At 45.0% G+C, this 121,427-nt stretch overlaps 5 protein-coding genes and 1 long non-coding RNA gene across 16 annotated transcripts in view; 2 read left to right on the top strand and 4 right to left on the bottom strand.

Annotated features, from left to right (window-relative positions):
* The first annotated feature begins 20,698 nt into the window (after nt 1–20,698).
* On the top strand, nt 20,699–29,417 carry LOC123728162 (uncharacterized). 2 transcript variants are annotated; one of them, XR_014381092.1, is made up of 4 exons: nt 20,699–23,190; nt 24,780–24,937; nt 25,065–25,186; nt 25,367–29,417. It is a non-coding gene; the product is annotated as an uncharacterized LOC123728162 (long non-coding RNA). The 2 variants fall into 2 exon arrangements; XR_006759990.2 differs by having other exon boundaries at nt 20,699–24,937.
* Nucleotides 29,418–31,929: 2,512 nt separating this feature from the next.
* Nucleotides 31,930–39,286, top strand: LOC106575368 (transformer-2 protein homolog beta). The gene is made up of 8 exons (XM_014151858.3): nt 31,930–32,114; nt 36,966–37,111; nt 37,958–38,117; nt 38,197–38,385; nt 38,530–38,645; nt 38,744–38,923; nt 39,017–39,090; nt 39,199–39,286. The coding sequence occupies exons 1-8, from the start codon at nt 32,082–32,084 to the stop codon at nt 39,207–39,209; spliced, it is 909 nt and encodes a 302-aa protein (XP_014007333.1). The 5' UTR covers nt 31,930–32,081; the 3' UTR covers nt 39,210–39,286.
* Nucleotides 39,287–53,541: 14,255 nt separating this feature from the next.
* Nucleotides 53,542–59,450, bottom strand: LOC106575367 (uncharacterized). Its single transcript, XM_014151856.3, has 9 exons — nt 59,364–59,450; nt 59,038–59,143; nt 58,040–58,885; nt 57,694–57,893; nt 57,142–57,418; nt 56,883–57,001; nt 56,659–56,706; nt 56,472–56,561; nt 53,542–56,317 (listed from the first exon to the last, which is right to left on the bottom strand). The coding sequence occupies exons 2-9, from the start codon at nt 59,104–59,106 to the stop codon at nt 54,205–54,207; spliced, it is 3,762 nt and encodes a 1,253-aa protein (XP_014007331.1). The 5' UTR covers nt 59,107–59,143; nt 59,364–59,450; the 3' UTR covers nt 53,542–54,204.
* Nucleotides 59,451–59,666: 216 nt separating this feature from the next.
* Nucleotides 59,667–66,259, bottom strand: LOC106575365 (sentrin-specific protease 2). Of its 4 annotated transcripts, none has more exons than XM_014151854.3 (16): nt 65,832–66,259; nt 65,360–65,421; nt 65,121–65,230; nt 64,899–64,968; nt 64,663–64,744; nt 64,367–64,547; nt 64,153–64,259; nt 63,972–64,057; nt 63,759–63,886; nt 63,537–63,659; nt 63,293–63,424; nt 62,942–63,148; nt 61,852–61,931; nt 61,638–61,722; nt 61,204–61,284; nt 59,667–61,113 (listed from the first exon to the last, which is right to left on the bottom strand). In XM_014151854.3, the coding sequence occupies exons 1-16, from the start codon at nt 65,981–65,983 to the stop codon at nt 61,051–61,053; spliced, it is 1,749 nt and encodes a 582-aa protein (XP_014007329.2). In that variant the 5' UTR covers nt 65,984–66,259; the 3' UTR covers nt 59,667–61,050. The 4 variants fall into 4 exon arrangements, 3 of the variants coding, with proteins under 3 accessions (XP_014007329.2, XP_014007327.2, XP_014007328.2); XM_014151852.3 differs by having other exon boundaries at nt 61,204–61,299; nt 65,832–66,256; XM_014151853.3 differs by having other exon boundaries at nt 61,204–61,299; nt 63,537–63,656; nt 65,832–66,256.
* Nucleotides 66,260–70,308: 4,049 nt separating this feature from the next.
* On the bottom strand, nt 70,309–105,945 carry LOC106575364 (pericentrin). Of its 6 annotated transcripts, XM_082963472.1 has the most exons (60): nt 105,746–105,944; nt 104,607–104,636; nt 101,830–102,009; nt 100,963–101,148; nt 98,812–98,961; nt 97,897–98,696; nt 97,395–97,769; nt 96,809–97,307; nt 96,158–96,574; nt 95,758–96,072; nt 95,518–95,661; nt 93,775–94,030; nt 93,350–93,637; nt 93,109–93,188; nt 92,912–93,023; nt 92,630–92,756; nt 92,349–92,468; nt 91,955–92,138; nt 90,411–90,522; nt 90,256–90,296; nt 90,028–90,162; nt 89,363–89,636; nt 89,111–89,261; nt 88,455–88,905; nt 88,166–88,363; nt 87,712–87,816; nt 87,520–87,624; nt 87,196–87,348; nt 86,208–86,354; nt 82,338–82,498; nt 82,033–82,202; nt 81,701–81,885; nt 81,345–81,507; nt 80,988–81,230; nt 80,842–80,871; nt 80,304–80,536; nt 80,106–80,222; nt 79,906–79,926; nt 79,267–79,503; nt 78,992–79,174; nt 78,690–78,842; nt 78,437–78,598; nt 77,352–78,260; nt 76,270–76,440; nt 76,011–76,188; nt 75,591–75,919; nt 75,409–75,511; nt 75,099–75,307; nt 74,815–75,027; nt 74,533–74,703; nt 74,191–74,390; nt 73,209–74,094; nt 72,879–73,082; nt 72,527–72,709; nt 72,177–72,403; nt 71,999–72,081; nt 71,774–71,897; nt 71,484–71,617; nt 71,120–71,248; nt 70,309–70,827 (listed from the first exon to the last, which is right to left on the bottom strand). In XM_082963472.1, exons 1-60 carry the CDS (start codon nt 105,791–105,793, stop codon nt 70,784–70,786), a joined length of 12,738 nt encoding a protein of 4,245 aa, XP_082819598.1. In that variant the 5' UTR covers nt 105,794–105,944; the 3' UTR covers nt 70,309–70,783. The 6 variants fall into 6 exon arrangements, with proteins under 6 accessions (XP_082819598.1, XP_082819600.1, XP_082819599.1 ...); XM_082963474.1 differs by lacking the exon at nt 104,607–104,636 and having other exon boundaries at nt 105,746–105,945; XM_082963473.1 differs by lacking the exon at nt 79,906–79,926.
* A 4,885-nt stretch (nt 105,946–110,830) lies between these two features.
* Nucleotides 110,831–121,427, bottom strand: part of LOC106575363 (ubiquitin carboxyl-terminal hydrolase 40) — a 54,842-nt gene continuing 44,245 nt past the window's right edge. For both annotated transcript variants that reach the window (XM_014151846.3, XM_014151847.3), the window contains exons 19-31: nt 116,690–116,743; nt 115,013–115,188; nt 114,846–114,882; nt 114,674–114,738; nt 113,713–113,787; nt 113,486–113,615; nt 113,331–113,413; nt 113,131–113,249; nt 112,983–113,048; nt 112,634–112,844; nt 112,433–112,528; nt 112,201–112,286; nt 110,831–112,033 (exon numbers count right to left, since the gene is read on the bottom strand). In XM_014151846.3, coding sequence (XP_014007321.3) covers nt 111,910–112,033; nt 112,201–112,286; nt 112,433–112,528; nt 112,634–112,844; nt 112,983–113,048; nt 113,131–113,249; nt 113,331–113,413; nt 113,486–113,615; nt 113,713–113,787; nt 114,674–114,738; nt 114,846–114,882; nt 115,013–115,188; nt 116,690–116,743 — 1,322 coding nt within the window. In that variant the 3' untranslated portion in view covers nt 110,831–111,909. The remainder of the gene's footprint in view (nt 112,034–112,200; nt 112,287–112,432; nt 112,529–112,633; nt 112,845–112,982; nt 113,049–113,130; nt 113,250–113,330; nt 113,414–113,485; nt 113,616–113,712; nt 113,788–114,673; nt 114,739–114,845; nt 114,883–115,012; nt 115,189–116,689; nt 116,744–121,427) is intronic.

Raw genomic sequence — 121,427 nt, 5'->3', positions numbered from 1 at the left:
TGCGCGTGTGCAATAACTCAATTTGCCTTTACAGTCGTTCTAAACAACGCCATTAAAAAAAAAAAGTAGGCAAAGGGCAAAGTTTACAAAACTCCACTCTGTTAGAGATTCAAGTTTTGGAAACAGAAAACTATGGAGATCAATGACATAATTAGCAGAATGTCGGCCAAAATCCGTCTTGCTCCATCTTCTCCCACTGTTGGCCTCTGGGCTTCACATTTATACATCCGGTGAAATGTCTGTCTCATTGTTCTGTCTGTGACTCAACAGATGAAAGGGGTTTAGTTATCATAATCTTTTACTAAAGTCAAAAAAAGTTGCTAGCTAGCAGTAGTGTAGTCTAATTTTTTACCCGAGTTGGCGAAAATCGAACCATTGATTTCAAGACTGGGCTGAAAATCACTCAGTTCTCATTTCGATAGCTAAGGCAGCCGATAGTGCAGATCTAGCGCCTATGCACTATCGGACTCTCGCTCGACTCCGACTCTTTTGTTTGGAGTCGACTCTTGCAACACTGAAACAGATTGTATTTTATTTAACCTTTATTTAGTTAAGAACAAATTCTTATTTACAATGACAGCCTACCGTCAGATACGTACAGTGAGGGAAAAAAGTATTTGATCCCCTGCTGATTTTGTACGTTTGCCCACTGACAAAGAAATTATCAGTCTCTAATTTTAATGGTAGGTTTATTTGAACAGTGAGAGACAGAATAACAAAAAAATCCTGAAAAACGCATGTCAAAAATGAGGGATTTTGTCCCACTCCTCTTTGCAGATCTTCTCCAAGTCATTAAGGTTTCAAGGCTGACGTTTGGCAACTCGAACCTTCAGCTCCCTCCACAGATTTTCTATGGGATTAAGGTCTGGAGACTGGCTAGGCCACTCCAGGACCTTAATGTGCTTCTTCTTGAGCCACTCCTTTGTTGCCTTGGCCGTGTGTTTTGGGTCATTGTCATGCTGGAATACCCATCCACGACCCATTTTCAATGCCCTGGCTGAGGGAAGGAGGTTCTCACCCAAGATTTGAGGGTACATGGCCCCGTCCATCGTCCCTTTGATGCGGTGAAGTTGTCCTGTCCCCTAAGCAGAAAAACACCCCCAAAGCATAATGTTTCCACCTCCATGTTTGACGTGGAGATGGTGTTCTTGGGGCCATAGGCAGCATTCCTCCTCCAAACACGGCGAGTTGAGTTGATGCCAAAGAGCTCCATTTTGGTCTCATCTGACCACAACACTTTCACCCAGTTGTCCTCTGAATCATTCAGATGTTCATTGGCAAACTTCAGACGGGCATGTATATGTGCTTTCTTGAGAAGGGGGACCTTGCGGGCGCTGCAGGATTTCAGTCCTTCACGGCGTAGTGTGTTAACAATTGTTTTCTTGGTGACTATGGTCCCAGCTGCCTTGAAATCGTTGACAAGATCCTCCCGTGTAGTTCTGGGCTGATTCCTCACCGTTCTCATGATCATTGCAACTCCACGAGGTGAGATCTTGCATGGAGCCCCAGGCCGAGGGAGATTGACAGTTCTTTTGTGTTTCTTCCATTTGCGAATAATCGCACCAACTGTTGTCACCTTCTCACCAAGCTGCTTGGCGATGGTCTTGTAGCCCATTCCAGCCTTGTGTACAATCTACAATCTTGTCCCTGACATCCTTGGAGAGCTCTTTGGTCTTGGCCATTGTGGAGAGTTTGGAATCTGATTGATTGATTGCTTCTGTGGACAGGGGTCTTTTATACAGGTAACAAGCTGAGATTAGGAGCACTCCCTTTAAGAGTGTGCTCCTAATCACAGCTCGTTACCTATATAAAAGACACCTGGGAGCCAGAAATCTTTCTGATTGAGAGGGGGTCAAATACTTATTTCCCTCATGAAAATGCAAATCAATTTATAAAATTTTTGACATGCGTTTTTCTGGATTTTTTTGTTGTTATTCTGTCTCTCACTGTTCAAATAAACCTACCATTGAAATTATAGACTGATCATTTCTTTGTCAGTGGGCAAACGTACAAAATCAGCAGGGTATCAAATACTTTTTTCCCCCCTCACTGTACATACATACCACTTCATTATTACAGAATCCTACTAGGAAGACTACATTTGCGTTCTAGAGGACTGACATGAGCATGATGCTGATCAACTTAACCTACAAAAGGCCTATTTTGTTTGAATATAGAAGGTGATGTGTGCTGTGTTCAGACTTGACGGATCCCATGGGATGATGCGGCACACTCTGCAGATTTTTTTATATATTTATTTGAACTTTTATTTAACTAGGCAAGTCAGTTAAGAACAAATTCTTATTTACAATGACGGCCAAACCCGGACGACGCTGGGCCAATTGTGCAGCTCTATGGGACTCCCAATCACGGCCGGTTGTGAGACAGCCTGGATCCGAACCAGGGTTTCTGTAGCACTGAGATGCAGTGCCTTAGACCGCTGCGCCACTCGGGAGCCTCATGCCTATTATTTGCCATGCTTTTGCCCTATTCGAACGGGGATTACTAGAAACGTTGGTTTTGTCATTATATTCCAAACATGTGCTTTGTTCCAGTGGTCGATTCACACAAACTGCTCCCTGTAATTCTAATTCATTTATATATTTTTAATTGAATTGATTCATGACGGAAGCCTGAATGTTTTTATTGTGGGCGTGGATATATTTCAACGTCATGTCTAGATGATATTAGGCTACATTGATAACTCGTGCTCAGCTGCCAAATGTAGGCCTATGGGTGTCCCCATAGTGTGTTATGCAGCATTATACAGGATCGCTCCAATAATGGTATCTTTCCACGCGGCATGATGCATTCCGTAGCTACCGCAACACTACTTCCACCTTTTCCTTTTATCGGCTCAATCCAGAGCGGATTCGCTTTGTAAGACCTCCGAGTGTATAAACTCAGATGTATACCCGCAGCTTTCCAATGGTTTGAAGCAGCTAACTAGCCTCTCCATCAGGGTGCTCTGCCGTCACCCCATTCGGTTTGGTTTGTGTCATCCTCGTTTGAGGTTCATCCTTGTTTTTATTACTTGTGACAGTGTACCAACCTGGGCGATACTCTGGTCTACCAATATTGTGGTGTTGAGGGTTTGTCTTCGTTGTTTGTGTTACTTGTCTGTCCAGCGGAACCCTCACGGTTTTAGCCTTCGAGTTCAGGGACCGCGTCTACCACGCCAGATCAGGAGATCCCTGAGAGTGAGCTAGGTGTTGCGAGGTGCTCCACCTTTCGTTAAAGATTTTTTATAACTAAACCAATTTTTTTATTTCACCATTATTTAACCAGGTAGGCTAGTTGAGAACAAGTTCTCATTTACAACTACAACATGGCCAAGATAAAACAAAGCAGTGCGACACAAACAACAACACCGAGTTCCAGTCATCGGCAGCAGAGAACTGGAAGGAAAGGTGGCCGAAGGAGGAATTGGCTTTGGGGGTGACCAGTGAGATACCTGCTGGAGCGCGTGCTACGGGTGGGTGCTGCTATGGTGACCAGTGAGCTGAGATAAGGCGGGGCTTTACCTAGCAAAGACTTACAGATGACCTGGAGCCAGTGGGTTTGGCGACGAATATGAAGCGAGGGCCAGCCAACGAGAGCATGCAGGTCGCAGTGGTGGGTAGTATATGGGGCTTTGGTGACAAAACGGATGGCACTGTGATAGACTTCATCCAATTTTCTGAGTAGAGTGTATTGAGGCTATTTTGTAAATGACATTGCCGAAGTCGAGGATCGGTAGGCTAGTCAGTTTTACGAGGGTATGTTTGGCAGCATGAGTGAAGGATGCTTTGTTGCGAAATAGGAAGCCGATTCTAGATTTAATTTTGGATTGGAGTTGCTTAATGTGAGTCTGGAAGGAGAGTTTACAGTCTAACCAGACACCGAGGTATTTATAGTTGTACACATATTCTAAGTCAGAACTGTCCAGAGTAGTGATGCTGGACGGGTGGGCAGCGATCGGATAAAGAGCATGCATTTAGTTTTACTTGCATTTAAGTGCAGTTGGCCACGGAAGGAGAGTTGTATGGCATTGAAGCTTGTCTGGAGGTTAGTTAATAACCTCTCTGGGATCGTTCGGGACGTGAGCGTCCGACCTCGCCAACAGCCAGTGAAATTGCAGGGTGCCAAATTCAAACAACAGAAATCTCATAATTAAAATTCCTCAAACATACAAGTATTATACACCATTTTAAAGATAAACTTAATGTTAATCCAGCCACAGTGTCCGATTTTAAAAAGGCTTTACGGCGAAAGCACACCATGCGATTATGTTAGGTCAGTGCCTAGCCACAGAAAACCATACAGCCATTTTCCAAAGAAGGAGAGGTGTCACAAAAGTCAGAAATAGCGTTAAAATTAATCACTAACCTTTGATAATCTTCACCGGATGGAACTCCCAGGACACTCCATGTTAGACAATAAATGTGTGTTTTGTTCGATAAAGTTGATCTTTATGTCCAAAAACCTAATTTGAAGTTGGTGCATTATGTTCAGAAATGCATTGTCTCACACAAACATCCGGTGAAATTGCAGAGAGCCACATCAAATTACAGAAATACTCATCATAAACATTGATGAAAGATACAAGTGTTATACATTGGATTAAAGCTAAACTTCTTGTTAATCCAGCCGCTGTGTCCGATTTCAAAAAGGCTTTACGGCGAAAGCACACCATGCAATTATGTTAGGTCAGCGCCTAGCCACAGAAAACCATACAGCCATTTTCCAAACAAGGAGAGGTGTCACAAAAGTCAGAAACAGCATTAAAATTAATCACTTGCCTTTGATGATCTTCATCTGATGGCACTCCCAGGTCTCCATGTTAGACAATAAATGTTTGTTTTGTTCAATAAAGTTCATCTTTATGTCCAAATACCTTTTTGTTTGTGCGTTTAGTCCAATAATCCAAATGCACAAAGCGCGGGCACAAAGTCCAGACGAAAAGTCAAAAAAGTTCCAGTAAAGTTAGTAGAAACTTGTCAAATGATGTATATAATCAATCTTTAGGATGTTTTTATCATAAATCTACAATAATATTCTAACCGGACAATACCGTTGCCATTAAAAAGGAAAGAGAACGAGCGTCGCGCTCACGGCCACGGGCGAGACTAAACTAATGTCTTTCAGCTTGACCACTTGTTGAAACAGCTCTTATTCGATCCCCTTTCACAATACAAGCCTGAAACAACTTCTAAAGACTGTTGACATCTACTGGAAGCCTTAGGAAGTGCAATCTGACACCACAGACACAGGATATTGGATAGGCAATCACTTAAAAAAAACTACAAACCTCAGATTTCCCACTTCCTGGTTGGATTTGTCTCAGGTTTTTGCCTGCCATATCAGTTATGTTATACTCACAGACATTATTTTAACAGTTTTGGAAACTTTAGAGTGTTTCTATCCAAATCTACTGATATATGCATATCCTAGCTTCTGGGCCTGAGTAGCAGGCAGTTTAATTTGGGCACACTTTTTATCCAAAATCCCAAATGCTGCCCCCTATCCTAGTGAAGTTAACAGTGTCCAAAGAAGGGTCAGAAGTATACAGAATGGTGTCGTCTGCGTAGAGGTGGATCAGAGAATCACCAGCAGCAAGAGCGACATCATTGATGTATACAAAGAAAAGAGTCGGCCCGAGAATTGAACCCCGTGGCACCCCCATAGAGACTGCCAGAGGTCCGGACAACAGGTCCTCTGATTTGACACTGAACTCTGTCTGAGAAGTAGTTGGTGAACCAGGCGAGGCAGTCATTTGAGAAACCAAAGCTGTTGAGTCTGCCAATAAGAATGTGGTGATTGACGGAGTCGAAAGCCTTGGCAAGGTCTATGAATCCAGCTGCACAGTATTGTCTCTTATCGATGGCAGTTATGATATCGTTTAGGACCTTGAGCGTGGCTGAGGTGCACCCATGACAAGCTCGGAAACCAGATTGCATAGCGGAGAAGGTACGGTGGGATTCGAAATGGTCAGTGATCTGTTTGTTAACTTTGCTTTCAAAGACCTTAGAAAGGCAGGGTAGGATAGATATAGGTCTGTACCAGTGTGGGTCTAGTGTCACCCCCTTTGAGGAGGGGGATGACCGCGGCAGCTTTCCAATATTTGGGGATCTCAGACGATACGAAAGAGAGGTTTAACAGGCTAGTAATAGGGGTTGCAACAATTTTGGGGGATAATTTTAGAAAGAGAGGGTCCAGATTGTCTAGCCCGGCTGATTTGTAGGGTCCAAATTTTGCAGCTCTTTCAAAACATCAGCTATCTGGATTTGGTTGAAGGAGAAACGGGGGAGGCTTGGGCAAGGTGCTTTGGGGGGTGCAGGGCTGTTGACCGTGGTAGGGGTAGCCAGGTGGAAAGCATGGCCAGCCGTAGAAAAATGCTTATTGAAATTCTCAATTATCGCGGATTTATCGGTGGTGTTTCCTAGCCTCAGTGCAGTGGGCAGCTGGGAGGAGGTGCTCTTATTCTCCATGGACTTTACAGTGTCCCAGAACTTTTTGGAGTTTGTGCTACAGGATGCAAATTTCTGTTTGAAAAAGCTAGCCTTTGCTTTCCTAACTGCCTGTGTATATTGGTTCCTAACTTCCCTGAAAAGTTACATATCACGGGGGCTATTCGATGCTAATGCAGTATGCCACAGAATGTTTTTGTGCTGGTCAAGGGCAGTCAGGTCTGGAGTGAACCAAGGGCTATATCTGTTCCTGGTTACAAAGAAATTGAATGGAGCATCCTTATTTAAAATGGTGAGGAAAGCACCATTAAAGAATAACCAGGCATCCTCTACTGACGGAATGAGGTCAATATCCTTCCAGGTCGATTAGAAAGGCCTGCTCACTGAAGTGTTTTAGGGAGTGTTTGACAGTGATGAGGGGTGGTCGTTTGACTGCAGACCCATTACGGACGCAGGCAATGAGGCAGTGATCACTGAGATCCTGGTTGAAGGAAGCAGAGGTGTATTTGGAGGGCAGGTTGGTTAGGGTGATATCTATGAGGGTGCCAGTGTTTACAGATTTGGGGTTGTACCTGGTAGGTTCATTGATAATTTGGTGTGAGATTGAGGGCATCAAGCTTAGATTGTAGGATGGCTGGTGTGTTAAGCATGTCCCAGTTTAGGTCACCTAACAGCACGAGCTCTGAAGATACAGTTGAAGTCGGAAGTTTACAAACACTTAGGTTGGAGTCATTCAAACTCGTTTTTCAACCACTTCACAAATTTCTTGTTAACAAACTATAGTTTTGGCAAGTCGGTTATTACATCTACTTTGTGCATGACACAAATCATTTTTCCAAAAATTGTTTACAGACAAATTATTTCACTTATAATTCACTGTATCACAATTCCAGTGGGTCAGAAGTTTACATACACTAAGTTGACTGTGCCTTTAAACAGCTTGGAAAATTCCAGAAAATGATGTCATGGCTTTAGAAGCTTCTGATAGGCTAATTGACATCATTTGAGTCAATTGGAGGTGTACCTGTGGATGTATTTCAAGGCCTACCTTCAAACTCAGTGCCTCTTTGCTTGACATCATGAGAAAATCAAAAGAAATCAGCCAAGACCACAGAAAAATAATTGTAGACCTCGACAAGTCTGGTTCATCCTTGGGAGCAATTTCCAAATGCCTGAAGGTACCACGTTCATCTGTACAAACAATAGTACGCAAGTATAAACACCATGGGACCACGCAGCCATCATACCACTCGGGAAAGAGGCGCTTTCTTTCTCCTAGAGATGAACGTACTTGGTGCGAAAAGTGCAAATCAATCCCAAAACAACAGCAAAGGACCTTGTGAAGATGCTGAAACAGGTACAAAAGTATCTATATCCACAGTAAAACGAGTCCTATATCGACATAACCTGAAAGGCCGCTCAGCAAGGAAGAAGCTACTGCTCCAAAACCACCATAAAAAAGCCAGACTACAGTTTGGAACTGCACATGGGGACAAAGATCGTACTTTTTGGAGAAAAGTCCTCTGGTCTGATGAAACAAAAATAGAACGGTTTGGCCATAATGACCATCATTATGTTTGGAGGAAAAAGGGGGAGGCTTGCAAGCCGAAGAACACCATCCCAACCGTGAAGCACGGGAGTGGCAGCATCATGTTGTGGGGGTGCTTTGTTGCAGTAGTGACTGGTGCACTTCACAAAATAGATGGCTTCTTGAGGAAGGAAAATTATGTGGATAAATATTGAAGCAACATCTCAAGACAATAGTCAGGAAGTTAAAGCTTGGTCGCAAATTGGTCATCCAAATGGACAATGACCCCAATCACACTTCCAAAGTTGTGGCAAAATGGCTTCAGGACAACAAAGTCAAGGTATTGGAGTAGCCATCACAAAGCCCTGACCTCAATCCTATAGAAAATGTGTGGGCAGAACTGAAAAAGCGTGTGCGAGCAAGGAGGCCTACAAACCTGACTCAGTCACACCAGCTCTGTCAGGAGGAATGGGCCACCCAACTTATTGTGGGAAGCTTGTGAAAGGCTACCCGACACATTTGACCCAAGTTAAACAATTTAAAGGCAATGCTGCCAAATACTAATTGAGTGAATTTAAACTTCTGACCCACTGGGAATGTGATGAAAGAAATAAAAGCTTAAATAAATCATTCTCTCTACTATTATTCTTATAATAAAGTGGTGATCCTAACTGACCTACAACAGGGCATTTTTACGAGGATTAAATGTCAGGAATTGTGAAAAACTGAGTTTACATGTATTTGGCTTAGGTGTATGTAAACTTCCAACTTCAACTGTAGATGGGGGGCAATCAATTCACATATGGTGTCCAGGGCACAGCTGGGGGCAGAAGGTGGTCTTAGCAAGCGGCAACGGTGAGAGACTTGTTTCTGGAAAGGTGGATTTTACAAGTAGAAGCTCAAATTGTTTGGGCACAGGCCTGGATAGTAAGACAGAACTCTGTAGGCTATCTCTGCAGTAGATTGCAACTACGCCCCCTTTGACAGTTCTATCTTGTCGGAAAATGTTATAGTTAGGGATGGAAATTTCAGGGTTTTTGTTGGTCTTTGAAACTGACAGCTCTATTACACTACTGTGTTTTTTCACACAGTGTATAGCTAGCTGGGTTTACTATAGTTCTGTTGCACTACTTACAGTAAGCTACATACAGTAACTATGCTAGTTTCCAATGACTATCCTAGTTTCCCTTGGGAACTCACTTTTCAGCTATTACACTGCGGTCTTGCACAGTGTGTAGCTGAGGTTACTCGTTTTCTGTTGTACTTACAGTTAAGACCGTAACTATCCTAGCCTCCCCTTGAAACTCACATTACAGCTATATTACACTGCTGTTTTTCACTTAGTGCATAGCTGGGTTGGTGCATGATACTTTCTGTTACACTAGTTTACAGTACATACAGTAGCAATCCTAGCTAGTTTCACTTGGAAACTCACAACTCAGCTCTGTTACACTGAGGCTTTCAGTATATAGCTAGGTTTCCTATATTACACTGAGGGTTTCAGTATGTAGCTGGGTTTCCTATATTACACTGAGGGTTTCAGTATGTAGCTGGGTTTCCTATATTACACTGAGGATTTCAGTATATAGCTAGGTTTCCTATATTACACTGAGGGTTTCAGTATGTAGCTGGGTTTCCTATATTACACTGAGGATTTCAGTATATAGCTGGGTTTCCTATTGTAACTATCTTAGTTTCCCTTATAAACTCCCATAACAGCTACATTACACTACTGGTCTTACACAGTGGTTAGCTGGAGTTGCCATGTTCTATTGTTACACTGCAGGGGTATACACTACCCATCTCTTCTTCCCACAGAGAGAAACTACCATTCCCAGTATGGCTTTTCGCCAGGAGAAATGCAAGGTGTCCATGCCCACAGGCAGCGGACTGCGTCTAAGAAGGGTGGCACTCTGCAGTCATCCTGAGGTGCTTGCCGCTGGCATTGGCAGCTTCTCACAGGCCCAAAGGCCAAACAGAGAGGCAAGTGGAGTCCCCATGGGCACTGAATACAGTGATGGAAGGCTACCAACTCCAACTCCGATGTTGGGCACCACTATTGTTCTGGCGCCTCAAATGTCTCAGGGTCTAGTGTTGACGCCCTGGTTGACTGATTGTTTCCGAATGAGTTCAGATGAAGGAGCATCAACCTACATCCTAACCCCTCATTCTGGCCAAGGGTTCTGTCTGACAGACACGTTAACCGGCCATTACAGTTGTCCACATACACCCCTCTCGCTGTTGCGGGTGAACTAGGGGCTTTCCCCAGTGTGTTGTGCCCGGCTAGGGCAATGGACTCTTTTCACAGTCGCAGGCAATAAGAAAGCGAGAGAGTTCTGTATCAGGGCCTATATGACTGGACTCTCACATTGCATGATGAACACTGTTACTGCAGCATTTCGGCTGGTCCGCCGGCCTTTGCCTTTTGCTGTGGTGGCACCTTCTACTGGAGGAGTAACTGCCTGGACGACTGGATAGTCTGCCCCATCCAGGGAACAGGCCACAACGGACACGAGGACCCTCTTGAACCACATTTGAGTTCTGGGCCTTACCCCAAACAAGGAGAAGATTCACCTGACCCCCTCATGGAAGGTGATTTACCTCGGGGTGTCCATAGACTCGACTCTCAGACTCAGAGTAACAAAATCATACCTCAACCATTTCCGGTTCGGACGAGCCATGTCGGTGTTCGAGTGCCAACAGTTACTCTGCCTACTGACGGTGGCTTCACTGTTGGTTTTGCTGGGCATTCTCCACATTTAGGCCTAATTAAACTGATACATTTGGTGATGTTCAACTTCAATTCACTGGCACTATGGAGAATAGCTTAACCATACTTATCTATACCAATTGTGAGGTACAGATAACCAAGATTTAGCCTATGCACACGGTTCCGACTGTCTGAATGTCTCTGTCTGCCCCGATCCTCTCTGTCCATCGCTGGCTGGCCTGCTCTTTCTCTTCGCTATGAAAAACGCTAGTGTGTGTTTGGTCTCGGTCTGTTGCGTGTAGAATTGCTCAGCCTACTCATGGATAGCCTCTATTTTTGTGAATATACACAAGACATTGCCTACATGTTTTGATTACCGATGCACGGTTCTGACTGTCTGCCTGGTGGCCAACATGTCTAGTGCCTGGCTGGGCCCCTCCCATTTCTCTCTCTCCCTCGCTAGCTTTCTAGTTCTTTGTTGTGAAAGATGCAGTCTACTCTTTGAACAGAAACTATTGCGACAACTAGTTTCCTCCGTTGGAAAAATAATGGTTCTTAGGATTCCTAGCGGAATCAAAGCTTCACACCAGGAGTCGACGGGCAAGGAGTCGAAGAATCAATTATTTTGGAGTCGATTCCCCACCACTACCTAGGCTACCATTTCAGAGGGTAGCATGAAAAGGGTATTCATTCTGTCAAACCATGCCCTGTGTGTTTTTGGTTGTGACCCCATGGAGTAGCTAGGGGTGTTGGGCTGACACTGACAGTCACAAAGTGTAGGGCCCTCAAATTCAAATCTGGACCTCAAAGCCAGTTCCACTGCTTCCCTCTAATTAGGTACTGATTTATACCTAGGACACTGCAGCATATGGTTGCTCCGGACCTCATAGAGTAAGATTTGAATACCCCTGGTCTAGAGGTTCAAGCCCTGTTCAACTCAAATAAAATAAAAATGTCACATGCGCCGTATACAGGTGTAGACCTTACTGTGAAATGCTTACAAGCCCTTAACCAACAATGCAGTTGAAGAAATAGAATTAGGAAAATATTTACAAAATAAACTAATGTGAGAAAAAAAATATATAAAAGTAACACAAGAAAATGACATAACATTAACGAGGCTATATACTGAGTCAATATGGTTAGTCGAGCTAATTTGTAAAGTGACTAGCAGCGAGTAGCAGCAGTGTAAAAACAGGGGGGTAGCCATTTGATTAATTGTTCAGCAGTCTTATGGCTTGGGGGTAAAAGCTGATAAGGAGCCTTTTGGTCCGAGTCTTGGCGCTCCGGTATCGCTTGCCGTGAAAAAAAACAAAAAAACAAGTGACCCTCCCCTATACCCAAAATAATTATTAAAACATCAAGTGGATAGCAGAGAACATGCCTACCGTTTACCCTCACTTCTTGGAGAGACCAGAGCTTTAGATATGCAGTTTTAGAAAATGTTATTCATCCTGTAAGCATTATAGGACAATGCAGGAAGTTGTGGGTTCGCAGACCACCGTGGACAAGAGTAGGGGTGGAACAAAAATATAAACGCAACATGCAACAATTTCAAAGATTTTACAGAGTTACAGTTCATATAAAGAAATCAATAAATTAGGCCCTAATCTATGGATTTCACATGACTGGGAATACAGATATGCATCTGTTGGTCACAGATACCTTACAAAAAAGAGGTAGGGGCGTGGATCAGAAAAACAGTCAGTATCTAGCAGTGTTGCCAACTTAGCGACTTTGTCGCTATATTTAGCGAGTATTCAGACCCCTCTAGCGACACATTTTCAAAAAGCAACTAGCGACAAATCTAGCGACTTTTTCTGGTGTTATTGGAGGCTCTGACGTGAAAGCACGTATCGTTCTTACTCTTCTCAACGAGCAGCGGGTGCTGCCATGGCAGTCAGAGCAGGAGATGTTCACCCCTCCGCTTCCAGATTGCAAATGAATCGCGCATGCGAGAAGCCGCCGCTGGCTGATCCAGCCCTGACTTACATTCAGGGCGGGATGTAAATGTAAAAAACTAAACAAAAAAAACTAAAAAAAAAACTAAGTAACTCCGCCAGAGTGTCTCTTTTCGGTCACTTTTGCCGGTCCCAAACCCGGATAAAGGAGGAGGGTTGGAATTGTGACGTAAAAAAAAAACAAGAATCGACAGAAGAAAGTTAATTTGTAGTTCTAAACATATTTAGGGTGTTTTTTTACTCACTTTTTGTCTCTCCCACGACGTTATTCCTCTCTCCTACAGCGTCCATCACAATTACATGCACATGGCCAATTATGCAAATTAGGCAATGACATCATTTAGCGACTTTTAGGACAGTGTCACTTAGAGTATGCCAGAAGGCTGAACTGGGAAACCTAACCTCTATCAAAATAAAAAGATGGCGGAGCCTAAAAAGTTCTTCTGTGCAAGGGTGTTTATTTACATAGTGATTCCAGAACAAAAACAACAGTACCGCCATCAAACGTATACCTTATGGGACAGCTAAAAACAATGCTGCCCCATCCACAGCTCAATCCAAAATGCCTCTCAATGAACTGAAAGAGGCTCCTTTTGTAGGGGTAGCCCCTCCCCTCAGAACAATTAACATTAATTAATTAAGCAATTACCTATTCAAACCTACATTTTCCATTTAACTAAACATACTAAAGTAAATGCATTGCAACACGTTTTTTATGAAACCATATCACAATATAACATTTACAAAATTACATCACTACTGACAGTGTCTTTCAATATGCCCATGTTCATTAACCTGTTATGGCTAGGGGGCAGTATTTTCACGGCCGTATAAAAAACGTACCCGATTTAATCTGATTATTACTCCTGCCCAGAAACTAGAATATGCATATAATTATTAGCTTTGGATAGAAAACACCCCAAAGTTTCTAAAACTGTTTGAATGGTGTCTGTGAGTATAACAGAACTCATTTGGCAGGCCAAAACCTGAGAAGATTCCATGCAGTAAGTGCCCTGTCTGACAATTTCTTGCCCTTCTTGATTATCTCTATCCATTACAGGGGATCTCTGCTGTTACGTGACACTTCCTACGGCTCCCATGGGCTCTCAGAAGGCGGCAAAAAGCTGGCTTTGCAGGCTCTGGCTGAAAAAAAGTAGCGCGTTTGGATAGTGGCTGGTCACAGTACTGTGAGACTCAGGCTCGTGCCCGAGTCGACCTCATGCTTTATTTTCTTTCGTCTGTTTACCTAAACGCAGATTCCCGGTCGGAATGTTATCGCTTTTTTACGAGAAAAATTGAATAAAAATTGATTTTAAACAGCGGTTGACATGCTTCGAAGTACGGTAATGGAATATTTAGAAATCTTTTGTCACGAAATGCGCCATGCTCGTGACCCTTATTTACACTTCGGATAGTGTCTTGAACGCACGAACAAAACGCCGCTATTTGGATATAACAATGGATTATTTTGAACCAAACCAACATTTGTTATTGAAGTAGCAGTCCTGGGAGTGCATTCTGACGAAGAACACCAAAGGTAATCAAACTTTTCTAATACACTGCTCAAAAAAATAAAGGGAACACTAAAATAACACATCCTAGATCTGAATGAATGAAATAATCTTATTAAATACTTTTTTCTTTACATAGTTGAATGTGCTGACAACAAAATCACACAAAAATAATCAATGGAAATCCAATTTATCAACCCATGGAGGTCTGGATTTGGAGTCACACTCAAAATTAAAGTGGAAAACCACACTACAGGCTGATCCAACTTTGATGTAATGTCCTTAAAACAAGTCAAAATGAGGCTCAGTAGTGTGTGTGGCCTCCACGTGTCTGTATGACCTCCCTACAATAACTGGGCATGCTCCTGATGAGGTGGTGGATGGTCTCCTGAGGGATCTCCTCCCAGACCTGGACTAAAGCATCCGCCAACTCCTGGACAGTCTGTGGTGCAACGTGGCATTGGTGGATGGAGCGAGACATGATGTCCCAGATGTGCTCAATTGGATTCAGGTCTGGGGAACGGGCGGGCCAGTCCATAGCATCAATGCCTTCCTCTTGCAGGAACTGCTGACACACTCCAGCCACATGAGGTCTAGCATTGTCTTGCATTAGGAGGAACCCAGGGCCAACCGCACCAGCATATGGTCTCACAAGGGGTCTGAGGATCTCATCTCGGTACCTAATGGCAGTCAGGCTACCTCTGGCGAGCACATGGAGGGCTGTGCGGCCCCCCAAAGAAATGCCACCCCACACCATGACTGACCCACCGCCAAACCGGTCATGCTGGAGGATGTTGCAGGCAGCAGAACGTTCTCCACGGCGTCTCCAGACTCTGTCACGTCTGTCACGTGCTCAGTGTGAACCTGCTTTCATCTGTGAAGAGCACAGGGCGCCAGTGGCGAATTTGCCAAACTTGCGTGTTCTCTGGCAAATGCCAAACGTCCTGCACGGTGTTGGGCTGTAAGCACAACCCCCACCTGTGGACGTCGGGCCCTCATACCACCCTCATGGAGTCTGTTTCTGACCATTTGAGCAGACACATGCACATTTGTGGCCTGCTGGAGGTCATTTTGCAGGGCTCTGGCAGTGCTCCTCCTTGCACAAAGGCGGAGGTAGCGGTCCTGCTGCTGGGTTGTTGCCATCCTACGGCCTCCTCCACGTCTCCTGATGTACTGGCCTATCTCCTGGTAGCACCTCCATGCTCTGGACACTACGCTGACAGACACAGCAAACCTTGCCACAGCTCGCATTGATGTGCCATCCCGGATGAGCTGCACTACCTGAGCCACTTGTGTGGGTTGTAGACTCCATCTCATGCTACCACTAGAGTGAAAGCACCGCCAGCATTCAAAAGTGACCAAAACATCAGCCAGGAAGCATAGGAACTGAGAAGTGGTCTGTGCAGAACCACTCCTTTATTGGGGGTGTCTTGCTAATTGCCTATAATTTCCACCTGTTGTCTATTCCATTTGCACAACAGCATGTGAAATTGATTGTCAATCAGTGTTGCTTCCTAAGTGGACAGTTTGATTTCACAGAAGAGTGATTGACTTGGAGTTACATTGTGTTGTTTAAGTGTTCCCTTTATTTTTTTGAGCAGTATAGTAAATCGGAGTTTGGTCAGGGCTAAACTTGGTGGGTGTCTAAATAGCTAGCCGTGATGGCTGGGCTATCTACTCAGAATATTGCAAAATGTGCTTTCCCCGAAAGCTATTTTAAAATCGGACACCTCGATTGCACAAAGGAGTTCTGTATCTATAATTCTTAAAATAATTGTTCTGTTTTTTGTGAACGTTTATCGTGAGTAATTTAGTAAATTCACCGGAGGTTTGCGGGGGGTATGCTAGTTCTGAACGTCACATGCTAATGTAAAAAGCTGGTTTTTGATATAAATATGAACTTGATTGAACAAAACATGCATGTATTGTATAACATAATGTCCTAGGGTTGTCATCTGATGAAGATCATCAAAGGTTAGTGCTGCATTTAGCTGTGGTTTTGTTTTTTGTGACATTATATGCTAGCTTGAAAAATGGGTGTCTGATTATTTCAGGCTGGGTACTCTGCTGACATAATCTAATGTTTTGCTTTTGCTGTAAAGCCTTTTTGAAATCGGACAGTGTGGTTAGATAAAGGAGAGTCTTGTCTTTAAAATGCTGTGAAATAGTCATATGTTTGAAAAATTGAAGTTTTTGTATTTTTGAGGAATTTGTCATTCGCGCCACGCCTATCATTGGATATTGGAGCAGGTGTTCCGCTAGTGGAACGTCTAGATGTAAGATTAATGAGCCATTCGGGACAGACACTACAAAGTAAGCCCAACTCCCTTAGCTCGGGTCCTTATCCAGCATACCCGGAAGCTACAGAGATGGAGAGAGAGAGGAACAGAACAAACAAACGTGCTCACCCATAACGTCGATAAGTATAAGAAATATTGCTTATATTAAATATGAACACTTGTCTGTTTATTTCTTTCTACCATAACCAGTTACTGAAGTAAGTGTGAAATGTATGTACTAAGATAGAGAAGTTACCTTGTGTGTCGACCCACATTGTTAACTTATCTGATAACGGAGCAGGGAGGAGTGATGAATATGTGCGTGCATTAAAGTACCAAATGCTGCCCGCGGCCAGTGACGGACTTCTACGTCACATTACCTTCCTCCTCTCCCGAAGCAACCAGGTTTGGGAGCCTGGATAGGTAGTCCGCCGTGACGTTTTCTTTTCCTGCCTTGTGACGGACACAGAACCTGAAGGGCTGGAGCTCCAGATACCACCTGGTCACACGAGAATTCCGATCCTTCATGGTCTGGATCCAGGTCAGTGCTCTGTGGTCTGTGTGCAGGTCAAATTCCCTCCCAAGAAGGTCGTAACGGAGGCTATCTAGGGCCCACTTTATAGCCAGGCACTCCTTCGATTGTCGAATACCTGGTTTCCCTGGGCAACAGCTTCTGACTCAGGTACAGCACAGGAAGCTCTTCTCCTGGCTCCCCTTGGGCCAGTACAGCTCCAATTCCCACAGCCGAAGCGTCCACCTGCACGAGAAACCTCTTCTGAAAATCAGGGGTCTGGAGAACAGGGAATGAGCACAGTTGTTTTTTCGACCATCGCTTCCTCACACTCCTCAGTCCACTTCACAGGGTTGCTGGCCACCTTTGAAGTGAGGTTGGTCCGAGGGACAGCGATGGTCGAAAACTGCGGAATGAATCTCCGGTACCACCCTGCCAGACCTAGGAAGGACTTCACCTGTGTCTTGGTTCTGGGTTGAGGGCTGTTCCTGATGGACTCCACTTTGTCCACCTGAGGCCAAACTTCACCCTTACCCAGCTGGTAACCCAGGTACTTTGCCTCCTGTTTCGCCCACTCACACTTCAGGAGGTTAAGCGTGAGGCCTGCATCATGGATCTTCCCCAGGACTCTGCTAAGATGCTGTATGTGCTCCTCCCAGGAGTGGCTGTAGATCACCACGTCGTCCAAGTAAGCAGCACAGTAATCATCACAGTCCTGGAGGACCTTGTCCATCAGCCTCTGGAAAGTCGCAGGGGCCCCATGAAGGCCAAACTGCATGACCTTGAACTGGAACAAGCCCATCAGCGTTCGGAATGCAGTGTAGGCCTTGGATTGTTCGTCCAGGGGCACCTGCCAGTACCCTTTGCAGAGATCCAATGTGGTGATGTAATGAGCTCTACCGATTCTCTCCAGTAAGTCGTCAATGCGGGGCATGGGGTAGGCATCAAACTGGGAGATGGCATTCACCTTACGGAAGTCCATGCAGACGCGCAAAGAGCCATCTTTCTTTGGGACAATAACAATAGGGCTGCTCCATTCACTTGACGATGGCTCGACAACATCCATCTCTATCATGGTGTGGACCTCTTCCTTGAGGGCACACGGTAAGGATGCTGGCGGACAGGGTTCTGGCCAGGCTTCAAACGAATGACGTGTTCCAGGACTTTGGTTCTTCCTGGCCTCTGACTGAAGAGGGCCGGATACTTGCCAAACAGCTGCTTCAGCTCATCTTGCTTGTCTTCTTCTAGGTGAGCCAGTATGACCTCTGCTTGTCCTTTCCATGCCTCTGTGACCCCATCCGATTCGTCCTCTTCTTCTACTCTGCGGACCAGAAAGGATTTTACCTTGGAGAGTTCCTCTTTCTCCTCCCATGCCTTGAGGAGGTTCACATGGTAGGTTTGCTTCTCCTTACCCTTGTCCGGGTGCAGCACCTCGTAGGTCACCGGGCCCATCTTCCTCCCGATTAGGTACGGCCCTTGCCACTGCGCAAGGAGCTTGCTGGTAGACGAGGGAAGGAGGAGCGGAACTTCCTGTCCTGGCTCAAACTCTCTGTGGCGAGCGTGCTGGTCATACCCTCTCTTCTGGGCCTTCTGGGCTTGCTGAAGGGTTTTCCCTAGCTTCCTCTCGGTACCGCTCCAGCCTGTCTCGCATCTGGAGAACGTACTGGACAATCCCCTGTCCTGAGGTAGCTACTGGGGAACCTTCCCAGCACTTCTTCAGCAGGTCCAGTGGTCCCTGCACTGGCCATCCATAGAGGAGTTCGAATGGCGAGAAACCTGTCAATGCCTGAGGCACCTCCCTGTAAACAAAAAGCAGAAAAGGTAACCACTTATCCCAGTCTTTACCAGTGTCAGCCACAAACTTCCTCAGCATATTCTTGAGCTTTTGATTGAATCTCTCTACGAGCCCATCTGTTTGGGGATGGTAGGGAGTGGTCCTCAAGCCTATAATGTCCAGCTGTCGGTGGAGTTGAACCATCAGTCGCGAAGTGAAGTTTGTCCCTTGGTCCGTCAGGATTTCATCTGGGATTCCTACATGAGAGAAGAGCTGAACAAGAGCGCTGATTTATTTTTGGAGTGGTTATGGAACGGAGTGGGAATGCTTCTGGGAAACCTGGCGGCATAGTCACAGATCACCAATATATACTTGTAACCTGCGCTACTCTTCTCCAAGGGTCCAACAATGTCCATTGCAATTCTCTTGAATGGAGTAGAGAACTGGCAGTGAACATAGAGGAGCCTGGTCAGACCTACGGACAGCACTGGTTTTCTGGCACGTGGGGCATGTTTTGCAGTATGTTTGTACATCAGTATACATGGAGAGCCAAAAGAAACGGGAGCCTAGCCTAAGATAAGTCTTATGTTGCCCTAGATGGCCTGCCCATGGAACTGTATGTGCAAGGTTGAGAACAAGTGGTCTACATGTAGATGGCACCACCAACTTCCTGCTATCTGCCTCTGACCCAAGGTAGAGTATGTGGTTGTCTACCGTGTAAATCCCCCCACATGAAGATTGACTGTCCCCAGCTAAGGCCTTGTCAAATAAACCTTTCAAGGTTGTGTCAGACTTCTGCAGTGTAGCAACATTTTATGGAACATCCCATTGCACTTCTAACCCAGACACATCAGCAACAGGTACAGGGGTTCCCACATACTTCAAGACGCCGCTGGCGGCGTGACTTTCTGGGCCCTTTGGTTCCCCCCTCGCACAGACTATCACACAAGTCAGGCAGAGGTTGTAAACCAGCTTTGGCCTGGGCACAAGTGACAACTGAACATGACACCTGAACATCAGACTGGCAAACTGACTGCTCATATAGCTGACCCCCCACACTTCCCAACAGATCAGAGAGTACAGGCACATCCCTCCCCAAAATCATCTCAGTAGGTAGCTTCTCCATTACCCCAACTTTGAGGAGGTATTTCTGACCCTGAATCTCCACTGTGAGTTCAGCTGTGGGCTGCTGTGACTGGTCACCATGGACACATTGGATCAGTGTCTGGGGACTGTAATCAATGTCATTAACAGGTACATTACATTTTCTGATCAACGACAGGGAACTGCCAGTGTCCATCATTGCAGTAAGACTTTTACCATTCACTTTTACAGGTACCAAGCCTGACCCTTCCCCAGTCTGTCTATTCTGAACACCATCCCCCTCTCTGGGCACATAATAGTAACCTGAGAGCTTGGATTTATGTAGTGGACACATTGAAGCTTTATCCCACGGCTGCCACCATATGTCACGTAGAGTAGGCCAGAAGGCTAAACTGGAAAACCTAACCTCTATCAAAATAAAAAGATGGCGGAGCCGCAAAAGTTCTTCTGTGCAAGGGTGTTTATTTACATAGTGATTCCAGAACAAAAACAACAGTACTGCCATCAAACGTATACCTTATGGGACAGCTAAAAACAATGCTGCCCCATCCACAGCTCAATCCAAAATGCCTCTCAATGAACTGAAAGAGGCTCCTTTTGTAGGGGTAGCCCCTCCCCTCAGAACAATTAACACTAATTAATTAAGCAATTACCTATTCAAACCTACATTTTCCATTTAACTAAGCATACTAAAGTATATGCATTGCAACACGTTTTTTATGAAACAATATCACAATATAACATTTACAAAATTACATCACTACTGACAGTGTCTTTCAATATGCCCATGTTCATTAATGAGCCATTCGGGTCAGGCACTACAAAGTAAGCCCAACTCCCTTAGCTCGGGTCCTTATCCAGCATACCCGGAAGTTACAGCGATGGAGAGAGAGAGGAACAGAACAAACAAACGCGCTCATCCATAACGTCGATAAGTATAAGAAATATTGCTTATATTAAATATGAACACTTGTCTGTTTATTTCTTTCTACCATAACCGGTTACTGAAGTAAGTGTGAAATGTATGTACTAAGAGAGAAGTTAACTTGTGTGTCGACACACATTGTTAACTTATCTGATAACGGAGCAGGGAGGAGTGATGAATGTGTGCATGCGTTAAAGTACCAAATGCTGCCCGCGGCCAGTGACGGACTTCTACGTCACAGACAGCCAATAGCTACTTTCCTTACTGAGGAGTTGGCAACACTGGTATCTAATGTGACCACCATTTGCCTCATGCAGCGCAACTCATCTCCTTCACATAAAGTTGATCAGGCTGTTGATTATGGCCTGTTGAATGTTGTCCCACTCCTCTTCAATGGCTGTGTGAAGTTGCTGGATATTGGCAGGAACTGGAACACGGTGTTGTACACGTTGATCCAGAGCATCCCAAACATGCTCAATGGGTGAAATGTCTGCTGAGTATGCAGGCCATGGAAGAAATGGGACATTTTCAGCTTCCAGGAATTGTGTACAGATCCTTGCGACATAGGACCGTGCATTATCACGCTGAAACATGGGGTGATGGCGGCGGAGGAATCCCACGACAATGGGCCTCAAGATCTCGTCACGGTATCTCTCTTTGCATTCAAATTGCCATCGATAAAATGCAATTGTGTTCATTGTCCATAGCTTATGCCTGCCCATACCATAACCCCACCGCCACCATGGGGCACTCTGTTCATAACGTTGACGACATCAGCAAATCGCACGCTGCCATACACGCTGTCTGGCATCTGCCCGGTACAGTTGAAACTGGGATTAATCGGTAAAGAGCACACTTCTCCATCGTGCCAGTTGCCATTGAAGGTGGGCATTTCAAATCAAATTTTAGTCACATGCTTACTTACGAGCCGCTAACCAACAATGCTGTTTAAAAAAAATACAGATAAGAATATGAAATAAAAGAGCAGCAGTAAAATAACAATAGCGAGACTATATACAGGCGGTTACCAGTACAGGGTCAATGTGCAGGGGCACCGGTTGGTTTAGGTCATATGTACATTTGCCCACTGAAGTCGGTTATGATGCCGAACGACAGTCAGGTCAAGACCCTGGTGAGGACGACGAGCACCAGATGAACTTCCCTGAGACGGTTTCTGACAGTTTGTGCAGAAATTCTTTGGTTGTACAGTTTCATCAGCTGTCCGGGTGGCTGGTATCAGACGATCCTGCAGGTGAAGAAGCCGGATGTGTAGGTTTTGGGCTAGCCTGGTTACACGTGGTCTGCGGTTGTGAGGCAGGTTGGACAATGTTGATAGAGAAATTAACATTCAGTTCTCTGGCAACAGCTTTGGTGGATATTCCTGCAGTCAGCATGCCAATTGCATTCTCCCTCAACTTGAGACATCTGTGGGATTGTCTCGTGTGCACATTTTAGAATGGCCTTTTATTGTCCCCAGCACAAGTTGCACCTGTGTAATGATCATGCTGTTTAATCAACTTATTGACATGCCACACCTGGTGGATTATCTTGGCAAAGGAGAAATGCAGGGATGTAAACACATTTGTGCACAACATTTTAGAGAAATAAGCTTTTTGTGCGTATGGAACATTTCTGGGATATTTTATTTCAGTTCATGAAACATGGGACCAATGCTTTATATGTTGCTTTTATATTTTTGTTCAGTGTAGATAAAAATCGGTTTGCACTGGCTTTGCAAATTACAGCCAGCACTCTGTTCAGAGTTCCTAAGTAGGTCTACCAGACAATCCTACTGGTCTGTCCGTGCCTTAAGGGATACTTCGGGATTTTGTCAGAAACCCTTTATCTACTTCCCCAGAGTCAGATTAACTCGTGGATACCATTTTATGTCTCTGCGTGCAGTTTGAAAGAAGTTGCTAGCTAGTGCAATGACAGAAAGTCTATGGTAATTGCTAGCATGCTAATAGTAACATAGACTTCCAGTCATTGCGCTAACACTAGTTAGCATTGGCTCACGAAACTACCTCTAACTTCCTTCATACTGGACAGAGACATGGTATCGATGAGTTCATCTGACTTTGGGGAAGTAGATAAAGGGCCTCATTGCCAAAATCCCGAAGTATCCCTTTAAAATAAATTAGAGCCTGCATGTCACCTTTAAGTGAGTACATGGATTTATTTGACATTTCTCAATGTACCATATACCTATACTGCAGTCAATTTAACATGATTAACCTTTGTTTTTCAGATGTACAAATGCTTTTTAAACCTCCCCATCTTAGTTACATTGAAACGTCTTGGTTGTAGTGCCTTTCACCTTTCTAAATCCACCCTTCCAGTGGGATCACGATTATCCAGATTTTCGGCATCAAAACTATACAAACAACTACCTTTCACGTTTTGAAAAACGCTAGAACAACATTGAAGTATGATTAAAGGTAAGATTGGTTACCAAAGCGATTCACTAACCAAGAGGATCAGAATCTAATTTAACATTTATTCAAATCTGATTTATGAAATCTGATCAGAAAATATTTTAACAACTGGACCCAGGAGATTGACGTGACATGACCAGGAAAAACTCTTGACCCTAGTTCGGGAATATGTTTGAAGTCCGTTGTCATGTTCCAACTACTGGCTTTTGAACCCAACAAATATCTCAGTATTAAAAGTTGTCTGTTATTGTGTCTTAACCTTTTACACTTGTGGGAATTGGCCTATATGGTTAGGGCTAAATTTAAATGTTTCATACAGAAGAAATATGCAAAGCATGGTAGCAATTGGACTGGAACAGTTAGGAGATTATGGGAAAGTTATTAGACCAAAGTTGAGGACACAACAGTTCACCTGACACAAGACTGAATCCAAACATTACACTGTTGATTTTATGCATTTGACATTCACTGTACTTTTTGCCGCATTTGTTGATAACAACATCTGAAAATATTCTGGAGACATTCAGTAGTATGATAAGAATATTCCTGGAAAATGTATGGTAGGTGCAACATAAGACAAAAAAATGACAAGGATTTGAGTAAGAGGACCAAGTGGCCACATACCTCTCCAAAGTGTGCACAGTTTCCAAGGAAATTCAATGCACTTTTATGACTGGAAGAGTGTTTTTTTTGAGCAAGCACAAAAAAGATCCCAACCCTGCATCCCCACCATCACACAATTCTGTGTTGTTGTTTACCCAAAAACCGCCCATTATAAATCGAATCTGGGTCAGGTGGAAAGCTTGTTCTATTGCCTACATGAGTTATAAAATATGATCTTAGTGTTAGGCTTTCACAGGGAAATTCAGATAAATCTTGGTGCAGATAATAGTCATGAGTGCGTTCAGGTGCGTGTTCTAAAGCCAATTTTCTTCACAATAGACAAACAGGCTCATTCTGTTCAGAACAACCCAGGGTATGACGCCATGTCATTCTTGTAACTGTACATCAAGCATAGTGATCATAAACGTTGACACTGTATATGACATGGGTTTTGTGATATGGAAATGCAAAGTGGACGTTTGGATGTTTGGTTTGCTTGTATGATATCAAAGCTGTATTTGTTATAATCCTGAACATCTCATCTTTCAAAATATAGACTCCACTTAATTTACAGCATTTCGCTCACCACGATAACAAGAAATGTGCAAAAGTTGCCCAATTAGCGGGAGGGTTTGTGGCAACTTTATGTCGTGTGCAGTGCTGAAGTTCAGAACAGCTTTCAGTCAAAACCCATACAGTGCTGTGAAGCACAGAGTGAGCGCTGATGTCATTTATAGCATGTTACTGTACAGCCACTGCGTTACATTTTCAAGCCGTATACAGGTACGAGTGTAAATGGTTAATAGATCACAGTGGGAGCACATCAAAGTTATGAACAGGTATTCATCATTTCTTTGTATTTTGATCTTCTGTCATGTTCTATCCAAAACAGGACTTCATCAGAGGGCAAGGATATCATCAACCAGAGGATAGGGCTGCTCCTGGCTATTATCCTCAAGACTAATGCGTCTGTTTGTAACTTTGTCCAGTCCTTCCTGAGATGGGAGTTTTGGAGACAGGGCTGTCCTAAAAGCACATTTAAAACCCACTATGCCCTGGGGGTGACTAGTTCCATGTTGCCAGAACTGCAGCAGAGAGACTCCGGTCTGGGAGGACTATGGAGGAGAGTGGAGAGGATGAAGATGAGGTAAGGTCAAACCAGGGCCCCTTTCCATTCTAAATGAAAGGGACAATTCACTCCAAAGTTTTCATGTCACCAGGCAGTAGATTCCTGCCGGTTGTGGTTCTAATAAGTCTGTGGTCTGTCCCTGCAGGACTCCTCTTGTGGATCTGAGGAGAGTCTGAGTGCTTCTGAAGAGTCTCCCAGTTCTTCCCCAACCCACTCTCTGGCCTGGCCCTATGACCAATCCCACTCCCCAGCTCACTCCAGAGAGAGGTGAGAACCACTTCCTGGAGTTGTGGTAACAGGGGTTTCTGCGCAGTGAAAACACCTGCTTCTATTTCATCACTGCTGAACGTGCTACCCTAGAGGCTCACTGCTGAATGATTCCATGTACAATGAATGAATATAGATAAGTGATTGGTGTGCTATCTCTCTCTCTCTTTCTGCCCTCAGGTCTCGTTCCCGATCCCACTCAAAGTAAGAACAGTTCTGTCTATGTTAGATCAGATTAGCGTGTGATAGTTTTCTATCCCCTCAGGTCTGGTTTCCGCAGGCACTATTCCCATTCCCACCGCGAGAGTTCTCAACCCACTCCAGGTGAGAAGTGCTCTCTGGAGTTTTGAGTCACCTTTGTTTCCAACATTGATTGATATAAAAACTGGATATTTTCTATTAACCCACCAGAGCGAACGCAACACATTAGAATTTTTGTTCACCATCTCCAGGGGTCTCATTTATCAACTGTGCGTAAATTACAAATGATTGAGATTTATCAAACTGTTGATCGCAACATATACGCATGTTTTCATTGATAAATCAGAGCCATACTATATTTGTGCAGTCATGGACTAGCCCTCCATTCACCTTTTATGGTAACAAAAATACCCTAATATGCTGTATGATTTGGAAATGTTGGAACTGGGCCATGACAGTTCCTAAAACAGAGAGCAATGGCAAATTTGATCACACTTCTGTCAATATTTTGCAATTACTTTTTCATACTCAACATGCATGCGAGTTCCAAACACTGGCTGCACATTCTGCAAGATTGATTGTCTATTCAAGTAAATGCTACAGCCCACAAGTGTATGCAAAAGAAAAACTGCTGTTCAATCTTTTTTTATCGATAGATGATTGTGTTTTTATCTCCTGGCTTGATATAGGCTCTGAGATTAAATAGGCTATGACGTTGTACACCTATTGCACAGATATTTATCATTATGTTTTTATTCACATTATTATGAACGATTCCATTTCCCCCAAATAACAATATTTGCTGGCAATACCATTCTTCAAACACTAGAAGTTGTGCGTACGCACGGTCTAAGCTGTGCGTGGAGATACGCACCCTTTCCGTCAAATTAACATTTGATGAATACCAACCTTTGCAGGAAAACTGGCACACACAAGGGTTAGTGTTTTTTGTGCTTACGCACTTTTGATAAATGTGGCCCCAGAACTCGTTCCCACAGAAGCTCCCGCAGGCACTATTCTCGCTCCCGTTCCCACCACCGGCATTTCCGGAGCCGCTCCCACAGCCCAGAATACTGTTTGCGTCGGCGCCACAGCCATTCTCCCATGTCCAACAGGCACATCGGCAACAGGGTAAGTGTACCAACACACACGCACTAAATGTTATGAGTGTAGTTGATGTGATGGTGTGTGTGTGTTCCAGAGTGCGGAGAACAGAATGGAATCAGACAGGAAGGAGATGAGAAGTTTCCTCCACCACTGAACCATCAAACACAGACCAGACTCCAACCCCAGTCCACAACCCCCTCAGCCAGACACAGACCCCACCCCCGGGACCTCTGACCAACCGAAGCCATTAGTGTCTTTTAAACAACGTAAAATCTTGCCTGTATAATGCAAAAATTAGCTACAGTTGAAGTCGGAAGTTTACATACACCTTAACCAAATACATTTAAACTCAGTTTTTCACAATTCCTGACATTTAATCCTCGTAAAAATTCCCTGTCTTAGGTCAGTTAGGATCACCACTTTATTTTAAGAATGTTAAATGTCAGAATAATAATAGAGAGAGTGATTTATTTCAGCTTTTATTTCTTTCATCACATTCCCAGTGGGTCAGAAGTTCACATACAGTCAATTAGTATTTGGTTGCATTGCCTTTAAATTGTTTAACTTGGGTCAAACGTTTCAGGAAGCCTTTCACAAGCTTCCCACAATAAGTTGGGGGAATTTTGGCCCATTCCTCGTGACAGAGCTGGTGTAACTGAGTCGGATTTGTAGGCCTCCTTGCTTGCACACGCTTTTTCAGTTCTGCCCACAAATTTTCTATAGGATTGAGGTTAGGGCTTTGTGATGGCCACTCCAATACCTTGACTTTGTTGTCCTTAAGCCATTTTTCCACAACTTTGGAAGTATGCTTGGGGTCACTGTCCATTTGGAAGACCCATTTGCAACCAAGCTTTAACTTCCTGACTGATGTCTTGAGATGTTGCTTCAATATATCCACATCATTTTCCTCCCTCATGATGCCATCTATTTTGTGAAGTGCACCAGTCCCTCCTGCAGCAAAGCACCCCCACAACATGATGCTGCCATCCCTGTGCTTCACGGTTGGGATGGTGTTCTTCGGCTTGCAAGCCTCCCCCTTTTTTTCCCAAACATTACCACATTACGATGGTCATTATGGCCAAACAGTTCTATTTTTGTTTCTGCATGTTTCTCTTTGTCCCCATGTGCAAACCTTAGTCTGGCTTTTTTATGGCGGTTTTGGAGCAGTGGCTTCTTCCTTGCTGAGCGGCCTTTCAGGTTATGTTGATATAGGACTCGTTTTACTGTGGATATAGATACTTTTGTACCTGTTTCCTCCAGCATCTTCACAAGGTCCTTTGCTGTTGTTCTGGGATTGATTTGCACTTTTCACACCAAAGTACGTTCATCTCTAGGAGACAGAACGCGTCTCCTTCCTGAGCGGTATGACGGCTGCGTGGTCCCATGGTGTTTATACTTGCGTACTATTGTTTGTACAGATGAACATGGTACCTTAAGGCGTTTGGAAATTGCTCCCAAGGATGAACCAGACTTGTGGAGGGTCCACCATTTTTTTTCTGAGGTCTTGGCTGATTTCTTTTGATTTTCCCATGATGTCAAGCAACGAGGCACTGAGTTTGAAGGTAGGCCTTGAAATACATCCACAGTACAAAAAAATAAAAAATGTATGAAATGTATGCATTCACTACTGTAAGTCGCTCTGGATAAGAGTGTCTGCTAAATGACTAAAATGTAAATGTAAAATGTAGGTACACCTCCAATTGACTCAAATGATGTCAATTAGCCTATCAGAAGCTTCTAAAGCCATGACATCAGCTTCTAAGGCCAGGTCATCTGATGCAGCACCATCACTCTCCTCCTTGGTCAAATAGCCCTTACACAGCCTGGAGGTGTGTTTTGGGTCATTGTCTTGTTGAAAAACAAATGATAGTCCCACTAAGCGCAAACCAGATGGGATGGCGTATCGCTGCAGAATGCTGTGGAAGCAATGCGGTCAAGGTTACTACACGATTCCATGTGTTATTTCATAGTTTTGATGTCTTTACTATTATTATACAATGTAGAAAATAGTAAAAATAAAGAAAAACCCTTGAATGAGTAGGTGTCCATACTTTTACATGTATGTATGACGTTCTGCATCTGACCAACCACAACGTGCAAAGACAGAGGCTATTACAGAGGACAGACGTTGGTGTTTGGTGTTTAATAATCCTCTAGTCCTCCAGATGTCTTTGGACATACTAAAAAATATGTCTTGCTCTCCTCATGGGCTGGGCCCAGAGTTGTTCCTGCTCATGAGTAGTGCCCAGAGTCTTTCCTTGACCACATGACTTGACCGGGAAAAACGTCTGCCCATGTCTCACTGTTCCCCCATGTCTCCTCAGGACTTTGCTGGCCCATTGGAAAACACCCGCTGAAGAACCAAAGCCTCCAAAAGGAAAGACAATAAAGAAACTTGCTCAAACATCCCAAAAAAGAACAAACAATGAACCATCTCAGAAGCGCAAAACACAACAGGCAAAGAAATCACACTGTAGTTGCAAGCCCAAGAAGAGGAGGATAATCAAAGCTGCCAAAATACAGACACAAAGAATTTGCTCAAATACCAGCCACAAAGATTTTCCTCAAACGCCAGACACAAACAAAGAAGTCTCTCAAATGCCCCCAGTAAGGGAAGTGGACATGGGGGCTACTGAAACATGGGATGCAGCGGACATTCTGACCTACCAGATTCTATGACATCCTATGGGTTCTCTCTCGCTTACTTACACACACACCAGTGCGCAGTATACAAAGACTCCTGTTTCAATATTTTTTTACCAGAAATGTTTCTGAAATGGTTTCTCTTTATTTGTTGTTTTTCTTTTGTAAAGTTATGTTGGCGAAGAATGTTTCATAAAACAATGTTAGATTTCAGAACCAAGAGTTGTACATAGATACTGTATGACTATATTTGTTTTCTATTAAAAAAGTTTCTCAAACAGAGGTTGTTCTCTACTGGTTAAGACCATGGTTAGTTTACATTTACATTTACATTTAAGTCATTTAGCAGACGCTCTTATCCAGAGCGACTTACAAATTGGTGCATTCACCTTATGATATCCAGTGGAACAACCACTTTACAATAGTGCATCTAAATCTTTTAAGGGGGGGGGGGGGGGGTATTCCTTAAAGAGGTGGGGTTTCAGGTGTCTCCGGAAGGTGGTGATTGACTCCGCTGTCCTGGCGTCGTGAGGGAGCTTGTTCCACCATTGGGGTGCCAGAGCAGCGAACAGTTTTGACTGGGCTGAGCGGGAACTGTGCTTCCTCAGAGGTAGGGGGGCCAGCAGGCCAGAGGTGGATGAACGCAGTGCCCTTGTTTGGGTGTAGGGCCTGATCAGAGCCTGAAGGTATGGAGGTGCCGTTCCCTTCACAGCTCCGTAGGCAATCACCATGGTCTTGTAGCGGATGCGAGCTTCAACAGGAAGCCAGTGGAGAGAGCGGAGGAGCGGGGTGACGTGAGAGAACTTGGGAAGGTTGAACACCAGACGGGCTGCGGCGTTCTGGATGAGTTGTAGGGGTTTAATGGCACAGGCAGGGAGCCCAGCCAACAGCGAGTTGCAGTAATCTAGACGGGAGATGACAAGTGCCTGGATTAGGACCTGCGCCGCTTCCTGTGTGAGGCAGGGTCGTACTCTGCGAATGTTGTAGAGCATGAACCTACAGGATCGGGTCACCGCCTTGATGTTAGTGGAGAACGACAGGGTGTTGTCCAGGATCACGCCAATGTAGCGTGGTTCGTTCTGCGTTGTGTATTTTTATTTAGGACACTGCCACAACTGGAATTCTGTTGGTAGAATCATTTTTATTCGACCTGCACACGAAGAGACAACACACAATATGTTAGCCCTCGGTGCAGTCACAGCTCTCGGGCACCTTGCTAGCTGAAGGTCCGGCAAAAGAGAACGATAAAAGGGTACGTAAGTACGGATAACCCGCGATGGACCAAACCAAAATATACAAACTTTTACAATTAGGTGTATTTACAAAAAATGTTTGTACACCGAAAAATAACATTAACTATGCTGCTGTAATTAAATAAAGAAAACACATTGAATTATTATTATTAACTTATTAACATCCCCTCTTGACCTGGCCTACTTGAACTGTCCTTGTGCGCAACTTGGTGCATAATCTAGGGGAACAACATCACTCTACTACACCAAGGTTCTTAGCACTCTGGGAGGAGGACACAAGGGAGTTGTCAACCGTGATGGCGAGATCATGGAACGGGCAGTCCTTCCCCGGGAGGAAGAGCAGCTCCGTCTTGCCGAGGTTCAGCTTGAGGTGGTGATCCGTCATCCACACTGATATGTCTGACAGACATGCAGAGATGCGATTCGCCGCCTGGTTATCAGAAGGGGGAAAGGAGAAGATTAATTGTGTGTCGTCTGCATAGCAATGATAGGAGAGACCATGTGAGGATATGACAGAGCCAAGTGACTTGGTGTATAGCGAGAATAGGAGAGGGCCTAGAACAGAGCCCTGGGGGACACCAGTGGTGAGAGCGCATGGTGCGGAGACAGATTCTCGCCACGCCACCTGGTAGGAGCGACCTGTCAGGTAGGACGCAATCCAAGCGTGGGCCGCGCCGGAGATGCCCAACTCGGAGAGGGTGGAGAGGAGGATCTGATGGTTCACAGTATCAAAGGCAGCAGATAGGTCTAGAAGGATGAGAGCAGAGGAGAGAGAGTTAGCTTTAGCAGTGCGGAGAGCCTCCGTGACACAGAGAAGAGCAGTCTCAGTTGAATGCCCAGTCTTGAAACCTGACTGATTAGGATCAAGAAGGTCATTCTGAGAGAGATAGCAGGAGAGCTGGCCAAGGACGGCACGTTCAAGAGTTTTGGAGAGAAAAGAAAGAAGGGATACTGGTCTGTAGTTGTGGTACGTTGGTATCAGTTTTAAATGTATTCAAACGTATTTTCTTAGTTTGACTCCCTGGTAAATGCAACGACTTGGGACTGTTCAAAGTGCCTGCACTCAAGCTGAACATGCAGAAAACCTGAAAAATGTGATTATCAGTTCACTTTACATTATTACATCCTGAGCATTGCCCCTGTCGTTTAATGAAGGGTCAATAATGTTAATCCAGCTGGAAAAACTAACATTTTGTATAGTTTCTCTCTGGATCAACACATTTAGTGTTTTTTTATTTATTTATTTTTATTTTTACATTTAGTGTTATCCGGGTCCTTGGGACGTCCCTACCAAAGATTATGGATAAACTGATATACGTCTCTCGTAATACACTCGTAACAACTTAAGCATTACCAAACTTCTATTCGATCAAATAAACCTCAGGTAGCAAATGAGCCATTCATTGCCCTCCATACAAAAACTCCTTGTTTGGTGGGCGAAACAACGAAAAAAAACGCCATCTGTTGGAGGGAGACCGTTTTTCCGCCAAATTGGGCTACTCTTCCTATCTGGTTTAGACTTTCCCGTCTACTCACTGTGGTTGTACACGCGTCACATCCGGTTCTGACTCAGTGAATACGGCACTAACGAAACGGAGGCGAGTACCAGTGTTTCGCTTCACTTGATAACATTATTAGCTAACTAAATAAACCAGTTCATTTTCTATCATTTAAGTTTCTATCGACAAGAAATGAGCGACAACGAAAAGGATTTTGGCGAGCGGGTGCGTATTATCAACCACGAACTACCGAAGATATATTCTTGCCCTAAAATGAGCAGACTCAACGACGCCATTTTGTCCTAGCCTAGCTAGGCACAACCATGATGTAGTTAAGATCATTGATTTGCATCGACTGTATGGATTTTGTACCGTTTTATATTTTCTAATTGGATATCCATTTACTTATGTTAACATTGTTGTCTTTTCAGTGTATTTTTGCAATTTAAAGCCCAATCAGGCCAAGTGGTTTGCAGCTATTTTAACGTTAACTAATTCACATCAAGTACATTTTGAATTAACGAGTCTGAGACTGCTGGCGAGAAACAGTTACCAATGTACATTTACTCATCATTGCAGGTGAATGCAATATATACCTAACTATAGATTAGTAGCTTACTGGCGAAGTGGTTTACGGCTGGAATGTTTAACTTCGTCCTCACTTACTGCTGCAGTAACTTCGTTAGTTAATTACAGATTGTACGCCAGATAATGTGACATGACATAAAAATGGTGGATACATGAAGATGGTTCACTCAGGCCGTTTACCGTAGGGGTGGGTGAGTCAGTTCCGGTCAATTTAACTGGGTGTCTCCCATAGACGCCAATAGACGGGTAGGTTGTTTTTGCGACAAAACTGACGAGTGCGCAACTATGGGGCAAAATAGGTGTTTGCTTAATTAAGGCTGGTTTACAGTTGGTCTATCGACATGTATGTAGACAGTTGTTGCAGTGACATTAACATCCGATTGTTGTCTGACATCAAACTTGTTGTCATTATGAAAAAGTATAAATGCAAAAATGACAGGCTGCATGACAACAATCACAATAATAACAGGCTGCAAGACAGCAGCTGCCTGGTGATCCAAAATAGCATAACTGCTGTATTTTAAGACCAATAAACCCATCTGTTTAAAAATGTAATGCAGTATATTTCAATCTAGCAAACCAAGCAACTAAAAGTAACTTTCTAAACAATGTTTTCGTTAGTTTCTAGCTTGTTAGCTAGCTGGCTAGCCAGTTCAAATAATGACCATATCATAGCTGTCAATGTCTTAAATAAAGCACATTTTTATTCATTATTTAGGGTGTACATCCATAAAATTATTTTAATCAATGTTTATTAAAAATATATGCATTCAATAGAGAATTGCATCAATAGTCCGAACTCTGTTTCTACCATATCGTTCACAAGTTAGACTATTTACTCAGAATTTAGAATGATTAGAGTGAATAGAATGTCATTATGGCCATGTTCAAAAAGTGGTTGCTGCTCAATCGTACTCTCTCACTTCGCTGCCTTCAAACATCAATGGACAAGCTAGCTAGTTGCTGCAGGTTCCTGTGTGATAACATGGGGTTTTCCAAAAGGAAATCTGCGGAATACAAAACTAAATTGGGTCTATATATTTATTAATTTACAACGCTAAGACAGAATTTTAATATCTACCCCGAAGACAATCTGTGGCAGTTTTCATAGTTATTTCTAAGTATTTCCCTTTAAATCACCATGGAAACATCCCCTCTCAATGTTGATAGGCCCGGGGTTAGAGGAATACAAAGCCACTGATCTGGTGTTGAAAATGACAAGGGTATCAAGTTTAATTTGATTGTTCCAAACTGCGGAGACACCTCGAAATGTTACCTCCCAATGCTGAAAAATGGAAGAGATGCAACCAAGAGCTGGGCAGTTTAAACTAGCAACTGTCACAACAAACTAACTTTCTTATTTAATCAACACTGTTAAGTACAAGCATATTAATGTTATAATATTATAGAGAACAATCTGATTAGTTGAATGTGATTCATAATGACATAGAAAACTAAGTTGACATTTACCTGTATTTCACTTCATTCTAGAGCAGTCAGAGTGAACACCCTACATTATTGCAGGAAAATAAACAATGTTTTTTTTTTTTTTGTTTTTTTTACAAATGAATGGCGAGAAAATTACAGAAAATTGTTTACGGTTGTGTGACGAAATAAAAGGTCATTCTACCGGAGAATTTAAGAACTTGTGCACTGTCTGTCAGGTAACCATGACAATGGCAGCAACAGGGTGAAAGTTGAACTTTATTTATGTCATTTTATTATATATATATATATATATATTAGATTTTTTTTCCCCCACAAAAGTAGTGCACTGGGCCTTTACTAGTACTGTATTAGCGGACCGCTGTAGCGAGGGCAAATTGTATATATATTTTTTGAAATATACATCTTCCCGCTGCTATGTCCACGGAGTATAAATTAAGTGTTGTTTTGACTAGCGACACTTGTCACATTCATATTGTCTAAAGACATGTTGATAGACAAAGTATAAACCAGCCTATATATTGTTGACAACATCTAAACTATATTTCACCTCCACTGTTTATTGAAAACATAAATATATTTACACAATGAGCACTCGTCTCTCATGCATCATTACAGTTGTTGGTTAGCTAGTGAATTTTAGCATAGATGTGACATGAGTCAACAAGACATGGTAGCAATAACAACCTACGATTCCCCACATGGCAGCATATTTTTATTGTTGCTAGCTATCTGGCCAATGGCCATCCAGAATCTCAACAACACACAGTCTTCTGCCCTATTGGGAGTGTGTTGTATTTAATTATTTTTACCTTTATATAACTAGGCAAGTCAGTTAAGAACAAATTCTTATTTTCAATGACGGCCTAGGAACAGTGGGTTAACGGCCTTGTTCAGGGGCAGAAAGACAGATTTTGACCTTGTCAGCTCGGGGATTCGATCTTGCAACCTTTCGGTTACAAGTCCAACGCTTTAACCACTAGGCTACCTGCCGCTCCTGTGCATACAAACTGCCACAATAGATTTTAACTGACCTGTACTTTTTCCACCGACTCGAACGAGGAAAGTCTTAAAAAATTCAGTTACAGGTGGTTCTACAAAAAACACACATTCTGAAAAATTATAAATCCATGTTTTGTATGGAGTGAGATATGCTTTTAGCATGTGTGTAGTTCTTTGTCTTGGTCGCACTATATAATGCGCTGTCATCTACTTCTACACATGGCCGCATTGCATAGAAACTACTAGTTTCTGCAAAGATGCTGGGAATTCCTAGATGTGCGGCAGCTAAGCTGGCGAGGAACCATCTTGCGCGGTATAGAACAGTTTTCGCTGGTTTTTGTAGAGCCGCCGGCAATTCAAAACAGACTTTTTAAAGAAACTTCTTTGTTCTCGATTCAGGGGAAAAGTATCACCAAGAACAGGTTAGTTGAAAAATCTATGGCGGCGGTTTACATGGGGCCTTTCTCTATTGCCCAGTAATGGACACCAACAATCTTTGGTTATATCACATTATCCGGCGTAAACTCTGTAGCTATTAGCCAGTTATAATGTATCAAGCTCTTCAACATGGCACCACCCATGTGAGAGTACTGTCTCTTTTCTAAAGTTGTTAGTCCTATATTTAGTTGCACTGTAATGGTCCTTCTGCAAAAGCCATTTTTCTTTTTAGTCACACATGAACAAATGTTATACTGAGTGGGGCCTTGAAAGAAGTAGCTAATTTACTTTAAACCCTTACTCAGATGTACTATAGCAGTTCTTCAATCTTGGTCCAAGGGCTTGACGAGCCAGATGTGCTAGTACTGGGCTGGATCAAAAGCCTGCACACCTTGTGTGACCCTCGGACTAGGATTAAAGAACACCATGATTTTATAACTTTTCTAGTCTTCATTCATCATATTCTGATGTTGTGCATTTCAGAGAAATCAATATACATATTTCCTTAACATTGCTTTGATTTAATGCTTTTCAGGTGAGACAACTTAGTCTGATTTGAGTGTTACGAGCCTGGTTTTTGCACATTTTGACCTCTGTAGCTCTTATAAAAAAACCAACACTTTTTATCATCCTTGTCTGTTTTTTGTTAAGGTTGAGTTGGGAAGAAGCAAAATGGCGGAAGAAGTTTCAGATATGAAGTTTGAAGTTGTTAAAGGGCATATTTGATGAAGCTGATGGTGTTGATGCATGCTAATGTAAAATGAAGCTGGCAGAAGCGAGCGGCCACGCTGTCCACTGGTAGAGTGATGTAATGGCAGAAATCAAATGGGAGGAAGGAAGTGGGGGAAGAGGAGAGAAAAATGAAGTCAGAAATGGTGTGAAACGGAAGAAAGAAGAAAAGAGATGGTTGTTTTGAAGTTATGAAGTTAAAGAAGTGATGAAGTTATGAGAAGTGTTCGGGGGTATGGTTAATTCCCTATAGCCTGCTATGTTATTACTACAATCCTATTTCTCTCTCCCTCTCTCCTTCTGTTTTCTAAAGCAGTGTTTCCCAAGCCATCCCTCAAGGACCCCCGTCATTACACCTGTTTGTTCTATTCCACCATTGGTACACCTGATTCAACAAAATCTCAAGCTCTTTCTCAAATTGAATCAGGTGTACTAAAACAGAAATGTGCAACAGTGGGGTCCCCCTAAGGGATGGTGTGAGAAACACTTCTTAAGCATGCATGCCAACTGCTCCTCCATCTCAGACACATTACCTAGTCCTCAACACGCAAGGTTAAACTCTGCTACGCTGCCTAGAGTGTAAGAGAACAATCCGCTCATCATAGAACTGTGTTAAGATTAAACTAGATTAACACCTCTACTTTAAGCCTATATGATTTCCTTTGGTCGCCTGTAACAGGCAGATCTAGTTACAACAAATACCTGTCGTTAATGAAATGTTATGATTTTTTTTCTTAAACTACTGGAGCAGAAATATTAGAGGGGCCTGTAGCAGGTTTGAGCGAGGTTCCTTCTGTACCTCCTCTCTCTCTATCCTGACCGTTTCTGTATTTTTGATTTTGACCTGTATTTATGTGTATCTGGCCTGTTCAGGACTCGCGGTCCGCTTCCAGGAGTGTGAGCCCAAGGGGTTCTGGGAAGTCTGCCAGCCGCTCCCTGGCCCATTCCCCAGCCCGCTCCAAAGATGGCTCCAGACACTCCAGGTCTAAGTCCCACTCCCGATCCCGCTCCAAGTCCAGGTAAGAACCCCAGCTCCAAGGAGGCTTTAAGTTTTGTGGTGACTCTTTTAGGAGCTGCTGGGTAGCGTAGTGTGTATTTTTGTTCAGGTCCACATAAAGAGCTTGTTGTTTTTGTGTTATGGCTTTATTCATGTTGTTTTTGTTTCTAAACTCTTTAAATCAGGGACCATCAACTAGATTCTGCCGTGGGCTGATTTTTCTTTCTTGAGTGGATGGTCAGGGGGCTGGAACATAGTTACAAATCATTTGTAGACTGCAAATTGACCGCAAGCAGTCCAAATATGATACATTTCTATAAGGTCACATACAGTTGAAGTCAGAAGTTCACATACATTTAGGTTGGAGTCATTAAAACTCGTTTTTCAACCACTCCACAATATTCTTGTTAACAAACTATAATTTTGGCAAGTCGGTTAGGACATCTACTTCGTGCATGACACAAGTAATTTTTCCAACAATTGTTTCAGGCAGATTATTTCACTTATAATTCACTGTATCACAATTCCAGTGGGTCAGAAGTTTACATACACTAAGTTGACTGTGCCTTTAAACTGCTTGGAAAAGTCCAGAAAATGATGTCATGGCTTTAGAAGCTTCTGATAGGCTAATTGACATAATTTGAGTCAATTGGAGGTGTACCTGTGGATGTATTTCAAGGTCTACCTTTAAACTCAGTGCCTCTTTGCTTGACATCATGGGTAAATCAAAAGAAATCAGCCAAGACCTCAGAAAAAAAATTGTGGACCCTCCACAAGTCTGGTTCATCCTTGGGAGCAATCTCCAAACGCCTGAAGGTACACCCTGCTTTAAATGTTCTTAACATGTCCTTTATTTTATTTTCCCCAGGTCTCGTTCCCATAGAAGCTCCCGCAGGCATTATTCCCGCTCTCGCTCCCGTTCCCACCGCCGCCGTTCCCGTAGCCGTTCCCGAAGCGGGGAATACCGCCGCCGTCGGAGCCACAGCCACTCCCCCATGTCCAACCGCCGCAGGCACATTGGCAACCGGGTACGTGTACACACGCACACCTCTGGAGACGAGACGCTCTTAGGCAAACCCCACACACAAACTCTATCCTTCTCTATAGGCCAACCCGGACCCGAACTGCTGCCTGGGTGTGTTTGGTCTGAGCCTGTACACCACAGAGAGAGACCTGAGAGACGTGTTCTCCAAGTACGGCCCCCTGGCTGACGTCAGCATCGTCTACGACCAGCAGTCACGACGCTCCCGCGGCTTCGCCTTCGTCTACTTCGAAGTCCGAGAGGACGCCAATGAGGTAGGAATGCAGGGAGGGAGGAAGGGGATATTGCTGGGGAAGAACAGAGAAGAATCAGAACTTGAGTGAGCATGGTGTTGAAGGGGAATACTCTTCTCTAAACATCTTTGTCCCTCTCCTCCACCCTCCCTCTCTCTGTTTCAGGCTAAGGAGAGAGCTAATGGAATGGAGTTGGATGGACGGAGGATCAGGGTGGATTTCTCCATCACCAAACGACCACACACTCCTACCCCTGGGATATACATGGGACGGCCCACATAGTGAGTGACCGTCTCCCTTAGACTCACGCATCTGGGATGGCCCACGTGATGCACACACGTTCTACATTTAGTGAATCCTCTAAACGTGTGTTTTCCAGTGGTGGTGGCGGCGGCGGCAGCAGCAGCGGAGGCGGTGGAGGAGGAAGTGGCGGCCCCAGCTCAAGCTCATCTCGCCGTAGCTCGAAGGATTACGACCGCGGCGGTGACCGTGGTTACGACAGAGGCTATGACCGTGGCTGCGATCGCTACGACGACCGAGAGTGCTACAGGTCTTACAGGTGAGACACCTGGCCTGGATGTTATAGTTAGTGGTTGCTAAGCAGGGCTGTGGCAGTTGGTTGGTGGATGCTTATTGTGTGTTGTCTCTCCAGGCGCAGGTCTCCGTCCCCGTACTACAGCCGAGGGGCATACCGGTCTCGCTCACGCTCGCGATCTTACTCCCCACGTAAGTCAACCAGACTTAGCACCGCTTAACATGGTTAACTTGACGGCTAATATACTAGTGACGCAGTGGTTGGGCCTCAATGTCTGTGTCTCCCTCCTGTCTCCACAGGCCACTACTGAGCAGAGGGAGAAGAGGAACAAGATGATACTTCTTGTGGGGTTAGGGCCGGGGGGGGGGTGGATGTGGGGTTAGGGCCAAGGGGGGGGGGTGGATGTGGGGTCAGGGGGGGGGGGGGTGGATGTGGGGTTAGGGCCAGGGGGGGGGGGGGGGGTGGATGTGGGGTTAGGGCCGGGGGGGGGATGTGGGGTTAGGGCCAGGGGGGGGGGGGGTGGATGTGGGGTTAGGGGGGGGGGGGGGGGGTGGATGTGGGGTTAGGGCCAGGGGGGGGTGGATGTGGGGTTAGGGCCAGGGGGGGGGGGGGTAGATGTGGGGTTAGGGCCGGGGGGGGGGGGGGGGGGGATGTGGGGTTAGGGCCAGGGGGGGGGGTTAGGGCCAGGGGGGGGTGGATGTGGGGTTAGGGCCAGGGGAGGTGGATGTGGGGTTAGGGCCAGGGGGGGTGGATGTCTGGGGAAGTTAGGGAAATGGTAAAGGATGTAATTGTGAACTTGATAGTCATTTTTTTTGTTTATTTTAGTTAAATATGTTCAGTAGGTGGATTTTTGTTCTTTCTGTCAATCTTGCAGTTGTTTAGAGAAGCTGTCGATTGGTTAATCCAGGGTTCTCCCCAGGATTTTTTAAGACGGTGGTGGTGGTGCTGCTGCTGAGTACAGTGAACGCCTGTAATTCCCATTTCCTGCAAACTTTGGTGGGGTTGTTTTTTACATAGTGGCGCAGCCAGTCCACACGGTGGCGCAGCGCCCCTCCTTACATTCTTTGGGGAGAACCCTGTTTAATCCATCTGATCTGTATTTTGTATCGCCAGGCTCCTTTTTAATGGGTAGATGTGTTGAAGTACAGTGATATTTAGTGCACGATAGGCTCTAGGGGAGAAGGCTCAAGGTAAATGCAGCTCTAGGATCTGATTACCTTACCCCCAATCCTAACCTTAAGCTTTAGGTTGATGAAAAATATCTCACCCTTTATCAGTGGTTAGGGGGTAACTTCTTCCTGCTGTATGTTCGGGAGAAGAGCCAAGAGCTAGAAGCTCTACCCTAGTTCAGTGCTGTGTGTATGGGTGTACCATGATTTTAAGTGTGCAGTATTCCAAGCAATAATAAAACTGCATCTTTTCAATTTTTTTGTCCGTCAATACTTTCTTCATGTCTCCTGTACTTAGTGTGTGGCAAACTGGTGAACATTCTGTGAAGAATATGTAAGGCTATAGGAATTGATAAACCTTACTACAGAGAAGGGTCTTGTTACAAACATAAACAAATAAAAGGCTAAAATGTTTCAAATGATGGTACTATATTTATGGCCCACATCCACAGGACCCCAGCAAAGGAAAAAGGGAGGTATTGAGTAGAGGTCGACCGATTAATTAGGGCCGATTTCAAGTTTTCATAATCTGAAATTGGTATTTTTGGACGCCGATTTAAAATATATATATATATATATATATATATATATATATATTTTACCTTTTATTTAACTAGGCAAGTCAGTTAAGAACACGTTCTTATTTTCAATGACGGCCTAGGAACGGTGGGTTAACTGCCTTGTTCAGGGGCAGAACGACAGATTTTTACCTTGTCAGCTCAGGGATTCAATCTTGCAACCTTACGGTTAACTAGTCCAACGCTCTAACCACCTGCTTTACATTGCACTCCACGAGGAGCCGCCTGTTACGCAAATGCAGTAAGAAGCCAAGGTAAGTTGCTAGCTAGCATTAAACTTATCTTTATAAAAAACAATCAATCATAATCATTAGTTAACTAAACATGGTTGATGATATTACAAGTTTTCTAGCCTGTCCTGCGTTGCATATAATCACTTAGGTACACGTTGCTCCAACCATAAACATCAATGCCTTTCTTAAAATCAACACACAAGTATATATTTTAAACCTGCTTATTTAGTTAATATTGCCTGCTAACATGAATTTCTTTTAACTAGGGAAAATGTGTCACTTCTCTTGCAAACAGAGTCAGGGTATATGCAGCAGTTTGGGCCGCCTGGCTCGTTGCAAACTGTGAAGACTGTCTTCCTAACAAAGACAGCCGACTTCGCCAAACGGGGGATGATTTAACAAAAGCGCATTTGCGAAAAAAGCAATCGTTGCACGACTGTACCTAACCATAAACATCAATTCCTTTCTTAAAATCAATACACAGAAGTATATATTTTTAAACCTGCATATTTAGCTAAAAGAAATCCAGGTTAGCAGGCAATATTAACCAGGTGAAATTGTGTCATTTTGCGTTCATTGCACGCAGAGTCAGGGTATATGCAACAGTTTGGGCCGCCTGGCTCGTTGCGAACTAATTTGCCAGAATTTTACGTAATTATGACTTAACATTGAAGGTTGTGCAATGTAACAGGAATATTTAGACTTAGAGATGCCACCCGTTAGATAAAATACGGAACGGTTCCGTATTTCACTGACAAGAAAAACGTTTTGTTTTCGAGATGATAGCTTCCGGATTCGACCATATTAATGACCTAAGGCTCGTATTTCTGTTTGTTATTATGTTATAATTAAGTCTATGATTTGATAGAGCAGTCTGACAGAGCGATGGTAGGCAGCAGCAGGCTCGTAAGCGCTCAAACAGCACTTTCGTGCGTTTGCCAGCAGCCCTTCGCAATGCGTCAAGCATTGTGCTGTTTATGACTTCAAGCCTATCAACTCCCAAGATTAGGCTGGTGTAACCGATGTGAAATGGCTAGCTAGTTAGCGGGTGTGCGCTAATAGCGTTTCAAACGTCACTCGCTCTGAGACTTGGAGTAGTTGTTCCCCTTGCTCTACATGGGTAACGCTGCTTCGAGGGTGGCTGTTGTCGATATGTTCCTGGTTCGAGCCAGGTAGGAGCGAGGAGAGGGACGGAAGCTATACTGTTACACTGGCAATACTAAAGTGCCTATAAGAACATCCAATAGTCAAAGGTAAATGAAATACAAATGGTATAGAGAGAAATAGTCCTATAATAACTACAACCTAAAACTTCTTATCTGGGAATATTGAAGACTCATGTTAAAAGGAACCACCAGCTTTCATATGTTCTCATGTTCTGAGCAAGGAACTTAAACGTTAGCTTTTTTACATGGCACATATTGCACTTTTACTTTCTTCTCCAACACTGTGTTTTTGCATTATTTAAACCAAATTGAACATGTTTCATTATTTATTTGAGGCTAAATTGATTTTATTGATGTATTATATTAAGTTAAAATAAGTGTTCATTCAGTATTGTTGTAATTGTCATTATTACAAATAAATTAATTTAAAAAATAAAATAAAAAAATCGGCCGATATAAATCAGCATCGGCTTTTTTTGGGTCACCAAATAATCGGTATTGGCGTTGAAAAACCATAATCGTTCGACCTCTACTATTGAGATCATTTTTCTTATTCAAGAATGACCATGTTTGCATTGCATCCCATTATTATAAAAGTGGTATGACATAGCCAGTTAACAACAACAACTGCTCCCTGGGAAGGCAGCCACCAGCACCTCTGATTCAGAGGGGTCATGTTAAATGCTGAAGACATTTCGGTTGAATGCATTCAGTTGTTCCTCGAAGAAGAGCTACCTTTGTTCTAATGTAATTGTTTGGATGAAAGTTTGCTCAATGGGCGCTTACAGTGAGTGGGTCCAGGATGTCTAAACTACTTAAACAGCAAGAGTGGAGTTTAAGATCTAATCGCTGTACAGATATAGGTTCTTAATTTGATCACCCTGTTGGAGGAAATTTTTTACTTGGTGTATTTGAGGTTTAAAAAGACTTCTGAAGTTTATAATTTCCACTTTGAAATGTCAGACGTGATTTTCCCTTATGAAAAATTTATCAAACCCTACAAAAATGTCCATTAATTATAATCCATATAATACACATTTCCTGTTGCTGCAGGATTATTTTCCTGTTGTAGCAAACTGTCTAAAATTTAAACCCTTCATCTGTACTGACAGGGCCATTTAGTGTATACGACTTCAGTGCAAATTCCGTCAAGAACCGAGCTGTCCCCAGATGCAAAATGTGTACAACCGGAATCAGGTTGCCAGGCAGCAGGTCACTGGTTTGAATCACATTGGCGATTTCTTCCTATCAGTGGGCAAAGCTTAGTGATTGGTGTATAGATGAGTGAAATCAAGGAACCTCTCTATGGAAGCAGGTGAATGGAGGACATAAGTCTTTCCATGTGGTAGGTCCCTGGTTCAAATCCTGATGGGGGGGGGGGGGGTTCTAAGGCCTGGATTCAATTCACAGTGCAGCACACTGGACAGCCAACGACGCAGCTTTTACGGCATTTTCCCCAATGTTTGGATATATTGAATTCAGTGGAAACACTGCACATGTCGACTCAATCATAAAATACCTTCAAGTCAACTTTGACTAGCTGCTCAAAAGCACTTATTTGGATTGAATCGCTGCCTAAAAGGCCAGGTTTCAATCCAATGCCTGTTATAGAGCAGCGCATTAGAACAGACTTAGGTAATTTACGCTTGACCCGACATGGGCAGTGTTTACCCTAAATACAAACGTCAGGAACAATGCCTGTAAAAGGTGCATTGTTGGGTATCCTGTGTGCTGTTCTTCTGTGTAACACGCCTTGAATACCGGCCTATCTGTTTTCTAGCACAATTATCAGTGGGGTGGAGCTTATGCCTCGATCACACCGATAGTGTCATGGTACACCAGAAGAACATTCATTTCCAATGGAACGCTGCGTTTGCCTTGTAGCATTGCCTTGCAGTGCGTTCTGTGTGGGGTATACGTTGGGTTTATCGAACGTAGGCATCAAACTAGGCGTAGACCACTTAACAGAAATGGTAGCAGAAGGTGAATGTTGAACTTTTGTTGCACACATATCCAGATCATGCTGCGGACCAATGACTCTGTAGGTGTGATCTAGCTGTTAGAGCAGCAGGTGCCGCCTCGATCAGACCGACAGCAACATTCCATTAAAGCTAGTTAATAAATTCTGCAGTCAAACGTTTTTACTGAATGTGTGCAACAAAAGTTCAATTCACCTTTTGCTACTATATCTGTCAAGTCTATGCATACAATTTGATGCTTACGTTGGATATACACCACACAGAACGCACCACTGCAAACACAGCATTCCATTTGAAATGAATGTACTTCTGCTGTACCAAACCCAATGACACTGTCGGTCTGACAATTGCGCGAAATGGTACGCAGCATCATCTGGATACCATTTCTGTCAAGCTTCCAGGCATACAATGATGCATATAGTTGAAGTCGGAAGTTTACATACACCTTAGCCAAATGCATTTAAACTCAGTTTTTCCACAATTCCTGACATTTAATCCAAGTAAAGATTCCCTGTCTTAGGTCAGTTAGGATCACCACTTTATTTTAAGTATGTGAAATGTCAGAATAATAGTAGAGAATGATTTATTTCAGCTTTTATTTCTTTCATTACATTCCCAGTGGGTCAGAAGTTTACATACACTCAATTAGTATTTGGTAGCATTGCCTTTAAATTGTTTAACTTGGGTCAAACGTTTCAGGTGGCTTTCCACAAGCTTCCCACAATAAGTTGGGTGAATTTTGGCCCATTCCTCCTGACAGAGCTGGTGTAACTGAGTCAGGTTTGTAGGCCTCCTTGCTTGCACACGCTTTCAGTTCTGCCTACAAATATTCTATGGGATTGAGGTCAGGGCTTTGGGATGGCCACTCCAATACCTTGACTTTGTCCTTAAGCCATTTTGCCACAACTTTGGAAGTATGTTTGGGGTCACTGTCCATTTGGAAGACCCATATGCGACCAAGCTTTAACTTCCCGACTGATGTCTTGAGATGTTGCTTCAATATATCCACATAATTTTCCTCCCTCATGATGCCATCTATTTTGTGAAGTGCACCAGTCCTTCCTGCAGCAAAGCACCCCCACAGCATGATGCAGCCACCCCCGTGCTTCACGTGTGGAATGGTGTTCTTCAGCTTGCAAGCATCCCCCTTTTTCCTCCAAACATAACGATGGTCATTATGGCCAAACAGTTCTATTTTTGTTTCATCACACCAGAGGACATTTCTCCAAAAAGTACAATCTTTGTCCCCATGCGCAGTTGTAAACTGTAGTCTGGCTTTTTTATGGCGGTTTTGGAGCAGTAGCTTCTTCCTTGCTGAGCGGCCTTTCAGGTTATGTCGATATAGGACTGGTTTTACAGTAAGCACCATAATTCATTGGATAGTGACTTTTTGTTGTTATTTTTGTTTTGTACTCTAGCACTTTGAGTTTGAAAGGATATAATGACAATGATGGTGAAGTGCAGACTGTCAGCTTTAATTTGAGGGTATTTTCATACACATCGGATGAACCGTTTAGAAATAACAGCAACTTTTGTACATGGTCCCCCCATTTTAAGGTACTACAAGTATTTGTTGAATTGGTTTCACAGATGTGTCGTAAGGCAGGTGTATTCATTTGTGTCATTAGTGAATGCAGGAGAGTTGTTGATGAATAGCATTGATTCTAGACGTTGCTATTGCCTTTGGAGGTTGTTGTTGGGGTGTGACAACATGAGGAAGACAGCAGTGTCGATGCAAATGAAACTCGCCGTCATAAGGCTCAGAAATGAAAATCAATCAATCAGGAACATTGCAAAACCCTGGGCATGCCCAAGTCAACAGTTTGGTTCATCATTAACAACAACAAAAAAACAACAGGTGAACTCAATGTCAAAAGACCCGGTAGACTGAGGAAGACCACTGTAGTGGATGACCGGAGAATACTCTCTATGGTGAAGAAAACCCCCCTGACAACAGCTCAACAGATCAAAAACACTCTCCTGGATGCAGGTGTAGATGTGTCAAAGTCTACCATACGTAGAAGACTACACCAGCACTACAAGATGCAAACCACTGATAAGCCTGAAGAACAGGAAGGTGAGATTAGTTTGCTAAAAAGCACCTAAAAGAGCCACAAGAGTTTTGGAAAAAAAGTATTATGGACAGATGAGACAAAGATTAACATGTACCAGAGTGATGGAAAGTGTGGAAAAAAAAGACATGCCCATGATCCAAAGCATACCACCTCATCTGTGAAAGATGGTGGAGGGGGTGTTATGGCTTGGGCCTGTAGTTCTGCCAGTGGAACAGACTCACTTGTCTTCATCGATGATGTGGCTGCAGACAGAAGTAGAACAATGAATTCTGAAGTCTACAGAAATATTTTATCTGCTCAGATAAAACCAAATGCCTCCAAACTCATTGGACGGCACTTCATCATGCAACAAGACAATGACTCTAAATATAGTGTTAGAGCAACGAAGGGGTTTTTGATGGCCAAAAAATTGAAAATCCTTGACTGGCCGAGTCAATCACCAGATCTGAATCCAATTGAACATGCATTTTACATGCTGAAGAGGAGACTGAAGGCAATAAGTCCCCGAAACAAGCAGGAACTGAAGATGGCTGCAGTACAGGCTTGGCAGAGCATCACCAGGGAAGATACCCAGCGTCTGGTGATGTCGATGCATCGCAAACATCAAGCAGTCATTGCATGCAAAGGATATGCGACCAAATATTAACAATGATTACTTTATTCTACATTATGTTAAAACTGTCCAATGTTTTGATGCCCAAAAATGGGGGGGACTTTGTACAGAAGCTTCTATAATTTCTAAACGGCTCATCTGATATGTATGAAAATACCCTCAAATTAAAGCTGACAGTCTGCACTTCACCATCATTGTCATTGTATCCTTCCAAACTCAAAGTATTAGAGAACAGAACCAAAAAAATGGTCACTGTCCAATGAATTATGGTGCTCACTGTAGATACTTTTGTACCTTCACATGGTCCTTTGCTGTTGTTCTGGGATTGAGTTGCACTTTTCCCACCAAAGTACGTTCATCTCTAGGAGACAGAACGCGTCTCCTTCCTGAGCGGTATGACGGCTGCGTGGTCCCATGGTGTTTATACTTGCGTACTATCGTTTGTACAGATGAACGTGGTACCTTCAGGCGTTTGGAAATTGCTCCCAAGGATGAACCAGACTTGCGGGGGGCTACAATCTTTTTTCTGAGGCCTTGGCTGATTTCTTTTGATTTTCCCATGATGTCAAGCAATGAGGCACTGAGTTTGAAGGTAGGCCTTGAAATACATCCACAGGTACACCTCCAATTGACTCAAATTATGTCAATTAGCCTAACAGAAGCTTCTAAAGCCATGACATCATTTTCTGTACTTTTCCATGCCGTTTAAAGGCACAGTCAACTTAGTGTATGTAAAGTTCTGACCCACTGGAATTGTGATACAGTGAAGTATAAGTGAAATAATATGTCTGTAAACAATTGTTGGAAAAATGACTTGTGTCATGCACAAAGTAGATGTCCTAACCGACTTGCCAAAACTATAGTTTGTTAACAAGAAATTTGTGGAGTGGTTGAAAAACGAGTTTTAAATGACTCCAACCTAAGTGTATGTAAACTTCCTACTTCAACTGCACGTTCAATAAATCCAACATATGCACCACACAGAATGCTGAAAGGCAAACGCAGTGTTCCATTGAAAATGAATGTAATTCTGGTGTACCAAAACGCATGATTTCCTGTCACAACTTGTGGACTTATGTGCTGCTGTGCGGTTTGTTGCTGACATTACTTTGCTACCTGCCAACTTTACTTTTATTTTCCCATCCCCTCGCTCATTCTTTTTTCATTCAACTCTTTCACCCCAGACACTTTATCTGGACATGGTTCTACAGGACATCCACCAGCCGAAGCCAAGTAGTAACATTAACATTATGCCTTCTAATTGCAGTTACTGTACTCATAATAAACAGGAGAACGATCGCCTTTCAGCCGTGCTGAAAGCCAGCTTCAGATGCAATCGTTAGGCAAGGTTAATTTAAGTGTAGGAAAGGATGAAACAACTTGTGCCACCAATAAGTACAGATAGTAGTATAAATCCCCTCGCACAGTCTCCGCAGCCAGACAATTTTCTCATGGCCTCAGGAATGCTCAACCGGTGTCACCCATTCAGCCGACAGAAACCTTCAACCGGTTCTCAGCATTAAGCAACGAGTTGGAGTCCGAGCCTTCCCTGGTCTCTTCTCCACCCGTTACGGGGTCTGAGACGACCGAAGCCTCCCACCATTACCTCTGACTAATTGAAAACCTTAGTCATTGGCGACTCCATTACCCGCAGTATTAGACTTAAAAAGAATCATCCAGCGATCATACACTGTTTACCAGGGGGCAGGGCTACCGACGTTAAGGCTAATCTGAAGATGGTGCTGGCTAAGGCTAAAACTGGTGTTACGTACGCCTCTAGGAAGAGGGAACGCAACACCCTGCCACAACTTAACTCCCTGTGGAGCGAAAGAGGTATGGGACTGTAGGTGCGGGTAAGGATGACAAAGGCAGAGAATTTACCGTTCACTGGGAATTTATTTACTGTGTGAAGGAATTTGGGGAAAAGGGGCTGGACGGAACCAAAGCAAAGAAAGTAAAAGTTAGAGCCTCCCCCTTCCTACCTTACCTGCCTACCCACTACTTAACTCATCTTTTAGCACCACCTGGTGCACTAACCAAAATACAGGGGGTGGTCCACCCAGGTCTTACCTAGTGTGCATAGACATTAATACTACGGGTTATGTATGCCCAGGTCTTACCTAGTGTGCATAGACAGTCAATACTACGGGTTGTGTATGCCCGCAGGCCTCTCGCCTAAACACTCCCTAGGTGCCTTCCCCTTCCCCCCTGGGAACAAAACAAGAATAATACAAACAATTTCAATAATCAAAACAGTCCTTTGGACATAAACATACCGCCGCAGGACCGGCTACAAAATACTTCACCAAAAAATATATATATAATATCTGAGCAACAACTAACACAGAACATAACCATTAGCCCTCTTTAACAAAGGAACACTGGCTTTTCTAGCTGGAGAAGGAGTCTGTAATGGGATACAGCTGTATCCTCTAACGAGAGGGCGGGGTCAGTTCCAATTAGCAATGGGGCCGACCAATCAGCTGCTTGGGGGAATTTCAGGAAGCCATCCTGAAACACACACATACAAACAAAACCACAACACAGAAACTGGGGAACGTAACAACTGGCGAGTGTAGAGATATTGTTATCCACGTCGGCACTAACGACGTTAGGATGAAACAGTCAGAGGTCACCAAGCGCAACATAGCTTCAGCGTGTAAATCAGCTAGAAAGATGTGTTGGCATCGATTAATTGTCTCTGGCCCCCTCCCAGTCACGGGGAGTGATGAGCTCGACAGCAGAGTCTTACTACTCAATCGCTGGTTGAAAACTGTTTTCTACCCCTCCCAAAAGATATAATTTGTAGATAATTGGCCCTCTTTCTGGGACTCACACACAAACAGGACCAAGCCTGGCCTCCTGAGAAGTGACGGACTCCATCCTTGCTGGAGGGGTGCTCTCATCTTATCTACGAACATAGACAGGGCTCTAACTCCCATAGCTCCACAATGAGATAGGGTGCAGGCCAGGCAGCAGGCTGTTAGCCAGCCTGCCAGCTTAGTGGAGTCTGCCACTAGCACAGTCAGTGTAGTCAGCTCAGCTATCCCCATTGAGACCGTGTCTGTGCCTCGACCTAGGTTGGGCAAAACTAAACATTGCGGTGTTTGCCTTAGCAATCTCACTGGAATAAAGACCTCCTCCATTCCTGTCATAATAGAAAGAGATTGTGATATCACATCTCAAAATAGGGCTACATAATGTTCGATCACTCACTTCCAAGGCAGTTATAGTCAATGAACTAATCACTGATCATAATCTTAATGCGATTGGCCTGACTGAAACGTGACTTAAGCCTGATTAATTTACTGTGTTATTAAATGAGGCCTCTCCTCCTGGTAACACTAGTGACCATATCCCCCGCGCATCCCGCAAAGGCGGAGGTGTTGCTAACATTTACGATAGCAAATTTCAATTTACAAAAAAAATTACTGTGTTTTCATCTTTTGAGCTTCTAGTCATGAAATCTATGCAGACTACTCGATCACTTTTTATAGCTACTGTTTACAGGCCTCCTGGGCCGTATACCGCGTACCTCACTGAGTTCCCTGAATTCCTATCGGACCTTGCAGTCATGGCAGATAATATTCAAATATTTGGTAACTTTAATATTCACATGGAAAAGTCCACAGACCCACTCCAAAAGGCTTTCAGAGCCATCATCGACTCAGTGGGTTTTGTCCAACATGTCTCCGGACCTACTCACTGCCACAGTCATACTCTGGACCTAGTTTATCCCGTGAAATAAAAATTCTGGATCTTAATGTTTTTCCTCATAATCCTGGACTATCGGACCACCATTTTATTATGTTTGCAATCACAACAAATAATCTGCTCAGACCCCAACCAAGGATCATCAAAAGCCGTGCTATATATTCTCGGACAACCCAAAGATTCCTAGATGCCCTTCCAGACTCCCTCCACCTAACCACCTAGCTGAGGAACTCAATTTAACCTAGATGAGGCATTCTCAACTGGGGTACGCTTACTCTCAATGCTGTCGAGGGTATGCCAAATAAAAATGTGATTCACATTTTCAAACAGTACATTTATATTTTCCAACGGGGCTATACATTTGGGTGAGTTTTTTCTCTCTAGCCTGAGTAGCCTCGTTTCACTGCCAAAAATAAAATTAAACCATCTAGTGTTCAGCAAAATAACACAATGTCAAATACAGGTAGCCTAGTCAAATTATTAACATCCAATCACATTAACCGTTACTCTCTCACGGGAATTCCACTAACAGTCTGTATGTAGCCAAACATAGCTGCTGCTCGTGTTGGTATCTGTACTGATGGCGCAAAAGCCATGACAGGGAGACATAGTGGAGTGGTAACGCATGTGCAAGCAGTTGCTCCCGACGCCACTTTGGGTACACTGCAGCATCCACAGAGAGGCTCTTGCTGCCAAGGGAATGCCTGACAGCTTGAAAGACGTTTTGGACACTACAGTGAAAATGGTTAACTTTGTTAAAGCAAGCAAGGCCCCTGAACTCTTGTGTATTTTCTGCATTATGCAATGATATGGGCAGCGACCATGTAACACTTTTACATCATACAGAAGTGCGCTGGTTATCAAGGGGAGAAGTATTAACAGTTTTTTTTAAATTGAGAGACGAGCTTAAAGTTTTCACTTGTCTGACCACTTGCATGATGATGAGTTTCTCACACGACTGGCCTGTCTGGGTGATGTTTTTTCTCACCTGAATGATCTGAATGTAGGATTACAGGGACTCTCCGCAACTATATACAATGTGCTGGACAAAATTGAGGCTATGATTAAGAAGCTGGAGCTCTTCTCTGTCTGCATTAACAAGGACAACACACAGGTCTTTCCATCACTGTATGATTTTTTGTGTGCAAATGAACTCAAGCTTACGGACAATGTCAAATGTGATATAGCGAAGCACCTGAGTGAGTTGGGTGCGCAATTACGCAGGTATTTTCCCGAAACGGATGACAAACAACTGGATTCGTTATCCCTTTCATGCCCTGCCTCCAGTCCACTTACCGATATCTGAACAAAAGATTTCAAGGTTTTACTGCTAACCTACAAAGCATTACATGGGCTTGCTCCTACCTAGCTTTCCGATTTGGTCCTGCCGTACATACCTACATGTACGCTACGGTCACAAGACGCAGGCCTCCTAATTGTCCCTAGAATTTCTAAACAAACAGCTGGAGGCAGGGCTTTCTCCTATAGAGCTCCATTTTTATGGAATGGTCTGCCTATCCATGTGAGAGTCTCTGCTTGGCCGGTTCCCCTCTCTCCACTGTAATTCTCTGCCTCTAACCCTATTATGGGGGCTGAGTCACTGGTTTACTGGTGCGCTTGCATGCCGTCCCTACGAGGGGTGCGTCACTTGAACGGGTTGAGTCACTGACGTGATCTTCCTGTCTGGGTTGGCGCCACCCTCGGGTTCATGCCGTGGGGGAGATCTTCGTGAGCTATACTCGGCCTTGTCTCAGAATAGTAAGTTGGTGGTCTGTTGATATCCCTTCAGTGGTGTGGGGGCTGTGCCTTGGCAAAGTGGGTGGGGTTATATCCTGCCTGGTTGGCCCTGTCCGGGGGTATCGTCGGACAGGGCCACAGTGTCTCCCGACCCCTCCTGTCTCAGCCTCCAGTATTTATGCTGCAATAGCTAATGTGTCAGGGAGCTAGGGTCAGTCTGTTATATCTGGAGTATTTCTCCTGTCTTATCCGGTGTCCTGTGTGAATTTAAGTATGGTCCCTCTAATTCTCTCTGAGGTTCTGAGCCCTAGGACCATTCCTTAGGACTACCTGGCCTGATGACACCTTGCTGTCACCAGTCCACCTGGTCGTGCTGCTGCTCCAGTTTCAACTGTTCTGCCTGCGGCTATGGAAACCTGACCTGTTCACCGGATGTGCTACGTTGTCCCAGACCTGCTGTTTTCGACTCTCTCTCCCTCTCTCTCTACCGCACCTGCTGTCTCAAACTCTGAATTATCGGCTATGAAAAACCAACTGACATTTACTCCCGAGGTGCTGACCAGTTGCACCCTCTACAACCACTGTAATTATTATTTGACCCTACTGGTCATCTATGAACGTTTGAACATCTTGGCCATGTTCTGTTATAATCTCCACCCGGCACAGCCAGAAGAGGACTGGCCACCCCTCAGAGCCTGGTTCCTCTCTAGGTTTCTTCCTAAAAACAACTAGCGTTTCTAAAAGACAAAAAATAATAATAATAATAAAAAAATCTTGAGCGAGAGACTTGGATGCCCAAGTCTCCCGTTCCCATTCAGGTCAGGAATATATTCCCATGCATATATTATCAAACACTGAAACTCCTGTTGTAGCCGTCCTCTAAATAGTGATTGTTCTCTTTTGTTTCTCCTTTCTAGAGAGTTTTTCCTAGCCATGGTGCTTGCTGTTTGGGGTTTTAGGCTGGGTTTCTGTATAGCAATTTGTGACATTGGCCAATGTAAAAAGGGCTTTATAAATACATTGGACTGATTGATGATGCTGTAGGTGTGATCGAGGGTCTGAGTCAAATATTAGAAAAGGCTTTTACGCCTAAATCACACGTACAGCGTCATTGCCCAAAATGGTACGCAGCATCATCTGGACGTGTGCAACAAAAGTTCAACATTTACCTTCTGGATTTCAACTTTTGTTTTCCAACCTTACCCAATATACACTTCCCTGAAAAAACAAAGGTTGTCCCTACCCCTGATGGAGCCGTGGACTAGCTACAGGGATATGGACCAGATCACTGGTTCTAATCTTGTTGATGCCTGAATCTCACTGTGGTTGTTCTTCTAGTTTCAAATATGTTTTATTATGAAGCATTGGTATCCATGTATACAATTGCACTGTTTATTCTGCGAGCTTCATTTTTACATGAGACAACAGTAATATACACAAAATTATCACAAGTATTACCCACAGGATATTATTGCAAGAATGTATACATCAAAAACAGAATGAAAGGAAAAGCCTTGAGTCAAGATAAACGCTGTGGTTGTTTCCTAACAATTTATTTTCTAGCTTAAAGATTAGTGGGCAAATCTGTTTTGGTTTACAGTCTTTGCTTTTAGTCAAATAACATTTGTATGTGTAACGAAAACAAATACCCTGAAATTAGCATGGATACTAAGACTGCAGTAATTCCCTTAGTACAAAACACAAATTTTTATTACATTGTCAACAGCCACAGAAGTACAATCAGAACAACTAAATACAAAATGGGATAAGATTAACAAATACACTAAATCCACAGTGGACACAATGACAAAAACACAAAAGACTGTTGCTGGGATTATGTACATATCAAATGAACAAGGTGGAGAAGACAATTGCTAAGACAAAGGCCTGGTATGTACAATTACAGTAAAACGAATACAGAAGACAAGAGGCAGACTATTCCCCACCCCTTAGCTTAGGGTTATACCCTTTCACACATTTTTTTTCTTCCTGAGACGTCATGTTGTGAAGTTTGTTATAATGATAAGTAACATGCGTCTATCTATCCATCCTCTTCGGCAGATTGAACATCTAACGGAGCACATTTGGCTGCTACCTCAGCCAGACACTCCAGGCTTTTCCGGGTGTGACTACATATGTCTGCCGGTATCCTCCTGTTAACGACTATTCTGATCACTCGCGTGGATGGTTTGTTTGTGTCGCTTATTTCAGGTGTTGCAGCAGGTTCAGGGTCCTGGTTTGGGTCGTGTACTTGAGGCATTGAAACAGATTCTTTGTTTGCCCTCATCCTAGTGTCAACTATTCTTATTACCCGGGTCTGAAAGTCACTCATTTTGTACCTTTTAGCAAGTTCCATGTCTGTGCAGCTTGTTTTGGGCACGGAAGCGGTTTCCTTGTCTGTGTTGGTTGTTTGAATGTGTTCCTTTATCGTTTCCATTATCTGAGATGTTTGAGCAAGTTCTGCTTTTGTTTCGTTTGCTTGAGGCCTTTGAACGGATTCTTTGTCAGTCCTTTTTGCAGTTGAAGTAGTTTCCATGATGGTCCTGCCTAACTTACCAGGTTCCATGTCCGTGCAGCTTACTTGGGGCATTTGAACGAGTCCCTCCATTGACCTCCCACTCAGTCTTTGAGCAGGTTCAAAGTTTTCCGCACCTACTTGAACAGGTTCATTGTTCATCTCACGTATTTGGGGCATTTCAGCAGCACTACAGCTTTCCATCCTATTGACAATAATTTTTATCTCCCGGGTAAGAGCAGGTTCTCTGCCTGTTTTGCTTATTTTATGCATTGAAGGGGTTTCCTTGCTTGTGTTGCTTACTTGAGCAAGTTCTTTCTTTGGCCTGCCTCTTTTGCGCTTTGGAATTAATTCCATTTGATCTAGTTCTTCAGGTGTCTTTGCAGGTACTTTCTTTGTCTGATTTACTTTAGGCTTTCCAGTGAGTTTTTGGGGTTCAGCGGGTTCTTTATTTATTTCCCGTCCTTCGACACATTGCTGATTCATTTCACCAGCTTGACGCATTAGACCGGCTTCTGTGTGTAAGTCGGTTTCTTGAGATATTTCAATTGGTCCCTTCCTTGTCCTCCCTCTTTTAGATGTTACAGCAGGTGCCATGTGTGTGTCCATTTTCTGAAGCATTTTGGAGGATTCCTTGTTGGTTTTGGTTATTTTGGGCATTTGAGTTTGTTCCTGGTTTGTGCCGGATACTTGGGGGACTCGTCTGGGTCTCTTCCTTGATCTCATGCTACTGGGCATTAAAGTGGTGTCCGCATTTACCTCGCTTACCGGAATGGGTTCCATGCAAGTGTCGGTTAATTGTGGAATTTGAACGAATCCCTTCTTTGGCCTCCCATTCTTGGCCTGTACAACAGATTCTTTGTTTGTCTCAGCAAGTTTAATGTCTGTATTGGTTACTTGAATGGGTTTGTTTCGTGTGTCAGTTACCTGGGACGTTTGGACAGGTTTCTTCCTTGGACTTCTGAGCTTGTGAACAGGTTCCAAGGTTGTGTCGGTTATTTGTGGAGTGTGTTCTATGTTTGTTTTACTTACTTGAACAAGTTCCTTCCTTGGCCTGCCTCTTTCGGGCATTTTAATTTGTTCCATGTTTGTCTCGCTCATTAGAGACAATTGAGCAAGTTCCTTCCTTGGCCTGCCTCTTTTGGGCATTATAATTTGTTCCATGTTTGTCTCGCTCATTACAGACATTTGAGCAAGTTCCTTCCTTGGCCTGCCTCTTTTAGGAATCTTCATTTGTTCCATGTATGTCTCGCTCATTACAGACATTTGAGCAAGTTCCTTACTTGGCCTGCCTCTTTCGGGCATTTTAATTTGTTCCATGTTTGTTTCGCTCATTACAGACATTTGAGCAAGTTGTACATTTGTCTCACTTATATGAGCAGGTTTCTTGTTTGTATCGCTGAGTTGAACGGGTTCCATGTGTGTGTTGTCTACTTGAGACGTTTGAACGAGTTCCATGTTTACCTTACTTACTTGAGAAGTCTCCATGTCTGAGCGGTGCTCGCCAGTTGCGTTTACTACTGGAGGCGATTGAGCAGGTTTCTTTTTCGTCATCTTCCTTCTCTTGGGATTTAGAACAGGTTTTTTCTTTGCCTCCCTTTTGTCCTCACTGTTCTTCGTCCATCGACTCAATGTAGGTCTGTAAAGGCATGAGAGGGACAGGAAGACACTAGTAAGTTAAAGCCTTGAGATAAGAGCAAATGGTTGACGTGACAACCTATATACACAGGTCCTCAACCAAAATTCAGTTTGATTACTACAGCTCTGTAGAGGATCACTTCTCTAGAACTTACTTCTGGACTTTGTGGTAACCATGTTCTTTGATCAGATTCTGGTACTCCCGGGAGTCAGGCCTCTGAGTAGGGCCTTGGTGGTCGTCGCTCCTGCAGTGGACACAAGACGGAAAACGTCAGGGGGCACAAGGAGAGAGGGATCATCATCAAACACAAACGCACACACATCAAAAACACATACTCTCACCTGGAGCGAGATCTGGAGTCAGATCTGGAACTCCGATCGGACCAGGACCTGAGCGCACATAGATAAATAGATGAGAATCTCAAAATTAGCTCCAGTTAATCCCACCTTTCTGTGCGAGGTAGTTTTATGGACAGACTTTGTGGTTACCAAAAGAGTAGCTACGGACTGCTAATTTTGAGCAACTACACTACTAGGAACTACTCCCTCCAGGAAATGGTTCTTACCCATCTCTGGAGTGGGATTGGTCCGAGAACCAGTTCAGAGAGTGGGTCGGGGAGGAACTGGAATACTCTTCGGAACAACTCAGAGTCCGATTCTCATCTTCAGATCTACAAAAGGAGTCCTGCAGGGACCACAAATTAATTAGAACCACACCAGAACAAATCAAGGGGAAATTATTTTCAAAGCTCATTTAATACACAGACACCAAGAGACATACGAAGGTAAACAGATCACTTTTTCTCCCGAGGGAGTAAAACTTACCCCAGGCTCCTCCTCCACCCCCTCTGTCCGGTCCTGCTGAGGTGGATCAAAGCTGGTTGTCAGCCTCTCTGCGTGTCTCCTGGTGGAGGCAGCAGTGGGACACACCCCCAGGGCACTGAGGGCTTTGAACACGCTGAGAGGACAGCCCTGCTTCCAGAACTCGACCCCCAGAGAGGCCTGGATGAAGTTGCACTTCTGCATGGAGGTGTAGAGGACGATGGCCAAGATAAGCCCCACCCTCTGGCTGACTACATCACCTGCCTCTTCTGTCCTCGGGCTTCAAAAAGATATCAACGGAAAACATGTTATAACCAATTTATGCTTTCATGCACAAAGAGAGCAAGTCATTAATAATGAACAGCAGTCACATAATTCAACCTTTTTCTTTCATTTTCCAGGGTTGAGTTCAAGTACAAAACACAATTTTAAATGTACATTTTTTTTATAAAAGCCAGTTAACTGTTGTGACCCCCATACAATATAAATGCTTTGATCATCTGGAAAAGTGCCTACAATCAATGATTATTAATTGATTCTCTCTTCTTCTCTCACCGTTTCGTTTTCCTTGATCCCATCATAACCCGTGTCCTGATGGTGTTGGGTTTGGGGAACATGGCCCTAAGACATGCCAGGGTCATAGGGGCCTTTTCTTCCCCCCACGCTAGAACTGAGTCCCAGGAAAACACACTCACACTCGCCTCAGTCAGCGGCTGACGCAACGGCCCACGTTGGTCCTTCATCAATACCTTACTCTAGTAAATCAGACAGATGGACATATACATTTCTTTGCCAAACACATCTATCGTCAACAACGACACACTCACACCTGATGAGCCATAAACTGCAGGTAGCCTATAACCAAATACATTCTTTAAATGAATTATGTTAAAACAATTACCTCCTGGGCGATGACCTCGGCGAGGAAAAGGGTCATGGCTTCTCTAGCTTTGGTCTTCATCAGGGACCTGAAGGCCTTCAGGTGCTGGTGGCTGTGCATGTAATACAGGGCCTTGGCATGAGGGCCAAACCCATAGCTCTGCTTCGTCTTGGAGAAAGGGAGCTTCTTCTTGGGGCTTATACCTTTTTTAACGGGGAAAGGAGACGGGAGTGTGGAGTGTGTTGTAGAGTGGGGTGCCTGCGGATGTCTTTTTGTTGTCCGCTCTCCAAAGGAGAACAGGGAACTGATCTGATTTGAAGTTTGACTTGATAATGTTGAGGAATTGACTTGCTTTGATGGCGTTGAAGAGTGTGTGGTTGGGGCTATGGGCGTCGGAGGTCGTCTGATGGTCGTTGAATGGGATTCTGGGGAACGAGAAGTCATGGTGGTCCATTTCTCCCCGTCCCACTGACGAACTGGCCTCCGTTTGTTTTTTTTAAAAGCAATGCACTCTTCTTCTATGGATAAAGAGGATGGGTTGGTTATAATTGGAGTTTGATTGGATAATGTTGTGGATGAGCTTGGTATTTCGGCACGGGGCTTTCGAGGTCTGCCAACTTTTGGTGGCAAATCTGACCAAGTCCAAAGCTTCCCATCCTGCTTGGTTTTCCTTCTGAGCACACCAAGACAGACCCAGCAGAGGAAGGAGTCATCATCAGGAGTGATGTCAAAGACTAGCTGGAAGGTCTTGGGGCTGGTCAGCGTGGTGACTTTCCTCCTGTTGTAACCCTTGGGCCCCCTCACAAACCTCACCCCACAAATGCAACACGTCTCTGACTGAGACATTGTGGTGGAAATGTCAGAGCGCTTCAAAAGGGGACAAAAAAAGGAGCTGATGGTTGTTAATCGAAGACTGATAACCTATTAATAAAACTCACATTGCAATTGTTAAACATACAATTCTCCTGTGGGGGAGCAGATAAAATGTATGTATGGTTTGAGAAACAAAGCAGACTCACAGCGGATCCTTCCAGTGGGACGCTACCATCCAGAAAAAGCCCCGGTGTAAGTATTTCTCTCACATTCATCGACCGTGATTTTCAAAAACATTAAGCGCGGAACGCCCTGGTTAAAAAGACACCTTCCATTGGCTAATTGATGAAAATATCGTAAAGGTATAAATATGATAACATTTTCACTTCCCGCCAGCTACATGCGAAATATTGCAAACAAACTACAGTACCACAGAAGAACGAATTTGCACTAGCGATCACACAAATACTGTAATGTAAAAGGACGGCATTTTATAAGGTATATCAAACATAGATTAAGGCAAATACATTACATTTCAAACTACTTTAGGTAGGATAACTCTTGAAAGTAATATAGCGTGGAAGTCGGTGTGTTTCGATGGTCCGTTTTTGTGCAGTCCCGCATGCGCGGGGCTTCTCCTTCCTACCAAAAAAAATGGTTGACTAGACGCCCAGTCACAATACTGCCACCTGTAGGTTTGGAGTATAATGAAACATAGCTCGTATACATCTTCCATAAACAAAAGATATACACACACACCGCCCCCCGAAGACATTACATGCCATTCACACTCATAATTGACATTTGACAGTGATTAGTCAATAACACAAGCTGATCCATTTCTTTCCTTCTGACCTTTATTATATACAAAAATATGACTGAGGTTGTCAGCAAGGCTCTATGCACACGAATAATTGCAGCAGAAATACACGCAATGTAATACGCAGTGCAATGATCCGTGCATAAGCGGTACTAGCCTGGTCCCAGGTCTGTACGCGCTTTAGCCAACTCAGCTTCCTTTGCCGTCCCATACATGTCAGCTACAGGTTTACCATCACACTGAACACTACAGGAGTGTAAGATAAAGCACATACAGCTTTATGGACAGGGGCCTATTGGAAATGGAACCCTGTATAGTGCACCACCTTTAGTCATAGGGAGCAATTTCAGAGGCAGACCCAAGCTAAAGCAGTACAGACTCATTAGAAATTATTCTCTACATGCCTTCAACAAAAACACTGATACAATCCAATAGAACCACTATAAAGTTCATGGCAAAAAAAAACATCTACACAGATGCTGTTACTGCTGAATGAAATGATATACATGCCATAAAAGAAAAGCCTTCCGCATCAAATAAATAAACTATTGTTACACATTTAGGATTTAAATGATTTGTCCATATCTGTTAGTGGTGGTGAGGGATTAAGATGGTGTCTTGCTCTGCTTGAGATGGCACACCTCACTCACCGGTCTCTCTTCCAGTCCAGCCAAAATGAAAGCAGCTACGCACACAAACATTTCAGTCAGCAAAATATCTATTTACATAAATATAGTACACACACACACACACATGCAGCCTTCTTATGTCTGCCTTCTCCTCCTCAATGACGATTCAACCATAAATTAAGACATTCAATAACACTCATAACATATGCCTCAGTTGTCACTCCACTTTCTACTAGTCATAAAAATAAAGTACCTAATATAGACATTATATATAAATATACACACAACATTAACAAACACTCTGGTTTCACACAGAAAGCTTGTTTTAAATTTAAGTTCGCATCTACAACAGCAGGGATTTTCAAGTGTCTGATTCCCCATTTAGTGTTTTCTATAAGTATGACAGAGACACTCTCTGGAGTCCAAGGCACTTCAGGCTGTATCTGAACACACAATCAATTCCAAACCATTATTTTGTAACCTCTATGTCTTCACTACAAGGACTGCACTTCTACCCACTGATAGAGGGTAAGAGGTCATTCTGTGGTCCATAGCTTTGGTCCTTTAAGTCCTTTTTTTAAGTGTTATTATTTATTGCTTTTGTGCTTAGCTGTTCGCTGTAGTTGTCCTTCCTGTTGTAGTTTGGAGGCTGTGTAGTAGTCATTTCAGTTGTCGTTGTTTGTTATCATTTCTGTTGTCGTTGTTTGTTATCATTTCTGTTGTAATGGTTGTTTTGCAGCTATAATTTATTTTTATGTAGTTGTGTAGTCCTACAGAAGCCTCTGGTTGAGAATCTCCCAGATCATCAGTTTCCTGAACAGGGGCATGTGGCACTGAGGAGAGTGAGAGACAGTGTGTGAGTGAAAAAGAGATTGTACGAGTGTACACCGAGTGAGTATGATAGCCTGCGACTGCCTATGTACCTGTCGGAAGGTGAGAGGCCACCCCTGGGCGATGTAGTCAGCATATTTACAGGCAAACACTCCACAGTCACTGCCATTCTTCTGCTGAGGGATCTCCTACACACACACACACACACACACACACACACACACACACACACACACACACACACACACACACACACACACACACACACACACACACACACACACACACACACACACACACACACACCCACACACACACACACACACACACACACACACACACACACACACACACACACACACACACACACACACACACACACACACACACGAAGGATCCTGGTGAAAAGCAAATCACTAGAGAACGGATGCTATTTCTGACAGCCCTAGACGCACTCTGTATACATTCAAGACAAAATAAGAACAACAAAGATGATTAGATATGTATTTCTGTCTGGGTAATTTACACTGGCCCTCAAGCTGCCCACTGTCCACTTGCACTCGTCCAGATCCTGGTCCTTCCTGGCCTTGTGCTCCTCTCTTAGGTACAGCCTGAATAGGGTTGGACGAACCAAATACATGTAACAGGATTACAGAATGAAATGACAAAAAAAGATGGGCATCAGATTACAGGTACTTTTGTCAAACCAAATGATTACTGGAAGGGGACTGAGGACTCACAGTAAGAGGCTGCAGATGTCGTCATGTCTCTGTCCCATAGAGTCATAGGACCTCACGGTCCTGGAGTTAAAGTTTATCACCTAGAGGGGGAAAGGGAAATAAACAAAGTCCACAGGTATCTACAAATGACCACAGAGAAGGACCAGTGGACTTTCTAAAGCAGTGGTCACCAACCTTTTTTGAATCACGATCACTTTGAGTCAAAATGCAAGCCAAGATCTACCGCTCAGATATATTTATTTTTAACATGACTTAAAAAAAATGTAAGCCTATGCAACATTAACCAATTAAAAACAATTATGTACCAATGAGGGTTGTGCTATAGTAGGCTATAGGCCCAACACACCATCACTGCATATTGGCTATGCTTGAATTGCTCTGCCAATGTTCTTCAGACATTTCAAACGTTTGTTTCAAAACAAGCGGATCTACTCACGACCGGTCATGCTGTAAACACAGTCCAGTTCAAAGTGAATGGCACAGATCCATATATGGCAATGGTCCATTTGCAAATAGGCCTGCTGCATTGCTGATTGGTTATGCCGCACCAGTCTGTGTAGAGTATGGGCTGAGTCGTGCGTGTCAATGCAATAGAATCCTACTATGACGCGTTCTGCCTACAACAAAATCACTTGCATAGTTAGTTTAGCATAGTAATAAGTCTTACATAGTTCATTGTGTGTTTCGGTGTGTTGCATTGAAAGTGGCTAGTATAGCATTGATTCAATCACAATTCCCACAGTAAAGGGAAACGTTGATAGTGTAAACTCTAGAAAGTTGAGTGAAGTTCAATCTCGTGCTTCTCTGCGCTGGCTGATATTTCAGCGTGCAGCTTAGAGGGAACATTGCCTATAGGGGTGCACTTGATTTGCTCTATGGGCCTACCCGGTAAGCAGAGATCTACATTCAAACACATTAAATGGTTCAAAATGTGAACACAGCCTTGCCAGCACTAGGGCTGCCGAATCAAGAGAGAAATGTTTGGTGATCGACTAGGAATGCCTTGGTGATCGACCAGTCGGCAGTGATCGACCGGTTGGTGACCACTGTTCTAAAGTGAATGAAGCCCCGTCAATCTGGGGAGATTTACAGCCAGTGACCAGTGGACTCCCAGGTGCAGCGGAACGAGGATGATGTCATACTGGAAGAGGTCCACAGCTTTGGTCCATCGCTTCACGGCGGCGTGCCCCCCTCCATGTAGTTTGGGGAAGAAGAAAGTACTGAAGGAGTAGACCTTCAGCCCTTGCCCTGCACTACTGCTACGAGTCATCACTAGGGACAGGTAGAAGTTAATCACCTGAGACACAGAGGGAGAGTTTTTTTGTTAGACTCACACACAGGCGTACATCTATCCTTCTCTCTCTCATGCAGGCACACACACACACACTCACTAACGCAAACACCAACAACCTCAAACTTAACAGCCAACAACCATACACACCTCATCATTGAGCCAGCTCCCTTCCTGTAGGGAAGCCAGGTCTCTCTGTGTGATGCATAGCTTGAAGGCTGAGCTCAGGACCAGGTTAGGATCCCTCTGAGACAGGGCACGACTCACCTCCACAGCCATCTCCTACACACACACAGTTTGAAATAAACAGAATGAAGACAGACCCATAGAATACCTACACTCATATGTCAACACACTATACAGACATACAGTTACAGAGAAAAAGAACACTCACCTTGCTGAACCTGGGGAGCTCCTCAGTGCTGTTGAGTGTGTCAGTGTGTGTTGGCGTCTCTCTGTCCACCAGGTTGAGTCTTGCTGCTACCTCTGCAGAGAGATCCAGCTCTGGCTGCTTCTGCTGGAGGGAGAGAGACTTTATAACAACCTTATAATGCTTCATAGCAGCCTTATGACTCTTCCTAGCACCCTTACTACAGTTCATAAGTGTGTCTCCTACCGTTGCATTGCTGGCAGGTTGTGTGTCCACAGCTGCGCTGAGAGGCTTACTGAGACACAACTCTCCTCTCATGTCTCTGGTTTGTTTGGCTGAGGATGTATCTCTCCACATATACACACTGGGGTTGGCTGCAGATAGGAGAATACATTAGCCTAGGACAACAGCTTCCAATACATGAGAAGGGGGGTGAGAGAAGCTGTGATAGTAGTCTACCTCTGAGGGGTCCTGTCTTTGGGGTCACAGACTCAAAGGTTCTTCCCAAAATGCCCATTCTATGTCCATCCTGTGTAAATGTTTCCCTGTGAGGAAGCGAAGAAAACATAGGTTTGTAAAAGCTAGCTAACGGAACCACTGGAATGAAAACTATAATCTCACACTCTCCATCACCACTCACCCCTGGGGTTTGGTGCGGGTGAAGGGCAGCGGTTGGCTCTTGCTGTATTTATCTGACACCATCTCCAGTAGCCGTCTGTAGTGTTCCTTATCACTCTCCTTCAGAGCCTGGAAACAGAACACCTGACTACTACTGACATACCTGGCGTGGCATTTAATAAAAACCAGGATCAATCAGAGGGTTGATTTTAATTTCAAACTCATTTTTAACTCACCTCCTCCACTGTCAAGCACTGTCTGTGGGAGCGGTTAGGGGTGGGCAAGTCTGAGCTGGGGGGTCCTGTCCCAACCCCCACTCCCTGGGTAGGCCGACTGGGAAGGAGCTGGAGGGAGCATCTCTGGGGCTTGTCTCCATCTCTCCCTCTGTCTGGGTTCCCTGGACCCAGCACTAAGCCACTGAAAACAAGACCGAGAACACAACGCTTACAGGTGGAACATCCCACATATGTAGAACCTTTGTATTAATTAAAGCCCCAGAACTGAAAGTATGCAGTAGACAGAAGAGACCTACGTGTGTTTCCTCAGAGGGGTAGAGGCTCCCTGGAGGAGGCCCAGCCCCCCTCTCTCCCTCTGTCCTCCTACCATTGGTTTCTCTGGAGACACAGAAAGAGGGATAAACAAGTTGAAGCAACCACTTGACCTGTCCCCTCTGCTGTTACACATATATCATATACCATGATGTTGTAATGTACAACACAGCTGTCCTCCTTCCTTATCGATCAAACAATCAGAGCCCTCGTTACTCACCCATCTTCCAATCAGAGCTGCTCATCCATGAGGTGTGGAGTTCATCTATTCCCATCAGGCCCACGGGGCCCTACATAATAAGAGTGATTTAGGACATAGTAAGATGTGAATATTGTGCAGCTATTGCACAAACATTTTAATGTATGTGTCTTTCAGTCAGAGCAGTGGTTTATGAGTGTGTTGCGTACGGTACTAGAATGCATCACTTGTACACATTCATACCTGGCTTGCTGTGTACCTTCTGTGTTCCTCACTGGCAGGAGACAGTGGGTTCCTCAGTCTCAGCAGCCCAGCCACCCCTGCTACAGTCTTCTTCACAAAACTAATTATGTCTATGACAATGAGAAAGAGTACAGTACACATGTAGTCAGTTCAAAGCTGACTAGCTAGCTAACGTTAGTTACAACGACAATTAATTATAAAAACAGTGGCTAAAAGTTATTGGTAGTAAGTTACCACACCTTTTCTCCGTCTCTTGGTCGCCACTGGTTCACTCTGGCTAATATTTTCTGAAACATGAACGCTGTAACAGAATGTAAACACGTTCAGTCAACAACAATGAACATTAACTACCTATCAGTAACTATCCAGGTAGTAACGTTACATGTTAGCTACAGTTCGTTTGTTACATTTATTCATTTTTACAGTATCTTGCTATTTGGTACGTTAGGAAATAGTTAGCTAATGTCTGGTAAGTGGCGCGAGGAAAAAGTTAGCTCTCCTTGTTATTTTTAACACCAACTGAAATGAATGACAATTGTTGCTAATAATTAGCTAGCTAGTTAACTAGGTTACCGAGCTAGGGGTAATAAGTTAGCTGTTAGCTAGTTGACAGGCTAGCGTTTGCCAGCTAACTTACTAACGCGTTACATAAACAGCTACACAGAGCACATTAGCACCAAATAGTGTGCTAGCACCAAGCCAGTCACCGACCTCTGGTAGTTCCTTTTGGTTGGCCTGGCGTTGCTATCCTGCCGTTGTGAGTCTATCTCCCCGCCAACGTTCAAACCAGGCCAACCGGAATGTTTTTGCCCGGTTATAGGCTCGAAGAGCGACGATAGTCCGTCAACTACCCATTCGTACATCACAGACAGATACGAGAGAATGGAAACTTCCTCGTACGGTCGGGCCAGGACTATCCGCGGTTTAAATTACAAGCTCAGTGGGCACGAATGTTCTACCTGCGCCAAATCACCATTCACGTTCTTCAATCTAGCACAGTTAGCCTAGCATTTAGCTTCGTGTTGAAATGAGTGACGTGAATGTACACAAACGTGAAGACCCTCAACCGTACGGGGAAAACGTCAGAGACTTCCTCGTACGGTCTACTTGGATATGCTAATCTTATTCCGCGTTCTCGTACTAGTTGCCACTAGGAAACTCGGAAATGTATGACTTGCTAGCTGGTTGACATCGGCACTTGTATAAATACAACCAGTTAGCGAACATTTCGGAGTATCTTGGGGTTCCGACTGGTATTTGAACGCGGCATTAGACTGGATACTGTGGCCTGTAAAAACATATTGGCCCGTTTTTCGCGGCCTGCTAGGGCTCCGTTTTGCATATTATGGGTGTTGTGTGATGATGTTTTCGTTGGATTGTCAAACAAATCACTTCAAAAAGTAGGCTACCTGCGCAGTTCGAGCCACTATAATAATTTATTTTGCTGACACTCTATACTGAACCGTAAAGCCTACTGGCTAGTTTCACCCCTAATTTACACAAATGTATGTTTATCATTTCCGACATTTGGTAGGACATATTATAATTTCCAACATTTGGTGTGGCCGTTTGTCAACTATAGTTATACATGCAGCGTCTCTTCTGTCATAACTTGTTGCCCGAGAAGACTAAATACAGTAGTGATCGCCAGACTAATGTCTTAAATCGATAGGATGAATGCATTAATCTAGTTAACACCGTTAAAGTACTACTGTAACCAAGCGCTGCTTTCCCGACTAAAGAAGGGACCCGGAGACCCACAAATACATGTGTGTTTGATTTTGGTGACACAGCGACTCCTCAGGCAGAGTCAACCCTGTGAAACCTGCAGACAAGTCAGACATGGATGTGAGATAGATTCTACTCAAGGGGAATAGTACCTAAAGCACTCGAAGCAGTGTCGGAAGTGACACTGGGTACTCAAGCTAAATTCTCCCCAGGAATGTTTGAGACGGGCCCGAACAACAAATGGATTAACACCATTTATAATATGGTTCCTCCTCTCGGATTCAAGTTCTGGATAGAATTAACGCATACAGATGATGCTAACTTTGGATATAAATTAGTCTATACATTGTATGTACAATTTAAGAAGCCTATTGGTTGGACCTCAACTAATTAACGATTGTTGCCTAGATCGGCTTGCATGTCGTGTGGCGCTTTGTATGCCGCGGCCGGGGATCGAAATATGGTTGCTCGGCACCTGGGGGCCTCGGGCGCGCATCCGAATTTCTCAACCCGGCCTGGCATGCGCGCCAATTGTATCTTCGGTCGTTTCAAGAGGACAGAGCACTATTTTCGGCTTGTAGCCGAAGTGGTCTGGTTTCGTGTAGGGACCCGGAGAGAACGCAATAGCAAACCAAAAAAGTGGGGAATGGTTGGTCCTGTACAAAGTCTCCAAATGGCATCAGTTTGACCGGGTTTAAGGAAATTAAAAGCTGCTGAAACACGTTTCTGAGAAGACTTCAGTTCGTTTTGGAAGTATATTTGATGTCGTTGAAACACTGTCTGCTAGCAAAACAGTGTCGAAGATAACACATTTGCATTTTCTCAAGAGATGGTGAAAGAAAGAAATCATACACTGAACAAAAATATAAACTCAACATGGAACAATTTCAAAGGTTTTACCGAGTTACAGTTCATATAAGGAAATCAGTCAATTGAAATACATTCATTAGGCCCTCATCTATGGATTTCACGTCTGGGAATACAGATATTCATCTGTTGGTCACGGATACCTTAAAAAACGGTAGGGGAGGGGATCAGAAAACCAGTCAGTGTCAGGTGCGACCACCATTTGCCTCATGCAACTCTTCTTCACATAGAGTTGATCACGCTGTTGATTATGGCATGTGGAATGTTGTCCCACTGCTCTTCAATGGCATTGCAAGTTTCTGGATATTGGCGGGAACTAGAACACGCTGTTGTACACGTCGATCCATAGCATTCCAAACATGCTCAATGGGTGACATGTCTAGTGAGTATGCAGGCCATGGAAGAACTAGGATATTTTCCAGGAATTGTGTACAGATCCTTGCGGCATGGGCCTGTGCATTATCATGCTGAAACGTTGGGATTGCGGCAGATGAATGGCACAACAACGGGCCATTCAAATTGACAACATAAAATGCAATTGTGTTCATTGTCTGTAGCTTATGTCTGCCCATACCATTACCCCACTCTGTTCACAATGTTGACATCACCAAACTGCTCGCCCACACAACACCATACACTCTGTCTGCCATCTGCCCGGTACAGTTGAAACCGGGATTCATGTGTGAATAGCCTACTTCTCCAGCGTGGCAGTGGCCTTTGATGGTGAGTATTTGCACACTGAAATCGGGTACAACGCTGAACTGCAGTCAGTTCAAGACCCTGGTGAGGAGGACGAGTACACAGATGAGCTTCCCTTAGACGGTCTCTAACAGTTTGTGCAGAAATTGTTTGGTAGTGCAAACCCAGTTTCATCAGCTGTCTGGGTGGCTGATCTCAGACAATCCCGCAGGTGAAGAAGCCTGATGTGGGGGTCCTGGGCTGGCGTGGTTACACGTGGTCTGCGGTTGTGAGGCCGGTTGGACGCACTGCCAAATTCTAAAAAATAATGTTGGAGGCTTATGGTAGAGAAATTAATATTCAGTTCTCTGGCAACAGCGCTGGTGGACATTCCTGCAGTGAGCATGCCAACTGCACGCTCCATCAAAACTTGAGACGTTGTGGAATTTTGTGACAAAACTGCTAATTTTAGAGTGGCCTTTTGACGTAAGCACAAGGTGCACCTACCTGTGTAATGATCATGCTGTTTAATCAGCTTCCTGATATGCCACCCCTGTCAAGTGGATGGATTATCTTGGCAAAGGAGAAATGCTCACTCACAGGGATATAAACAAATGTGTGCACAAAATTCAGGAAAAATACACTTTGTGTGTGTATGGAACATTTCTGGGATTTTTTTTATTTCAGCTCATGAAACATGGGACCAACCCTTACATGTGGCGTTTATATTTTAGTTCAGTATAGTTATTTTCTGTTCCCGAGGCAAATGTAAGATTTGTTCTATAATTTTACTGCAAGACATGCATAATTCTGCAGGAGTTCATATATTACGGTACGTGAGAGGTTATATTCCAGTGTTTAATTGCTGTTTTGTAGTTACTTCGCCACCATGGCCTATTTATTGCCTTAACTCCCTTATCTTACCTCATTTGCACTCACTGTATATCGACTTTTTTTCTTTTTTCTATTGTATCATTGACTGTATGTTTTGTTTATTCCATGTGTAACTCTGTGTTGTTGTATGTCGAATTGCTATGCGAATTGCTATCTTGGCCAGGTCGCAGTTGCAAATGAGAAATTGCTCTTAACTTGCCTACCTGGTTAAATAAAGGTGAAATAAAATAAAAAAATATGCACAGTCAGTGTCCAGATTTCAGTTACTATTCTATTTAACCCATATTCATTTAAATTAGGACGTTTCTGCTTAGTCATGCATACAGGGTTACTCGTGAGAGGGATATCAAAAGGTGTATGTAAACAGTTTATAGGAATAAGACCTTAAACGGGATATGAGCTACTATCGAGAAAAGTGTGCGCATGTAAACGTGGTCATTAGTTAGTCGTGTGGAACTGGTAGTCAGCTGGCACCTCCTACCTTGTATGCCCGAATGATTACATCATTTAATGGGCATCTCAGGGATTTAAAGCCCCAGATGAACCAGCTGAAATTGTTGCTGATATAACACATTCTAATATAGTATAGAAATGGTTTCATTTATAATTACCAGAGAACCAGTACATGGCATATCAGTGATTTGACCCCTATGTGAACTGTCATGATCTGTAGTGTAACTGAAGACATAACTACCAAAGACTGTGGTTTCCCCCTTCTGTAAAACTGTTGTCAAATGACACTGGACTGGAATGAACGGTCTAAAAGAACTAGCCTACTTAGTTACTATTTTCCTTGCCGGTCACATTTTGAGATGGTAAATACATGTGCTCTAAAGCGCCCCAGAACTAATCACCTGTGTTAATGAATGATAAACACAGTCAAATGTAGGGGTGTTTGTACCACCATCAGTTTTTGACCAACCCATAATCTAACAATACTCTAAGTATTGATGTAAGTCTGTATGTCTGACCCCGCCTATGTTCGGCCCTGCCTTAAAAAGATACACACCCAATGCGCAAGGCAGGTAATCACACAATTAAAATATTTATTTTGTAGAAATGGTGATCGATAAAAAAACAAATCATTGACAAAACATGTCCACCAGCTTTGATCTATAGCTCAGAATTCCAGTGTGAAACTTTACACATTTATCCACGTGAAACTTTAACAAATATTAATAACCAAGAACATATATACAGAATCAGATACAAACTTGTATAAAACTCAGGTAGAAAAATAGCGATCTAATACTTTCAAAAACACATGCATTCGTGTGAGAAGACCTCTTAGGGAGTTACTCGGAGGTCAACAGAAATATCTGTAGAAAACAAAATAATTGTAAAAAAATAATTTCATGTCTTAAATGCTAACTTTCTAAATCAGATATTAGACAAATACATTCCATTGTATATTTGAACACAAAGACGGATCATAAGGATGTTGGATTGAAAGGAGGCATTCATACATTGCTTCATTCCTTCCTTCCTTCCTTCCTTCAGCGGTCAGACTTCTTGTGGTAGGAGAGAAGAGATGGAGAGTCTGGAGGAGAGAGAAAATGTGTCAGAACCAGATATAAGGGCAACACACAATCTCTCCCTCTCTCTCACACACAAACATATGAACTCCCCGGTGTACAGAAGAAAACTATTCAATGGACTATTGTCCATTTTAGAATGGCTATGTAGTGACTACCCACATGTCCCTGCTTACACCAGAATGTACCCTACCCTGAGACGTGCATCCTGGTACTTGAAGTTTGTTCAGTACAGTGAGGGTGATGTGGGGAGATTAACGAAGCAGTGTATTCTGGTACTTGTAGTTAAGTCCTCACCTGGGCCGTACCGGTAGATGGGGGACAGACAGCTGAGGTACAGCCATGTCCTGTTCTTTTGCAGCCACTGGTGCCGATAGCCAATCATATCTGGGGAACTTGGAGGCGGGGCTAAGTAAGCCCTGCTAACTGGGTCAGGAGATGGGATTGGAGGTTGTGAGATTGATTGATCAGTTTGTCAGAGGGGAAGTTTGTCCATGGTAACAATGCCGTCCCCTAACCCAGGGGATTGTGGGTAGTGGACTTGCCATGGTACGATGCCATCAAGCTAAAGCCCCTTTTTCTCTCTGTCACCTCTGATCTTCCCCATCTCATTCAGTGAGTGTGTGCTCAACCAGTAAGTGCAACCAGTGTGTGTTTGTACCTGGACGTGCAGCCCCCAGGCGTTGCTGTACGTTCTCCAGGTGGTGGATGTAGTCTGTCAGAGACCACTCGGCATCCTGGGACAGAACACTGGACGAAGCAAGCTCAGAGGACAGGACCGGGTTGGAATAAACTCTAGGGGGATAAGAGAGGAGAGAATAAGAGGGGGGGGAGAATAAGATGGGGGAGAAGACAAGCGGAAGACAGAAAAGGAAAGAAATTAAATCTCAAGGTAAGTCGTTAGAGATTTCCCCTCGCGTGAATGGATGTTTACTATGGAAGGAGCCGTACCGGCTGAAGGGTGATTTCATTGGTGAGACCAAACCCTTACGGGTGGGGCTGCTGTCTCTAGTAGGTGGAGAGGAGTTGTGATTGGCCAGTGGCTGCTGCTGCCTCAAAACCTCAGTCCTGGAAGCTGAGAGAGAAATGGAAAGGTTACACACTGAACTGGCGATGTACCTTGCCTGTGTGACGTTGGTAATCCTATCTTCATCGCTCTGGATGTCTCTCACGCACCTGTGCTGTGTCCGTTGACAGTGACAGTTGTTGTAACTCCTCTCCTGACGACTCTCTGCCACTTCCTGGTCAGGAACTTCAGTCTGCAGAAGGACAGGGAAGGGTTAACATGCATAACACAATGACCCATAGCTCTATATAACACCCACCCACACGACCAACCCAACACCGGACTCACCGTGAGATGGCGATGACAGCTCGTACTGCAGCTCTGAAGCGCGAGAGGGGAGAGTGTGTGTGGGCGTGGGGGGGCGAGGGGTGCGCCCCCAACCGGGCGATAAGACAGAGAGTTGCCTGTTCACAGTCCTGAAAGCCCCCCAGCAGCAGCAGGAGGTAGCGCTTCTGGTAGACCAGAGACTTCCTAAAGCTCTCAGCCCGTAGATAGCGCTGATACAGTCGCTGGAACTAGAGGAGGGACAGAGACACAAACACAGGTTTAAAGGGACATCACACCAGACGATCCATGGGGACTTTCAGCCCAGAGGTCGTGTGTGTGTGTGAGTTTGTTAGTTGGCGCGTGTGGCTCACCTTGCTGTTGCTGAGGTCAGTGCTGGGACGGTTCTCAGTCTCTGCCTGTCGTAGCTGTCCTTCCAGACAGGACAGGGTGTGTTTCTGGTTAATCCTCTCCTGACTCAGCTCCTTCACGCGGGCCGACAGGTCAGAGTTCTCCCTCGACAACCTCTCCACCAGCGCCGAGGAAGAAGAGGAAGACTGCAGGGAGAGAGAAATTGGTTATCGTGGTCCTTATCAAACTCATTTATTGTCGTCGCAAATCTCCCCCAAACACCATAAATACATTTAAAACACTGCCGTCTAGCTCGTCTCCCAGTGCTTCATGTTGCTATGCATGGGCCTAGCTATGATCAGCCATTTCTGGTACCTGGTGGTTGTATAGGGCTGTGCTGGTCTGGTCTGGCCCAGTCGAGGTGTTATTCTTGGGTTGGAGTGGGCTGGAGTTGTACTGGTGTCGGTTGGACAGTCTCTCTGTGGCCATCTCTCTCTCCTCCCTCTCTAGCTCAGCCAGAGTCTGCTGGAGATCTCTCATCCTCTGCTGGTCCTGCTGCCGCAATAACTCCAATTCACACTGCAGAGAGAGAGAGGGAAGAGAAAACAGGAAAGTAAACAAGAAAAAAATGGCATTTAAGTGGCTGAGACACTGTTGTATTACAAGTCAGACAGGCAATGCTAAAATGTTGTGTGTAAATCTCACCAGTTTGTTGCTGGTCCTCTCGTGTCGCCTCTCTCTCTCCGTCTGCTCCTGTCTCTCCTTCCTCCTCTCCCTCTCCCTCTGTTCCTCCCGCTCCCTCTCCTTGTCATTGACCGATCGAAGCCTCTCCCTCAGCACGTTGAGCTCCGCCCCTAAGCGACCAGAACGCTCTCTCTCTGTCTCCAATGCTCGACTAGCCTCCTGCTTCTGCTCATTGAGTGTCTCCATAGTAACTCGGAGGCGGGCTGCAGCATCCTGATCTCTCTGTGCCTCCTCTCTCCTCTTCCTCTCTTCCTCCTCTACTCTCCTCCGGTTCTGCAGAAGTTCCGCCCTCAGCCCGTCTGTCACGGTGGCTAGCTCCTCCCCCTGCCTCCTCTCCTGCTCCAGTTGAGAGCGGAGCTCTGAGATGAACATCCTGTCTCGGGACGCGTCCGCTTCTTGTCTGCTTGTGATGTCATCGAGACAACGGGCGGAGCGCTCGCGTTCCTCCTCCAGTTCCTTCATGTGGGCGTCGGCTAGGCGGGACTCAGCCTCTTTCAGGAAGTGTTCCAGCCGACTCTTTTCCTGTGACTGGAAAGTGTTGAGTTGCCGGGCGGAACGGGCGCACTCCTCTTCCAGCTCCTTATGGGCATCGGCTAGACGTGTGTCGAGCTGTGATTGGAGGAGGTGGCCGCGGGAGAGTTCTATCTGGAGTTCCTGTCGGAGGTTACTAGAGGTCGTCCTCTCCTGGTCCAGCTGACCCCTCAGGGTAACGACCTCTGATCTCTGCTGCTCCTCTTCCTTCTCCCGGAGGTGTGTGTGAGTTCTCTCCTGGTCCAGCTCCTGCTGTAGCTCCTGGACTCTGGTCTCTTCCCTCCTTACAGCCTCCTCACAGTCCTCTATACACAGCCTGGGAGAGGACACACACATCAGTATTTATTTGTGTGTGTGTGTGTGTGTGTGTGTGTGTGTGTGTGTGTACAATAATGTATGTGTGTGTGTGTACCGGAGATTGCGGATCTCGTTTTGTAGTTCCTGCTGGGTGCTGTGGGAGGAGTTAAGTCGTTCTCTGCTCTCCTCTAGTTCCGCCCTCAGCCTGGATAACACCTCCCCTTTAGATGACTCCTCCCCCTGAGAGTGCTGCAGCTGCAGAGCGTGTCTGTCTGCAGAGAGCAGACGCTCCACCACAACACGCTGCTGCTCCTCCTGGAGAGATGAGGGAGGGGAGAGATTTTTTTTAACCCTTTCAATTAAGCTAAGCAGATAGAATGCAGTTTTTTTTTACTGTATGCGGGACTTCCTTAGTGGAGACCGCTCCAAACATGCTCACGCAAACACACACACACACCTGTCTCTGTAGCAGTGTTTCCAGCTGACGGAGGAGGTGGGTGGAGTCTATCTCAGGGTGGGAGGAGAGAAAAGCCTGCAGCTCAGAGCGAAGCCCTGCCCTCTCACAGTCAAACACACCCCTTACTGCAGCCTGCAGCCCTCTGCTCCAACCAGCATCAACCGAGTTGTCCTGTTAAAACACACACAGGAGGGTCAGTATGCACACATGCAGAAGTTAAGCACACATCTCACACACACCCCGCACACACACACGCACACACTCACACACGCACACACTCACCGGTCTCTGTGCCATCCTACAGAGCAGTTCTCTCAGAGCGATGACAGTTTCCTGTAACGCCCTCTTCTCCTGCTCCCAACCCATTGGAGGAGCTTTAGAGTCTAATTGACAGATCGTCTGGTCCAATGAGAGGTGGTTAGAGGAGGAGGGGGCTTTACTTTGGGAGAGGGCGAGAACCCTGCAGCTCTCCTGGTACACTTTCTTCAACAGACCCTGGAAACACACACAGTTTGGTATAGGGTTCATTTGTAACATTTAAGGTGTGTGTGTTTGTGTGTTCATACCTGTAGTTCAGGAGACAACAGTTCGTCGCTGTAGCTCATACTCCCGGCGGCGCTGTCTGTGCGTGTGTTGTCTGTGCGTGTGTTGTCTGTGCGTGTGTTGTCTGTGGGGTTCATGCCTCGACAACGCAGGTACTCCAAGAACTGAGCGTCCAGCCTCTCTGTCTGCTCCAACTCTACCTTGAGTCTTACACCGAGCTCTGAACTGACATCTACACGACAGACACAGACAGACAGAGAGAAGGGAGAGAGGTTAGACACATGAACACAGAGACAGACAGACGCCAACAAAATGACAGACAAACAGACTTACTGCTGCCATATCCATCACTGGCCCACTCCGTTGCGGACAGAGAAGAGGCGGAGCCAAGAGATGAGGGAGGGTCCGTCAGGTCCAGGGCTTCCAGCTCATGCACCTGACAGGTGAGAGAGGTTTAATGTGTGTGTGTGTGTGTGTGTGTGTGGGGACACTTTCGCAACACTTTTTCCACCCACCTTGTCAGCGTCCATTGAGTCCAACATGGAGAGGTTGTCCGAGGCAGAGATGGACCCAGGGGAGTGGGTGCTGTGTGTGCCCAGCTCTGGGCTGATTGTCCCTGGGCAGGGCTGGTCTTGCCTTCCCCTGGGGGAGGCTTTAGCCTGGAGCTCCAGGCCTGTGCTGTTTAAAGCACTGAGGTCAGACATTCTAGAACCGTGGAGAACAGAGGGTTGGAACCTGTCCTCTCTGGTTCTCTCCTCAGAACAGTCCAGTCGACGGAGAACCTCGGGAGAACTCAGGGACCCGTTGCGAGACACACCGTCCTGGAATCCTCTGGGCGTGACGTCTGGAGGAGGAAGATGATCACGGTCATCCAACAGCTCTGCACTCATCAGAGGGTCACCATGGTCTGTGTAGCAGCTTGAATGTGTACTCACCCTTCAATGAGTGTGTCTGTCTGTTGTGCGGGTTGCAGGTCTGTCTGAGCTGCAGCAGTTCTCCTTGCTGATAGGCCAGCTCCTCTTCCTGCACGGCCAGGTCTTCCTGTAGGCCCCGGAGCTCCGCCTTCAGATGCTGGTTATTGGTTTCCAGGTCAGCCAGGGCCCTGTCTTTGGTCTGATTGACAGGTGAATGAAATAAATCAGAGAATACAGTGTTATTTACAGTCCTTTAAAAACACAGCACGCCTGTCCATACCTGTCCCTCCTCCAGTAGTTTCTCAGCTCTCTCTGTGCTGGAGCAAAGACCCTCCTTCACAGCTGCCAACTCTGCCCCCAAGGCTTGATGCTCCGCCCCTAGTCTCTGTAGCTCCTCCTCCCTCTGTCTCAGGGCAGCGTCAGCCTTCGCCAGAGTCTCCTCGGCACACGTCTGGAAGAGAACAGCCTTCATCATCAGCATCATCAGCATGATCAATATCAACAGCACCATGAAATATGTAATCCGTCTTATTTGCACAAAAACTTTCTTTCAATTTGTTATCCAGGGCTTTGATTCATTCAAGAACAGAAACATGCGCAAAACTCACACCAACACAACTCCCTTACCCTTCCTACCCACAATGTGCAGAAAATGCAGTGTATAACACTGACCGATTAACCCTACTCAACACCATTATTTTCCCCAAACACAAATCTATAGCAAACTGTTCACCAATAGTGTTTAAAATAGCGCTTGGAAACTCCCATTCCAGAACACATGGCAAGAAAACTATACTCCATTCTCCATTTTCAGAAAGAAAGTAAATAAATGCCAGTGTGCAAGAACTTCACAACACGGAACTGTTTTCTGACCACTCCTGACTTCCTCTTTCTGATGAGGTCACTTCCTCTGTGAGTAAAACTCCTCTGTTGGGTGCCAACACATCAACATCTCGTAGTTTCTCTCTCTTACACCCACTCTTAGTCTCTCACCGTCTAGAAATATACCATTTAGCAGATGCTTTTCCTCCAAAGACTCAATCTCTCCCTCTTTAACCATAGCCAGCTGTGGTAGAGGGAGCTGAGCTCACACCGCAAAATACCTAAATAGTGAAAGTTACTTAGTGTTGCAAGTTAGGCTTAGAGAGGCTTAATGGAATGGAGTACTCAAGTTTGAATGAAATCATCAAAGGCAGGCTTTCAAAGCAGAAAACTTATCCTTTCTGCGTCAACCTACCAACTAAATCTACAAATAACTAATACTACTGAAGATATCACCGCTCCTACATGGCTAGAAAGAAATGTTTAAATTGATGCCACATGTTGAGTCAATCTGATTGGCCCGACGCTGCCGCCACCTACCAGCACTTCCTTCTGAGCCTCCTCCTGGTTGGCTCGCCTCTCCTCTAGCTGACGGCTGACTTCCTGGAGGCAGGCCCTCTGAGAGGTCACTTCCTGCTGGAGGCGTTCTATTTCCTCTTGGAGTCGGCACTCCCTCTTCCGCAGGGCCTCGCGTTCTGACGAAAGTTCTGCCTTCGCCGTCTCGACAGCCACCACGGTCTGTAGCAGGGCTTCGGTCTCCTTCTCCCGCTCTTCAACCCTTGATTTTAGCTCCAGGACCAGGGAGTCTAGCCGAGTTTTCTCCCCTCGCAGGGAGTTTGTATCCTGGGCAAGAGCCTGCCAGCGACCACTCTCCTTCACAGCTGCATCCCTCTCCTCCTCCAGCCCTTCTATCCTGGCTCTCACCTCTTCAAGCTCAGCCTCTTTTAGATTTAGTTCTCTCTTCACCTCTTCCCCTCTCTCCCTCTCTTTCCTGAGCCTCCTCCCCATCTCCTCCCCCTGTCCTCTGTACTCTTCCTCCTGAGAGAGCAGCAGTCTCTCCATCGCCTCCTTCTCTCCCACCATCACCTCCAGCTGCCCCTGCAGGGCCTCCACACGGGAACGGAGAGAACGGGAAGAGGAGGAGTGGAGGAGACGCATCTCCTGCTTAAGACTGTCGCCCTCTCCTCCTCTCGGTCCTCCTCTCTCTGGTTGGGGGTAGTTGGCAGGTTCCGGGCTAGGAGCAGGCGAAGGGTTAACACTGTCGCCCTCTTGTGATAGGTCGCTGACCTCGTGGTAGGCGGGGCAAAGGGTGTTTAGCTCCGCCTGTAGTGTGCTGATGACCTCGTGAAGCCGCTCCTCCTCTTCCTGCTTGTCCTGACGCACCCTGATGATGTCACAGCGGAGGTGCTCCACCTGGGAGCGCAGGTCTTCAACTTCTGTCTGGAACGCCTGTAGAGACCAGGAGAATGGCTTCAAGTTCAGGCAAAAATAATGACTGTTCCATTGTGTGTGTAGTGTGTACTACATTGAGGTTACAGTAGTTTGAATTCTGAGAGATTATGTCATTATATAACGGGGCTGGATTATGGAGGTGTGTGTGTGTGTGTGTGTGTGTGTGTGTGTACCGTGATGTCCCTGGCTGTCTCTAGCTCCAGTTCTAGCTTGTGTATCTCCTGGGTCAGGTGGTCTATCTCCTCATTCTTCTCCTCTAACAGAGCAGATGGGAGACTCTCCTCCTCTTCTATCCCTCTCTCCTCCAGGCGAAAGGTAAGGGCTGAAACGGTCTCCTAAACAGAGAAAGACACAGGGGGGAGATTTAGAACACAGGAGGACAACCATTGTTGGTGTTAGAGAGGACTAACACTGTAGCAGACCCACTTTGAGAGAGGCGACTTGGTCGTGAAGCTGGGTGATGGTATCCGTGTTCTGATTGGTCAGGAGCTCCAGCTGGAGTGTGAGGTGTTTTAACTCCGCCTCTTTTATGGTCAGGTCTCTCTGAGTCTCCTCCATTTGACCAACCAACACACACACCTAGAACACACACACACAAGTTAACAAATTAATCCAACCAAGCAAACTAATCTTCTCTGGCCAAAGATCTCTATGCACTAGCCAGCAGGTAGCAGTTAAGCTCTGTTAGGCCTTCCACTAAAGCAGGTGTTGAGGTTGGAAACACACACCTGTTGCTCCTTGTCCTGCAGGTCTTGCTGTGCGGTGTCCAATGTGTCCCGGAGAAGCTGGATGGGGTCGGGGGTGCTAGCGTTGTTGTCACGGTAACGGTGACGGGTCTCGTCCAGTTTAGACTGCAGCGCTGAAATCTGGAGACGATTTGACAACTGCTGCTGCTGCAATGACTCCTTATCCTGGAGGGAGAGAGAGTCATTTAGTGTGTGTGTGTGTGTGTGTGTGTGTGTGTGTGTGTGTGAGAGATTGAGTGAGGGAGTGAGAGAGATACCTGTGTGAGCTCCTCTTCTCTCTGCCGAGCTCTGTGCAGCTCCTGCTCCAGTTGACTGACAGCTCTGCTGCTCTCAGAGCTGCTTAGCAACGCCTGTTCCAGCTCCCTAATTCGCCCAGCCAGCTTGTCAATCTCCTCATTGCGCTCAGCAACCTCGAGCTGGACCTGTTGATTGGCTGCCAGCAGGGAGGTGTGGTCTTCTGTCTTGTCCCTGATGAGAGCTTGAAGGCTCTCCACCTGAGAAAGAAACAGGGGAGTAATGTTGGTTCTGAGGGCTCCAGTTGCCGGGTGACTATGGGGTTTCCCATGTTAAGCTATACGACGGGTTAACTAAAGCCATTCCGGGTCTGCAGCCACTACAACAACTGAAGCCATGCGACAGAGCAGCAACACACAGCACAGAGGGATGGAAGAAAAGGGAGAGGAGGATGATAGAGCGAGATGGAGAAAAGGGGATGGCGAGATGAAAAGGAGAGAGACGGAGCGGCACTAACGGCAGATGCATCTTCAATGATTATGTAACAGTTATTCACGCAGGTGTTATCACAGCACACACACACACACACACACACACACACCGGTGGGGGCATGCAGAAGAGTCGAGGTGTAGCTATAGGAGTCACTGGTGAGATTCCACACCTGCAGAACCAAGTCCTCAATCTAGAGCATTCCATGAAATAAAACACAAAACACAGTCAGCAACAGGTCCATTCAATATCTTTAATGAGTCAACATCAGATATTGTCTTGACTAAACACTGCAGTATTAAAGACTTAACACATGCCAATACACTAAGGTAAGGATGCGTGTGTGTGTGTGTGTGTGTGTGTGTATCTTACCCGCTGGCCCTTGCTGGTCCCAGCAGAGTGTCTGGCTGGCTGTCTGAGCTGAGCCTCCAGGTTTCTGATCTCCTGTTGGAACTCATCTCTCTCATGCTCCCGCTCCACTGCCTGCTCCTGGAGAGACAGAGATATAAACGTGAGTGTTTGCAAGTGTGTGTTACACATCCATACATTTCCTCACAGCGTGACACTTACGTCTATAAACTGCCTGTCGTGTTTGAGCTGTTTCTCGAGGGCCTGGACGCGCTGCAGGAGGTCCTCTGATTGAGCCCTGTGCTGCTGCTCCGCCGTGAGGCCCTGGTTCTCCTGGTCCTCTAGCTCGGTCTCCAGAGCCCTGAGGCGCAGCGACAGTGAGCTGCGGTCTTTCTCCGCCTGCCGCTGCACACACAGCCTCTCCTGGCCCAGACGTTCTGCCTCAACCAGAAGGCCTTCACACACACACACACACACACACACCCCCCGGTTAGGAACAGACATGCGCACACAAATGTTCACAAAATCCACAATGACACACACACAATCCTTCCAAACATGCACTTCCTATAGATAAGGGGAAGTATAGAATTGGTCAGAAAAACAAAACTTGACCACAAGTCATAGCAAACAAATACAACCACACTAAAAACCATACTGCATAAATCAACTGGCACACTAATCCCCAACTGGCCTCTGTCTAAGAAATGAGACAGGGCAGCTTTTAAAACACAGACACACACAGGACTGAGCGACAAACCTGTGTCCCCCTCTATACTCTGACAGGACCCTACAGGGAGAACAGACAACTAAGAACAGGACTTAACGTGTACACAAAACATATGCAACATAATCAATCACAGTTTAGCTTAAACCACAATTTCTCTGATCTATCCCCTCCCTCACCCTTTTCTCTCTCTCCCAGTCCGGCGGTGAGATGGACCTTCTGGCGCTGGAGGAGACTGTGCTCCTCGCTGAGCTCCTGCAGCTGCACCCTGAGGTTCTCCAGCTCCGAGGTGAGGCCTTCCTTCTGGTGCAGCTGCGCCCGGAGGCCCTCCAGCTCCTCAACAAGCCGTTCTTCCTGAGCCTCCTTTTGTTGTAGAGATTCTTCCAGAGTTGCCTTCTCAGCTACATAGCCCTCCAACAGACCTACACAAAGACAGGATACACACACAGATACATGAATGTACACACAATATCACACTGCTTTTACAAACAAAGATTCTAAAAACACATGGAGACACACACAGCATCTCCACTGACCCTCGGCCTTGTGGAGCTCCAGCTGGAGCTTGCTCTTTAGCCCCGCTTCCTGGTCCAGCTGATCCAATACGAGCTGGTGTTGGAGCAGCATCTGGGAGGAGTCTGAACGGCCCTGGGAAAATCTCTCCTCTAGAGACAAATGGACAGAACAAGACTCCTCCAACTAGAGAGAGACCAAAAAGGAGAGAGTGAGAGAGAGACCGACAGAGAGACAGATGAACGGAAAGATCAGTGGCTGAGCTTCATGCAAATTCAATGCATAGAATGTTGTGTTGACCCCCTCACTAACCTCTCAAGCGTTCACTATGAATTAAGCAATGACTCTGCATGGCGACAAGCTAGTGTGTGTGTGTTACCTGTGTGTTAGCACGTGTGAGGAGCTCCAGGAGTGTGTCCACAGAGTGGCGTAGTTGGCTGCAGGCTCCCAGGGCTGCCTCCTCTCCCAGGGCTGCTTCCTCTCCTCCAGAGTTTGTTTGGGACTCTGCCAGTAGGAGGCTCTCACACACACGCTGAGAGAGATCCAGATCGCCTGTCGACATGTCTGCAACAGAGATGCATAGTGGAGAGAGAGGAGACCGGTCAGGTATTACACACACAGTTATCAGTCCTTTCTTCCCAAGTGTGTACTTGTTCACTTCCTGTCATAAATGTATCAAGGACACAGGTCCAGTTGTTAGATTCCACCCACCTGTCTCCTGATTGGTTGTTCTCTCTCCTGGACTCACACCCTGATCATGACCTTTGACCCCGACACAGGCGTTGACCCGGCGGCCGATTAGCTCCTCCATTGCCATGGTGCTCAAAACCACCTCAACCAGAACCTTCCTCAGCCTCTCATTGGCTGACTGGAGAGACTGCCTAGGGGTCAGAGGTCAAAGTGAGACGAGACCAACAAAATCACTCCATAAAAAACAACTTGAAGGCAATTTTTTTAAATGAAGCCTATACACTAGCTGATCATTGTCAGGCCTACATTCATCCAGACAGCCTCACCTCTCCTCCTTGGCAGTGTGTAGGTCCTCAGTAAGCATGTTGAGGAGGTTGCCTCCCTCCTGACTCTCTCGTTCTCGCCGTTGGAGGAGTGTATCCAGGGTCTCCATCTCCGATCTCTTCCCCTCCAACTCCCCCTGTAGACTACCCACCTCCGCTCGCAGCTAGAGAGAGAGAGCGAGAGAGTGAGAGAGTGTCATAGCACAGAGTACTGATACAAAGACAGAGACACAGACAAAGACAGACACAAACCTCAGTGTGCAGCTGAGAGCCAGAGAGAAGAGAAACCAGAGACAGGAAACCAGTCATCACTAGACGTGATCAAAGAATTGTCCTCCCAGTCATAGATACCACAGTTGCATTCAACATCACACTCCCTTTACATAACAGGACCAAAAGCAGAACCATGTGTCTTGTAATGCCCAATCAGAGAAAGAGAAATGAACAATCTCCATATTCAGTCACCATTAGTTTGATATTTGCCTGTTTAGCCTTCCAGGAAGCACTCACACAAAAACGTAGAGCTACACAAACACAAAAGATGGTGTAATCCTGCGTGTCGGGCAGGCAGCAGCTCTCTGCCTCAACACCAACTTTGAGTGGGAGTGAGTCAAAATTTGAACTCCCTCCCTTTACCTCCCATTTCTTCCCTCTCCCTCTCAATCCCTTTACCTCGTCTTCCCAAAGCTTTTACTTGGCTCCTCTCTCCACGTCTTCTGCCGTCTCGCTCGTTCTCTTACACTTTCTTCCCTCGCTTTCTCCCTCCCTCTAACAACCAACACTAGTTGCCTTAGCAACAGTTCCCCCCCACCTATATCCCTTAAGATTCAGAAAGGGAGGGGGTAGTTATTGTAGCACAAAAACCCCACACTACCTGATCCATGGAAAGAAACACTATGGAAACAAACACACCCACACCCCTGGGGGTAGGAGGGTCTAAAATAGCATTAGCATAGAACGGATTGTCTCTGTGAATAAGGTTGGATAGAAAGCAGGACTATCGGTCATGGTTAGCTTGGGAACTCTGCCATGATGAACATACTGGGAGGAATGGATGGATGAATAGATGAATGAAATTCATTTTTGAATAAACGAATATGCATGTAACTGAAATGCCATTATGCATGATGAGAGATTAGAGATTTACATCCAGCCAGCAGAGTGTGTGCACGCCGGACAGAACACACACGGGATTAGTATTGAGATTAATGAAGATGATAATCCCTTTAGGAGAGCCACTGGGCTGTGAGTGTTTCTAGACATTAAGAGTGATAAAATACAACATCATCCTCTTTCTATTCTCTTCCTGCAAGTCTCCCACCACAATCATCCTCTTTCCTCTCTGATACCTCTACTCTTAGTGCTCTCTCCTCTCCCATACTCTCTAATTTTCCTGTTTTGTCTCCAGTTTCTCCCTTTGTGCCCCCCTCTCTCGCTCTGTGGATAGTTGGGCTTGTCTGGTCTTGCCCACAGAACTCATTTCCTACTAACAGTGTGTGGTGTGTGTGTCAGAGTATGTGAGTGGAGGTTGAGTGGTTGGAAATCCCGGTCCTCGCTCATGCTGTCGCTCCACACGCAGCATGTCCTTTCCTACCGCTAAACACCGCTCTGGCCACCATGTCCTTTCCTACCGCTAAAAACCGCTCTGGCCACCATGTCCTTTCCTACCGCTAAAAACTGCTCTGGCCACCATGTCCTTTCCTACCGCTAAAAACCGCTCTGGCCACCATGTCCTTTCCTACCGCTAAACACCGCTCTGGCCACCATGTCCTTTCCTACTGCTAAAAACTGCTCTGGCCACCATGTCCTTTCCTACCGCTAAAAACCGCTCTGGCCACCATGTCCTTTCCTACCGCTAAAAACCGCTCTGGCCACCATGTCCTTTCCTACCGCTAAAAACCGCTCTGGCCACCATGTCCTTTCCTACCGCTAAAAACTGCTCTGGCCACCATGTCCTTTCCTACCGCTAAAAACCGCTCTGGCCACCATGTCCTTTCCTACCGCTAAACACCGCTCTGGCCACCATGTCCTTTCCTACTGCTAAAAACTGCTCTGGCCACCATGTCCTTTCCTACCGCTAAAAACCGCTCTGGCCACCATGTCCTTTCCTACCGCTAAAAACCGCTCTGGCCACCATGTCCTTTCCTACCGCTAAACACCGCTCTGGCCACCATGTCCTTTCCTACCGCTAAAAACCGCTCTGGCCACCATGTCCTTTCCTACCGCTAAACACCGCTCTGGCCACCATGTCCTTTCCTACCGCTAAAAACTGCTCTGGCCACCATGTCCTTTCCTACCGCTAAAAACCGCTCTGGCCACCATGTCCTTTCCTACCGCTAAACACCGCTCTGGCCACCATGTCCTTTCCTACCGCTAAACACCGCTCTGGCCACCATGTCCTTTCCTACCGCTAAAAACCGCTCTGGCCACCATGTCCTTTCCTACCGCTAAACACCGCTCTGGCCACCATGTCCTTTCCTACCGCTAAAAACTGCTCTGGCCACCATGTCCTTTCCTACCGCTAAAAACCGCTCTGGCCACCATGTCCTTTCCTACCGCTAAACACCGCTCTGGCCACCATGTCCTTTCCTACCGCTAAAAACTGCTCTGGCCACCATGTCCTTTCCTACCGCTAAAAACTGCTCTGGCCACCATGTCCTTTCCTACCTAAAAACTGCTCTGGCCACCATGTCCTTTCCTACCGCTAAAAACCAATCTGTGCTCACGGGGAAAAAACCTGCATTTGCTCCCTTCATTAAAATCACTATTTAACCAACACCAATCTATTTTTGTGACTACCAGGACCTACCATTTGGTTTTGAAGTATTGAACCCAAACCATATGATTTCAATGAAAAGTATTATAATAAAACATGAAAAGGTGAATTAAGAAGCACTCAATTTCAAATAGACTACATGTCATTAAACAGCATATAAACACTAAATATGTCAGGAGACAGACAGGGACTCTAAGAAGGAACGGAAAGGAATGATTTAGTCTATATTATTTATATTATTTCAAGGCTATAGCCTACAAAGAAATACATTGAGAAGCATTTGCTAGTGCTTCACAATAGGCTGGTAGGGACATAAAGCGTATTAAATCATTATGGTCTAGAAATTGTGCATATATAGGCTGTGACTTACATAGAATTAAATACAAATGAAATAAAAATGACTTATTAGTGCCTTCATTTTTAGAAAGCCAAGTTTGGCCAGTCTGTGGCTTCAGGCTCATACGATGGTGTCTGGAGAGCCGGCCAGCAGCAGAGAATATCCTCTGGGGATGCAGAGTTGTTTTTCCTTTTCTATAGGTAGGCCGAAAGGTTTTTAGGCAAAATAACCCAATCAAAACAAAGCTCCTTGAACGTGGGAATATGCCAGGCATATTGGGCCAAAATCAATTATGGTCGATTGTATGATGAATGAAACATTTAAGAGATCCGATTCTTTGTTTATAAATACCGTGCTACAATGACATTTCCATATCTACCCATCTACTGCATTATTTTAGCATGTGCAGGTAGTAAGTGTACCATCATGCTTTCTCAGATTCTACAATGACTCTTTAGTTGTGGACACTAACATTACGTCACTGCACTCATCTCTATTGCTCCTCAACTTTGGAAGTCCCCTTGATTTTGCACCTGTGTGTTTTATCGGTTTCTTTATGAAAATATTCAGCAAACAGACAGTAGCTAAAGCAAGGGGCTATAGCTGCACACAAGTAGACTACAAATGCATGCTGGGCCGGGCATGCTCTGAGCTCCTGAAGTAAGTGCTACTGGAGGGAAATTGGAGCGAGGGAATCTCGCTCGGCGCTCCAGTCATACTGGGGACGCTCAATTACTCCGGTGTGTGTGGTGTGGGTTACCTGTGACACCACAGTGTCCAGCTGTAGCAGTTGTGCAGTGAGCTGGCTCATCTTGTCGGTGTAGCTTTGTTCCTTCTGCTCGTGCTCAGAACTGAAGGTCTGCCTCTGTTCTGCTAGCTCCGCCTCCTTCTGCTCCTCAAACTCCGCCTTCAGAGGAAAGAGATGCTGGTAATGCTGTCCAAACCGCCAGACAGACAGCACTTCTGTTCTAGAACTTGTTCTAAAACTCACACCAAGGTTATTGGGTAACAGCTCCAACAGCTCTCCCTACAACCAAAAACTCACAAGCTGATTCAGACTGACTGACTAACAGACTGCTAGCTAACGCTCAGCTCAAATGCATTTTTTTTTTTAAGTGTACAAAATAAAACCTTCTGCATCAGAGGATCAAAGGCTCAAATCCATCCCATTTAGCCACTGTTCACGTGGCAGTAACACACATCCACAGAAATACTGATACGAAAAACACACTGTCCTATATGAAGAAAGGATTATGATGGTTGTGTAAATCTCATGGGACACTGGCCAGGCATGGGCTAACCCTAGTCTTGCTGGGGTGTACACATACACAGAAAGAGAGAGACAGATCTTCAAAACCCAGCCCCATTATATAATGTAATCTGTCCGTATTCAGTTTCTCTCAGTGATCTAAACGTAGACCACTATGGCAGACGACTGTGACATCAAGACAGGGGAAGGGGATAACCAGTCAGATGCACAACAATGCGTTCAACCCAAATGTATCCTAAAAGACACCCACCACTGTTACATATGTTCCTGTATAGTTCATTGCAGTGTTTAAGGCTGATGAAGACCTCACACCGTTTACCCCCACCCTCTCTCTTCCTCTTAGTCCCCCTCTGCCCTAGGTATTTGTATAGTTATGAAAGGATTTGGTGGCTTCAAGCAATACGATGAATATTTCCTCTAGCCTATCAGACAGCAAGTTCATCACCCTCCCTCCACCTGTCACCCCTCCCTCTCTCACCTTCAGTTGGCTGATCTTCTGCTCAAGACTCTCCTCTGCTTGGGCCTTCAGAAGCTCAACCTCCTCCAGGAAGTGCAGCCGTTGCCGTGACGACTCCTCCTCCAGCTCCCGGCGACATGCCTGCAGCTCTCTCACAGACGCACTCTTTAGCTCCTACCCACACACACACACACACACACACAATGACCCCTCGTCTAATAGTGTGTGAAAGCACAATGAGAGAGTAATCCCTTCGCTTTTATATGCCATTAGAGACACAGTCAGCATTAAGACTACTGAGAAGGGGAATGGGATGTCCTGGGACGGTGTGTAAGTGTGTCAGACCTGAAGCTGCTGCTGGTGCTGTGTGTTGAGTTGCTGTGTCTCTGAGGTGTAGGTGTGTGTGAGCTCCTCTAAGGCGGTGCAGTGCTGTTGTGCCAACTCCAAGACCTGGAGACAGACACAACCAGATCAAACACACCTGAATGGATGCTCAGATTAATGGATAGACCAGCCAAGAGATGGAGGGATGAGTACCTTTTTCCTGAGGGCCTCCAGAGCCATGTGGTGTTCAGCTTCTAAGGCTTCTCTCTGGACAGACAACTGAGCTTCTAAGGCCTCTTTCTGGATTGTCAACTCATTCTGTGTGTGAGTGTGTGAGTGTGTGAGTGTGTGAGTGAGTGAGTGAGTGAGTGAGTGAGTGAGTGAGTGAGTGAGTGAGTGAGTGAGTGAGTGAGTGAGTGAGTGAGTGAGTGAGTGAGTGAGTGAGTGAGAGAGTGAGAGAGTGAGAGAGTGAGAGAGTGAGAGAGAGAGAGAGAGAGAGAGAGAGAGAGAGTGAGTGAGTGAGTGAGTGAGTGAGTGAGTGAGTGAATGAGAGAGAGAGAGAAAGAAAGAACATCAGAATTGTCTAATGAATATACAAGACATATTTTTTTTACTGTGGCGAATTTGCATCTTTCCTTGATTTCAAATGACCACTTTGTTATCTCACCTGGTGGGTGTGGCTGAGCTCTGTTGCCATGGCGCTAAACTTCTCCATGTGAAGCTGAGCCAGCTCCTTCCTCAGCTCCTCCCTGACGGACTGCTGCTCCAACCCATCACGCTCCACTTCCTGGTTAAGCCTTGACCTTTCACGCTCCACTTCCTGCTTATGCTCCGCCTCAAGCGCAGACTTCTGATCGCGCAGAGTCTGAGATATGAGAACATTAAGATAAAATAGATGTGAAATGTAGAATATAGATATACAAGATTTAAAACAGTGTGTGTGTGTGTGTTCTCACCTGGATCTCCCTCAGGTACGTGGTCTCCAGTGTGTCCATATTACCCAGCATCCTCTTCTCCAGCTCCTCCCTCTCTTCCTGATGCCGGTGTTCTAACTCCGCCTCCTGTGCCTCTAGCTGAGCCTGATTGGTTTCCTGTAGGACTGCCTCCAGGCGATCGAGCTCTGACTTGCGCTTTGATTCTAGGCTGGTTTCCAAAGCAACAAGCTCCTCGTGTTTTGTTGCGATCTCCGTTGCCATTGCTTTGAGCTCAGCCTTGTGATTGGCCAACAAGGAGTCCAGTTCTGCTTTGTGATTGGTTCGTAGTGTGTCCATGTCCTTCGTGTGGTTGGTCAGTAGCGTGGTGTTCAGGAGTTCCATGGCGGCCATGTATTCCTCCCTCAGCTTCCCCAGAGAAACCTCACCCTGCTGGACCAGACGCTGCTCCAACTCCCCCCTCTCCTCCTGGAACCTACACACATGCAGAACAGGTCAGCCAGATTAACTTCAAGACTAAAGGACAGACACAGAGAGTTAACTTGCTCTGTGAATGCATTTGTTTACTAAGGGGCAAACGTTCACTAGCTAGTAAGAATCTCTGGTATTACATGAAACGCACTGTATTAACCTCCAGACCCCACAGTCTCTCTGGGTGTTTAACCCCAGCCAGGTCTCACCTGTCCTGGGCTTGGCATAGCCTCTGGTCTCCCTGCTCCTGAAGCAGAGCAGTCAGCTCCTTGACCTCAGCAGCCATGGTGGACTTGGCCCTGGCCAGCTCAGCTTCATACTGGGCCTCTAGTCTCTGTCTCACTGCCACCGCCTGGGGGTCTGGGGGAGAGATATGTGAGACACAAAGGGCAAAGACCATGCAGAAGTGAAAGTAAAATAAGGGAGTTGTTGAACTCCATGAAACATTTTCATGCACTTACTCTGGTCGTTGTCCAGTGAGGCTTGTAGACTCTTGAGCGCCGCTCTCGCCTCCTCAATCCCTTTCTCCAGCGCGCTCCTTTCTGCCGCCATCCCTCTCTCCAGCTCCTCTCTCAGGGCAGAGACCCGTGCCTCTTCCTCCTCCTGGAGCTCCTGTCTGAGCCTCTGCACCTCCTCCTCTCTCCTCAGGGTCATCTCCTCCATCACTCGCTCCCTCTCCTCCTTACGTTCCTCTGCTAGTTTCACACCCAGCTCCTCAGCAAAGCTCTGCTTCAGCTAAAAACATCCGGGTCAACATACGGTCATTCCGGGTCAACATGTGGCAACACTCATTACGTTGTCACACAATAATGTATGTATGTATGTATGTATGTATGTATGTATGTATGTATGTATGTATGTACTTGCTGTATGTATGTATGTATGTATGTACTTGCTGTGAGTGTGTGTATGTATGTATGTGTGTATGTGTGTATGTATGTATGTGTGTGTGTATGTATGTATGTACTTGCTGTGAGTGTGTGTATGTATGTACTTGCTGTGAGTGTGTGTATGTATGTATGTATGCATGCATGCATGCATGCATGCATGCATGCATGCATGCATGCATGTATGTATGTATGTATGTATGTATGTATGCATGTACTTGCTGTGAGTGTGTGTGTACCTTCATAGTGTGTGAGCGTAGCTCCAGGTTGTGTGCGTCTGCCAGGGCAGCCAGTCGTGTCTCCAAATTCTGGATCATGGTCGTTCTGGTCTGCAGCTCCTCAGAGTGACACCACATCCTATGCTCCACCTCCACCTGTTCACATCACATTAGCAAACCTGCTCCCACTGCAAACTTAACAGAACTTCGATTCACAGAATCTAATTCATTCACTATCATCATTCTTACCTCCACCTGTCTGGCAGCCTCCAGACGCACTCTCGTCAGCTCTGTGTGGAAGAGGAAAATAATAAATTGAGGTAAAGAGAAAATATTTTTATATGTTGAAGAATATTCCAATTGCTTGCTTGCGTGAGTGAGTGAGAGAGTGAGAGTCTGTATACCTCTGACATGGCTGTCTGACAGTTTAGCGCGGAGTTGTTCCATCTCAAGGGCGTGGCGAGTCTTCAGCTCCTGCAGGTCGCCATAGTAACGATCAGTCAGGTCCGAACGCACCTAGAGAGAAAACGAAAGAGTGAGGGAAAGACTAGGCCTGATCATGCTGGATCATAGGTGAGACTGCTCCTGTGTGTGTGTGTGTGTGTGTACGGTTTCCGCTAGGAAAATGTGGCGCCGGACATTTGACCGGCAGCATTTTAATTTACCGGACATTTATTGCATTTGCCGGACCAATATGCGTTGGGTGTGTAACCTGGTTAGGGCGTCCACCCACAGTGCTCTGAATTCCAGAAATCTCATTTAGACTCGAGGATGCAATGGCTTGTGTCCTTAACGAATTCCGATGCACACTTTGAAGATGTTAGAATCACTGTCCACATGCATTTGTCCTCAGCCAACAAGAGGAGTAACGAACAGCAAAATCACAAGCCTACGTCAATCTACGATTTCACATAGAAGAAACGTTTGTTGTTCTGTGCGAGAAAGAAATAGCCAACTCCAAACAGACTCCGGGACAGTTGTGGGATGATAGAGCACAAATTCATACAACCAGTAGGCCTAGGATACATCCCCCCAGAAAACTTTAAAAAGAAATGAGGCTAATGCCACAGATCAGAACGTTTAGCTTAAAATGTTGATCAACTATTATTTCTTTACATTCTAAGAGCAGCAATGCGCTCAAGGCATGCGTTCACGATCCATAATGTTCATTCCATAATGCAGTTAGCGGAAAGAACTTCTCAAAAGTGCACCGCACATGCCAGCGATTTCAAGAGATGAAAATATCCGTTAGAAATGTAGAAAGAGGGGAGATCTAAAGATGCAACAAATAGCATGGGTTGGTAATATGACTTGGATTGTGCCTTTGGCTACTGGACAATAAAAGTTGATCTGAAAACCAATAGAACATGAGATAAATAGGCTACTGGTTTAAATGGTATATGGAAGTCGTTATAAAATAATTGCCTGCACACTTGGTTGGATTTTGGCTAAGCTACTTTGAAGCAAGGTAAGACATGCCTCATAATATGTAGTTTCAAACAATTAAGTATGTTTTCAAAATGCATACTGCCTCCAGCGCATTGCAAAGTGATGTGTGACACGATGAAGCCTGCCTAGTTGCTTATGCACTTGAATGGTGAATGGGAAGCATGCTTCAATTACCAGATGAGAAATAAAAAGCTATTTTTAAATCGTGGCCATTAAAACTGCATTAAGAACTGTTGCGCAATAATTGGGTTTATACACGTTTCACTCCAGCAGCAACAAACAAGCTGTTTGATGATCTGTAGCAGCAGCTCTCGCGCTAGCAGCTCTCGCTCTACATCAACAGATGTTTCTATCAATGAATACCGGCATTTTGGCCTATGGGATTTATTTATTTCTCCCGGACAATTGGCCGGGGCCAATTTTATATATCGGCTTTTCATTTTTTGGGGGAGAAAGCCGGCTATTACAGGTTAACGGTAAAACCCTGGTGTGTGTGTACCTGTAGCAGCTCCTCTCTGTAGGACAGGGCCATACAGGACCGTTGGTTAGACAGTTCCTGAGTGTGTCTCTCCTCCAACTGGATACGCAGCTGGTCAAACGCCTCCTGGTGTTTCTCCAGTTTCAGTGTGATCTCAGCCAGAACATCGGTCCTCTCCTCCTCCCCTCTCCCTTCAGACAGGAAACTACACACACACACACACACACACACACACACACACACACACACACACACACACACACACACACACACACACACACACACACACACACACACACACACACACACACACACACACACCGGTCAGTAAGATGGCCCACCACTGGCCCAGGCTTATAGATTGTGTGTAATTGGTGGGCAGATTAGCCGAGCGAGGCCCCTAGCATTAGCATACCTAGCATCCTGGGTCTTGAGTACAGAGTCCTCCAGGGCTCCCTCCACCAGTCTCAGCTGTAGCAGGGCTATCTCCTCCCGGTAGCTCTCCTCTGCTACTCGCAGACGCTGCTCAAAGTACCTGACCGGGTATACATTAATGGGGTGTAAGTGTGTGTTCACTTGCATGGGTTTACATTGTGTGTTCACTTGTATACCTTGTGCATGCACCTACCTGTATAGGTGTGTGTAGGAGAGCACATTCAGCTGCATAGGTGTGTGTGTGTGTGCACGTGTGTGTACCTCCTCAGGTTCTCCAGCTCGACCTCGTTCTGCTCATTGATCTCCCGCCTCTGCTCGTTAAACTCCGCCTTCAGACGCTCGATGTCATCCACCCGCGACGAACGAGCTAGCAGCTGCTCCTTCAACTCTGGAGAGAGAGGCGAGGGAAAGAGAGAGATGGAAAAAGAGAAGGTATCTGAAATTCTGTTGGTTGACCAATCAAACCAATTTGCATTACTTGACGAATTATGTTCTAGCATAGGTCCAGAGTGTGTGTGTGTGTGTGTGTGTGTGTGTACTCACCTCCCAGTTCCTGGCGGCTGGTCCTCATGTTGTCTAGCTGAGCCCAGAGCTGAGAGACCTCCTGGTCACAAGTCTGTCTCAGAGTCACCTGTTCTCCATGCAGACAACACACCTAGAGGAAAGAGAGAGCGTTTAGGAAAGGCACTATCCAAAGCATAAAGCAAATCTCAGAAACAGAAGTGTGTGTGTGTGTTCACCTCCTGCTGTAGCTGCAGTGTTTGCTCCTCTCTCTCCTGCAGCACCACTTGATGTCTGGACACCAGATCCTCTACTGCACCTGGAGAGTAGCAGTAACACATTCACAACATCCTTATCACGTGTTTATAACATGCTTACAACATATGGACACCATCATCACATTCATAACATCATTATCACATGTTTACAACATGTTTAGAACATATGGACAACATCAATAACACTTATTAGTTGACTCACGGGCAGCAGCGTCCCTGTCGGTCCAGGCCTGGCTCAGCTCCCCCTCCAGCCTCTGGAGCTCCTCCAGGCTAGCCCTGTCCTCGGACAGATCTGCCCCAGTCTGGGTGAAGGCTGCCTGGGTAGAGAGTGATGCCCGAGCCTCTGACAGCTGTGTCTGGAGCTCTGACTGGGCCTTCTCTGACTCCTGCTGCCAACGGGACCTCAAGGCCACTATTTCTGCAGCCTGCCGCTCCTCCATGGACACTCTCTCCTGGGAGAGACGACTCTCACACTCCTGCCTCAGAGCATCTACACACACACACGACAAACATGGTCACCAATGACAGTTTACTCAATCAGGTCAGATGAAGGATCCATTTGTTAAACAGAGCTATGCATTGGAGCATCTGAGTGAGAAGGCCCTACTCTTCTACCATCCTTCTCACCCATGTTCCTGTGATACTCCTGCTGCTCTCGCTGGATCCTCTCCTCACACTCAGCTCTCAGCCTCTCCACCTCAAACTGCTGTCTGGCCTGCAGCACGGCCCTCTCCTGGGACCACTTCTCCCTGAGGGAAGCCTGGAGCTCGCTTAGAGAGGCCTCCCGCTCCCGCTGCAGGTTGGCCTGGGAGAGCTCTAGCTGGGTCGTTTGGTGGTTGGTCAGGCTCAGACGCAGCGCCTCCAGCTCCAGGGCCTGTTGGCTCTATAGCGCGAAAGATAAGACAGAGAGGTAGGTAGGGGGCAGGGTTTCCATTAGGAAAATGTGACGCCGGACATTTGAAGGAAGCATTTTAATTTAACGGACATTTGAGAAATTTACCAGACCCATATGCATTGGGTGCGTAATACTTATTTCCCTCATTAAAATGCAAATCAATTTATAACATTTTTGACATGCGTTTTTTCTGGATTTTGTTGTTATTCTGTCTCTCACTGTTCAAATAAACCTACCATTAAAATTATAGACTGATCCTTTCTTTGTAAGTGGGCAAACGTACAAAATCAGCAGGGGATCAAATACTTTTTTCCCCCACTGTATTCTATTGTTCAGCTAGTCGTTCTGTGGGAGAAAGAAATGGCCTATTCCAAACAGACTCCGGGACAGTTGTGGGATGATAGGTCACAAATTCATACAACCAGTAGGCCTAAGCGACATTAGAAAAAAATTAAAAAAAGCAATGAGGTCAATGCAACAGATCCAAACATTTACCGTAACATTTTAATAAACTATTATTTCTTCAGATTATTAGCGCAGCAATGCACCAAAGCAGTAGGCTCCGCGCGCATGTTCGTTCCATAATGCAATTAGCAGGAGAACAGTGGTCAAAAGCACACCGCAAATGCAAACAGTTTCATGTGACAGAGATGAAAATATCTGTTAGAAATTTAGAAAGAGGGGAGATCTAAAGATGCAGGAACTAGCATGGGTTGCTAATATGACTAGGATTGTGCCTTTGGCTACTGGAGAATGAAAGTGGATTTGAAAACCAATAGAACATGTAAAAAAAATATAGGCTACTGGTTTCAATGGACGTCTTCGTAAAATAAATGCCTCCGCGTTTCTATGGTTGGATTACACTTTGAAGCCATGCCAAGTCATAATATGAAGTAAAACGTTCAGGTTTCAAACTACTAACTATATTTTCTCCAAATGCATACTGCCTCCAGCTCATTGTAAAGTGGTGTGTGACGGATTGAAGCCTGCCTACCATTGTACTTGAATGGCGAATGGGAAGCGAGTTTCAATTACCAGTTGAGAAATAAAAATAGTAGCTCTTTTTAAATCGTGGCCATCAAAAGTTTTTTAACACGAGATTTCATTTAGAATTGTTATTATATTGTTATTATAATTATGAAAGCATGTTTCACTCCAGCAGGAAGGAATGAGCTGTTTGAGGACCTGTAGGAGCAGCTCTCGCCACTGACAGATTTTCCGCTCATATAGGCTCTGCATCTGTATGCTGTGCGTGTGTGATAAACATAACGACCAACGAAAATACACACGGCTAACTGAATTCCACTAAATTATGCAAATTAACCTGTAGACCGATAAGCATGACCGGTCAAATGTATTCACATACTTATTTTGCAATGGGATTATGATTTATTTTTTGGGACAACTGGTCGGCGCCAGTTTAATAAAAACTGGCTAACGGAAAACCTGGTAGGGGTGGTTGTGTGTGTGTGTACCTGTATCTGTAGTAGTTCTGCTTGGTGGGCTGCCTCCAGGCTCTCTCTCTGTTCCCCTGATAGCTCTGCCTTCAAACGTCTAATCTCCTCCCTCTGCTGTGACATCATCTCCGACAGCATCCTCTGGTGTTCTCTCTCGTTCACCTGGAGACAGAAAACAAGAGCGATAGAGAGAGGGGGGATGACTAGCAGCACACAGGTATGCGTATCAGGTTGTTGTTGTGGTGTGTGTGTGTGTACCTGTTTGATAAGGCTGATCTGTCTCTTCTGCTCCTCCTCCAGAGTGGCTCTCTGCTCACACAGCTCTCTCTCCAGACGGCCACTCAGCTCAGACACCTCCTCCTGGTGTTTCTCCTGCAGCTCCTGCACGTCCTCACTGTGAGATCTCCTCAGTCTCTCTGTGGCCTCCTCCACAGACCGCATCTGCTGCTCCAGGAGAGCTTTCACCTCCTGCTCCCTCTCCCTCCGCTGCTCCTCCAGCAGGCGTCTCACCCCCTGCACCTCCTCATCCTTCTCCTGCCTCTCCTCCTCCCACTTCTCCCTCTCCTCCTCCACCTGAAAAAGAGATGTCATATCATGTCTGTTCAGTACTTCCTGAACAGGTCCAAATACATAGTCTAATCATCACCATCCTCCTCACCTCTTCCTCCTTGGCTTGGAGCTGTCTCTGGAACTCCTCCAGCTCCTCCGCCATCACCTTCTCCATCCTCCGCATGGTTCTGTCCATCTCCTCCTCTCTCCTTCTGCCCTCCTCCATCTCCCTCGCTCCATGGGCCTGCACCTCCTCCAGGTTACACAGGTTCTGTCTCAGACACAGCAACTCAGACTCTACCTCTGTTTTCTCCCTCTCCGTCTGCTCTATCCTCCTCTCCCTCTCCTCCGCCTCCTGCCTCGCTGTCTCCGCCTCCTGCCTCGCTGTCTCCGCCTCCTTCTGGACTCTGTCCATCTCTTTCTGAGCGGTGTCGAGCTCCAGGGTTTTCTGACCGAGGAGGGCAGTGGTGGTTTTGTGCCTGGATTTAGTTTCTTCCAGCAGGGCTAGAAGCTGGTCACGATGGGTCTGGAGAGGAGAGGTTATTAGCTTGGACCCAATTAGAACCAATCAAACCAATCAGAGAGAGAGAGAGAGAGAGAGAGAGAGAAACACCAGGATTAGCTAGTGGAAGATAGTGAATTGAGCAAGTGAGAGAAAGGAGAAACAAAAGAATGAGGGAGGAAGAGAGGAAAAAGTGAAAAAGAAAGAGGGACAAGTAGTAGTGAGTAGTGAGGGAGGAAGAAGAAAGCTCCTAGCTACCTGTAGTGACTGTAGCTGTTGTCCAAACAGAGCATGGACTTCAGAGGAGACAGAGTCTCCTGCCTGTTTCACCTCCTGCAGAGAGGAGACCAGCTGCTCCTGCTGCCTCAACCTGGAGAGGAGGACACTCTTCTCCTCCTCCACCTCCCTCAGCTCCCCCTCTTTCTCCTTGTTGCTTCCTTTCTCCAACCGGACAGAGGAGAGCAGCTCTTCCTGCTGTTTTAGACGAGAGAGGAGGAGAGATCTCTCCTCTTTTAGCTGTTCCATCACTTGCTCCTGGCTGGGGAGGAGGGTACCTCCCTCCTCCTCTAGGAGAGGAGAGGAGTTGAGTCTCTCCATATCTTTCTCTCTCTCCTCCAGTAAGGTGCAGAGTCTGTTCTTCAGATTGTCCTCCTCGTGTGTTTTCAGGCTGACCTCCTCCTCAGCTCTCCTCCTCTTCTCCCGCTCCTCCTCAAGCTCCCAGTGCACCTCCTGCAGCTCCTCGGAGACCTGGGCCCACCTACACACACACACACACCATGAACATGAGCTGTAAGTTCTCCAACACACAAAGATATGGTAGACAGGTACACACTAACACACTCACCTGGCCCTGGCCTCCTCCAGCTCCTCAGCGCTCCTCCTCAACTCCTCCATCACCACCTCCTTCTCCCTCTCCCTCAGAGCCACCTCCTCCCTGAGGTCTCCACACTGCTGGATGAGCAGCTCCTTACCCAGGTCTGAGATCTCCTGACTCTCCGACGTCTCACTGAGTCTCTCAGAGGTCTCGCTGGCGTCTCGTGAGACAGAGAGGGGGTCGTTCTGCCACTGGGAGGCGAAAGAGGGAAAGGTTTCGTTCTCAGAGTCGGGGTGGGGGGACCGTGCAGTGGATGGTGGGACGGAAAAGTGAGTTTGTTCTTCCTGCGAAAAGGACAGCTGGGATTGGTCACCACCACTGACGATATCACTGTCCAGCTCAAACCTGTGGTGGGATGGAGGGAGAGAGGGATGAGAGGACTGAAAGGAGAGAGATTAGGAGATGTGATTCGTATGGGGGGAAAATCCACCATAAGGGCAAAAACACACACACACAGTAATGTCCCTCTGACCTGTAGTTGCCAGAGTTGTCCAGCAGGTTGTGCTCTTCCAGAAGGCTGCACTCCTCCAGACTTTCATTGGCCCAGCACGAGTGTGAGGGGACGGCCGAGGACAGGTAGCGTTCCAACAGCGGGGTGCCATCAGTGGGGAGGGACACGTCCAGAAGGCACTCCTCTCTCTCCTCCTCCCTCTCTCCATCCTCCTCCTCCTCCACACTGGCCTTTGCCTGGTTCAGTTTGTCTTTAGAAGCCTTGAATCCCAACTCCTCCCTCGTTCTCCCTCTCTCCCCCAACAGCCGTTTGACTCTCTGCACCTCCTCTCCAAGTCTCCTCTTCTCCTCTTCCTGTCTTTCCCTGATCTCTCGCTCATCCTCCCTCTCGATCCTTCTCTCCCTCGCCTCCTCCTCCAGTCTCCTCCTTAGCTCCTGCAATTCCCTATTCAACACCTCCTTCTCCTCCTTGTACTGGTGGATCTCTCTCCTCTCCTCCTCCCTCCCTTTCCTCTCCTCTTGTAGTTGGGAAAGCATGAGCTGGTTTTTATCCCTCTCCTCTAGCATCTCTCTCCTCAATGTGTGGATCAGTGCATCCATCTCAGGATCAATACAATGTTCTAGGCTCTCACACCCAGCTCCAGTCTGTTCATGTCCCATTCGGAGTGTGCGTATTTGGTTCCCTGGTTCTGTTACTGGGACCTCCAGGTGGTTGGGGAGTGAGGAGAGGTCGTGGGAGCTGTGGCCAGGCTGGGAGGCCTGCTGCTGGGCTAGGGAGAGCTCAGAGCCCCCTTGTGTCCTGGAGCGAAAGAACTGACAGGTCTGGAAAAGAAAACAGGGACATCGAAGAGCTTACATTCACTACTTCATTACTAGCAGTAAAATAAAAACACTTGAATGTTTTTAGACTTTTTGAAGTGTGTGAGTGAGCGTGTACCTGCTGTAGCTGCATCTGCAGGGCCTGAACTTGTCCAGTGAGGGAGGAGGCCTCCTGCTGTACCTGGTCTCTGCTCTCCAGCGCCTCCTGCAGGTTACAGCTCAGTCTGCTAATGATCTCATTACGCTTCTCTACTGCTGCCTGTAACTGCTGCAGAGAGAGAGAAAGACCATAGAGTCAGACACACGCACACAGACATAAACACACATTTTATTCTTAACACCTTACTTTATTACATTTTATTTCGGATCACTTTGGATTAAAAGTGTCTGCTAAATGGCAAATATATGATTGCAAGGGGAATGCAAAGTATAACAGAGAGAGAGGAACAGGCAGAGAGGGAGACGGAACAGAGCGAGTGAAAGGGAACCTGAGCAGAGAGCGAGCAGAGAGCGAGCAGAGAGCGAGCAGAGAGCGAGCAGAGAGCGAGCAGAGAGCGAGCAGAGAGCGAGCGAAATTGGGAGAAATGGGGAGGGAGAGAGAGAGCAGAGAAAGATGTACCTTCAGAAGGTATTCACTAGACTTTGTTGTTGCGTTACAGCCTGAATTTAAAATGGATTATATTAATATTTGTCATCACTGACCTACACACAACACCCCATAATGTCAAAGTGGAATTATGTTTTTCTACATTTTTACAAATGAAAAGCTGAAATGTCTTCAGTCAACAAGTATTCAACCATTTTGTTATGACAAGCCTAAATTAGTTTTGCTTAACAACTCACATAATAAGTTGCATTTCCTCACTGTGTGCAATGTGTTTAACATTATTTGTTACATGACTACCTCGTCTAAAAAAATAAACAGAATGGAGTTAAGCACAGACAAAATCCTAGAGGAAAACCTGGTTCAGTCTGCTTTCCACCAGACACCGGGATATGAATTACCCCTTCAGCAGGACAATAACCTAAAACACAAGGCCAAATCTACACTGGAGTAGCTTACCAATAAAACAGTGAATGTTCACGAGTGACAGTTTTGACTTAAATCTGCTGGAACATCTATGGCAAGACTTGAAAATGGTTTTCTAGCAATGGTAAACAACCAATTTGACAGAACTTGAAGAATTTTGAAAATAAAAAAATAAAAAATAAAAAACAATATTAAAAAAAACATTGGCAAATATTGTACAATCCAGGTGTGTAAATCCCTTAGAGACTTACGTATTGACTCAGGGGTGTGAATACTTATGTAAATGAGATATTACTATATTTAATTTAACAAATCTGCTAACATTTCTAAAAGAAAATTAACTTTGCCATTATGGGGTATTGTGTTCAGAGGGGTGAGAAACATCTATTTAATCCATTTTGAATTGAATCTGTAACAAAATGAGGAATAACTCTAGGGGTTTGAAGACTTTCTGAAGGCACTCTCTCTCTAATTATTCAGAATCAGCCCCGGGTTCTTATGGGTAAAAAAGCATGAGAACAAATTAATCAAAACGAGAAAATACCCAACCCAGTTAGGAGTGTTGTGTGTGTGTTTGGTGTGTGTGTGTGTTTGGTGTGTGTCAAACAAGTGCATCTAACCATAAAGTAATGAATATAACTACTCTTCCCTGAATGAGGGACGAGGTACAAGACACAAGTGTGTGTGTGTGTGTGTGTGTGTGTGTGTGTGTGTGTGTGTGTGTGTGTGTGTGTGTGTGTGTGTGTGTGTGTGTGTGTGTGTGTGTGTGTGTGTGTGTGTGTCTGTGTCTGTGTCTGTGTGTAACTTTTGTTGCAGGGCATGCATAGGAACACGTCTAACCCATTTCTCCTGGTACGTATTTATAACAGAATTATTTCTCCAGCAATAATGAAAATAGAATTCAAGCCGTTTCTCTCCCATCCATCCTCTACAATAGGACAAGCTTTCCATATTTCCTAATTCATAGACAAAGACTGAATGTTGATTGTCTGAAAGACGTGGTATATCAGACCGTATACCATGTGTATGACAATTTTTTAAACACTTTTTACTGGTCTAATTATGTTGGTAACCAGTTTATAATAAGGCACCTTGGGGATTTGTGGTATATGGCCAATATACCACAGCTAAGGGCTGTGTCCAGGCACTGTATCCTTAGCCGTGGTATATTGGCCATATACCACACCTCCTCAGGCCTTATTGATTAAATAAACTGTGTATGTATGTACGGTTAAGTACCTTGAGTTGATATTTTCCAGTGTGAACCACTAGGACATCGTCTTCCACAACCTCCATCTCCTCAGGCTGCCCACCGACCGCTTGCTCCCCCAGGACACTGCTTCCCTCCTGGGGATGGTGTTGCTCCAAGTGCCCCTGGAACTCTGGAAGTTGGCTCGGATCTGTCTCACCAAAACGTTGTGGTTCCTTAAGGGTTACATTTTTTTTGGGGGGGGGGTTTAAGTAAACCAAGTCATATTGCACATATTCATAGACAACCTGCTTGGCTATCTATACAATTAGACACGTTTGATTAATTGTTGTGAACTATACATTTAAAGCAGCGTCACCATCTAATATTAGTCATTGAGAGCTGTAGGGTGATGCAGATGGTGCAGGCTTTTGTTCTAGCATTGCATAAACACACCTCATTGAACAAACTCAGATGGCTTGCTTTATTATTTCCATGAAATTAGATGGACTTCCCCTTTAAAGCCTGTACATAGAGTTGACAGTAATCACATTCATGTTGCTATGACAACCAGCCGCCACAAGCATCTTTGTGTTTAGTGACCCATTTTTACCCTATGTGTGGGGGGGTTGCTAAAGCATAGGAGGCTGCTGAGTTGACATCCATAGGTTGAGACATATGGGTCAGACACCGTAGACAATCTGTCTTCTGAATCGTTTTCATTTTGATTCCACAGAGAAACGAATGACATGTTCTGACCCATGGAGAGATAGATGCTCATAGAGTTGGGATTGGATTGGCATACAATCAAATCTGACAAAGACCTTATGATCGAAATGCTGCATTAAACTATATAGTCAGCCTATGCAACAGTGTGGATATTTACATTCCTTTCATTCATTCAGCCAGAGGCTCACCTCATGGTTACACACGTGGTCCTGCTGTGTGGCGTTGCTGTCTGTCTGGAGGTCCATCCCTAGGGGGCGACCTTGCGCTGGGCCGTCATTCTGCGTTGGAGACGGGCCCTTCCTCTTCTGCGTCTTTTTCTGCGCGACTTGACCGTCCCCTTTCGCCCTTTTCTGTCGGAAGCTAGCAAGCTACGCAGGAAGGACAGGGAGAGGTAGAGGGACACGTAGGTCAGGAGGGCCGAACACCACCACACTATCAGCATGTCAGGGGTTAACTTAGAAGTCAGGGGTAAGAGTCCACCAAAAGTCCATCAAAGTACAAATCCATCATTCCGATCAGGGAATAAAAAGGTCAACGTTTCAATCAACCATCCCAGTGACTTAAGAAGTCAGAAAAGGCTGGAGGTTTAAGGGGTGAAGGTTTTCATCCGCCTAATGAGCAAGAACAAGAGTTTGATTCAGATCATCTTCCCAGCACTCAGGTGACATCCCTGATTGAACCAGCAGAGAGAATGAAAGCCCCAGCACATTGCCAGTCCAAAGCAGTCAACCTCCCAGCATCGCTCCATAGATCTCCCAAAACCACTATCACTGGACAACAAGGTTCCCAACAAAGCGATCGGAAAAACCTTACATTTTGAAGTCCAAGTGCACTGATTTAGTCAGTGTAATTGTGCATCCAATCACTCTTTGCATCTCTTTCAGCATCCCGGTCTCTCTCTCTCCCTCTCTCCCCTCTTCTATAAGCAGCTTAAATCAGATTACAGTGGTTCAGAGACCCTCGTATAACGCTCCACCTCTTGACTCTCGCTCCCTCCCCCTCTCTCCCTCCCTCACGCAGCCTTTTCTCTCCCTCACGCAGCCTTTTCTCTCCCTCACGCAGCCTTTTCTCTCCCTCACGCAGCCTTTTCTCTCCCTCACGCAGCCTTCTCTCCCTCACGCAGCCTTCTCTCCCTCACGCAGCCTTCTCTCCCTCACGCAGCCTTTTCTCTCCCTCACGCAGCCTTCTCTCCCTCACTCACTTTCCCTTTCAAACCATCAGACCAATCTATCAATCACACACAGTTGAAACACACACACACACACGGCAGACAAGCACACTAGTCTCAATACGACAGTTCAACCTCCCGCCGAGGGTTGGGATGGCAGTGTAATGCAGAGAACACAGGAGGAGCTTTGTCCTGAGCCCAAAGTGTGTGTCAGTGTGGTAGCACGTGTTTTGTTCCAATCCGAGCAAACCCGTAACAAGCCGACCCATGCCATGTCCAGCCCCAGGACTCATGTTGCATTGAGCAGTGCTACTGACCCACATGAGTGTGTGTGTGTTTCAATGCCTGATCTCTATATGTGGGCGCTTCTACTCGATTGAAGTCTGCCCAGCTTTCAACAGATACTGTACACACCCACTCACCATCCACAGCCTCCTGTGTCTGTATCTGTGATAAAGTGAGGCTAGACTTGGCTGTAGTCGAACATGCTGCTCTACACACTAACACTATCAGACAGGCAGCTGTGTGTGTACGTATGTAGGCTATTTGTGTTCAAACTGAAGACCGGAGCTTGGTTTGCCTCAAAGCAAAAGACAACTGATGCAGACGTGGCACGTCACCATAGCAACAGCTGCCATAAGTGGCTAACTGACGATTTCACAATTCAGACAAGCATGAAAAAGCCTACTGCAGCCTATGTCATGCCCATTTGTTGATTAGTTTTCAACTTTTCTAATACTGTTGCTATATTTGAGGGCATACTAGCTCCTTCAGAAGTGCCATGTCAGGGTTGGGATGCTAACTGCAAGAGAAGGCCCACTGGGATCCAATGTGTTCGATTATGTCTGAAACTGAACCCTTTTTTCTATACTATTTTAGACCAATGTTTCCCAACCCTGGTTCTCAAGTACCGCCAACAGACAGTACACAGTTTCGTTGTAGCCCTCGACAAACACGCCTCATTCAACTCATTGAGGGCTTGATGATTAGCTGACATGTTGAATCAGGTGTACCTGTCCAGGGTTACAATAAAAATGTGTTCTGTTGGGAGTCCTCCAGGACCAGAGGCCAGCTTTAGTGTCATGGCGCCATCTGATGGTGTGTGTTCACAATGACACACCTGCTATGATATCAGCGAGCCCTCCACTAATTCAACCATTAGGGGGGACAACTGAAGACTGCTGGTGGATCAGTGTCTAGGGGGACAACTGAAGACTGCTGGTGGATCAGTGTCTAGGGGGACAACTGAAGACTGCTGGTGGATCAGTGTCTAGGGGGACAACTGAAGACTGCTGGTGGATCAGTGTCTAGGGGGACAACTGAAGACTGCTGGTGGATCAGTGTCTAGGGGGACAACTGAAGACTGCTGGTGGATCAGTGTCTAGGGGGACAACTTCAATCATGTGGAAATAAATGAACAGAAGTCTCTGCGTGGTGCATTTCTATCTGCAAAGTTTTATAAATGTGTCCCGTCCACAAAACAGAATCCCATTGAAAAAGAGAGAGACGCAAGACAGTGATGAGTCAACAACATCCCAAAACAGATTAATAGATCCCATAGATAGACCAGGGGGTAGCAAACCTTCCGCATGCAGAGCTGCAGCTAACACAGGCTTTTTGCTGCTAATCAGCTGCTCACCAGGACCTTGATTAGCTGAATCGGGTGTGTTGGAGCAGGGCTGGTGCAAAAGCCTGAATAATACTCAGTATCTCTCCTGGATGAAGGTTGGCCACCCCTGTTCTAGATCAATAGACAGAATCACCACAACCCAAGAGCCTGTATCTCACACCACTTACCAACTGACTGGGCTGCATGTTGGTGGATTTCTGTCATAAGGTATAACAATGGTTTATCAATGAAGTTATTGTGAAGGAAGTCATACCAACTCAGCTGCGTGAGAATCGCCCAGGTTTGAGGTGTGCCAAAAATAGGTAGGTCATGCATCAGTTCAAGACTCTGGTGAGGCGGTCAGATTCCTCAATCTATAGCACATGCGTATCTAAATTAACAACAACTGCTGGGAGAATGCCACCCCAAGCAGAGGACATACCTGAAGCTATATAGACACCGTTGTGGGGAACGGTAGGGTTGATGCGCGCAGAGTGCAAGACTTGATGGTCAGGTGACAGGTCAAGACATTTTCGCTAAGGTCTGCGCGGATTATAGGGTCGTTATATTACATTGGCCTGCCTGGTCCTGAGATGTTAAACCTCAGTGGTAGTGTTTCACACCTCTGCATGTATTGCAAATATCGGATTATATTCGCAGAGTTGTGCAGAGAATGTGTATGTTAAAAGCAACCACATAACGTTACACAGACTATCCAAATCCTCCTGCCATCATCACCTGCATCGATTTGATAAACAGGGATGATACTCTTCCTGTAAACGGCCCACACTAGTCAGTAAACAGAAGGGGAATATATTTGGGCTGGGGTAGCAAACTGAATAGGAAACCGTTTATACAGCAACTAGCCAAATGCTAACTAAGTTAATAAACCGTAGTAAACTGGGTGCATTTAGTTAAGTCATTTATCAAAGTAAGTTATTAAAATAGTAGATGAGACAATAGGGTAGTTAAAATAGGCAGTGTAACGTCAGCTGGGTTGTTGAGTCAACGATAGAACAATACTAACATTTGTTTAGTAAGCCACAAAGTGGGGCATTATGATTCATGAATAGCAAAGTGTTTAGCTAGTTACTACACTGTAGCTAGTTTAGACTCGGCTAACCATAGCTACATGTAATGTAGTTAGCTAGCTTTGTTAGAGATTCAATTTGTAGCTAAAACTTTAACTTACTCAAAGCCCTCTATCAAGCAACTGCAACCTATTACTTTATTGTACGACAATGTTGCTGATACTGATACGTTAAGCTAGGTTAGCTTGTTGGCTAGATAGCTACTTTGATGCATTACCCATAAAATCGTTACAAACCTTTGCTCTTCCAGCTTCTAGTTTCCTCTGTCGTTCATCTTCGTCCATGTCTTGGTTGAAACACAACCATTAAAGGTTAAGGACAAATGTCCTGAAATCGCTGATTATTCCACTAAAACCTTCCACTTTCTTGTACCTCGGATGGAAAATCTTTGGAACAACTGTCAATATGAAATTCAATATGGCCGCCATGTCGTTTTTCGCACCGCCTTTATCAAGTTTCCTCCGCTAATATGGCCAATCAACACACTGGGAGCGAATTTCCCAGCCAATGGAAATCATGCTCTCTTACTGTTTACATGCACTGTAAATAACTCCCTCCCACATTCTACAGGTCCCTGACTGACAAGTTACCAACCAATCAGAGGACTGAACGGTGAAGCTAAACTTTGATTGAAAAATAAATTAGCCAATACATGTAGAGAGTTACAAAAATAGTCCACCCATTCACCTCTATTTTAAAAATATGTGCCTGTTTTTGACTGGACCATGAAGCTTTTTAAACCAACTACTCCACCTATGCAAACGGCGCACTAAATGCCCGGGGGAAATTAGGTAACCAGTAGCAGCAAAGCGTTGTGTTTCCCAAATTCAACTGTCAACTGAGGTATCTTGACTACGGATTTTGTCCACTAACTACATATTAGAGCTCTTCATGGGTCCACCCGAACACGAATACCAGGTCCGGGTCCAAATTTCAAACTTGTGCAGGTTGATTCCGGTTTAGTTGCATTTACACAGGCAGCACAATTCAGATATTTTTTTCCTCTAATATTTTCAGTGAGATCTTTTCAGAGTTGATCTGATTGGTCAAAATACCAGTTATAGACACATCGAAATGTACTGGGGGAGGGGGGTCCAAATAGGGAGGGTTGTCAAACTATTTTTTTATTTATTGGGCACATGGGAGGGTAGTGCGTTTTTCCCTGGTTTACATCTGCTCTTCTGCTCATACTTTCCCTATAAATAATGGTTAGACTTACTTTTGATATTACGCTAATAAAGTTTAGAAATGTTTGTGGAGGTTTGGTTTGGCTATTATTAAGCTTTAGCTACTGCAGGCCTATGATATGACGGCAGTGCGCCCCAGCACTCCAACTGATTCCGACAGGTGAACTTGAGGGGAGGAAGACTGTTTCAGGCCTACTAGAGTTACTCCTGTAATACTTCTCTTTATACAAAATATTTTGATTTAAAAAATTGTCTAAATATGTATAGCAGATGCAGCAACCATCTGACATAAAGACATGCATGTTGGTGTCGTAGCATGCCACTGGTATTTCTCTATCTCTCTGGGGTTAGGCCTAATCTTCTCTGTTTTCTAGAGGCTATATATATTTGTTACAATTTTAATGTTGTCCAGCACCAAACCCGCACTGCTCACTTAACCCGGAAGCCAGCCACACAAATATGTCAGATGAAACACTGGCCAACTGGTGACTGAAGTCAGCTTGCAAGCTCTCCTTCACAAGGAGTCACTAGAGCGTTATGGAATAAGGAAATCCCGGGCCAGCCAAACCCTCCCCTAACCTGGACGACGCTGGGCCAATTGTGTGCTGCCTCATGAGTCTCCCAGTCACAGCCAGCTGTAACACAGCCTCGAACCGGGACTGTAGTGACTGCAATGCAGTGCCTTAGACTGCTGCGCCACTTGGGAGGCCCTAGGCATATTGTTTTATTTCGATTTTTGAATATTCACATGAGTCTGTTCCCAATTGGATGGAAACCTTGCTAATGTGCAAGTCCAGTGTCACTTTGAATATGCCTGCACATCACGGTTCACCAGCAGCCCCAAACATCTAAAGAATAAGCTTCTGTACCAGCCAAACAAGCTTGTAAGAATTGTACTTAAACTCCCCCTCATACTCATCTGGAAGATGAGCATTTTTTCATGTCTATCTCTGTAATGTGTCTATGTATTTATGTAAAAAAAAAAAATATGGACCACAATTTATGATTTTTTTTATACTGACAAATAAAATCAATCAATCCAAACTGTGCAGCAGCCAAATTGATGAATGGAAAGAGACATCTGTTACAAAACACCAAAAAGTCAAGCCCTACATTCTGTACTGGGTAAGCCTACAAGCTAGGTAGGAATGTATTTTCTGTTTGTCGAGATTGACACTTGGTATTTATTAGAATCACCATTAGCCACTGCAAAAGCATGAGCTACTTTTCCTGGGGTCCACATAAACATGACATAATACATAGTACAGAATATTATTAGTCAAGGACCAAAATACATTTAAAATGTCACACATAGCCTACATATCAGTACATACACACAATATCTAGGACAAATACATAGTACAGTGCAAATTACAATACAATATATATAACATGTCTGTGTCTCTTCTCAGTCCCCTTTGTGCAGTAAGGTGTTCTTTTAACTGCTTTTTAAAAAACTTGTTACCTGTTGTGGCAGAGTTCCATGTAGTCATGGCTCTATTTAATACTGTGCGTTTCCCAGCCTCTGTTCTGGACCTGGGGACTAGTGTATTTACTGTGGTGTTGAAAAGACAAACCATGACATTGAAGTGCACGAAGTCAGTGTGCTTTGTTTATTGGTTGTGTGGTGCATTGGCACCGAAACCAGCCCCTCTCACCCAGTAAATTTTGATTAGAATTGGGCTGCCTGTGTGAACACAGCCTTTGATTGTCGTCTGGTCTTGGGTCTATGTAACTACAGCCGATAAACCAGAGTGGGCCCGAATGGACATGATCATGGCTCTATATAACCTATAGCCTTCAAAGTCAACGCTGGACCTCAAAGCCAGTTCCAGTACTTTTTGTTCCATTGTTCCCCTCCAATCAGGCACTGATTTAGACCTGGGACACCAAATGGGTGTAATTAACTATCAGGTAGAACAGAAAACCAGCTGGCTCCGGCCCTCATAGGGTAAGAGTTGAGTACCCCTGCCCTATAGCATATTTATTTTAAGCTATTAAGGTGAATGTATTGACTTATAGAAGGCCTAGCCAACATATATTGACCTATTCGTTAACTACAAGAGCAACTTGGCTGATAATTTTGTTTTGTCACTCTGGTATGTTAGGGTATGGGTCGTATCTAGCTCGGGTTGTCCTCGGGGCCATTCGGGTATGGGTCTGATTGTTTTCAGGTCCGGGCACCAGCGGATTTACCATTAAACAGAAATAAAAATCTCTGCTTGAGGCATAAATAAATAATACAAAAAACAGCAGTAAGGCCAAATTCAATGTTTCATTAAATCATTTTTTTCATATATTTTTGATACCTACATGGGTCCTAAAATTCTAAAGTAAATAGCTAAATGATCCTTGGTATGACCATCTTAAAACAATTCCATATGTTAGCTCAGTAGAAACACAGCCCCGGGCCCATAGACTCAACGGGGTTAAAAGGTCATATATTTTTTACAGTTAAATAAATGTCTTTACTATAAATATTTTTTTTAAATGAGGAGGGGTGGGGGGGTCCTCAGACTGGCCTCTGCCTGGGGCCTCCAAATTATAAAGTTTGTCCCTGGGTCCGGGTCCAAGTTTTTGGACAGGAGAAGAGCTCCAATCCCTCCAATAAAGACTCAATTTATACATTTTCAGCCCAGAGCTTCTCATTCCAGACCCTATTTGGGTGCCAATCTGGTATGATTAAATGACCACCCAAGTCTATACCAATTTCTAACAGTCTGTGTGTTGATTGCATATATTACTTTCTATTCTTATCCCAAACAATTTCACTGACCCTTACATTTCTTGAATTGCCTTACTGGGTTGTTCAAGAGAAATACACTGCTTGTGTAGGCTCAGATGGTAAACCAGAACCTAGGATCAACACCAAAACCAGGAAAGGTAACCAAGCAGTAGGCGTGGCTTGGTTGGCATAAACAGTTGTGTCCCTTAGTAACCAGGTAAGTGGTCTCCGTTTGGCGTAGAGACTGAGAGCTGATCGAAAGGTGTGTGACGTACGGCTAAAGAGCTACAGGTAAATTGGGGACGGGAGAGTGGGGGTGGGACCTCACACCTGGGGTGGGACAGGGAGACAGTATCGCCCAGACCTCCTCCCGTCCTTCTGCCTCCGGCCCCCATCCAGATCTACCAGCCTGCCCCTGCACCCCCAGCAAATGGTGAGACAAAAATCCTTATTTTTCTCTCCCTCTAGCTCTGCTTTTTCCTCTTTCCCTCTTACACACAGACAGCTGATGCCATTTCTCTCTTGGTCTGTAGTTGCCACAGCAGCCTACTACCTTCATACAGCAGTTACCACAGCAACAGCCCCTCATACAACAGATACCCCCTCCTCAGCCTTACCCTGCACCAAGGTCTGGGAGCATCAAAGGTACACGCACACACAAATGCCAAATGCAGCTACTTGTGGGGAGTGTGTGTGAGTGTGTGTGTGTTAGACATGGTGGAGCTGATGTTGATGCAGAATGCATCAGATCATAATGCACAACATGATGCTGAAAGCAACACCTCCCACAGCCCTGTCACCACCTAACCCAGGACAGGTCAGTATCACACATCATTTATGTCAAATTAAATCCTGTTTGTCACAAGCGCCGAATACAACAGTTGTAGACCTTACTGTGAAATGCTTACTTACAAGCCCTTAACCAACAATGTAGCTCAAGAAAGAGTTAAGAAAATATTTACTAAATAAACTAAAGTAAAAACTAAAATAAAAAGTAACAGAATAAAAATAACGAGGCTATATAAAAGGGGGTACCAGTACCAAGTCAATGTGCGGGGTACAGGTTAGTCGAGGTCATTTGTACATGTAGGTAGGGGTGAAGTGACTATGCATAGATAATAAACAGCGAGTAGCAGCAGTGGACAAAACAAAGGGGGGGGTCAGTCAATGTAAATAGTCCAGAGATGGCCATTTGATTAATTGTTCAGCATGTTTGATAAGCATTGTTTTGGTATAGCTAAATATGATGGTTGTATGGAGAATTTGCTTCTTGGCACTGGCAACATGTTGTAAATTCAAATGTGTTGGCCTACAATGATTCGTGGTTGCAGCAGAGAATATGCAAATGATAAAGGTCTGTAAACATGCATCATGACTTCAAAAGAAATAAAACAAGATTTGCAAACATGCACCTTGATCTGTTTTATTCTGTATTTAATCCAAAACACAAAAAACTCTCCATCTGTCAAACCTTGCTTCTTGGCACTGACCCACACCACAAGTAGAAGTCATACTGTACTCAAAACTAACTTAAGTTATTCTTACAGCAAATGCAAAAATAAAAACATCAGATTAGTTAGGAAATCAAATAATCTCATAATCCAAAACAAAGTCGCTCGTATTCGCTGTCCAACCGCCATTTCTAAAAGTTATGTATGACATATTAGTTAAATGATCCATTCATTATTTTAACTCCCTGAAGTCCGTCCACACACACCCACTCCATGAAACAAACATAATTATCATATGATTAACGTGATCAACTCCGGTACAGAGGCATGATGGGATACAGAGAAAACACATGGGACTCTTTCCCATGAAAGGAAAATGGCGATAGGGTGAGACCACTAAGCGAAGATGAAGTTAGGAGGGAAAGAAAGGTAGAGCGAGAGAGGGCGCAACAGAGGTAGAGAAATGAGGTAGGGAGGACTATTCTGGACTGAGCTGAATTGTGGCTCGTCCATGTTAAGGCATGAATATAAACCCACTAACTCTTATTAGAAATATAGGTGTATATATTATCTATAATCTACTGGTACATATCTATACCTCTGTGGTGTGTACCATTGCAAACTAATCAGCAGATACTGTAAATACATAACAATATATATGTAATACACCCAGTACTATGAGTGGAAATACTGGTTCCTATTGGATCTCATGTAGAAACACTGGTTCCTATTGGGTCTCATGTAGAGGGGAGAAGGGATCCAGAGGTAGTGACAGAGAGATGAAGGAATAGTCAGAGACTGCAGCTTGTGACATTGAGTAGACAGAGGTCTGTATAGTGAACCTGTAAGTCATCCCACCACCAGACCTACACTAGCAGTAGATAGCAGATCTATGGGGGGTCATGCTGTGTGAACACATTATCAAAAATGTTTGGCGTACAAACAGACGTCCAGAAGATTGTTCATGATGTTGAGCGATGCCACGGTGAGAAAGTCTGTGTGTGCGCATGTGTACTGTATGTGTGTGTGAGGCGAGGCTATCTGAACACCCCCACGTTGATTGACAGGGCCACCTCAGGCTTTCTGGCCTTGATTGGCCCCATCTTCTTCTCTGGTCCCACCCCTCGGTTGGTCTCAACTTCAGCCCCTGCACACTGCCCTCTACAGGAGTAAAAAGGAAATAGTATCAATGTAAAATGTATATATTTACTTATGTATTTATATTAACTTTAACTATAAATACACTTTCTTGTAAAGCTAATGTCATACACGAAAAGCAGTGTCAACACTGTGACCTGAGTCTCATTGGATCTTTTAAGAAGCCCCACCCTTTCCTGCGTTGCTCCTTCTCTTCCCTCAACCTCTGCTCATCCTGTTGGGTGCTAAAGTCCCGGTTATTGTCAATCAACAGGTTCTGTCCAATCAGAAAACACCATGTTACTGTCGACGTATTAGCCAATCAGAAAACCATGTCACATTCAACAAGCAAGTTCTGTCCAATTAAAGCAGAGCAGGCTGGAAAGCAACCAATACGATGAACCATAGAGGTGCATTTGTTACCTTGACACCGATGATGTCACCGTCTTTAAGGTGGAAAGGCGCTCCAAGCAGAGACTCCGCCTTTTTCTTCTTCTTCCGTTTGGACACCTGCTGGCTCTGTGTGCACGCATCATCAACACGCGCCAGGAAGAGTCATACAATAAACCACAGGAGAGTGACAATAAAACATCAGGCTTCCCTCCCTACATCTACATCTCTTACCCAGTTGGAGAAAGTCTCCCAGGTGTGTGTGTGTGGCTGGTGCTTGGCCAGTAGCAGGGAGTCAGGAGAGAGGCCGTATGTTGAGGCCAGGGCAGAGCGTAGCGATCTGGGGGAAGGGTCTCGAGAAGCATCCCAGACCAGTTCCTCTGGAGGGTAGTAACCCCTCTCCCCTGGCACCCCCATCTGGACACGCAGCAACACCTCCTTTGGACTGGGGGAGGGGGGAAATGGGGCAATAAGATGGAGGGAGAGGAAGAAAAGAGCGAGGGAGGGATAACAACAGATCCAGAAATCATGCTTCCGGTATCTGCTTAACTGACCAATGAGAGTAGAATAACCCCAGGCTTACCCAAGATCCTCTTCTCTCAGTAGCTGCTGCACACAAAACTCCACCCCACTGCTCAACTTCAACTTCCTGTGAACAGATACTTGTTGTTGAGAAAAAGAAAGGTACGAGAGGAGATGGGCAGACGTGAGAGGGAGGAGTGTGTGTGTACCTGAGTGTGTGTTGTTGTCCTCTGAGGATACATGTTAGTCTCTGTCCCTCCAGCTGCCACACACGCAGAAACGCAGGAGTGGGCACACACACATACTGCAGCGCCGGCAGGGTCAGCACCTAACACACAGAGTATTAACACACACAGCATGGACATACACTCGCTAGAAGGAGCAGTATCAACACACACACACAGACTACCTGAGTCTTCAGCTCTTCCAGTGTAGCCTCCTCTGAGATCTCCACCTGTCCCACAGTCCTCAGCTCCACCATGGCTCCGCCCACTAAACACACACACATTTTAACCAGTGAACTTGGTTTCATACTGTGTGTGTGTGTGTGTGTGTGTGTCTCACCTGCAGTCATGACCTCCAACCTCTGACCCTCCGTGGACACCGCGGCCATGCCGTTGACCTCTGTTTCCATAGAGACAACGGGGTAGGCGCTCGGCTCCAAATACAGCCAGACTGACAGCTTCAGAAAACCCTGAGAGAGAGAGAGGGGGGGGGGGGGGACGTGAGAGAGGGAATACGTGTCTGTAGAGAGTAAATGGGGTTGTAAGAGAACAGGAAGTTGAGTGTACCTTGGGAGGAAGTCGTCCCTCAGTAATCACCAGAGTGTCTCCATGACTCATCTTCAGCTCTGAGAGAGACGCCTCCTGGGGAAGAAACGAGAGAGATTGTGGCAGTGAGTGAAAAAGAGAGCGGAAAATGTATCCCACTTCCTGATTTCGCTGAACCAATAATTTATTAGGACCCAGGGATTATCGTGAGAATAACACTCGACTATGGCCTGTTCTTAAGCCTGACGCGAAGCGGAGGTCCGAGGAAACGGCCCTTAGGACGGTGTTATTCACGATAATCCCCGGGTTCGAGGGCCCTTATTGCTTTAACAAAACAATTGCCGACCTATAAAAAAAGATGAACCTGTTTTCATAAAAAATATATATGTTTTAATGAGTACATTTGTTTTATTTCATCCTTCCACCAGACGATATAGTCCAGGCAAAAGCCAGTCGTTAGTTCTGAGATTCTGAAGTTGTCAGCCAAGCGGGCTGGTCGTCCGTTCTAAGAAAAACACTTTTTGTTATGCAAGTTGGCTTCTTCTCCTTTGCCAACTAGTCAACTAAAGCGAACACACAATTATGTTAAGCAGCTGAACTGACAGCAAACTATGCGCATTTCCGTTTGTATTACCTTTACCTCTATTGCCATTTCTTTGGATATATCCATTATAATGAGTCTCCTCTGGACACGATCATTCTCTATGGCACGGTGGAGATCGCAAACAAAAAAACCTGCAACGTTGTTGCACAGGTCGGCGGGGCAGGCAACAAGGCTTAGACAAACCTCAATGGTTGAGACATTTTTGTCCCAGGGGAGATCAAGCTTATTAATTGCCTGGCTGGGCTGTGGGACGATGAAGGAGCATTGATAACTCAAATTAAACTGTTAACAGGCATTACCCGGGGGATTGTCATGAATAACTCCCTGTATCAACCAATCAGCATCCAAACAACCAGTTTTATCATTCTGGTTACTGACCTCGTCCATCAAAGCCTCTCCCACCTCCTCACACCAGTCCAGCCTCCTTAGATGCCAACCGTCCCCTGTACACACAACACACACACACCATTAACCCGACACCATTACCCTTACACCATTAACCCGACACCATTAACACAAATGCACACACTCTATAATCCAATAGTTTTACCTTCAAGTCTTGCTGACTCCAACATTTTCTTCAGACACTACAATAGGATGTATGGATAGGATTAGCACTCATTAGCAGAGAACCAGATACACTGTCTGACAGAGAGACAGACACACGCAGGCAGATAGACCAACCAGCAGACCAAACGATACGCAGTCATTCCCCACCTGTTTAACTGTGCTGGACCGCTCTACAATGATTTCCCCCTCCAAGCCAGAGGAGGGTGCTGTCCCCACGCTGAAGTACAGGAACATCTGTGTGTCTTTGGGGGCCGTTCCAGGACAGAGGGACAGGGAGGTCATCAGCCTAACCCCAGCGTCACGAACACTCAGCTCCTCACACACTGGGGGAGGCAACACACAAACACAAACAGGGCTTGACATTCAGGTAAATTACCAGTGGCACACCGGGCCATTGCCAAATGAAAGCCACTGCCCCCCCAAAAAATCAATGTCAGGTGATTTTATCTTTAGTTTGCAGGCTGAGCAAGCTAACCTATAATAACCTACCACCCATACACAAATAATTACATTTTACTTGACAATATCACATTTAAATTGATTGATTGGAGGGAAAAATAAAACTTCCCGCAATCTCAAAAAGGGTGTTGTGTTATTGTTGCGATTTTGAACAGTCAGCAGGCTACAGTTGTAGGGCCAATAAAATCAGTTTTATCTTTAGCTACAGTTGTAGGGCCAATAAAATCAGTTGTATCTTTAGCTACAGTTGTAGGGCCAATTAAATCAGTTTTATCTTTAGCTACAGTTGTAGGGCCAATAAAATCAGTTGTATCTTTAGCTACAGTTGTAGGGCCAATTAAATCAGTTTTATCTTTAGCTACAGTTGTAGGGCCAATAAAATCAGTTGTATCTTTAGCTACAGTTGTAGGGCCAATTAAATCAGTTTTATCTTTAGCTACAGTTGTAGGGCCAATAAAATCAGTTGTATCTTTAGCTACAGTTGTAGGGCCAATTAAATCAGTTTTATCTTTACCTACAGTTCGTTTTTCCCGGTTTCCGAGTTCTCAGGTTTTCACTATCAAAATCACACTGTATTTATTTATTTATAGAAAAACAACAAAAATTGAATATTTTAAGTCCCAACAATGCTTATGTTTATTTTTTATTAAATTGCTCACCTTGCAAGAGACCATTGTGTTTGTCTAGCAGTGTAGAGCTACTGTACCATGGAGCCTACAATATACATGTGATGGCAAAACAAATGCCCACCCTATTGACACAAATCTTCTTGAAAGAACTGTGCCAGGTAGGCCTCCTGTGTAGTCAACATTTAACTGGGAAGGTTATGGAAAGCCTTGAGATACGGTCATTCAAACAGAGCATGATGACGAAACTGTGCATTGCAAAGATTTAACCAAGACTTGGGCCAAACATCTTAAAAACTTGTTTTACATACCCATTGTTGCCTTATAGTATCTGTCAGTAAATGCTAAGTTGAAACATCTTTCCTACATACCCTACCAGCAACCATACTACTGTTCTTCTTCTGTGTGCCGCTCCACACGACAACCAGTGGCGAGCTGCTCACTCTTGCTGCCCGACAGATGAACTAGTCCGTGAGCGTGTGATAATCTACATAACAAACTAACAGCTTTGGGAATGTGTCTGTTTTTTCAACAATTATACATATAATCTAGATTGAAAATATCATTATTACAATATTACTTTGGGGGGTCATTGACGTGGCGGTTTGACTGGCCCGGAGGGCTTCCAAAACCTCCCCGGGCCAGCAGGCAGCCCTGTATGTTGAGCCCTGCATCAATACATATAACTCTTACTTCGTCTTAATTGTTTGTATGTGTTAATGTGTGAGCGTCATAGTACCTGGGGGCAGGAGTTTCCCTGTACGGTCCACCTGCCTCAGACAGCATGCCACACCTGGACAGAGATACACACACCAGTGAAGAGACAACAAACACGTATCTACCATAATAATACTGTCTGTATTAGGAGTGGTAACAGTGACAGTATCTGACCTATAGCTGCTGCTATTAGGAGTGGTAACAGTATCTGACCTATAGCTGCTGCTATTGGGAGTGGTATTCAACCTTCCCAAGTTCTCTCACGTCACCCCGCTCCTCCGCTCTCTCCACTGGCTTCCAGTTGAAGCTCGCATCCGCTACAAGACCATGGTGATTGCCTACGGAGCTGTGAAGGGAACGGCACCTCCATACCTTCAGGCTCTGATCAGGCCCTACACCCAAACAAGGGCACTGCGTTCATCCACCACTGGCCTGCTGGCCCCCCTACCTCTGAGGAAGCACAGTTCCCGCTCAGCCCAGTCAAAACTGTTCGCTGCTCTGGCACCCCAATGGTGGAACAAGCTCCCTCACGAGTCAATCACCACCTTCCGGAGACACCTGAAACCCCACCTCTTTAAGGAATACCTAGGATAGGATAAAGTAATCCTTCTAACCCCCCCCCCCCCTTAAAAGATTTAGATGCACTATTGTAAAGTGGTTGTTCCACTGGATATCATAAGGTGAATGCACCAATTTGTAAGTCGCTCTGGATAAGAGCGTCTGCTAAATGACTTAAATGTAATGTAAATGTAATAATAACAGTATCTGACCTATAGCTGCTGCTATTAGGAGTGGTAACAGTATCTGACCTATAGCTGCTGCTATTAGGAGTGGTAATAATAACAGTATCTGACATATAGCTGCTGCTATTAGGAGTGGTAACAGTATCTGACCTATAGCTGCTGCTATTGGGAGTGGTAATAATAACAGTATCTGAACTATAGCTGCTGCTATTAGGAGTGGTAATAATAACAGTATCTGACCTATAGCTGCTGCTATTAGGACTGGTAACAGTATCTGACCTATAGCTGCTGCTATTAGGAGTGGTAACAGTATCTGACCTATAGCTGCTGCTATTAGGAGTGGTAATAATAACAGTATCTGACCTATAGCTGCTGCTATTAGGAGTGGTAACAGTATCTGACCTATAGCTGATGCTATTAGGAGTGGTAATAATAACAGTATCTGACCTATAGCTGCTGCTATTAGGAGTGGTAACAGTATCTGACCTATAGCTGCTGCTATTAGGAGCGGTAATAATAACAGTATCTGACCTATAGCTGCTGCTATTAGGAGTGGTAACAGTATCTGACCTATAGCTGCTGCTTTTAGGAGTGGTAACAGTATCGGACCTATAGCTGCTGCTATTAGGAGTGGTAACAGTATCTGACCTATAGCTGCTGCTATTAGGAGTGGTAACAGTATCTGACCTATAGCTGCTGCTATTAGGAGTGGCAACAGTATCTGACCTATAGCTGCTGCTATTAGGAGTGGTAACAGTATCTGACCTATAGCTGCTGCTATTAGGAGTGGTAACAGTATCTGACCTATAGCTGCTGCTATTAGGAGTGGTAATAATAACAGTATCTGACCTATAGCTGATGCTATTAGGAGTGGTAATAATAACAGTATCTGACCTATAGCTGCTGCTATTAGGAGTGGTAACAGTATCTGACCTATAGCTGCTGCTATTAGGAGCGGTAATAATAACAGTATCTGACCTATAGCTGCTGCTATTAGGAGTGGTAATAATAACAGTATCTGACCTATAGCTGCTGCTATTAGGAGTGGTAATAATAACAGTATCTGACCTATAGCTGCTGCTATTAGGAGTGGTAACAGTATCTGACCTATAGCTGCTGCTATCAGGAGTGGTAACAGTATCTGACCTATAGTTGCTGCTATTAGGAGTGGTAATAATAACAGTATCTGACCTACAGCTGCTGCTATTAGGAGTGGTAACAGTATCTGACCTATAGCTGCTGCTATTAGGAGTGGTAACAGTATCTGACCTATAGCTGATGCTATTAGGAGTGGTAACAGTATCTGACCTATAGCTGCTGCTATTGGGAGTGGTAATAATAACAGTATCTGAACTATAGCTGCTGCTATTAGGAGTGGTAACAGTATCTGACCTATAGCTGCTGCTATTGGGAGTGGTAATAATAACAGTATCTGACCTATAGCTGCAGCTATTAGGAGTGGTAACAGTATCTGACCTATAGCTGCTGCTATTAGGAGTGGTAACAGTATCTGACCTATAGCTGCTGCTATTAGGAGTGATAATAATAACAGTATCTGACCTATAGCTGCTGCTATTAGGAGTGGTAACAGTATCTGACCTATAGTTGCTGCTATTAGGAGTGGTAATAATAACAGTATCTGACCTATAGCTGCTGCTATTAGGAGTGGTAACAGTATCTGACCTATAGCTGCTGCTATTAGGAGTGGTAATAATAACAGTATCTGACCTAAAGCTGCTGCTATTAGGAGTGGTAACAGTATCAGACCTATAGCTGCTGCTATTAGGAGTGGTAACAGTATCTGACCTATAGCTGCTGCTATTAGGAGTGGTAATAATAACAGTATCAGACCTATAGCTGCTGCTATTAGGAGTGATAATAATAACAGTATCTGACCTATAGCTGCTGCTATTAGGAGTGGTAATAATAACAGTATCTGATCTATAGCTGCTGCTATTAGGAGTGGTAATAATAACAGTATCTGAACTATAGCTGCTGCTATTAGGAGTGGTAACAGTATCTGACCTATAGCTGCTGCTATTAGGAGTGGTAATAATAACAGTATCTGACCTATAGCTGCTGCTATTAGGAGTGGTAACAGTATCAGACCTATAGCTGCTGCTATTAGGAGTGGTAATAATAACAGTATCTGACCTATAGCTGCTGCTATTAGGAGTGGTAACAGTATCTGACCTATAGCTGCTGCTATTAGGAGTGGTAATAATAACAGTAGCTGACCTATAGCTGCTGCTATTAGGAGTGGTAATGATAACAGTATCTGACCTATAGCTGCTGCTATTAGGAGTGGTAATAGTATCTGACCTACAGCTGCTGCTATTAGGAGTGGTAACAGTATCTGACCTATAGCTGCTGCTATTAGGAGTGGTAACAGTATCTGACCTATAGCTGCTGCTATTAGGAGTGGTAACAGTATCTGACCTATAGTTGCTGCTATTAGGAGTGGTAATAATAACAGTATCTGACCTATAGCTGCTGCTATTAGGAGTGGTAATAATAACAGTATCTGACCTATAGCTGCTGCTATTAGGAGTGGTAACAGTATCTGACCTATAGTTGCTGCTATTAGGAGTGGTAACAGTATCTGACCTATAGTTGCTGCTATTAGGAGTGGTAATAATAACAGTATCTGACCTATAGCTGCTGCTATTAGGAGTGGTAACAGTATCTGACCTATAGCTGCTGCTATTAGGAGTGGTAACAGTATCTGACCTATAGTTGCTGCTATTAGGAGTGGTAATAATAACAGTATCTGACCTATAGCTGCTGCTATTAGGAGTGGTAATAATAACAGTATCTGACCTATAGCTGCTGCTATTAGGAGTGGTAACAGTATCTGACCTAAAGCTGCTGCTATTAGGAGTGGTAACAGTATCAGACCTATAGCTGCTGCTATTAGGAGTGGTAACAGTATCTGACCTATAGTTGCTGCTATTAGGAGTGGTAACAGTATCTGACCTATAGCTGCTGCTATTAGGAGTGGTAATAATAACAGTATCTGACCTATAGCTGCTGCTATTAGGAGTGGTAACAGTATCTGACCTATAGCTGCTGCTATTAGGAGTGGTAATAATAACAGTAGCTGACCTATAGCTGCTGCTATTAGGAGTGGTAATGATAACAGTATCTGACCTATAGCTGCTGCTATTAGGAGTGGTAATAGTATCTGACCTACAGCTGCTGCTATTAGGAGTGGTAACAGTATCTGACCTATAGCTGCTGCTATTAGGAGTGGTAACAGTATCTGACCTATAGCTGCTGCTATTTGGAGTGGTAATAATAACAGTATCTGACCTATAGCTGCTGCTATTAGGAGTGGTAACAGTATCTGACCTAAAGCTGCTGCTATTAGGAGTGGTAACAGTATCAGACCTATAGCTGCTGCTATTAGGAGTGGAAACAGTATCTGACCTATAGCTGCTGCTATTAGGAGTGGTAATAATAACAGTATCTGACCTATAGCTGCTGCTATTAGGAGTGGTAATGATAACAGTATCTGACCTATAGCTGCTGCTATTAGGAGTGGTAACAGTATCTGACCTACAGCTGCTGCTATTAGCAGTGCTAACAGTATCTGACGTATAGCTGCTGCTATTAGGAGTGGTAACAGTATCTGACCTATAGCTGCTGCTATTAGGAGTGGTAATAATAACAGTATCTGACCTATAGCTGCTGCTATTAGGAGTGGTAACAGTATCTGACCTATAGCTGCTGCTATTAGGAGTGGTAACAGTATCTGACCTATAGCTGCTGCTATTAGGAGTGGTAATAATAACATTATCTGACCTATAGCTGCTGCTATTAGGAGTGGTAATAATAACAGTATCTGACCTATAGCTGCTGCTATTAGGAGTGGTAACAGTATCTGACCTATAGCTGCTGCTATTTGGAGTGGTAATAATAACAGTATCTGACCTATAGCTGCTGCTATTAGGAGTGGTAACAGTATCTGACCTATAGCTGCTGCTATTTGGAGTGGTAATAATAACAGTATCTGAC

This window comes from Salmo salar, chromosome 17, assembly GCF_965601325.2.
Source record: "Salmo salar chromosome 17, fSalSal1, whole genome shotgun sequence".
NCBI classification, from domain to species: Eukaryota; Metazoa; Chordata; class Actinopteri; order Salmoniformes; family Salmonidae; genus Salmo; species Salmo salar.
Note: the sequence above shows the minus strand (reverse complement) of the source record. Positions and strands in the feature narration are given on the sequence as shown.

Excerpts from the sequence above, each read along its gene's own strand:
- LOC106575368 (XM_014151858.3), top strand. The coding sequence starts at position 32,082 with ATGAGCGACAACGAAAAGGATTTTGGCGAGCGG. Across the intron at positions 38,118-38,196 it reads GCAGGCACATTGGCAACCGG|GCCAACCCGGACCCGAACTG; the intron begins GTACGTGTACAC and ends CCTTCTCTATAG. Across the intron at positions 38,924-39,016 it reads GAGTGCTACAGGTCTTACAG|GCGCAGGTCTCCGTCCCCGT; the intron begins GTGAGACACCTG and ends TTGTCTCTCCAG.
- LOC106575367 (XM_014151856.3), bottom strand. The coding sequence starts at position 59,106 with ATGAATGTGAGAGAAATACTTACACCGGGGCTTTTTCTGGATGGTAGC. Across the intron at positions 58,886-59,037 it reads TCCCACTGGAAGGATCCGCT|CGCTCTGACATTTCCACCAC; the intron begins GTGAGTCTGCTT and ends CCCCTTTTGAAG. Across the intron at positions 56,707-56,882 it reads CAATCCCACTCCAGAGATGG|GTCCTGGTCCGATCGGAGTT; the intron begins GTAAGAACCATT and ends ATGTGCGCTCAG.
- LOC106575365 (XM_014151852.3), bottom strand. The coding sequence starts at position 65,983 with ATGTACGAATGGGTAGTTGACGGACTATCGTCGCTCTTCGAGCCTATA. Across the intron at positions 64,969-65,120 it reads GAAGGTACACAGCAAGCCAG|GGCCCCGTGGGCCTGATGGG; the intron begins GTATGAATGTGT and ends CTTATTATGTAG. Across the intron at positions 64,260-64,366 it reads AGTGCTTGACAGTGGAGGAG|GCTCTGAAGGAGAGTGATAA; the intron begins GTGAGTTAAAAA and ends TTCTGTTTCCAG.
- LOC106575364 (XM_082963472.1), bottom strand. The coding sequence starts at position 105,793 with ATGGACGAAGATGAACGACAGAGGAAACTAGAAGCTGGAAGAGCAAAG. Across the intron at positions 97,770-97,896 it reads GACAACTCTGGCAACTACAG|GTTTGAGCTGGACAGTGATA; the intron begins GTCAGAGGGACA and ends ATCCCACCACAG. Across the intron at positions 80,872-80,987 it reads ACTGGGAGAGAGAGAAAAGG|GGTCCTGTCAGAGTATAGAG; the intron begins GTGAGGGAGGGG and ends TTCTCCCTGTAG.